This window comes from Andrographis paniculata, unplaced genomic scaffold, assembly GCF_009805555.1.
Source record: "Andrographis paniculata isolate CXL003 unplaced genomic scaffold, ASM980555v1 Contig38END, whole genome shotgun sequence".
Lineage (NCBI taxonomy): Eukaryota > Viridiplantae > Streptophyta > Magnoliopsida > Lamiales > Acanthaceae > Andrographis > Andrographis paniculata.
The window spans coordinates 1,466,779-1,589,445 of NW_026137571.1; the positions used below are offsets into that span (position 1 = coordinate 1,466,779).

Consider the following 122,667-nt stretch of genomic DNA (forward strand, 5'->3'; position numbering starts at 1 on the left):
TTTATCATTTTTTTCGTTCCAAAATAATAATTTTATTTTCATAAATAACCATATCACCATAAAACTATCCCTACTTTTTTATTTTTATTACACAATTGCCACTACTTTTTACAATAATACACTCACAATGACAAAAATCTTTTATCCATACTTTTTACCAACTACGAATATAATTATCAAATTTAAAATTCAAATCTCACCAACACGCCAACAAACGGTGCAAACGATAATAGATAATTAATAATTAACTGGAGTTGAAAAAGCATAGAAAAGATGAAAAATAGTTACTGTTGAATATATTATTTTTAAATATGAAGAAAATGAATTACATCTAAGGGTTTGGTTTTATTTTTTATTTTTTTTATTAATTTCAAATCAAAATCATCGCACCATTTTCAATATACTCTGTCCCTCCGTTCCAATATAATAATCTTGTTTACCACAAAATAATAGTCTTATTTTTATAAATAATCATATCACTATAAAATTATTTTTATTTTTTAATTTTTATTACACAATTGCTACTACTTTTTACACTAATACACTCACAGAGACAAAAAAGTCTTTTATCCATATTTTTTTACCAACTATATTAATATTTCTTAAATTCTGTGTTCAATCCAACTAAGACTATAGTTCTGAAATGAATGAGTATATCATATCAAAATAATATTCTTTCAAAATAAAATTTAGTGAAATACGGAGTAAAATTTAGTAAATAGTAAATTTACGTGTTTCTTACATAATTATGAATTTTACCCTAATTTTTACTTCTACTTGCTTAAATATAATTTCATATTTAATATATTGTGTAGACTAGTGTTATATACTGTCGTAATATATTAATATTATGTTAAACTACCTTATATTATCAATTTAAATATATGCTGTAAAATTATATTCTATGTGTTATTAATATTGTGTTAACTAATTAACCTACAACACACATTTTAAAATATTATATTATTTTTTTAAAATCATTTTTTAGACTTTCAATATTATTTCATAATGTTAATTAGTAAATAATTTAATCCAAAGAAATTGACATATTTTTCAAAGTATATTTAGAATACAACCTATCTATTTTTGTTTTTTGTTTTTAAAATAATAGCTCCAAATCAAAATTAAAATTATTCAATTGACATAATATTAATAATAAAAAATTATTTTCATTCTGTCTGTACAATTACATCAAAATATTATTTAAATCAAAATTAAATAAAAAATAATACAACACTTTCATAATATATATATTTAAATATATTTCTTAATTGAACGTAATATATTAAGATAACTATTCGTAAGTTACCCGTACGGAAGCTATACGTATCCGAAGTCGCGAAAACGTGTCTGCATTAGTTAGGCTTTGACAGTGGACTTTTATTATATCTAGACTTTGAATTACTTACCTAATTAAATTAAATTAAATATTTGTTTTTTATTATTAAAAAAATTAGAACTCTAAAAGTTGAGAAGAAAATATAAAATAAATAAATTATAAGAGCACCAAATTACAGATAAATATAACCTAATAACATATTACTTAAATTAAATAAACGATTACATAGAAATTACTAATTTGAAAAAATACTATAAATTAATGAGTCCCCACATTTCAAAGCTTATCCGTTACTGACGACGCTATAAATATCTCATCATTTCACCCTTTCCAAAACCCTTTCCCCAATTTTCACACTTTCAATCGAAATTCCTCCGATGGCTGCCAGGAAGAACCACCACCGCTACCTCACCGGCGGCGAAGGCGCCGCCCCAACCACGGCGGCGCTCCACGACGGCGCGGAGTTCGACGAGTCCGAGATCTGGAGCACAAACGACGCCGTTTCAGGAAAACCGGATCCGAACAAGTCGAAGCACCTGAACCGCGCCAATTTCTCACCCAACCGTCCGGTCTGGAAGCCGGCTAGGAAAACCGCCGACCGCTCTCCGCCGGTCGGACCGAAGTCGTTGCCGGTTAACATCCCGGACTGGTCGAAAATCCTCGGCGATGAGTACCGGAGCAACGGCGCCGGCGATTTCTTCACTGACGACGAGGAGGACGAAGAGGAGGATGGAAATTACCGTTTGCCCCCTCACGAGTATTTGGCGCGGACCAGAACGGCGTCGTTTTCGGTGCACGAAGGGATCGGGCGGACACTAAAAGGTAGGGATCTGAGCCGTGTAAGAAATGCAATCTGGAAGCAAATCGGATTAATTGATGAAGATTGACTGAAAAATCTCACTACATACATATATGCAAATGCAATTTTCATTCGATTCTTTTGATTTTAGTACATCTGATTCTTTCCTTGTCTGAATTGTGCTCCATCAGGTGTTCTTCTTCTTTAATCCTCTGTCCTTTTTGGTAGCTTTGGATCGTGAGATCGAAACTATGATCAGATTGTGTTTGATTTTGGAAACAATGCAATTTTGTTGATTTGCTGCAATAATTTTCCGTTGATAAATCTGCTGTAATTTGAGTTGTGTTCTTGTGTTCTTCAATTGGCTGTGTGAGTGTAATAAGAGAGATTTTGGTAGGTAAGAAAATGATGTGTTTGTTTTGTCTGTCTGGATTTTGATGCCCATTTTTAGCATTATTTATTTCGCAATTAAATTATTTCATTTGTCTACGTTTTCAATTATGTGTAAGTATATTTACTATTGCATTTTTAATTAAAAATATATATATATATATTATATTAGGTAAATACGATGAAGGCGTGTAAAGACTTAAGATTCCTTTTAGACAAGATACTTTTGGGTGTGTTTGTTCGGGGGATTGAATTTCCAATTCACTATTCATCTCTTTTTTTTTTTCTCAAAAATATCAATCAAAACACTTATTTTTTATTTTTTATATTATATTAAAAATCAATTTATATTCAAAATATCACATTAACACCTATTTATATTATATCATACAACTATTTAAATACAAAATTTTTACTATTTAAATTTCAATTCAAAATCCAAACTCCCAAACAAACACACCCCGTGGAAATTTTAGATTATTGAAAAATTTTAAATAATAAAAATTTAGTATTTGATACGAAGTTATATAAAATTAAATACAGTATTTAATATTTCATTCGTCCCAAAAGTATAGTCTTATTGCGTTTGACATGATATTTAAAAAATATTTATATTATATTGGTGGTCGGTAAAAAGTATTGATAAATAATTTTTTTATCTTTGTAAATATATTAGTGTAAAAAGTAGTGGTAATTGCGTAATAATAATGAAAAAATAGGGATAGTTTTATGGTGATATGATTATTTATAGAAATGAGACTATTATTTTAGGACGGATAAAAATGATAAACAAGATTATTTTATTGGGACGGATAGTTTCTAAGGCCTTAACTAATAAATGATGTCTATTGAAAATGTTTTGTTACTGTGTTCAATACATCAACATAAGAAAACAGTATATATAATTATATATGCATATCTTAATATTTTTCCCGATTAATAAGAATAATATCATTTTTTATTTTTATATATCCCAAAATAAGGATATAATTTTCTACTTTAATAATTGTAATATCTATCGAACATAATTAATATTCTTACAATTTTTAATATATTACACAAATATTATTACTTTTATATCACACAATCTAATAAGGTTATTTTTTGTCTTTTTCACTATAAATTATTATAATACCAATATTAAAAAATCTATGCGTAAAAAGTAAATAAAAAAAAATATATAAGTATAATACATATATAATTCACACATTGTTTTTATATAATACAATATATGTTGGGCGATTGGATTTTAATCATACTATTCATTCCTTTTTTTTCTCCAAAAATATCAAATTAAACACTTATTTTTATTTTTTGTATTATACTAAAAATCAATTTCATATTCAAAACATCACATCAATATCTATTTATGTCATATCATACAATGATTCAAATTTAAAAATTTTACTATTTAAATCACAACTCAAAATCCAAACTCCAAACAAACACACCCCAAGTGTGTTAATTTACTGCGCTCATATTAAAAATGATATCTTATTCTTTTTACTTAAAATGATTAAATAGTTTACTAATATCATAATATTTATATCATCCCGTAATCCAATTTAGATTTTTTTTTTTTTCAACTGTCATAAAAAAATTTAAAAGTTTATCATTTTTAGTAAAAAATATTATCTTTTATTATAAAAAGAAAAAATTACTACTGCTACATGTTGTACTAAAATTTGTGACCAACTAAACGATATTTTATTCGTTTTATATAAAATGTTTATTTTTTTATTTTTGTATATTTTATATAATTTATTTTTTAAAAAATAATTGTATATTTTAATTATATTTTAAATTTTATAATTTATAAGTTTTTAATATTAATTAAATTATTTAATTATCTAAATTTCATAATAATAATTATTTTTTTTAATATATTTTTAAATTATTTACTCATTATATATATATATATATATACACGTATATTTTTCTTAAAATTCACGTGTTAATTTGAACACTTTTATTGAAACTAAGAAAGTATAGTAATTTTCGACGAGGGAAGGGGTATTTACTAAATAATGAAAACGTATTTATTATTTCCAATTGTTTCAAATGACACAAATACTTATATTTATTGTTATTGGCTAGTGTGCTCTTAGTAAAACTCGTAACCCGCTCTGAATTCAGCCGGGTTTAAAATTTTAAATCCATAATCCGTCCCGAAATATATTATTTAAATCCAAACCCGCTCCATTAAAAACGGGTCCGGGATAGGTCCGGGGCTAACCCGCTCCATTTGACATCCCTATATTGGGATTTGTCTAGATTTGTTGAGTTTGTTAGGTTTTGATTTTAAAATCAAATTTTGCTACTCCCTCCGTCTCGGTGCAATGTTGCCGTTTACTTTTTGTACGTAGATTTTTGAATATTAGTATTATAAGGAGTTGTAAAAAAAAGACGAAAATACCCCTATTAGTATTGTGTAATATAAAAGTAATGACATTTGTGTAATATAGTGTAAATTAGAAAGGTTTTTTATTGTGTTAGGTAGATAGTATAATTATTAAATTATAAAATGGTAACCTTGTTTGAAACTGACAAAAATGAAAAATGACAATCTTTCAATGGACGGAGGGAATATTTCATTTAATTTGATTTCAAAGAAAATATAATTTCATTTTCTTTTATAAAATCAATTATTATTTAAATTATAATTAAAATAAAATATATGGGTAAACTGTTTTTTTAGTCCCGTAACTGGACCCCCTTATCATTTTAGTCCCGTAAGTGGAGCCTGTCGCAAACTAGTTCCATAAGTGAAAAATTTTCGCTGTTTTAGTCCTCCGGCGCTGGAGACAATCGCGTGGCTCGCTGGAGGTGACGTGTCCGCCAGGTGTCCCGCCAGGTCAGCGACACCTGACGGACACGTGGATTTATTTATTTTTTTTCAATTTTTTTTTATTTTTTTAAATTAAATCAAATTAAAAAAATAAAAAATATATAAATAAATTAAAATTAAATTTTAAAAAAAATTTAAAAAATAAAAAATAAAATAAAATAATCAACGTGTCAGCCAGGTCAGCGCCAGGTGTCGCTGACCTGGTGGACACGTCACCTCCGGCGAGTCACGCGGGCGTTTTCGATGCCGGAGGACTAAAACAACAAAAAATTTTCACTTATGGGACTAGTTTGCGACATGCTCCACTTACGGGACTAAAATGATAAATGAGTCCAATTACGGGACTAAGAAAACAGTTTACCCTATATATATATACTAGAACACGCTCTTGCGCGGTATACCGCGCGACTATTCTATAATGTAATGTAGTGAAACATTATTTATTTGAAATATAAACTGTAAAACAAAAATACAATCGAATTATTTGCGCTCAAGTCGGTTGGTCTGGTCGGTTGGTCAGGTGGGTTGGTTAGCTGTCGGATAGGCAGGTCGGAAGGTCCTCGGTCGGTTGGTCTGGTCGGTTGGTCCTCGGTCGGTTGGTTAGCGGTGGGATAGACAGGTCGGAAGGTCCTCGATCGGTTGGTCTGGTCGGATGGTTAGTGGTCGGACAGACAGGTCTGATGTTCAGCAGGTCGGACAGACAGGTTTGATGGTCTGCGGTCGGATAAAATAGGTCAGCTAGTCTGCGGTCGGATAGGCAAGTCAGCTGGTCCGCAGGCGGATAGATTGAGATAAGAAGGGTGACCCTGCATCTCTTTATGAGTTTTGAAATGTTAAAAATAGCAAAGATATTTCAACTTTGATAATTGTTACGCACAAATAATAATAATAATAATAAAAATAAGGATAGCAGGATCTTAAAGGAAGTTAGATACAAAGTCTGGTGGAAATGGAGAAAAATTTGCGCTCAGGTCGGTTGGTCGGATGGTCAGGTGGGTTGGTTAGCGGTCGGATAGGCAAGTTGGAAAGTCCTCGGTCGGTTGGTCTAGTCGGTTGGTTAGCGGTGGGATAGGCAGGTCGGAAGGTCCTCGGTCGGTTGGTCCTCGGTCGGATGGTTAGCGGTCGGATAGACAGGTCTGATGATCTGCGGTCGGATAAAGTAGGTCGGCTGGTCTGCGGTCGGATAAAGTAGGTCGGCTAGTCCGCAGACGGATAGATTGAGATAAGAAGGGTGACCCTGCATCTCTTTATGAGTTTTGAAATGTCAAAAATAGCAAGGATATTTTAACTCTGATAATTGTTACGCACAAAAAATAATAATAAAAATAAAAATAAGGATAGCAGGATCTTAAAGGAAGTTAGACATGAAGTCGGGTGAAAAAGGAGAAAAATTTGTGCTTAAGTCGGTTGGTCAGGTGGGTTGGTCGGATGGTCAGGTGGGTTGGTTAGCGGTCGGATAGGCAGGTCGGAAGGTCCTCGGTCGGATGATCAGGTCGGTTGGTTAGCGGTGGGATAGGCAGGTCGGAAGGTCCTTGGTCGGTTGGTCCTCGGTCGGATGGTTAGCGGTCGGACAAACAGGTCTCATGGTCTGCGGTCGGATAAAGTAGGTCGGCTGGTCTGCGATCGGATAGGCAAGTCAGCTGGTCCGCAGGCAGATAGACTGAGATAAGAAGGGTGACCCTGCATCTCTTTGAGTTTTGAAATGTCAAAAATAGCAAGGATATTTCAACTTTGATAATTGTTACGCACAAAAAATAATAATAATAATAAAAATAAGGATAGCAGGATCTTAAAGGAAGTTAGACACAAAGTCGGGTGGTGGAAAAGGAGAAAAATTTGCGCTCAGGTCGGTTGGTCAGGTCGGTTGGTCGGATGGTCAGGTAGGTTGGTTAGCGGTCGGATAGGCAGGTTGGAAGGTCCTCGGTCGGTTGGTCTGGTCGGTTGGTCCTCGGTCGGATGATCAGGTCGGTTGGTTAGCGGTCGGATAGGCAAGTCGGAAGGTCCTCGGTCGGTTGATCTGGTAGGTTGGTCCTCGGTCGGATGGTTAGCGTTCGGACAGACAGGTCTGATGGGTCAGAAGGTCGGACAGACATTTCTGATGGTCTGCGGTCTGATAAAGTAGGTCGGTTGGTCTGCGGTCGCATAGGCAAGTCAGCTGGTCCGCAGGCGGATAGACAGGTCGCTTGGTGGGTGCGGCCAAGGAGTCTTTTGGTCTACCGATTGGTCTCTGGATTGGTCGGTTGGGCTATTTGAGTTCTGGAACTGGTGGAGGCGTTTGGCGAGGCGGTTGATGTAACCGACCAGACGACGTTCCAAAACGTTTCGTCTTGGGCGGTTGACGGCGGTTGCTGACGACGGTTCTAAAACGTCTTTTCAAGCCAGTACAAAGGTAGGCTAAGGGCTAAATTGTCATTTTTGAAAAATGAGGGGCAAGATAGACTTTTCAAATGGCAGATCCGTACAAACTCGTATTTATAAGATATAATATAGACGAAACACAAACAAAACAAACCTAGGATCTTTTTTCTTTCTTTTATTTTATTTATTTTTATATTAAGTCTTGAAAGTTTAAAGTTTTTTATAAAATGATAAAAATTTAATTATTTAATATAATATTTTCTTTCAAATGATACTGTGATTGAAGAGTGCAAAATAATTTTTTATCACACATAAAAATAACCTTAATTATTTTATTCAAATATATGTATATATGTACTCCGTATATCTTAAAAATGTAGAAAACAATAATAAAATAATAATAATAAAAAAAAAAATGGCACAAACAAACACATATTGAGACTACAGGCTGGCATTGGCATGCCCAATCAAAAGCCATCCCTTTCTAATGCAATTTTTTGTTTGGATGACAATTTTTCAGCACAATTTTATTATTTTTTATATATACTGATTGACGTATGATCGCCACATGTATGGCCAACAGCCAAACAAAGAGTGCGTTTATATTTTTTAAAATTATTTCAATTAATTATGAAAAATATTTATTTATTTTTATTTAAACTTTCATTTTAGAAAATACTTTTTAAAATTATAAAAATTCAATATAGCATTGATATTTTGTGAAAAATATATATTTAATGTAATATTTTTAAAAATTAATATTAATAAATAATATCAAATATAAAAAAATATCTATATAATAAAATCTTTATTTTCATTTCACGTTTTCTAAAATTGCGAAAAATATAAAGAACATGGGGTGTATTTGGTTTTGGTCTAACTTTTTATATAAATTTTAATTTAAATATATTTTTATTATAATATTATTTTTTAATAAAAATTATAAAAATTAAATAGTATTAATTTTAATTTAAAATAAAAAATCAAACAAAGCATCTGTCACCTTCATTAGCTTTGAATACAAAGGAAGTGAGTACATATTTTGACGAGGGAGGCAGTAATATAATAGAATAATGTAATATCTATTTTACTCTGGATATTAAAGTAAAAAAATAAAAAAAATAGAGATATTTTAGTATTTAGTAAGAATTATTTTTATTAAAAAATATATTTAAAGTTTTGATTTGGATAATAAAATAAAAAATTTACTTTTGAACGAGTAAGTATTTATTATTTATATATATTATTTATTGTGAGCGAAGAATATAGCAAGTAGTAATTTTGAAAAAAATAAAGTTTGTTCATCAAATTTTATTTTTTTCGATACGATTTTCAATAAATACAAGTATATTTTATCATTTTACAAAAATTAACATTCAACATAAAATATTATTTTTTATATCATCGATTCAATTATCTATACCTCACGTATAAAAAATTAAAAATTAAAACACTAAATAAATAAACCCAAAGTTTTATTTTTTATTTTTATTTTAATTTTTTTAACAAAGTTGAGTGAATCATATCCTTATCTACAAATAAACTAAAGTCGTGCTTCACATAATTTCTGTGGGCCATGACAATTATTAGCCTCTTTATACCACGCTTTAGCTATTGCCTTCGCAATGTTTTAGGTTTTGTGATATACATCTGCTTTTTACACAAAATTTAATCATCCCATAAAAAAATATATAATTTTTTATTTTCGTTTATTTTAAAATAAAATTATCATTTTTTTTTTTGGTAATTATGCTTCATGCTTAAAATTATAAATATTCTTACAAGTTACAATATATTAAATAAATATTATTACGTTTATGTTTATATTACACAATACTAGTACGGATATTTTGGTCATTTTCTATTGATTTGAATTATATTTAATATACTCCTTCCGTCCCATAACAAAGTATCTATTTTTCCATTTTAGTCCGTCCCATAACAACGTATCTATTTTTTTCTACCTAGCATTATAAATACTCTTACAACTTACAATATATTACACAAATGTCATTACCTTTACATCACACATATTAATAAGGTTATTTTAGTCATCTCTACTTTATTCCTACTATATCCCAATATAATATTAATATTTTTAAAACTACGTGCAAAAAGCAAATAAATATTTAATTCCGAGACGGAGGAAATAATACTAATATTCAAAATAGTATGTTCAAAAAATAAGCGACATTCTTGTTCTGAAACACAAAAAGTATTTTAATAATAGTTAAAATAGTTTTGTATGTAAAGACTATTATATTTCTATGATTAATAAAAATATTGTGAGGATACCGATACAAAGAAGTTTAAATGTAAAAATATTTGTAATAAGTAATGGAATTCATATTTACTAAAAATAAAAATGAATGTTTTTGTTTGGATATATAATTACTGAATGGACGAAAAAAGTATTTTTAAAATTATATTAAATATTATTTTTTTTTTCTAAAATATTAAATCAAATATCAAAAGTTATTATTATTATTATTTTTTTTTTTTTCTTAAAACTCCAAAATTTTGAAAACTAAAGAGCCGAATCAATTTTGGAACCCCTTGATATTTATATTTATTTTTATTTTTTATTTCGATTATTTATTACTTTTTACAAATTTTGAGTGTACCACGTCATGCATGAATTCATGAAATTTGTCTAACGTACAGAAAGACATCTTCTTTACGCTACAGACCATTGGGACACACAAAAAAAATAAAATAAAATAAAATAAAATAAAATTTAAAATTAAAATAAATAAATAAAAAGTAGGTTCGTGCGTTTTTTGACACTTGCTACTAGTTTTACTACTTAAAACAATTTAAAATCTACGAAACATATCGCTACATAATAAAATATTTATTTCATTTTTTTAAATAATTGTATTATTTATTGAATATTAAAAATATTTTTTTAATTTATAATATATTCCCTCCATCTCAGATACCGTGTTTGCTATACTATAGATACGGTATTTTAGGAGGGATATAATTAGTAGATAATTAAGAATGTATTAGTAAAAATAACTATCCTATAATATAAATAATTATAAATCAAGATTAAGATAACTAATTAGTTCAATTAAAATAAAATAAAATTAAATTAAAAAATTTAAAATGAGATTAAAGTGTGTAATCATTTTTCAAAAAAGAAAAGTAACGGACAGAAACGGTAACGTGAACATGGTATCTGGGACGGAGACGGAGGGAGTATTACATAAATGACATGATCTTTATATCATACAATATTAATAAGGTTAATTTAGTTTTTTTACTTTTATTTCTGCTACATCCTAATATAATACTAATATTTCTAAAACTCTGTGCAAAAAGTAAATGAATAAATATATATGGGACGGATAGAATACAATATATGATATTTTATAATACAATATATATTGTATTAATTAATATATATATATATATATTTTACTTTTATGATATATACTAATCTGGTCAAATGAGCTATCAACATGTGATCCACAGTGATCCATGTCCTATGGAGTAATCCATGTCCTATGGAGTAATATAATGCACTTTATTTGTCCCTCAAATTTACATTATTCTTTATTTTTATTTTGTTTGTTAAATTTAACTAATTATTAATTTTAACAAAGTAAAAATTTTTTTTACGTGACAATTATTAAAATATGAAATAGATATTTTGTTATACGACATACCGAAAAATGGATAAATTGTTAAGGGAATGAGAAAATATATTATTTCTTTAACATCATTAATTACTAATTAAAATTTTTAAAAATATCTTCAAATATCTTTTTATTTTGATATTTTTTAATAAAATATTAATTTTTTTAATCCCACTGTAAGATAAAAAAATTAAAAAAAAAACTTCTTTTACAAAACGAAATGAATACATTTTATATATAAAAAAATATTTTAATAATATATATATTGGTCATCTTGTTCAAAATTCCGGTTGGGATGTCCATTCTCTCCCATTTCAGACATCGTATTTAATATGAATATCGTTTTTTAATAAATAAAATTATATATTTCCTCCGTCCCACGTACCATGTCTATGATGTCGTTTATGTCCGTCTCATATTCTATATCACTTTCCTTTTTTGGAAAATAATTACACACTTTAATCTCATTTTAAAATTTTTAATTTATTTATTTTTTAATTTTAATTAAACTAATTAGTTCTCTTAATATTAATTTATAATTATTTATATTATATGATAATTATTTTCACTAATACATTGTTAATTATCTACAAATTACACCCCTTCTAAAATACGATGTCTACAGTGTAGCAGACACGGTATGTTGGACGGAGGGAGTATAATATAACAATATAATATATGTATTAAATCTCAATTAATATAAATTAATTTATAAAATATAGAAGATTATATATATATATATATATATACTTAATAACTGAGCTCATTTTGTAAAAAATTGAAAATTTTTAGTTGAGATAAAAAAAAGTTGAAACAAAATGCTAACTTCTGAGTCTAATTGGTAGCCAAACAAAGCCTTAGCTAAATATCACATCTTAATTTATTGTTTCCGTCCCATCTACCGTATCTATATTGTCGTTTATGTCCGTCTCATATCTTATATCCTTTAAAAAATTGTACAAAATAAATAATATTTATTTCAATTTAAAATATAAAACAAAAAACCTTATATCCTTTAAAGGTGTATTTGATTGAAAATTTGGATTTTGAATAGTAAAAAATTTTAGATTTAAATAATTATACGGTGTAGTAATATCAAATCGCACCATTCTAAATTCACGTATTTATAATATATGTGACACTATATTTGATAAGGAGGGATTAACTAATATATATTCTCTCCGTCCGTCTCTAAGAGTCACATTTACCTTTTACGTCATTGTACTTAACATTAAAAATATTTTTATATTTGTATAAATTTTTTGTACAAATGTCTTTCTATTAATATTATAAGATATTAATTGAAGTATTTTTGCAATTTTTCTTATGGGTAAATAATATAATACCCCTTATGTTTTAGTAAAAATGCACAAATGTCATGGGTTCAAACCCCAACGTCTCAGGTCACCTGCCACACATGGTTCGCCTAGTGTGACTTTCCCGTTGGGCCTGGTTTGCAGGGTATTAGGTTCGACTGAAGTTTACCCAGTGCGCACTATCGGGTAACGGCTGCGGGTTCCCACGTCATCCAAAAAAAATAAAAATGCACAAATGTATTATTTATTGTGTGAAACATCCTTCTGTTAATGTAAGGTTTGCACGAAACACCTTCATTGTCCAAAATTGATGTTTTGTTCTAAATAAATACCTAAATTATGCAAGTTTTATACAAATAAAAAACTTAAAATATCTTAAATGTTTTTTTTGAATAAAACAAATAAATAGATAATTTATTAATCCTTCATTTTATAGTTTTTTTTTGGATAAATTTTTACATGATTACAAAAACTATAAAAATCATGATTGACCAATTATTTATTTATTTATTTTTTAAAAAATATATTTAAAATATTTTACGTTTTTTATTTATATAAAATTGACATAATCTAGGTCTTTGTTTAAAACCAAATATTAGTTTTGAACAAGAGAGTGTTTCGTGTAAATTTTACATCAACACAAGAGGTTTTCACGCAATAAAAAAAATACATAGTATTTTGTGCATTTTTATTAAAACACATGGGGGTATTATATAATTTACTATTTTTTTAATTTGCACTACATTTTGATATAATTATTAATCTTTAAAGATCAATATACAAAAATTAAATGAGACTTTTAGAACTGGATGGATCTAGTATTTTTTAAATAATGACATTTGACAATTATATTTTATCTAAAAAATTTCGCAATGATAGAGAATAATAACACCAGATAAATAATATACTCCATAAATTATGTTCTTTTTAAATATTCTTTTGTTATTTAAATTTATGTTCATTTTATTTTTTATTGTCATTAAAAACTATTTCTTTTTTTAATATAAAATAACATTTTTTTTATTACTTTTTCACTATAAAATATTTTTTTATTTAATCTTTTCTAATTTTTTTTTAAAAAAATCTATGCCCAATCAAATAAATTTCGGTGACGGAAACAGTAATACTATATTTAAATAAATTATTTTTATATAAAAAATATATAGATGCATAAAATACCAAAGTAAAATCAAAAGAAGACAAAAAAGACTTATTGAAGAGACAAACAAATGTTGAGAAAATGTCCAAAAATATCAAATAGCTTATGCAATGAAACAAATGTAATAGTTTTGTCGTGTTTGGACACACCGAAACATCCATTTCTTTATACGGACAACACCCTCATAAGTTGTTTGGTTTTAGTTTAATTTCCGTGTAAATACTAAATAGAACTTCCTCCGTCTCAAATAAAGTGCAACATTTGTTTTTTGTACGGGTTTTTAAGTGGACAGTATTAAGTAAGCTAATTTAGAAATTAGGTGATGTAATAGAGAGAGAAATATATATTTTATTTTTTATTTGGATTATGTAAGAGGATAAAGTGTGGAGCAGAGGTTAATTATTTCTTATTTTGGAAATATTGTAGGGTATTTGGGACATACCAAAAAAAGAAATGTTGCAGGGTGTTTGGGACCGAGGGAATAGTATTTCAATATTTTTGTTTTTCTTTTTTTTTTTTAAAAAAAGTATTTTAAATTATACAAATTGAATAATATTTCTTCCGTTGAATTAGAATTACTTTATCTGTTTTATCTTAATTGATGTATTTTTTTATTTTTATCTATTTTATAACAATTAATATTTTTCTATTTAAAGTAAAATTTAACTAAATTAAAACATAATTAAGAAATATACAATTCTTACTGTTTATACTAAAAAATACTCTATTTGTTTCGAAATAATAGTGACTTTTGTGTTCGACCCGTAATTAAAAAATAATATTAGTATTATATTAAAGTGAGTATAAATAGACAGTAGCGGACTAAAATATCCTTATAAACATGTTTGTGTAATACTCCCTCCATCCACTTAGAAGGTTGACATTTACTTTTGGCGCGGTATTTAAGAAATAATAGTATTTTAATTGTAGTGAGTAGTTAAAAGTAGTGTAATGACATTTTTGCCCTTACTTTTTTTGTGTAAAAGTAATGATGTGATGTAAAGTAAGAGTATTTGTGGAAAAAAAGTAGAGTATTTAATGAAATGCTAACTTTGTAATTGAACGTCCCAAAATAGAAATATATAAACATTGTAAGTGGACGAAGGGAGTAATAATAATAAAATAAGAGTACTTTTATGATGAGATATATTGTTATATATATATGTAAAATTATTATTTTAAGATGGATAAAAATATAAAAAAATAAGACTATTATTTGGAACTAAAAGAATGTTAATTTTTTTAATAAAATATTATTTAGACTAAAATTTAAATTAGATGAATTTAAATATTTGAGGATATTGCTTGATTTTTATTGTTTTTAAGTAAATATTTATTTAATGTAATATTTTGTGAAAAAATATTATAATCTACTTAAAAAATATTAATATTTTTTAATTGAGAATAATGGAAGTAAAATAAAAAAAACAAACTTATTTTTATGTATTTTAATAGCGTTCAATGTTTTTTAAAAAATATAATAGAAAATATATTATTTTTAAATGAAAATTTATTCGTAATTAACGTTTTTTTTCCCCAAGTGTTATTTTTAATGAATATTATAGAAACAAATAAAAGAAATGTGTATTTTACAATTTTTTTTTTGATCATATGAAAGAAATCATAAAACAATAATTGAATATTTGATATTTTTAATTAAAAAATGATGGGTGAATATGATAGTTATAGATGAAAATTGCGATATCATTATCGTAAAGCGAAAAAAGGAAAAATATAATAATTTTACTATTTTATCCTTATGTTATATGAATAAAAAAAAAGTATTTAATAAAATTTGATTAATTTATTTATAAAATGTGATACAAAATTGATTTGTTCAATATAATAAAAATAAAAATTACATGATTACGTATTGGAGGAACCAAATACTTTATATATTACATATTTTTTAAATTTACCAATAAAGATAAACAATAATTTTACGTATTAATTATATTTTACCTATATTCCAGTATGCATATTAATATATTCATATTAGATGAGACGGATGAGGTAAAATATTAGTATTATAGATATAATTATATACTAATTTGTAATTTATTAAAAAATTATTATAATTAAACTTGTTTAAAAAAATAATTAAAACTATTTCAAAATATATAATATAATTTAAACATATATTAATATTTATTTGATATAATTAAAAATAAAATAAATAAATATTAAAATTTTGAAAGATGTTACAAAATTTCTAATAAAATATATAAATGGTATAATAGGTAATTATTATTACTCCCTCCGTCCCATTGAAAGGTTACTATTTTCTATTTCTGTTCGTCCCAAAACAAGATTATCATTTCTTAATTTAGTAATTGTACTACCTACTTAACATAATAAATACGCTTTCAACTTATAATATATTACTCAAATGTCATTACTTTTATATTACACTATACTAATAGGGGTATTTTTGTCTTTTTTACTACAATCCAATATAATACTAATATTGAAAAATTTATGTGCAAAAAGCAAACGCCACTCTTCCACGGGGAGTATTATTATTTTTAAAATTTTACTTCAAATAAACACCTTTATTTTTTATTTATTTTTAATAACTAATTTACATTGTCCAACGGGCTAGACTGGTAAAGGGCTCAATCAGCCCAAACCAATTTGGTTTGTTGTAATAGATATAAGATTCTGTTTCCATTCTCTTTGTAATTTTTATTTATAATAAATTGATTTTTATTTTCTTCCAATATTGTGTACTATTATATATATATATTTATTTATTTTATTTCATATGTGGTATAAATAAAATTTATTTAAATTATTACATCTGTTATTTGTAGTTTGAAATTAGGCCCAATTTATTAAGTCCAAAACTAATCTATACTTAACCCTAAGTCCAACTCATTTAGTTATATACTTATTCGGCTTATAACAATTGATATGATTTTTATTTATATTTAAATTATTTTTTATAAAATTAATTTATACTAATTATAAAAAATATATTTTTATTTTATTATGTTATACAGAATGTTATTATGTATAACATAATATCTATATTGTATATATATATTAAAGAGACGTAGCGTTTGAAATATTGCAATAGATATTTTAAAATTATTTTAATTATATTATTTTTTATTTTAAAATATACCAACACCACTATTTATATAAAAAAAATAAAAATAATAATATCATAAATATTATATTACGTTATTAAACTTTATTTTTTTAAAAAGAGTGCATTAGTTGAGTTAGGTTAGTTTCTTTTGAAAGACCATATGCTAGTTTGCTTGCTGTCCGACAAAGTCAGAGCTGTTGCGATCCGCAGTCGGTAGTCCGGGAGCCACTACGTGAGTCATCATGGTCAGAGACTCAGAAAATTAGGGATCTCAACGGGGCGGGTTCGGGACGGGTTCTGCCGGCCCCGAGACCCGCCCTGCTAGAAAATATTAAGCCTCGAGACTCGCTCCGCTTCCACCTGGCCCCAGCACTTGTCCCACTCCAAACCCTTCGGGTTCGGAGTCAATCCGGAAAGCTCGTTTTTTTAAAAAAAATATATAATAATAAGTATATTTTTAACAATCGAATACTAAAACAAATAGTATTAAAAACACAAAAAAAAAATCTAAAAGTCAATTCTAACATCCTTCGACATCAAAGTTTTCATCTTCATCTAGTACCTAATTAAAAAATATATATGCATATTATTATATTGGCGCTGGCGGAAGGTGGTAGTTGGAAGAAGACAAGTAGATGAGGATGGAAGACGGCAACAACGCGGTTGAAGAAGCGGAAAAAGAAATTATGAATTTAGGGCTGAGGCAGACAACTAATTGAGTTTTATGTTTAAAATTATTTAAATAAATAAATAATATATTTTTATTATATAAATATACATATATATTAGTTATAATAATTTTAAAAAATATCCGGGTCTAGGTTGGGACGAGTTTTTAGTAAAACCCGTAACTTGCCCCTAACTCGATCGGGTTTAAAATTTCAAATCCACAATTCGCCCGAAACATATATTTAGATCCGAACCCGCCCCATTAAGAACGGATCCGGGGCTAACCCGCCCCATTTGACATCCCTAAATGAAATATGATTTTGGTTTGAGTTAAAAAGAAAATTTCTTTAAATAATATATTGGTATGATATTTTATAAAATAAAATAATATATTTTTATTATAATCATACCAAGTGAATAATAATAATAATTCTGATATAAAACCAAAATTACCCAAACTTTCATATTTTAGCATTTTTTTTTTCTTTTATGTAACTTATTTTTTATATCTTATATACATATGTATTTTTTCAATAAATAAATAATCAAATAGGGTGGGTTTGTTTGGGGATTTGGATTTTGGATTTTGGATTTTGGATTGAGATTTGAGTAGTAAAAAAATTAAATTTGAATAGTTATTTAATGTGATATAAATATGTATTGATGTGATGTTTTGAATATAAAATTAATTTTTAGTATTATATAAAAAATAAATATTTGATTTGATATTTTTGAAAAAAATAATATATAAATAGTATAAATCCACACAAATCCTTCAAGCAAACACATCCTATAAGTGGTGGGGGCAAGGGCAGCTGCCCTAGCTTAGTTTCGTCTGTGCCTTCTCTGCCCCTTGCTCTCTGGTGAAACATTCAAATTTGTAAAGTATTGAGTTTGGCCGAGAGTTTACCCGATGCGCATTTTCAGGTAGCGGCAGCGGGTTCCTACATTAAAAAAAAAAAAAAAAAAAAAAAAAAGACTTGCTTTCTATCCAAAATGGTTTCAACTCTTTCTAAAATAATCACACTCTAATAACCATTCTTAACAAATTCACCAAATTGGATTTAAGTATAGCTTAAGGGTTTGGGTGAAGTGAGGTTTAGGTTAGGGAAGGAATATATGTATATATAGTATAATAGATATATCAAGTGACAATTTGCCCCTACGTTTTTTGTTTAATAATAAAAATACTTTTTTTGTAATTTTTTTTATTAGGTGAGGAGTACAATTATTTAAAAATGAGTACTTTTATTTCAGATGAATTAAAATAAAAAAATAAATACATTAATTTCCGAGTATATATATTTTCAAATTTATTAATAACAATTCTTAATTTAGAAAATTATTTTAAATAATAGTAACAACATTAAAAAGCCTGCGACATCAGTAGACCCAAATACATCTAAGAACTGTCACTTGCCGCAAAACTATAGCATCATCAACACAATTACAAACAAAATTTTCCACAACAGAAAACGACAAATAAATTCACAATAAATAGCAACAAAAGTGACGCAACAACACCACCACCAACAAGTCAATAACAATAGTAATTTTTATTTATACACCATTTATTATAACAACAACAAATCCCCCACCACACACACACAGTCACAATTTTCCTACACCACAATACAAAAAAAAAAAAAAAAACCATAAATAAAATTAAAAATTTTACCAAAAAAAAAAAAAAAAACCCCAAATCCCCCAAATAACGAACTAACAGATTGGCAGCGGCGCTCCGTCCCATCCCCTGAGGCACTCCATCAACGGATCCACAATTCCGCCGCCGCTCAAGGCGGCGAACACCTTCTCGCACTCCTCCCCCGGCGACGCCGCCTTCTCCCCCGTCAGAAACTCCGCCGCCAGCTCCTCCCTTATGAACCTATACAGAGGATATGACCTGCATTCCTTGATCTTATTTCCGATGGCCGGAGCTCCGGCTTCCACCGCCGCCCGAGCATTCTCAATTTCCTTCGGAAGAATCGCCTTCAGCTCGTCCTCAAACGTTTCGATCTTCTGGAAGATCGACGTGCCGTGGTTCTTCTCGCCGTCGCCGTTCTTCAGGGCGTGGTCGACGAGGACCTGCCGGAGCTTCTGCATGAGCGGGTACGCGGCGCTGCATGGGTCGTCGGCGTAGGCGAATACGTATTCCCGGTCGACCACCGAGAGGAGGTCCTTCTCGCAGAACCGCGACGGGTGGAGCTCACCGTTGGCGCCGGTGGTCAGCGTCCGCTTCGCGACGACGCCGACGGCGTTCTTCACGGCTTGCCGGAGGTTCTCCTCAATGTGCCGGAGATCAATCGCCTGGCAGAGTGCGACAAGGAACGTTGCGGACATGAGCTTCAGAATGTCCAACGCCTCGACGGTCTTCCGCGACGAGATTAGGCCTAGCGAGTTCACGTCTTGGTTGTGTTGCTCAGCACTTTGAACGTGGTTGGTGACGGGATTCGCCAAGAATTGGAGCTCCGAGCAGTAGGCGGCCATGGCGATCTCGGCACCCTTGAAGCCGTAGTCAAGGCTCGGGTTGCGGCCGCCGGAGAGGTTCGACGGCAGGCCGTTGTTGTAGAAGTCGTTCACGAGTTCGGAAAATTGGGCGAACATAAGCTTCCCGATGGAGGCGATGGCCAATCGAGCATTGTCCATCGACACGCCGATCGGCGTCCCTTGGAAGTTGCCGCCGTGCAAGGCTTTGTTCCGGGAGACGTCGATCAACGGGTTGTCGTTGACGGAGTTGATCTCCCGCTCGATCATTTTCGTCGCCGTCCGGATGACTTCGATCTGAGGACCTAGCCATTGCGGCGAAGTCCGCAGGGCATATCGGTCCTGTTTCGGCTTCTGCAAAGGGTCAGTCTCGTGCAATTTCTGTGCCGCCTTGACATAGGCGCTGCCGTCGAGTATGTGCTCCATGATCGCGGCGGCCTCGATCTGGCCCGGGTGGTGCTTGAGCTTATGCGTCAAGTGATCGGTGAACTCGGGCTTCCCGTTCATGACCTCGGCAAAGATCGCCGACATAACTTCCGAGAGGACGGCGAGAATGTTGGCATCGTAGAGCGCGATGGACGCCAATCCGGAGCCGACAGCGGTGCCGTTGACAAGGGCGAGGCCTTCCTTTGGCTGGAGCTCGAAGAATCCACTGGTTACGCCGGCGAGTTTGAAGGCTTCCTCGGCGTCGAGGAGGCTGCCGTCGGGACCAACCGCCCTGGAATTGGGACGGCCGGTCAATAGGCCGGCGATGTACGACAACGGCACGAGGTCGCCGGAGGCGGTGATGGTGCCGCGGAGGGGCAAGCATGGGGTGACGTTGTGGTTGAGGAAGCTGGTAATGGCTTCGAGGATCTCGAACCGGATGCCGGAGTACCCCTGGAGGAGGGTGTTGATCCGTACGAGCATCGCCGCCCTGGTGGCGGAGTGCGGCAGCGTGTGGCACGGATCTGTTCCGTGCCCAAAGATTCCGGCGTTCAAAAACCTGAGAAATTCAATTTCAATAATTAATTTCCAATAAAAAAAATTATGAATATTTAATTAATGTTTCGAAGAAAATTGCTATTAGAGGAAAAGTGCCGAAAATTTTCCAAATTTCACTTTTTGCCTATGCAAACAAGTCATGTATCATTGAAAATAATATAATATTAATAAATAAAAATCTCACACAACAAAAAAGTAACAGCATCTTGTTAGGTGGTGATTGTAAGGATATACCGCTACACCTACTTTTGGACAATGGCCAATTGAAAATTTAATAGGCTACAGAAAAATTTTAAAAATAATAATAAAAAAAAAAGTTAAGAGTGCCAAAAAAAATTAAATGTATATTTTATACGCGAGTATTAATTTATATATTTAATTTATGTAGAACTCACGTTGCACAAGAAATTGCACCTAATAAGGCCAAGGAAACAGAGTGAATGATAAAATAGATCACAGTATAGAACTATAAATTGAAATTGACTCTAAATATATTTGGAATTATGACGAATATATTTACAATTATCCAAAAAAATTGATCAGATTTGGCAACACACATCAGATTTCCATTTTCAACATGCAAACGTTTAGTTCAATAAATAGGAGCAAGCAGTGTATAGATTAGATCTAAAAAAAAACAATTAAATTCGTAATTAGATCGCCAATGACTTTTAACAGAAGTAATTAACGAAGTAAGTAGAGTTGAAAATTGAATTTACCTAATGAGCTCCTTCTGCAGAGCGCCGCCTTGTTTGGTCCGGCGGTGTGAGGTGGCGCCGAAGCCGGTAGTGACGCCATAGCTGTCGGTTCCTTTATTCATGCTCTCCATCACCCAATCGCTGCTCGCCTTGACGCCGGCGCGCGCCGACTCCGCGAGTTCAACGGCGACGGCGTTATCTCTAGCAGCGATCGCGGCGACCTGAGATATAGTGAGCGTTTCTCCGCCGAGCTTCACCGCCGGCTTACGAAACTCCTCCACCATACGCTTCACCTGCTCGAGATGACTCCCCTTGAGCGACTCCGCCGCCTGTCCCCAATTCAACGGATCCTTGCTCTGCACGCAGAAACCGTTCGAGTGGAAACCGTTCTCCTTAACCGCCGCCATTATCAACCAAAATTCTTCACACAAATTCTATTCACAGAAAATCAAAACCGCGCGCACGCCGATTGCGTTTTCTCCTCCTGGATTCAGCGAACGCCGCCTGTGTGTGCGAAGGCGTGGTCGATTGGAGATTAAGGAGAGGAGATTTATTGAAATATAGTAGGTGCGGTGTGTGGAGTTAAATAGAGGAGACTGGTAGGGAAGCAGGAAAACGTGTCGTGATACATAAGAGGATTTTGGTAGGTGAGATTGGCGATGGAGAGGAGTTGGAGTTGGGGAAGACAAGTCAAGATGGAGGAGTTGGTTGAGGATTCATCTCAGCCGTTCATTTTTTTCTGATCAACGCCTCAGATTTGGCGAGACCTAAAGCCTATGGTGGTTGGTGGAGCTCTGTATATATCACACCACACTACTCTCTCAAAATATATGTATAAGAAAAATATATATATATATATATATGTATAAGAATTTTTAATTTTATTTTTTATTTTTGTTTTTGTTTTTGGTCTCCATTTACCAAATTTGGGCTCTATTATTAAATATAGGCTACTTTTTTTTTTATTATATATATTTGTAAAGGGTAAATTAGGGTTTACAGTATATATGTTTTTTTTTTGCCCAAACTAATTAATATTTATAATATAATTTATTTTCTATATTGGTTAAAATAGTCTATATTTTTGTGGCTTTTAATATTTTGAGCTTATTATTATTATTATTATTATTATTTTTTTAACCTAAAACAGATTTTTGGATGAATATTTTAATAGAAGATAGATTGTGATGGGACATTGTAAATAAATAAATATATATATAAATATTTTAAAAATATATTTCATTATAAATATGTAATGTCACTAAAAGATTTGATAGTCCATAACTTTTTTAGATACAATTCTCATAATATATTTTTTCTTTTTTTTTTTCTAAAAAATTCAATATTCAAAATAGAATATTATTTTTTATAATATTAGCATATTCATATATTCGACATTAAAAAAATTTTAAATTAAAACTCCAACTCCCCGCAAGTATAATTTTCATTATCTAGAATTTGCATAATAATAAATATAAAAATATTTTGATACTATAATTTATTTATATTTTAGAAAAAATAATCTATAATTATGTGGTTTTTAGTGTTTTGAGTTTATTATTGTGTTTTTTTTGTCTTTACCTAAATTAGATTTTTGATAAATTAATGGAAGATATATTTGTGATGGGACATTAAAATAAAAAATAAATATATATTTTTAATATATAATATATATATATCATTGTAACTTATATAATGTGAATAAAATAGAATACCCCCACATAGTTAATTTTCATTATCTAGAAATTACATAATAATAAATATAAAATATTCTTTCATAATACATTTCATTATAAATTATATAATGTGACAAAAATAAAAAATAGATTGCTCTCGAGAAGTATAATTTTCAACATTATTTAGAATTTAGATAAATATTTGAAACTATGTGTCGCTATTGAAAAATAACAATTACAAAAACAATAATGGATTTGTTTGGTTTGGTTTGAGTATTTTCATGGATTTGTTTGGTACTGGTTTGTTTATTTTATTTCAATATATTTTAATACAATATTTTATAAAAATAAATACAATAATATATATATTTTTTTGTTAAAGTGAACAAGCTAAATAATATTGATTTTAATTTAAAATTAAACAATACACACCCAATACAAAGAGTTTTTGCATCAAATTTTCACAATAAAAGCAATTATAAAAACACGTGACACGAAAATGAAATAAATAAATAAAATAAATAAAAAAAAATCTAAAAGTGACGTAATAATCATTTTTATTTTATTTTATTTTTTTTATCGCGATTCGATGGATTGAATATATGACTATGGGATGTTTGATCCGATCATGCCCAATAGTAATATATATTTATATAATTACATACTATATTGATTAGCTGTAATTATCGTATGGTAATACTCCCTCCGTCCCACATACCATGTCCACGTTGTCGTTTCTGTCAATTCCACATACCATGTCACTTTCCTTTTTTGAAAAATGATTATACACTTTAATTTCATTTTAAACTTTTTAATTTTATTTTTTTAAAATTTTAATTAAACTAATTAGTTATCTTAATCTTAATTTATAATTATTTATATTATAGGGTAATTATTTTTACTAATACATTCTTAATTATCTATTAATTACACCCCTCCTAAAATAAATTGTCTACAGTGTAGTAGATATGGTATGTAGGACGGATGCAATAATAAATACAATTACATACTATATTCTCACCACAAAATTTTATGATAAAATGAAACAAATTACTATAATACATATTAATCATCAATTCAATAAATGTCATAATTAATATCCGCATATATTAAATATTAATACAGCACAAATACATCACACTGTAGACACGGTATTTTAAGAGGGGTGTAATTAGTAGATAATTAGGAATATATTAGTGAAAATAACTATCCTATATATAAATAATTATAAATTAAAATTAAGATAACTAATTAGTTTAATTAAAATTTAAAAAAAAAATTAAAAAATTTAAAATGAGATTAAAGTGTGTAATCATTTCTCAAAAAAGGAAAATGATATGGTATGTGGGACGGACAGAAACGGCAACGTGGACATGATATATGAGACGGAGAGAGTATTAACTAATAACAACTAGAGTAGTCCATTTTTGCCCCAAATTGATTTATTTTTTTAATGTAAAAATATATTCTTTTATATAACTATATTAAAAATTGTACTTTAATTTTTAAAAAATAAATCATCTTATTTTATTTTTATTTTTATTTTTCATATCTTAAAATAACAATATATTATATATATATATATGTGTACATATGAGTTATAAATGAACTCACACCCATAGAAATTAATAAATCAGGTACGATGTACACAACGATAAAAACATTATCGACAATAATGAATGGCTATAAGTAGGGGGAAATAATTCCGAGTGTGTTACACACTTAAATTATTTAATTTAAAATTTATATAATTAGCGGGAAAAAAAAAAAAAAGGGTTTGTAGAAATAAAAATAATTAGGTATGAAAAGGGAAAGTTCAGTGAGAGTGAGGTGTGGTCATGAGAACCATGGAAATGGAAACGGAAGTTTCGTTACAAATTTATGGGTATTTACATTTCAGTACAGTGAAACTTCAACAATTATTAATAGATACAGTCCTACAGAAGTAGTGCTGCAATAAAAATAAATAATAATAATAATAATAATAATAATAATAATAATAATAATAATAATAAATAATAATAATAATAAATAAATGTGGGAGTGGACTGGTTTGGTTAGAGAGAGATTAGATATATCTAACAAAAAGTGGTAGCTACAACTATAACATTAACAATTAACAATTAATAATACATACAGATCAGACCAAAGAAGGTTAGATGTGCTCCCGTCAGGCATAAAGAGCGTGACGCCAAACTAAAGCTTCTGTTTGGTTGGATTTTCTTAAAAAAATTAAAAAAAAAAAAATCACTATTCACCAATTTATTCAAAAATATATATATATATCAAATCAAATTCATGGGTTTATTCTTTACTATTTCAAATCAAATTAATACTTTCTCCCTCCCGTAATAATTGTTTTATTTTTTTATTTCGTTTATTCTAAAATAATGGTCTTGTTTTTTTATTTATTAATCGTGGTTCTCATCCATTTTATAATAAAATTATTCATATTTTTTAAAATTATTCTTAATTATTATTCTAACATACTTTTTAATATTTTTTTTTTAAAAAAGGTACTATTAACTTTTTATGTGTAGATTTTTTTATATTAATTATTACTATATTAATAAGTAATAAAAAAATACTTCTATTAATTTCTATATTAATATAAATATATTTTTAATATTGAATATAATAACGCAAGAAATAAAGTGTACCTTTCTAACGAGTATTTAATGTAATATTTTTATAAGAAAAAAGTAAGTATATATTACTTTTTGCTATGCGATTCAATCTATAATAGGTGCATTTTAGGAATTTTAGCATTATTCATATATATATATATTTTTTAAAATATTAAATTAAATATTTATTTTTATTTATAATATTATACCCTCTCCGTCCTACTTAATTTATCACACTCTTTTAATCTATATATATTCTACATAATTTGTCATTTTTTCTAAAATATAATTATATATTTTAAAATTCATAATTTATATATTTTTCATTTTAATTAAACTATTTAGTCATTTAATCTTAATCTATAATTATTTTTATTAATATATTTTTTTATTACTTACTCATTATATAATATTTAAAATTTTGTGCCCAAATTAAATGAGAGAAAATAAGTGGTACTAAGAAAGTATATAAGAACTTTACAATAATATAAATAAGTAAAAATATCTATTAATAATTATATATAATTATTAAAAAATAATTTTATAAGAGAGAGAGAACGCACATGCGATAACTTCAACACCACACGATTGGGAGAGAAGGGTGTGTTTGGTTGGTTTTTTGGAATTTTAGGCACTGAAATTTTGAATTTTAATAATTACTTGATATATTATAAATAAATTTTGACATAATATTTTAAATATAAAAAATAAATTTTAGTATAATATGATGTAAAAATAATAAATATTTAATTTAATTTTTTTTAAAGAAAATATTAATGAATACAGAAATAAATTTCGAATTAAAAACATAGAAAATAACTAGTAGGGTATAAGGGATGGCGTTGACTCTTCGGTCAATTCTTTGGTCAAAGCTGCAACTATTTTGGGAATTTCTGAGAGATTATTGTTGATTTGCATGCATGGTTGTGCTTTGAAGAATTGAAGAAGTTTTTATTGTCTCAATTTACGAGTAATTTCTTAGAGTTTGATCAACTTAACCATTTTTATTAGTCTTTCCATTAATGTCATTTATTTTTATTTTTTTACTGGTATCACAATATATAAATTTAATTAAGAGACTCGATTTATTAAAAAATAATAATACAATAGTAATATTTTTGTATATTTATATTTCAAAATATAAAATAATTATTTTAATTGGATTAAATTATAATTATTTGAGTATCGGTAATATCTTAAAATTTAAATAATTCACTTTAAATTTTAAAATAATGATGCGACATCAATGTTTAATTAAGAGGCAATATAATTTCTTTTAGTTGTAACATTTATACTTGATCCGTCCAGCTACAAAGTATACATATTTTTATTTTGAGACGTTCAATTGCGAAGTAACCATTTCATTAAATACCCCTTTTTTTTTTCCACAAATACCCTTACTTTACAACACATAATTACTTTTATACCAAAAGGTAAGGATAAAAATGTCATTACTCTACTTTTACCTATCTACTATAATTAAAATACTATTATTTTTTAAACTCCAAGCCAAAAATAAATGTATACTTATTGTGTAGACGAAGGGAGTAAAAATTTAGTGGAATAAAATCACTGGAAAAAGTATGTATGGCGTTCTATAAAATATATACTATACTCTATACAAATATATACAAGTATATGTTATACGATAAAATCAGCACGGTCATATTGGATATTAATAATAGTTATATAGTGTGTTTTTATACTCCATTCGTCTCAAAATTATAGTCTTGGTTGTGTTTGATACGAGATTTAAGGAATATTGATATTATATTGGTAGTGGATAAAAAGTACGAGTAAAAGACTTTTTTGCCATTGTTAATGTATTAGTGTAAAAAATAGTGGTAATTGTGTAATAATAATGAAAAAGTAAATATAGTTTTATAGTGATATGATTATTTATGAAAATGAGACTATTGTTTTGGGACGGACAAAAATAGTAAATAGGACTATTGCATTGAGACGGGAGAGTACATAAATTATAACTTTATGTTTCAATTTTATATTACAGTATTAATGTAAATAAATAAATATGAATTTAAAAAAAAAAAAGATAAAATGAATGCTTTGTATCGAATGTCTTTTTTTTGTTTTGTTTTGTTTGAAATATAAAACAAACAAAGTCTTACAATTTTGTCAAAACAACATGCGATAAAAATCACGTGTTATATAATTCATAGGTGGAGCCTTGCCCTGCCTCGCCTTGTGCATGTGCATTATTTATTTTATATCCCTCGATTTTCTGGAATTTGCAGTATTACCATTTACAAGTTTGTAAGTAATATATATATATATATATATACGTATATATTTTAATAAATCGTCGAAAATATTTAAACAATAGTTAAATATAGCAGATATATATATATTTTTAAAAATTATATAATATCTAATTCAGTTAATATTCAATATTAAAAATTAATATATATAGTACTAATAAATATCGAAAAATATATTTATATTTCATAAATATGCTTTTTAAATCATAATTCTAATTCTTTTTTTTTTTTTTTTGAAAACTTCAAAATATTTTTTGGATTAGACCATCAAATAATTTGGGCTTAATAATTCGGCCCAATTTCATTTATTTTGGTACTTTCCGCATTTGTTTAAAGAGTACTGAAAATCCCTAACTCATACGCTCGCCGGCACCGGCGATCAGTTTCTTTCCTCCTCGTCGGTTTCCTCACTTCCGAAGAAAAAACCTGTAAGTTCAATCCTTATTTTTTTCCTTAAATTGGTTGAAGTGGAACCAACTGTAAGATTTTTAAGGCATTTGCATCAATTTTGTGGTCTCTGCTGTTTTGTTCGTTGAATGTGACGAATCTGCCGATTTTTTTTATTTTTATTTTTATTTTTATTTCCTTTTTGCCGTTTCAGATAATTCTTGGTGTAAATCGCTTCGTTCGAATTTAAAGTGATTCACGCTACTAATTGTTGTTGATTAATTTGGTTGTCGGCATCGAGTCGTCATTTGCGGTGCGGTATTGAATCTGCAGCAGAATTGAGACGTCTCCAGTTCCGCCATGGGAACGGAGAACAAAGATGCATCCAAAGCGTTCGAATGGAAGAGCATCGGAGATTCAGGCAGCAGTGAGTCCGCAGCTGTGAAGAAACGGTTGCCGAAGAAGGTCCGGCAAATTCCAGATTACTATTTCCTCCCTCGGATGTCTCGACTCTCTGCAACCTTGTTCTACGGATCGTTCATAGCTGCTGGAATCGGCGCAGGAATGCTCACAGAAATCTGGATAAACAAAAAAGTTGCAGGTATTTATAACACATTGATTTCTTCCTCACTTGAGTAAATTGGATTCAATCATCAATAATGTTTGATGTTTTTTTTTTGATGGTATGTACAGAGGATGGAGGTGTCATCTGGGAGTTCGACAAATGAAAAAGTTCGATCTCCATCAGAGCACACGGCCACGAATTCTTTTCTATCGGGTGAGTTTGATCTAGCTACTTCTGTTATTGGTTGATTCAGTAGTGTTCTTGATTCCAATAGCGTTTTTAGATGAGATTATGCTATATTTGATTTAGAAATCTTGTCTAAATAATCGAGTTGAATCATGCATCGGGTTTTCACATTCAACACAGCAAAGTAAAGTTATAGGGAAATGTAGGCCACGGTTACGGTCTACTGATTGAGAGATTAATCAACATTGTGGTTCTAGTTTTAGATGAGATTCTTAGATGCTATGTTTATTTGGAAATCTTGTCTAAATAATCGAGTTGAGTCATGCTTCGGGTTTTTACATTCAACTCAGCTAGAAGTAAAGTAATAGGGAAATGCAGGCGACAGTGATTGAGATTAATCAACATTGTACTAATAGTTTTAGACACGATTCTTAAGTGCTATGTTTGATTTGGAAATCTTGTCTAATTAATCGAGTTGAATCAATCTTCGAACATCCCCATTCAACTCAACTCAGCTAGTAGTACTGCTGATTTAGATTAATCAGGACTGTGCTGATAGTAAATATACGAATTAACACATATTAAGATTGATTTTAGAACATGTTGTATTGATTCAAGTTATGTAGCGGCAGCCCATATTTCATATGGTGTCAATTAACCCTCCATCAACACCCTAATCATTCTCGGGTAATATAGGTGAAATACTCTTATTTTTAGTTTAAATATACGAATTATTTGTCACAAAATTTTGAATTTCAAATTAACCTAAATTACTGCATTGTAAGTTCTACTTATACGAGTCTTTACATATATATATATATATAGGTTGTTTACATTAGACCTAAAAGAGGTTGTGTCGGTATTGGGCTTCCGGTTTGTTGTCTTTTTTGCATAATCGGGTGACAAATCTTTATTTTCTAAATATATGCTTACACAAGTGTCATTTTGACCCGTTATAGTGTACACATTTCTTGATATATTCCCCCAATTCCCCCCAATCGGTTGGCTCTCGAGGATTTGGTGAAGGGATATGCGAAGTTTTTCACCCGAATATTTCATTTATAGTAGATAATAATTCATAGTCGACTTGTCTACTAAAACTTAGTATCCTATCCTTAGGGTACCACTTATGCTCGCGAAGCTCACGACGATAATGAGACAATCTATATATATATATATACTTAATGCTAGTATATACATATCCTAAAATTTGACACTTTGAAATTGTTATGGGGTTAGGCCCCTTTAGAGCTGTTAACGAGCCGAGCTAAATCGAATTTTAAGTGTTTGTGTTCGTTCGTTAATGTTCGCGAACAGCGTTTGTGTTCATTTGTTAAGCTTTCGAGCTCGGTTTGTTAAGAATTTTTATTGTTCGAGCTCGTGTTCGTGTTCTACTCGTTTAGGCTCGATTAAGCTCATTCAAGCTCGTTTGTCTACTTTTTTTTAATTTATAAATAAATTTAAAAGAAAATTTAAAACTATTTTATTTATTTATTTTAAATTGATATTTTTATTTGTTTATAAATTATAATATTATATGTATATATAATATTTATAATATATGTATTATTTTAACGAACGTTCGCGAATTGTTCGCGAACAAAGCTCAGACTCATTCGTTAAATAAACGAGCCTGTTTATACTGTTCGGCTCGACTTATTAACGTTCGCAAACGAGCATTAACCAAGCCGAATCAAGCCGGCTCGGCTCGTTTAACATTGTGATATACAATAATAGAATACAAAATAATTTTTGCTCTAAAAATAATTATCAAATATTATTGTTAGATGCCAAAAAAAAATATATTGGACATGTCTGCACTCCAAGATGGAGTGGAAGATAAGGGGATCATACTTGTAAGATTTTTCTACTGGATTTTTCTTTTTTCTTTATTTTTTCCTTCTACTTTCTTATTATTATTATTATTATTTTTTGTTGTTGTCTTTTTATTATGATTTTGATTGTTCATTCGAAAGAACCCTCTTCCAATTCAACTTCTTTATTTAATTTCTTTACTTCAGTTCCAACTTATTTAATTTACGTATTTTCTTTTCATAGTTTTGGTTCATTTCCCTTAAATAATTAAGCTCAAAACTCAAATATTTAATTTTGTTTTCAGACAAGCTCAATTCTTGGAGTTTAAGACAAGCCCAAACGTTGAGAGCCCGAGATCCAGGTAATGTTTTTTCTCCGGTAAGTTGGACCGTATCCAATTGTGATCGTATAAATTGCGATCATAATCATTCTTTAATCACAATTGTAATTTACAGTAACAATATCACTACTTTAACCGCGATTGTAATTTACATAAACAATATCTTTGCCTTTCATGGCAAAGGTTTTTTTATTTCTGCCGGGTGGTGTGCCTATACAAGAAGGACCGCCTCATTCATTCGATCGCAACATTCTCTTTTCTTTTGTAGCTTTTCGGCAATTTTTCTGGTTCAATTTCTCTCTCGTTTTTGTTCGTCAGAATTCCAACGATCTGAAATGTTACTCTCATTAAAAATAAACTGTTTTATCTTTAGATTATAAAGCCAGCTACCGAAAGAACTACCGAGACATATATAATTTTCAGTAAGAAGATTCATCGTCGACTCGATTTCATGGCACTCTTATTTTCACAATACTCGTCTAAACTAACATTAAATATACAAATGAAAACGATTAATGTGTTGAATAGTTCATGATGAGCATACGAAATATTTAGCACACGGTATGAATCAATATAACATGTGATATATAAATTATTACAATATGTATCGAGATTTATATTATACAAGTTTGTTGTATTAATATATCCATTTGTAATGAGATCAATTGTATTATGTACTCCCCCCATCCCAAACACCCTGAATATTTCGTTTTTGGTATGTCCCAAACATCATACAACATTTCCAAAATAGGAAATAATTAATTATTCTTAATCTTTCCCCTCCCTTATCCTCTCACAGCATCCAAATAAAAAAAATAAAATATATATTTCTCTCTCCATCACATCACCTAATTTCTAAATTATCCTACTTAAAACTACCAACCTAAAAACCCGTGTCAAAAAGTAAATGTTGCATCTTATTTGGGACGGAGGGAGTAATATATTTATTATTATAATATGCTGTCAATTTATATATTATATTTATAGCATATTAATATAGAATTTATACATCACATGCATTCCAATCGGCGCTATAACAACATTCATGACAAATGGGTTCGTTCACCTAAACTTTTTCTTTTTTTATGATGTCCATTACTTGTAGATATTATCAAAAGTATAATGTATATATATATGTCAACACATTATATAATATATTTTATTTTATACGTTCATAAAAAGTCAATAATTAAAAATAAAAAAATATTTTTTATATTAATTATATAACTACTTATACTTAATATATATATATATATATAAACATATTCCCCTAAAAAAACGAAGTAAACAAACCCATATTTGAACATTAAAGTTCTATTTTTTTAATTGTACCACATATATTAAAAAGCATATATATATATATATATATATAGACTAATAGTATATAATTAAATATATATATATATATTTTGTATAACTATCGGCTAATTGCAAAACACGTCTATCAAACATATTTTACACATATAAATAGACATATATATTATTTTATTATTAATTATTTTAGCATATTTATTTTAAATATATAACATGAAATGATATATAATTAGTACGAAAGTTTATTAACATTTTTATAGATTGTGTTTTTATATATATAGTATTAATTATATCTTCATGGATACAATAAAAAGAATTTTTCACATGGTAAATTTAGTATTAATTGTTGATTAGTCTTAAGAATATTTGTATCATTCTACAAAATATTTGCCAATATAATTAATTATTTTTTTAATATTATTTCAACAATTTATACAAACCGTACATCGTACAGGTTTACACGTTATTAATTTATATTTATTATATATAAATATGTGTTTTATTTATATTATATTTCTTTTCTTTTTCTCAATTCAATAATTCTATTTTACTTAGTTTTATCTGTCTAAAAATAATAGTTTTATTACGATAAATAATCATATCATTAAAAAAAAAATATATTAAATATTATATTTTTTTTACTTTTTTTTTTTTTAATAAAAATAAATTTAATTAAAATTTTAAAAAAATTAAGCCGAAGAAAAAACATAGGAATGGAGTGAACGTGGGAAGGTAATGTGCCACATATTTGAAAGGCCAAATCGACCCTTTCGCGATGGTGCCTTCATTTATTTAGCCCATTAACTTGTAATTAATGCCCACTATCTCAAACCTACCACACCATGCCAATTATTTTTATGAAGTCATATAAATAGGGATTATATGATATTTAAATATAAAATTAAATTTTTCGTATCATATAAAAAATAAATATTCTTTTTGTCACGTAACTATGTATTTATTTTTATTTTTATGTTGAATTTTATATATTAATATTATATTATACATAGTACAAATTAGAAAAAAATAAATTTTTTATTAGTATTATATAGAGGTGGGCACCGTTAAGGTATTTGCAAATAGGTAGTTATTTGATATTCGAACCGAATCGAACAAATATCCGGAATCGCGAACTGTATCCAAATCGAATTTTCGATTAACAAAAAATATTTGCAATTTTGGTAATAATTCGAACCGAATCGAAATTTAAAAATAGTTAAAATTTTAATTAAATCAACATATTTGCAGATATTTCAAATATCTGAACTGAAACTAAACCAAATATAATTATTAAGATAAATTTCAAATATAATAATATAAAATATAAATATATTCGGTTCGGTTAGCCGAATCGAAAAATATATCAGAAACTAAAACCGAACCGATCAAATATCAAATATGCAGTATTTTCATTTGAATCGAATTTTTCGATTAACCGAGAATCGGTTCACCGGATTGGTTTGGTTTTTTTGCCTACCCCTAGAGTTATATAATAAAAATATAATATAACAATCGTATAAAATATTATACAAATATAAAAATATTTGAATATTTTGTTAAAGGACGTAGAAATATTTTTGAAAAATTATTTTAATGAATATTAAAAATTTTAAGTAAAAACCTCAAAAGAACAGTGTGTTTAATTAGTATTTTTAAATATAGTACAATTTTAAAAAAATACTATGTCAATTCAATTTTAATTGACACTTTTGGTTTATGATATGATATTTAATACTTTTTTCGTCCAAAAAAAATATTCATTTATTTTTTTACGTAATTTTAAAAATACTAATATTATATTGGGATATAGTAGGAATAAAGTAGAAATGACTAAAATAACGTTATTAGTATGTGTGATATAAAGGCAATGACATTTGTGTAATATATTGTAAGTTGTAAGGGTATTTGTAGTGTTAGGTAGATAGTACAATTACTTTAAAAAAGGAAATAAATACTTTGTTATGAGACAGACTAAAATGAAAAAATGGATACTTTGTTATGAGACGGAGAGAGTATAATAAAGTTTAATGGATTAATAATAAAAAATTATAATATTAGTTTATTTAACTTTTTATGTGAGTAGTGCTGTTAAAATTTTTAAAATAAAAATTAATACTCCCTCCGTCCTAAAATTATAGTATGAGTTGTGTTTGACACGTGATTTAATGAATATTGATATTATATTGGTAGTGGATAAAAAGTACAATGTAAAAACTATTTTTGCCCTTGTGAGTGTATTAGTGTAAAAAGCAGTGGCAATTGTGTAATAAATGAAAAAGTAATAATAATTTTATAGTGATATAATTATTTATGGAAATGAGACTATTGTTTTGGAAAAATAATAAACAAGACTATTGTATTAAGACGGAGGGAGTACTGTATAATTAAAAAATTTTAAAATGTGTGTTCAACGAATGCATATATATCACACACATAAAAAAAAAAAAAACAGTTTTTCTGTTTATTTCGAGTTTAGTGTAAATATTTTTGCTATATAAATTTTATGATATTTTGTAGAACATTATAACTAAATTATAGTTTAAATTAAAATTTCAAATTAAAAGATAAAACTAAATTTTAAATAAACAAATGCTATTTAGTTACATATTTCTACAATTATCAATTAAATATTTATTTATACATTTATTATTTTTATAAAATACTATTAAATAAATAAAATTATTTTATCTAAAAATAACAAAAACCAGACACACTACTGGTGTTTTCTTTTAACATTTTATATTTACGTATTTTCTCAAAAATATAAATATATCACATATACTCATTATTTTTATATTTTTTACATAATTTATTTTACGTAGAAAAAAACATTCATTCAAATTATCTTACAAAACAAACAGATTGACCTCAAAACAAATACTCTCTCCGTCGTTCAAATTTATTTTCACTTTCCTTTTTTTATTGTCATCCAAATTTATTACCGCTTCATTTTTTAGTAAAAAAATATCACTTTTTTTTAAAAAAAAAAAAATAGAAATTTTTATTCTTACATATTTTTCTAAAATTCGTGCCCGATCAAATGAGCACACAATTGGACGTCGGAGGAATACTAAATAACCAGAAAAAAGAACAAGTGACATATATCTATTCCATTTCATTTGAAAACGTATTGCCTTTTTGTATTTAGTCTAATTTACTGTGTTTGTATGTCAAACTTTTCAAAATTTATATTATTTATCAATTTTTTTTAAAAAAAATATTAAATTAAATATCTACTTTATTTATTATTATACTAAAAATTAATTTTATATTCAAAATATACATATGTTTGATTTGCATTTCAAATATAAATTAATATTATTCAATTTTTATAATTTTCAATAAAAATATCCAAGTTCTTGTCATAAATTATTATATTAAAATATTATTTTAATCAAAAATAAAAATTTAGAAATAAAATAGTATATATACCATTTTTTTACGTAATAAATGTGATAAAAATCTATAAAATATTACACAAAATTTTGCAAAATTTATTAGCATTAGTTTGCCGAGTTGTGTTTTATAGGAGTTTTTACAATTTTTTATTATTGATTTTTTTTTTAAAAAAGAAAATATATATCAAATTAAATACTATTTATCTTTTATTTTTCATATTAAATTAAAAATAATTTAAATTCAAAATATCTATTTATATCATATCAATTTTTTTTTAAACCTTTTAAGTTTTGTATATATTATTTTATTAAAAAGATCAAATTCGATTCTAAAGAATAAATATGATTTGACAGATATGATTTGAAACTGTATAATCTTAATTATCTTTCTATTCATATCTAATAAATCATATCCTTAATTTTCTATATATACACAAAGGAAAGGGAGGTTTATTAAAAATATTATTAAACACATAAGGTTCTTTAATGTCGACTTCTTCTTCAACTATCATGGATATAGAAACACCTCTTGCGACTACCATAGATAAAGAGAAATTCAGAATTCTAAAAAGTTATGATGGCAAAGAATTCAATGTCTCCAAATCCATCGTTATGCAATCATCGCTCCTTGCAAATTTACTCGATTTAGAAAAAGATGACATAATTTCACTCCCCAAAGAAGAAGGCAAAATCGACGTAATCCCACTCCCTAAAGTCGACGGAATAACCCTTGAAAGGGTAATTGACTTTCTGAACATGTACTTAGAAGAATCATTTCAGCAATTCACTGATGAAGAAAAGAAAAAACAATGCGATGATTTCTTTGTCAAATGTAATATCTATGATTTCCTTGCTCTTGCCGAGGCCGCAAATTACTTGGGAGTTCAAGTGGTTTTAGACGAGGCTTGTCAGAGATCAGCCGACTTAATGAAAAACAAAAGTGTGCCATGGGTGAGAAAAGTTTTTAGGATAAATAATGATTTGGCGCCCTCTGAAGAACAAGATATAAAGAATAAACATATTTGGACGTACGAGGGACTGGATCCAGATGATTGAAGAAGAAATAGAACCATGATTGCTTTTAATTAATATTAGTTAGAATGGATTATTACTTTAAGAGTTTTCTAAAAGTTTTGTTTGTTTATTTTTTGTTTTCCAAATTTTGTTTTTATGAACTTTTAATTAAATTTTTTTTTGATATTTATTTAAATATCTGTTGAAAAAAAATATTTTATATTTTGATTTCTATATTTTTGTTTGCATACGAATCTTCCCACAAGCAGCTCTGCGTCGGACATAATAATAATAATAATAATAATGATATTCTACAGTCCAAAAATATTATTGTAGAAATTAAGGAAAAATAAAATAAAATAAGAATACAAAAATTTGTTCAACGAATTCGATGAAGATAATCTTCTATTGGGGCCGCGGATCTCCCTCCGTTTTAAATTGTGTTTGTTCGGAGGTTTGAATTTTGAGTTGGGATTTGAATATTAAAAATTTTGAATTTAAATAGTTGTATGATGTAATATAAATAGGTGTTGATGTGATGTGATGTTTTGAATATAAAATTGATTTTTAGTATAATATAAAAAATGAAAAATAGGTGTTTGATTTGATGTTTTTGGAGGGAAAAAATGGGATGAATAGTAGATTGAAAATCCAATCCCCAAACAAACACACTATGGTAACTAGCTTGTAACATGTGCATACACGGGTTATAGGCTAGTAATATGATAAAAACAAAAAGGTAAATTATATAGTAGTTTTAATAAAAATGCATAAAATATATATATTTAAATTTTTATTTAGAATTAAAAATCAGTTTTGGACAACGAAAGTATTTTATGTAAATTTTATATTAACAAATAGAGATTTTACGCCATAAATAAAACACATAGTTGTTTATAATTTACCAAAAACAAAAAACTGAAGCCATATAAAGAAAAATAAAAATAAAATAAAAATTGCACCTTGGGGTCAGTCCAATTAACTTTGAGAAGCAGGCCGGGTGGGCCAAAAATATAGAAAGACGATTAGACCGGTCTATTTTCTATTATTATAGCAGGCCCGGTCCAGTCCGGTCAAACTCTCTCCGGGTCAAGCTAGTATACCAACATTATAAGCAGACTGAATCGAACTTAAACTAGCACGTCCAAATAGAAGCTACTTCAAGGTCTTGTTTAAAATAAGAGAATTGAAAGTTTTTGTTCTCACCTCATATAAAAAATTAAAAAATAAAAATAAAAATTGAAAGTTTTGAAATTTTAGAAATATTAAAAAATTATATATTAATATAAAATTTTGTGTATAAAATAGATATTACATCTAAAATATATATATATATTTACAAATAGTATAGACATAAATTTTAATTTTGTAATAAGTTCAATAATAATAGTATATTATGTGTAGACTATTACGGCATATTAATTCATAAGCTAAATTTATATTATACTATTAATATAAATTATGTATTGTCTATTATCATATCATGTATTCTCTCCGTCCCAAAAGTAAATATTCATTTGCTTTTTGCACGTAGTTTTATAAATATTATTATATTGAAATTTAGTAAAAATAAAATGAAAATAAGTAAAATAACCTTATTAGTATGTGATATAAAAATAATAATATTTATATAATATATTGTAAGTTGTAAGAGCATTTGTAATGTTAGGTAGATAGTATAGTTACTTAAAAAAAAAAAATGAACACTTTGTTATGGGACAGACTAAAATGGAAAAATTGATACTTTGTTATAGGACATAGGGAGTATTGTTTATCATAATATGATGTATTGTCAGCACTTTATTCAATTACAAAAATTCAACATAGTAATTGTAGCCCTTGTATATATAATACATGTTAAAAAAAAAAAAAAACTTGTACCGAAATTTATTTGGTGGAAAGAGGTAAGGATGGAGGCGGAGCGGGAGGCGGAGGCCCGTAATATTGAGGAAGTCCGGAACGTTCTTTCCGACCACGATTCCTACCGACTAGGTAACAAGCAATGGCCGTAATCAGGAAGAAAAGGATCACCGGTAAGGATATTACAATCACATACCCCATCGTACGTATATCAAATTATCAGTCGATGTATATGTTTCCGAATGTTTTTAAGTGATCCCGATAATTTTTATTTATTGTTCGCCAATCTTTTTAATTTCCTGCAAAATAATAGAAATATTTAAAAAATAATTGTGACTAAACATATAAAGTGTGTTTCCCTAACAAAATTTTTTAAATACTATGATTATTTGAACCATATATTTTTCATACAAAATATTTCATTAAATATTATTTTAATATTAAATCCAAATCATTTTTTTTTTTACACAAGTTTTTGATTAACGGTCTTAAAAAATATTATATTTATTTTAAAAATTCAAATATCTGAGGTCAATCCAAACTGAAAAGAAACAAACTTGTATTTTAGTAAAAAAAAATTTTTCCTCACAAGAACTTATATTGAATATTTACATTTTTATTTAAAATATCATATATATATATATATAAATATGTGTGTGTAACATCGAATTTCATTTAAAACATACTATGTGAAAGCATATACTTCACTATGTATTTTTTTTGTTCAGTTCAAATCCACCATTCACTTCACTTTCTATTTTGAATTGTCAAAATTATTTTTATGTTTTTAAGTAAAAAAAATAAATTACCTTTTTTATATTTTTTATTATAAAAAATAAAATAGTAATAATTATTATCTAATTTTATTAAAATCATACCCAAATATTTTAGCACTATAATATATATATATATGAAATATAGGAAAAAAATATATTTTAATCTATCTATTTCAAATATACCACTACTTATTACATATAAAGTTTTTTTTTATTAAACACAAAATTTAGGCCCAAAAATATACATAATGGGCTTGGCCCATATATAAGTGTCCATTCCAATACTTATCAGGTAAAATTAAAAAAATAATAATAATAATTAAAAAAAAAAAAAAGAATTGCCAATAAGCTGATAGAATCTTCTAAACCAACGCATGTTAATCCAACCAGCAAAAAACGAGTGCCGATTAAGCGTATATCGAACGCTTTTTTCCGTGACTAAAGTTTCTTCAGGATGATCTATAAATTTGCAGACAAAAACTGTTGGAATTTTCTAGGTTCCAAATACAAACGTCACGATAAAGGAAATAGCCGTGTGAAATTTCTGTATTCAACAAAGACCTGTCGATTTCTGGAGCTGAAGAATTTGAAATCAACGCTAGTAATCTCATCCGAATCATCGAAGAAAAGTAACATAAATAAAATCCAAAAAAGCTGCGATTTAAAAAAAAAAAAAAAAAGACGAATCGATATTACTTAATTTGAGAAGAAATTAAATAGAAAATCACAGAAACAATTCTGCTCCTGAATCGTGTTAATTTGGAAACAATACGATTGATTGAGCTGCGTACCTAAAAAAGAAGACGAATCGATATTACTTACTTGATTGATTTAGGTTCGCTGGAAGCAGGACGAGAGAGGCGAGGACAAGTTTGGCACTGAAACTCGTCGTCGACGGGAGGAAAGTATGTATCTGAGCTTGAGCTTGAGCTTGAGCTTGAGCTTGAGGTACGTGTGAATGATCCTCACGCAATGAATGAGGATTAAGTAACCGAGTAACCGACACGCGCGCTGCCCGCTAAATTGCGCCACACGATATGGCGTCACTAATCCAGTAGTTATCAACATTTCTACATATTAGGCTATTAGCTGTTCTACACTAATACATACATATCATTATTATTTTTGTACTAAAGTATGAAATTTTTTTTTTTTTATATAAATTAGACCATATTTTAAATATAAAATTAATTTTTATTAAAATATAAAATATAAAAAATATTAATGTGATTTATTTTTATTGAGTTAAACCTCAAACAGCCAAGGTTCGCAACAATATAAATCAACCACACATAAGTACGAATATAATATATATTGTCACTAAATAACAATAGTTCACCCATTGTACACTCGAAGAATATAATTATAAATACATGATAAAAATCTATATAATATATTACCTATGTCCGGTTCTAAACGTATTATTTATCTTATGAGCGTTGATATTTAAATAATAATTATTATATAAAGCGTAGTATAAATTAAAAAAAATAATTACAAAAATATTTTCATTAATGATTTATAATAGTAATAGAAAGACATTTGTATAAAAAATTATACAGACGACAAATATAACCCGTAGAAGCGGTCAAAAAAAAATATATTGTATTAATTAAAATCATATCATGATAGTCTATATATTATGTATTAATTAGTTATAATAGGCATTTTAACTATTTTTGGAATAGAAATGCAAAATTACAAATGAATCATATTTAAAAATAAAAAATAGAAAAATAATTAAGATAGAAAAAATAATAATAATAAAACTGAAACAAAGAACCCATCAACCAATTTTAAAATAATTTAATACTATTATTAAGTAGTTACATGTTCAATTTTAATAAGTAATTGTATATATAATAATATATTTATTATTTAAATAAAAATTAAAAGATAATTTAATATTAATGTATAATTATTTTTTTTAAAATTAATATTTAGGGAGTATAAAAAAAAAAATATTAAAATCCAAAAGTTATGATCTTTTATCCATCATTTCGAGCAATATTTTGCAAAAGCTTCGTCTTAAAACTTTTGCAAATTCACTGCTCTTAGACTCTCCTAAGTATACAACAGCACAAACTCAAAACACAAGTAGAGAGCATTTCACAACACAAACCTTTGCATCTTCAAAAATCAACAATAACTCTTATCTTCACCAGCTGACACAAAAAACTGACAGCTACCGCGTCGACGACGGCGGCGGCGGCGGCTCAGTCGAGCCTCGGCACAATCCATCGGCATCTTCCGGAGACACACCAGCCGGGTTACTCGACAAACGACACTTGTATTGTTTCAGAACGAAAGCCAATTTCTCTTTCCCTTTAAGAAAAGCCACGTCGTCGCCATCTTCTGCATTCGATCGATCCTTGCGACGAGACAGAGCAATTTCGACATCTTCGATCATGGCCACCACCGTTGCTGCTGAGAAGCTGCTGTTCACATTTTCCAAACTTGAATTTTGCTCGTATCCCGACGGAAGCTGAAGGCAGAAGCACGGTGGCAATGTTGCGCGAGGCTTCGAGAAAGCAAGATCGATAATCCCCTAATAAGACACGAAAGAAAATTTTCAAAATGAGCATAGCATGTGTGTGTTAGCAAGAAATTCGGTTTGGTCGTAAATAATTTTTTCACAAAATATCAAATTAAATATCTAATTTTTCTAAAGTAATTGAACCATTTATCATTTTAGTCTTGTAACATAAAATTTTTTGCAGTTTTAGTCCTCGGGCATTGAAGACGCCTGCGTGGCACCCGCATAGCTCGCCAGAGGCCACATGTTTACCAGGTCAGTGACACTTGCCATACACGTGAATTTTTTTATAAAATTTATATATTTTGTATTTCTGTCTAATTTTTTTTTTTTTTAAAAAAGACTAAATAAATTAAAAAAAATTATAAATAATAAATAAAAAAATTCATGTGTCCACCAAGCGTTGCTGACCTACGGACACGTGGTCTCCCGCGAGCCACGCAGGCATCTCCTGCGTCGGAGCATTAAAACATCAAAAAATTTTCATTTACCGGACTACTTTGCTACAGACTCAGTCAAAGAACTAAAATGAATTTTAAAACTTCTATAGGTGCGTTTGTTTGGGGATTGAATTTTAAATAAACTATTCAATTCCATTTTTTCTCAAAAATATATATATATATCAAATTAAATAATTATTTTTCATTTTTTATATTATACAACTACTCAAATTCAAAATTTTTACTATTCAAATTCCAACTCAAAATTCAAACCCCCAAACAAACACACCCTATGAAAACAGAGAATATTTTCACGCGGAGTCTATTTAAACACCAAACTCATAAACTACGTAACGTTCAAAAATTGCAATTTTGCTTATTTGTGAAGAAGACGACATAATATAACTACCTGAAGCCGATTGAGTAAGTAGGAGTATCTCCCCCAAAGCTCCGGCCTGCTTTCAACGAGGGCGAGTTCCAGGATTCGGAGAATGCACCAAACTCCGAAGCTTGTAATAATGTCGACACGCCAAACACATCCGTCTCCACAGTTTGGGACAGAGACGAACTTGGGATGTTCTCTGTCATCAATTTGCATAGCAGAACCAAATTTATGTTGTGAAGTCAGAGTTTCGATTTTGTGGAAGAATCTCTCCCGTGCAGCAACTCGACTGATGAGGTCCTCGTCAGCCCCATCTTTCGATCTGAACAACCAATCAGAGCCCTCAATTTTCACGAGTTTCATCGTACACTTTCTGAACAACTTCAGAAGATTAGCTTCCGTATTCATACTCAAGGCAAATTCTTGATATTTAGGAAGTTCTCCGGCGACGCCGAATTGTTCATGAGGCTGAGTAGGCCATAGTGAAGTGGCGCTTGAATGGGAGCTGAATTTCGCCGAATAAGAATTTCGACGAACTTTTGAAGGAGAATAACCGGAACACATTTTCTTGACTGCTGGAAGGCCATAGGAACGATCCCAAGAACTTCCGAAAGAGGTCAAGAGTCCGGAGACATTTGGTAAGCTGCGAAATTTCTTCACATTGATCTCGATATTTCTGTAATAGGTGGACTTAGGAAAGCCAGGATCACGAAAGTATCTATCTGATTTCAAAATATTATGAAAAACGGGAGGCGAGCATAGTCTATTTCTTGGCTTTTTCCCCGATGATTGATTATATGCATCTGTCGAGTTCAAATCAATTTGACTTTTGGGATAGCCGGAAGCCTTTTTTCTGGCTACTCGGATCAGATACGAAGCAATGTCGCAACCAGGTATGGTAGCCGGCTGCTGATCACGGTAATAAGATGACGACGAAAGACACATGCTGTGATAGCGCCTCTCACTAGCAGAGTCGATAGCACTGCAGCTCAAATTCTCGACATACAGATCTAGAAAGTGCACGTAGTTAGGTTTCATCGATGGCCCCAATGAACAAGGTGTTGCAGAGTGGTGCTGACCAATTTGCTGCAATGAACCATTGTAGATGGCCGAAGGGATATATCGACTCGATTCTTTACGAATACTTTTGACATCGATCCCAAGTAATGCATCCAGTTTCTTAACCTTAGCTTCATGTGTTGGTTGACCATGGAAATCGAAGAGGTGTCCCCAGAATTCATCGAGGACTGCAGTTAACTGGTGTCGTGCAGCACAGCTTAATCCAGAAAATCTAGACACACTGCCTGCACCACTTCCTACATCATCACCTTTTCTGCTAGAACATTTTAATGATTTCGGATCTTCAGATCTCAGAGACCGGCCACTATCGGATATGTCCTTAATCATTACTTCAAGCTTTGAAAAATCAGCTTTTTCATCAACCTTTCTGGATTCAGGTAAAAACTCCGGAATGGCTGCTGCAAGTGACGAACAAGATAAGATCTCGGATTTCTTGGATGATGATGATCCAGCCACCAATTTATACTGATTTTGAGTGGTTCCAGTAGGGTCTTCAGTTACAGAAATCGAATCAATCCCTGCATATCTATTCCCCCTTTTGAATGCCCGAGAATCTAACCTCCACCGTGCAGATTTCAATGGAGTTGTAGCAAGCCAAAGCATCAAACGCTGGGAGGTAAAAGCAGCCATAAGAAGAATAAGGTACAAAACAGGCACATCACTACCGATGTTCCACTTTAAACTTGTAACCCAGTCGCTGCTTCCAAATACCAATTCTATAACGAAAAAGATATTTAGTCCCAACATCCCGACAAAGATCACTATAGCCAAGAATTGCACCGGATGTGAAATTTTGTAGGCACCCATAATTGGTCTGGAAGAAGCAACTTGGAAAAGAGGGATGATCGAAGAAGGGAGTAAAAGAGCTACCAAGACCTGTGTAAATATCAGGAATTGGAATATACCTTCACCTCCCGAATTCCAAACACAAAATAGAGCTGGAATGATTGCAATTATTCTGATTGTAGCTCGGTGAAGCCAACCAGGAATCTCCAACCCAAAGAAGTCTTGGATGATCTCTTCTCTTTCAAGACTCCATGTCACTGCCACGAGCTGGTTGGAAAAAAATACAATGAGTATTAACGGAACCGAAGCAACTGAGCTCCTGAATCCCTGCATCACCATGGGGAAGTTCTTATTGTTACTGGCATTTTGATAAATCAAAATTGATCTCATCCAACACCAACCTGATCAAACAATGACAGTGCATCTTGTACGGTGAGTGAAGTGAGTCCGCTACTATAGAACACATTAGCTGCAGAGTTCATGAGCATACAGTTCACTAGGAAAATGCCGCTAAAAATGCAACAAGTGGCAAAAAAAAGATCGCGGCATACTACCCCTTTAGCAGTCCTAGCTTGCCCCTGATCTTGCTGCAAAGGAATTGAAGGACAATAATCAGATGTCGCAACTCACAAACTATGAAAACAAAAGTTTTACAAACATTATCAAAACAGAAAGTGGATGAAAATTGGCATTCGAAACATGGGGAAATATGTTTGAACAAAGTTAATCAGGTCAAGCCAGGTAAGTTGATAAAAATCATCAAAACAACTCAAAAGATCAATAAAGTAAAATTATAGATATTAAATTGTCGAATTAGCTGATGAATTTTCAGAACCAGAAGATAGAAACCATAACAGAAAGTGACTGACTATGTGGTAGTAAGAGAGTAGAGACCTGTACAATTGAAGAATGCAAGTAAAAGTTATGGGGTGTAATATTTGCTCCAACTATACTCATTAATGCATAGACATTTTCCCCCGTAAGCTTATTAAGCATCCGACTGACAGAAAGTGAGCTTTCTGGTTGAGTTATTAGAGCTCCAGAAACATAAGTTCCAAATATAAAGCATGCCAGGCATACGGAGACGGTCTTCGCTTTAGTATTTTCCTAGGAGCAAGAAATAGCACCATATAAGCAATACACCCTCTGATCTGCAAATAATATTTGTGAAAAATGTAAAAACAATTCGTGGCAATCAGCGGTTATACACTTACAAGGAGGATATTGAAAAATGGAAACAGAACAGCTTCAAAGCCAGTCAAAAAGACACAATTAAATAAGTCGATTCCAAAGGCAGCATGCAGCCCATAAGCAGTACCCAGAACCTACCAAAACAACCATATCAAGAATCAGTTGAGGAGCGAGCACATACCGCCAATCCATTAACATCTCTTAAATCAAACAATTACCATTGTGAGATCTACAATAATCATTGATATCTCTGCATGTATTCCTAAAAGCAAGCATGTCGCGTCATCATATTCCTGCCTGCAGATCTATATAACCATCAAGTAAAACTCAGTGCCTATGTAACTAGAAGAACATCAAACGAAAGGAACAGTTAATGGTTCAAAATGGAACTAGAAACAGGCGAACATACATAATGCATATCATAAAGAAAGGACCAGTTAAAAACAATAACCACCTGTGAAAGATTACGGCCAGTGGCTACGGGTATGAGGGCAGAGAGGTACTGGCATAACATAGCAGAAAAATTTACAAAAAGTACAAGCAAAGCCAAGTCAAACCCAAACCGAGCACCCCCCTCCACAGCTGCGGCCCATTTCCCAGGGTCTACATAGCTCATGGCGATCCAAAGTACAGGTCCAACAGCAGAGAGCACCCGCTCCATGGTGCTTGGATGACGACTAGTTATCAAAATCTCAGATTCTATTTTATTCATAGCATTCGAAGTAAAAGTGCAGCATAGTTGTAGTAGATACTTTCAAGAAGCTGCACAATACTGTGGCACAATCAAGATCAACTGTTCAATATCTTCTGCCTCTCTATGATCAGGCTAGAGTACTTAGGAAGCCTCTGGTTATTGGAAAGAAACCAAACAATAAAACTCACACATCGTACAGGAAACCCGTATATAATTTATCTCATGTATCATTCTTCCCACTTCCAGTGTTGTTAGGTAGCATGATGCTAGTAGATAATGGTGGTACGTTGAGATTATTAATGCTCCGACTAGTATGTTCTTAACGACAAAGCTTAATTACCCAGATTCAATGAGTTTTATACTATCAGATCTTCATGCTTGTAGATAACGGCAGACCTCGAGAATTTTTATCCTCCAATTAGGATCTTCTTAACGACAAAGCTTAATTTCCAGATCTAAGGAAGTCAAATTATACAATAGGATCTTCATCGCTGCCGGGAAAATGATCAAGATTTATTACTGAATCGAACTCCTGCGCCACTACACACCAAGATTAACTTAATGCATTATTTTCATGTATATACACATCCTGAGAGGATACAAAGAGATGAAACACTTCTTTGCGGTGCTGCACTTTATCAACCTGAAGCAATAAAGAAGGATACATAAGCAAACATGAAATCTAGTAAGCTTCGGATGTATACAAATTTTGAGTGCCGTAAACATGTTTTACTATGACAAAAAATTAAAAATAGCAATATATCTAGACTCTTGAATGTTTGATCATCATTGGTGGAATTAATGAATTCATATCAAACAAATCTACGAAAGTTCCTGTTTGCATCTAAGTCGGCAGCTGGAACTCAACTATATACCGAAAATAACTTCCTATATATATATATATATGTTTAAGAAATAGCCTATCCAAATCCACCAACACATATTACCAAGTTATCCAACAAATTGAAATCATCTTCCACAAGAAATCAACAAAACCCAAAGGAGTTTATAATTGAAGATCAGACCAAGCTAAAATTCAGCATAAACTACACTTTTAACTGAAGCAAAAGAGAAAAATGGGTAGAGAATTTAAAGCAATTATTCGTCAATTTAAAGTCATACAGCATAATAAATAACAGACAAAACGAACACCAACAACTTAATAATGGCAATTTGCATCAGAAGATGAAATTCAACTAATGTCAAACACCACCACACTTCAGACCAAATAGATCTTCCCGTCGCAATCATTCCTAAAAATAAAATCACCAACCAATCCCGAAATCCAAAAAAACCCTAACCAATCACGAAGATCTCAGTTCAACAAAAAAATCCCTCAAAAAACACACAAAACATGCAATTCACCACGCCCTGAGCTGGATCTGAATCCGATTAGCAACGAATAAGCAGAAATTAAGGTGTAAACAGTGACACAGCAAGCAAAAATAGCATATATTGTTAGGAACTTTCAATAAGTGGCAGCAGTCTCCACCATTTCCGCTTACCGCTGAGATCAAGGGACCTTGAAGACAGCGACCTCCCGTTGGAATAATAATACATACTTAAAAGGGAAAACTGTAGATATGAATAAAGAAGTGAGGTGGGAGAGCTACGGAAGTAAGAATTGATGAGTTGCATGTATATCAAAGTCACAATCACAATCACTGGACAGTTGGTGTATCTATCTGTTCGAAAATGGATGATCCAACTTCAAGATCAAAAGACATCTCCAGGAAGGGGAAATTGGAGGAATCTGTATTGTTGGTTGAAAACAGTAAAATTAGTTTCCAATGCACAGTTAGTATTGTTTTATATAATATGAATATAGTTTAATTATATTCTAATCTAATATAATATAATAAATAAAAATAATAATTATTGATTTCATTTATTTTTTTTAAGTAAATATTTAACAAATAGTAAAAAATTTATAGACTTCCCCTTCAATTACTTATCGAATTTTGACTAAGCTAGTGCACCCTCAGTTCCAATAAATATAATAGTAAAAATAATTAAAAAGTAGAAACAGTTCGATTTTGTGTTTGGATAAATCATTATAAAAACAGCTTTTCGTAAAAAAATTGTTTAGGCGTTATATAGTTGAAAGTGCTTTTTAAACTGTGAAAATTACTTATAAAAGACATGTGGTTAATATAATACTAATATTTTTCTATAACACTTTTATTATTTAATTTAAATTTTATAAATTATATTTAAAGATTTTAAATTAAAGTATAAAAAATTTAATTTTAAATTTTGATTATTTATATTTTAAAATTTAAATTTAAGGATAATATATAAATTAAATATAAAATTACAGTATAATATTATATAATTTGTATTTTATAATTTATTTTAAAATTTTATAAATTATATTTAGTAATTTAAGTATAATTATAAAATTTATATACTCCTATTTACATTCGGTATTTAAATTTTAAATTTTAATCCAAATATAATACATAAATTAATTATATTTTTTAATTTGTTTAAAATATAACATATAAGTTATTTATTTTTATATTATATTATATTATATTATTGTATTTATTATTATTATTATTAAAGATAAAAAGTAATTTTAAAGCTTCTGCTTATTTCAAAAGCTACCCCAATGTGCTTTTGAAAAAAAATATTTTTCAGCTTTAAAAGGGATAGAAGCCAATGCAAATAGTTGCAAACTGCTTTTTTTAAAAGTAGAAGCAAAAGCTCCTGCCAGAAGCCAATTCAAACGGTGTGTAAGTACGGTAATTTGAGATAATTTAAACAGTAAGTGACGTGATTGGAGAGAGAAATGATTATTTAATTTTTATTATTTGAGTGATGTGATGAAATAAAGTGAAGTATATATTAATATATGTATATAAATATTATTAATTATTTCTAAATTTGGAAATGTTGCGGTCAGTTTGTGACAATAAAAAAGAAAATGTTGCAGGGTGTTTGCACAGATGGAGTATTATTTAGTAAAAATAATTAAATAGTTTAATTAAAATTATAAAATTATAAAATTTAAAATGCAATTAAAGTACATAATTATATTTCCAAAAAAATAACAATTTATGTGAAACGGACAAAAATAAAAAATAAAAAAAAATTATGTAGAACAGAGAGAGCATAAGCTTTACTATGTTGAATTATAAAATTTAATACAATTTAATAATATATATATATATAATATAAAAACAATTAATATGTTATAATTAAAAAATTCAATACAATTTGTTACATTTTCTCCTATTCCCTCTGTTGCCCCAATCAAATGCTATCATTTCAACTAATAAAACATTGTCATGTGAGAAAGAATATTAATAAAACTTATATATATATTTTAACTATAATTCTATTATTTATCAGTTTTTTTTTTAAAAAAAATATTTTAAATTAAATTTAACTCAATATTTTTTATATCCTAATTTTTATTATATTGTATTATCATAAAAGATATATTAATAATATTTTTTTAAAAAATATAATATTTAAATATTGTTTAAACACAATTTTATGATAAAATATTATATAAACAATTTAATTTTTTTATTTAACATTTAATTCAAATTTTATAATATGCTAATGTAGTATATTATTTTATGAAAAAATAATTAAATGTTATGATTTTTATATTTCTATTTTATTATTTATTAAATTTTTTATTCTAAAATATAAATGAAAATTATATTAAAATTTAATTCAATTTATATTATTTTTTTATTATTACTTTATAATTTTTGTAAAATTATTATTTGAATATAAATTATAAAGTAATAATAAAATTATAGTTAAAAAATATACAAGTTGTATTAACATTCTCTCTTATATGACAATATTTTATTTGTTGAAATAGGAGAAGTCGATTTTAGCACGTAATATTCTTATCTACAATACAAGTATTAATATAAATAAAAAGCACATTATTTTATTTCACACATTATGTGTTGCATGCCTGTGTTATATACTATTTTTGTCTCGGATAAATTTTCCATATGTAAATACGGGAATTTATATAAAGTATAATTAGTAACTAATTAAGAAATGTGTTAGTAAAATAATTATAAATTAAAATTAAGATAATTAAATAATATAATCAATAATAAAAATTATAAATTATGAAATTTAAAATGTGATTAGAATGTATAATTATATTTTAAAAAATGACAAATTATGTGGAGACAAAAATGAAAAATGTGGACAATTTATGTGGGGCGGAGAGAGTAACTTATTTGCATGTGTGTTGATTGGAGAATTAAGGCTCCGTTTGGACTTTTGACAGCTGTTTTTGGCTTCTATTTCTAAAATAAGCACTTTGTACCTGTTTGCATTGACTTTTGTTCAAAAACAGAAGCAACTTTTAAGGCCGAAAGGTGTTTTAAAAAGCACAGTAAAGACCTATTTGGATTAACTTAAAAAAATAAGCATAAGTCAAAAGTAGAAGTAGAAACCAAAAGCAAAGCAGTTCGATTTTATGTTTGGATGAATAATTAAAAAACATATTTTTATAAAAAAAAAATTAAATATAATAAAATTAAAAGTGCTTTTAAACTCCTAAAGTTACCAATAGGACATAGTAATATAAATAGTATATTATTTATTAAAATTTTCTAATTTATTTATTGTATTTTATTAATTATATTTTTTAAAATTTTAATTATCTAAACTACTTGAAAATATATTTATTAAATTTCATGTATAAACTATATTTGTATTTTTCTTTTTTTTAAATGAAAATTAAAAATATAACTAAATTTAAATAATATTATTCTACAAGTTATTTTAAAACTTTATAAATTATATTTAAAAATATTATATTATCTACTATATAACTAAAATTTATATTTTTAAATTTTGATATTTTTACTTATAAATTTTAAATTTAATTAAAATAAAATATATAAATTAATAATTAAAATAAAATTATATTTAAATTTTATATAAATGAATTTTGTATTTTATTCTTTAATTTATTATTATTATTATTATTATTATTATTATTGTTAAAATTATAATTTAGATAATAAAACTGTTTTTTCAGTAGCACCCTCTCAAGTGTTTCTCAAAAAAGCATTTTTCGAGCCTAAAAGTTGCTTCTATTTTTCAAAAAATGCTAATACAAATAGGATAAAATATTTTTTTTAGAAGTAGAAGTCAAAAATACTTTACATAACCAATCCAAACGGAGCCTAATAGTGGCTTTTAAAATAAGTAGAAACATTTTTCAACTAAAGTTACTGTTTTATCTTTAATAATAATAATAATAAACTACAATACTATAATCTAATATATTATAAAAATAATTATTTATATATTATATTTTTAAAAAAATAAAAAACTATTATTATATTAATTTATATATCATACTTAATTAAAATTTAAAATTATTATAATACTAAAATTATTAAATACTATAAGTTATAAAATTTTAAAATAAATTAGAAAATACAAATAATTTAATACTCATTGTAATTTTATTTTTAATTTATATCTTTTAAAATTAAAATTTAAAATATAAATAATTAAATTTTAAAAATATATTTTCTATACTTTTATTTAAAATATTTAAATATAATTAAAAAATCATATATATAATTTTTATAGAAAAATACAATTATATTAGCCGTATGTCATTTGAGTAATTTTAACCGTTTAAAAATATTTTTAACTTTATTATATCCAAACAAATTTTTTTATAAAAAACTGATTTTATAATGATTCATCCAAAACACATGATCGAACTGCTTCTGTGTTTTTAGTTCTAACTTCTATTTCTGTTTTGCTTTTGACTTCTCATTATTTTTTAAACTAATCAAACAGGCCCTAAGTGCTTCCATCAATTTTTTTTTTTCATATATCTTTGTCTCACATATCATATTAAGGTTTTTATTATAATTATTTTTTATACTGTAAATATTTTTAATAATATATTTTAAATTATTTCTTGTTAACTTAAATTCTATTATCGATAATAAGCATAATATTATATTTGGGGACGGAGGAAGTATTACATTAGTTTCACGCAAAACATACTATTACAACTAAAATTATGAATTGACAGTTGACAACGTATTTTTTTATTTATTTAACGTCGTAGCATATTTGTTTTCATATCATTCCGATAGATAGGGTTTTTTGAATTTTCTAAATATTTTTTAAAAATAACAAAAAAATATAATTTAAATTGATATTTGTAAAATAAAATATTTTTTGACTTGCTATATATATTTAAATATTGAGAAATAGGTTCAAAACTTACAAAATATGTATCTAAACATAGTATTGATATACTCCCTCCGTCCCACCGGAGTTGAATCCTTTGATTAGGAACACAGTATTTAAGGCGATGATGTTTAATTAGTTAATAATAATTAGTTATGATATTATGATATTATTTTTTTAATAATTAATAATATTTATATTTTTAAAGTAAATTTAATATATATAATTAAAAAAATTAAAAATATATGTTTAAATATTTAAAAGTTATATAGCAATTAAAAAATACATGCAATATGGATATCATTTTGTAGAGAATAAAATTTTCTATAATACAAGTAAATAAAAAAAAGATTTTTGTTTATTTATAATTAACATAAATCAATTTTATAAAAGATGTGTAGTTTTAAATATAGATAAAAATATTTATTTTTTTTAGGAAAGAGGTAGAAATAAAGGGGTTTTAAGTAGGTCTTACGTCATTTATCATGTTGTATGTTATGTAGTTAATTAAGTTGATTTATATTTGTTAGATATGTTTTGATTTAATAATTTTTATCAAAAATAGAAAGGTGTCAATTGTAATAGGACAGACAAAAATGAAAATAGTATCAAGTGTGGTGGAACGGAGGGAGTATGTATTTGGAATTTATAAGTTCACATTGAATTATTAATCAAATAAAAATTGTAGGGTTTGTGTAATTATATTTCAATAGTGAAAGTTTTGAATAACAATGATGCTTTGTAATATAAATAAATATTCCATTCGTCCAAAAGTATATTCTTATTGTGTTGGGTACGAGATTTAAGGAATACTGATATTATATTAGTAGTAGATAAAAAGTAAGAATAAATGACATATTTGCCCTTGTGACTATATTAATGTAAAAAGTAGTGGCAATTGTGTAGTAATAATGAAAAAATAGGAATAGTTTTACGGTGATATAGTTATTTATGGAAATGAGACTATTGCTTTTGGACGGACAAAAGTGATAAATAAGATTATTATATTGAAACAGATAGAGTATTACTTTCAATAAACTTACATAGATAACTTGAAAGTTATGATATTATTTAACAAAAAGAAAAACAAATAAATAAATAAAAATACATCAATAATTATTTCTTTTCATAATATATCATGTTAAATATTTATTTATTTATTTTTTAGAATTCTTCTAAATTTTCAAATTATGAATTTTTTTTTTTTAATGTTAGTAATATAAAAAATATTAATATTTTGTATTGAATTATTATGTTTGTATATATTGTGGTAATATATATATTGTATTTTTATACTATATATAGAAATTATGTCCTCCAAAAATAAATTGGATTAACAAAATACATACAATATGAATATTATCTTGTACTCTAAAATAAATTTCGATACACCATAAATAAATAAATAAATAAATATTTATTATAATTGATATAAAATAATTTTATAAAAAAAATAGAGAGTAGAGTCCGAAATACATTCGAAATTAATTTTAGAATAAATTATATTATAACACTTCATTGTATATATATATATGTATATTTTTTATTTTTATAATGTGAAATTTATAGTAGTTACATTTTGAGTATATTTTGTAAACTCAAGCTGAACCTAATAGGTTAATTAATATTCCATCTGTCCCACGTACCATGTCTATGTTGTCGTTTATGTCCGTCCCATATTCTATGTCATTTTTCTTTTCTGGAAAATTATTACACACTTTAATTTCATTTTAAATTTTTTAATTTATTTTTTTAAATTTTAATTAAACTAATTAGTTATCTAAATATTAATTTATAATTATTTATATTATAATATAATTATTTTTACTAATATATTATTAAATAACTACTAATTATACCCTTCTTAAAATACGTGTCTACAGACCCTGTATATGGGACGGGGGGAATAATTTGTAAACTCAACTATAAGTGTTATATAGTTACACGATTTACGGTGGTTTGTTTGGTTAAATTTAAAATTAATTTAAAATAAGATTAATTTGAATTTTTATTTAAATAATTTTAATATTATATTTTGTGATCATAATAATATATTTTTATTGGCGTTTAAATTGAAATTCAAATTTCATGTAAACGGGGACTTGTCTGTGATTTTATATGAGTCGGGGGATTTCTGCACAAAAATCATTTTTAGAAAAAAGGAAAAATAAATCAAAATGGAAGATATCTATAAAAATCTACAAAACCCCATTCCCGACTGAGCAAAACCTTATCCCTTTTCACTCCCAGTTCCAGCTCCATCTCCAGCTCCAATGGCCGCTTCCGCTTCAATCCACTTCTCAATCCCACAGTCGCTCTCCCTCCACGGCTCCCCCTCCTCCGGCGCGGCGTCTCTCTCTGCTATCCGTACTCCGTTTTCCCCCAAACCTCTGCCGAAACTCGAGATTTCTCTGCGTTCCGTCGGTAGTTACTACGAACGCCTCAATTCTAGGTTTATTCGGAACGTCGCGTTCTCTTCTGGAGTAGAAGAAGAGGTTGAGGAATCTGGTGACGACGAAGGCCTCGATTTTTCCGGCCAGGGACCGGTGGATTTCTCGCCGGAGTTAAAGCTTTTTGTGGGGAATTTACCGTTTAGCGTCGATAGTGCTGCGCTCGCCGACCTGTTTGGAGAGGCTGGAACCGTTGAGATGGTTGAGGTGAGCCAAAATTTTCCATTATTTCGATTTTCTAATAATTTCAATCTGCTGCGAATTGCGATGTGATTTTTGGCACACATTTAGTCGTTTTTTGGTACTTATTTTTACTGCAAGGATTTCAATTGTGCATATATTTTGCAGTTTATTACTTGAATTACTGAGTATTGAACATTCCAGGTTATATATGACAAGTTCACTGGGAGAAGTAGAGGCTTTGGTTTTGTGACCATGTCAACAGTGGAAGAAGTTGAAGCTGCTGCTAAAAAATTCAACGAATATGTAAATTTCCATCTCCATCACTCCCTGAATAGCTCATTAGTTTTGAACCTTATAAAGTGTTCTTCCTGGTTTAGTTTATAGCATCACTAGGGCTGTCAAACAAAGTAACTGTTGCAAGCTCGGTTCGTCTCGTTTGAAGCTCGTCACTAGCTAAACGAGTCGAATTAAAACATTATGTTTATTAAGGAGTTTGAGCTTGTTTGCCTACATTTGATACTATTCATTAAAAAATGAAACTAAGATTTTTATATGTATATGTTTTTTACATAAATTTATTAATAAGTAATAATAATTATTATTACTCCCTCCGTCCCTCCTTCCCATAAAGAAGGGTTATATTTTTTATTTTTGTCCATCCTAAAACAAAAATACTGTTTTTTTAACATAGCAACAATACTATTACTTAACATAATAATTATTCTTACAACTTTCAATATATTATATAAATGTCGTCGTTTTTTTATTACACAATACTAATATGGATATTTTTGTCTTTTTCACTATAATCTAATATAATACTAATATTAAAAAATCTACGTGCAAATGTTACTCTTTTATTAGGACGAAGGTAGTATTATTAATTGAGTTTAAATTTAAGTCAAATATAAAAGGAAAAAAAACACAAAGTATTTCTTAACGAGCCGAGTTGAACTAAACACTAACACAAAAATTGTTTAGAAGAGCCAAATTTAAATAAAAATTTTAACTTGTATTTCTTAACGAACTAGTACTGAGTTAGTTCGGCTCATTAACAGCTCTAGGCATCGTATCTATGGTATGATTATGTCATTTGGAATTTATGGTTGATGATGTTTTTACAGGAACTTGAGGGCAGACCTTTGAGAGTGAATTCCGGCCCGCCGCCTTCCAAGAGGGATAGGGAAAGATCTCCATTCCGAGGTGGAGGAGGAGGAGGAGGAGGAGGAGGTGCTAGGGGGAGGGAAAGAACAAGTTTCGATGACGCCAACAAACTTTATGTGGGTAATTTGGCATGGGGTGTCGACAATCTTGCTCTCGAGACATTGTTTAGTGAGCAAGGGAAGGTTAAGGAAGCCCGGGTGGTTTATGACAAGGAGAGTGGTAGATCGAGGGGGTTCGGTTTCGTAACCTACAGCTCACCTGAAGAGGTCACAAATGCTATCGAAGTTTTGGATGGCATGGTAAGTATCCACATCCGCCTATAAAAATATGATTCCGACGATATTAGTTTTAGACCTTTATTGTTCATTGCATGCCTAGTTTCGATTATATTTTGTTAATCATCGAATTGTTCTTGATTTTCTTAACTACGATGAAATCAACCCTTTTCACATTTAAGAACTACATGAAGCTTTCTTGTGTTTTCCAAAATATTGCACTTGTGCAATTTTTTTGGGATTCTGTCCAATATTTTTTAAAATACGAGGGAATCTTATACACTTTCTTGACCTTTATAAGCAATTTTGGCTAAATTTATGTATCTTGCTTAATAACCCAATCACTATGCCTGGCTTATCCATATGACATTGAAATTTCTCGGACAGGACCTTAATGGCAGATCGATTCGAGTTAGCCCTGCTGAAGCCCGTCCCATGCGTCAATTCTGAACGCAAACTTGTCCAACATCCTCCTAATGAGTTCTTCCAGGTACACTTCTTCTAACTTTCTCATTTCCATATAAATTTGGCGTAGAAAGCTCTAAACTTGTTTCCGACTCTTGTATCAGAAATATCAAGAGTGGCAACAATTTTCCTGGCGACTGATAGCCAGATACAAACGGTTAGAAGAACGGTATCAACACTAGCACACACTCGAACCATCATCGCCACACTTGATGATTTAAAACCTATGCATCTATATGTTTATCGATCTTTTTCACATTTATGCGAAACCTGTGATCCAAATAGGAAATGAAAATTGTTTGTTGATTGTTTGATGATGAATCTGCCAATGCTATGGATCATATAGTGTGCTAATACTGTGGTTTGTGTCTACTTGAGTTTCCAGAATTCCATTTTTTGTCATTTACCAGAATTTGAATCCCAGATTATGTACTTTGTGTTTGTGTCACATTTATTTTATGTGCTTTAGAAAAGTTAGAGGTTCTTCTGGCGTGTTTGTCTAGTGTTTATAATTTTAGGTGTCTGTGGTGTGGTGTGAGGTACGGAGAATTGTTAAAATATTATTAGGAATGATGTTGTGTATTTGTTGTTTTGTATATGTATATTATATATTATACTCTCTCCGGATTTTTATTTTTTATTATTATTATCTGTTAAATTTATGTCTAATCCAATTTATAGTAGATAACTTTTTTTTTTTTTTACTTATTTCTATTAAATTTTGTTCATTTTTCAATATATATATATTATAATATCTTCATTTTACTTATCCCATTTTATACTATTTATTTTTTAGTTTTTTTGGTTCAAACAACTATTACTTATCCCGGAAACTAAGTATTCATTTACTTTTTGTACGTAGTTTTAAAAATATTAGTATTATATCGGGATATAGTAGGAATAAAGTAGAAATGACTAAAATAACCTTATTAGTATGTGTGATATAAATATAATGATATTTGTGTAGTATATTGTAAGTTGTAAGGGTATTTGTAATGTTTGGTAGATAGTATAGTTACTAAAAAAAAAGGAAAAGGATACTTTGTTATGGGACGGACTAAATGGGAAAAATGAATACTTTGTTATGGGACGGAGGGTGTAATTTTTTTTACAATGGAATATACTCCCTTCGTCCTGGTGCAAGGTTGTCATTTACGTAGATTTTTTAATATTAGGATTATAATGAGTTATAGTAAAAAAGACGAAAATACCCCTATTAGTATTGTGTAATATAAAAGTAATGATATTTGTGTAATATATTTGAAGTTGGAAGGGTATTTATTATGTTAGGTAGGTAGTATAATTACTAAATTAAGGAATGGTAATCTTGTTTTGAGACGGACAAAATGAAAAATGACAACCTTTTCATGGACGGAGGGAGTATAGTATTTTTTTAGTTATATTTTTAGAGTTAGTGACTATAGATATGGAGAATTGTAAAAGTACGATAGGTTATGTTTTTTTAGTCAATTTTTCCCAAATTTTACTATTTGGACTCTGCGTTTTCCGAAAGAAAAAAATACATTTTTTTCTCTCACAAAATATCCCATCAAATATTATTTTCATACCAAATTCAACCCAATTTTTTTTTCCAAACTCATGAAAAGAAACACACCAAGAAAGATGTTTGGTGTGTGTATATTGATGCATACGTACATTATATACTATATATTGTATTTTCATTGAACAATATTTTTAGGGATTCGTATTGATAAGCACTAAATAATAATGTTATTGCTGTATGTATACCTTTCCCTGTCTTTTTCCTGGAATTTTGTTGCTACTGTGTATATATATATATATATATATATAGACCAATATAATTCCAATAATAGTTACTTCAATCATATGATATGCTACTTGCAGTAGGTATGGGGACAGCCTCCAAATCTGTAAGGTATGTTGGGTTCTCAATTTAGATTGGTGTGTTTCTTTGAACATGTTATTGGAATATTACAATAATCTTGTATGCTTTGATACTATTTAAAATTTTTAAGAATTTTGAATAAAATACTTTCTCCGTCTCAAAAAAATATATTTTATTTTGAATAAAATACTTCCTCCGTCTCAAAAAAAAAATATTTTATTGGGAGTGGACACGAGAAAATAAAAGAATAATAGTATTTAATTGGAAGTTGGCGTAAAATAGAAGGTAAAAAACTAAAATACTTTTACTTTTTGAATGATTTTAAAAAATATATTAGAGTAATAATTAGTGATAGTTTGGAAATGTAAGAATAATTTTGTTATAAAGTGGAGACCATAATTACTAAATAAGAAAACAAGACAATTGTTTTGCTTTAGGACAGATGAAAATGGAAAAACAAGACAACTCTATTGGGACGGAGGGAGTATATTTTTATTCTTATAAAATATTATATATATATATATATTTTATTTTCAAATTTTCAAAACATTCAAAAGTTTATATTTTTTATACTATTCCCTATATTTTATGTAAAGAAAAAATATTTTTGCTTCAAATAATTTTACTAAACAAATACACAATATTTTATAAAAATGAATAATATGTTTTTATAAAAAAAAATTATAGATCCTACAATTGAAAAAGAAAAAAAGGATTAAGTTTAAATTTAATAAAATTGTGTAAAAAGTAAAATTGAATCTTGTGTTCTTTTGTATAATTTTTTAAATTTTTTACTATTTATCAAATTTTTTTTCTCTAAAAACATTAAATTAAATATTTTTTTATATTATATTATAAATTAATTTTACATTCAAAATATCACAACTTATTAATATTATATTATATAATTATCATAATTAAAAAAAAAATTACTATTTAAATCTCATATCGAAGATTTAAACCTTCCAAACAGACTCAACTTGACTCATTGACAACTCAATTCATTCGCAGAGATTGATGAACCAACCTCAAGAAAATATTATTTTTATAAATAAGCCGAGCAAACTAACCGTCTTAATTAAACTCGTCAGTGATATTGTATTTTGTATCGTTTTATATATTAATATAATATATATAAATTTATATTTAAGTAATAAAATATAATAAAAAAATTATTTTATGTTTAACTGATATATTCAATTTTTGAATCAATTCAACTAACCAATTTAGCTCGAATCTTAAACCAGCCAGAGTTGAGTTTGTATTGATAATATGTTTGGCTCAAGCTCGAGTAACAAATTTTCTCCGTTCATCTCGTTTAACAACTCTAATTATGTTCAAACAAAAGTTAGTTCATCGAACGAGCTTTTAGGAAATCAAACATAACCAAACTAATACATCGTGGAATTGCAACATAAGTTAGTTTATCGGACGAGCTTTTACAGAATCCAAACAATTGGCTAAAAATTCAAATACAGCAGATTTAGAAGCGACCTCGAAGCCGCGGATCCATCGCCAAACCTCACATCGACGAAAGAGAAAGGATCGACTAAACCAATTCAAGAAATCCAAAACAAGAAGCTTTCGAGAGTGTTCTCGGAGGACTTCGAGAGCTTGAGGAAGAAGATATTAGATCCCCGAGGCCTTATCGTTAGCCGATGGAACAAATGCTTTCTACTTGCATGCCTTGCCTCCCTCTTCATCGATCCCCTCTTCTTTTTCTTGCCGAGCATCGAGGATGAGGGATGCATGCAAGCAAGCGAATCCCTCAAGATCGCGCTCACTATAATCCGTTCCGTCATAGACGCGCTTTATATGACCAATATCTTCGTCCAATTTAGAACCGCTTATGTCGCCCCGTCTTCGCGCATAGTCGGGAGAGGCGAGCTGGTTATCGACCCCCAAAAGATCGCTTCGAGATATCTCCAAAAGGGCTTTTGGATCGACTTGTTGTCGGCATTGCCCCTTCCCCAGGTAATTTACTTAAAATTTCCTTCAACAACATCGTATAATAACAAACAACACATAAATCTGGTTTGTTCATTTAATATTTTTAGTTGGAACGATTCTTTATAAATATTATTAAAAACTAAAATATATATTTTATCTATTCATAAATAATTAATAATTCAAAACAAACTATATATATTTTTATATTACCAATACAATTTCTCACATATAACATAAAAATCATATTCATCTAAAAATATAAAGTGAACAACCCGATATAACAACTTTACACATGTAAAATATATCTATACAACACATCATATATATATATATATAGAGAATTGTCAGTACATAGTTTTAATTAACAACGCTACATATATTGTGTTAATTGAAACGATCTTTTTAAAAAGCACACAGTAATCTTTCTCTAAATTCAATATTTTTTAACTGTCAGATGAATAGTATCAAATTTTTCAAACAGCTTTGGGATTTGGTTTTCAATAATTTTCAATATATATTTTGTTCATCTTATAAAAATTAAAATTTAACATAAAATATTATTTTTTATATTATTTACACAATTCTGTAATTTTATATTAAAAAATATTATTGTATCTCGAACAAAAACACCAAGGATGTGTTTGTTTGTGAGTTTTAATTTTTTAGTTTGAAATTTTAAAATAGCAAAAAGTTGAATCTGAATAGTTGTTGTTTGATATAATATAAATAGAGGTTAATGTGATATTTTAAATATAATAGATTTGTATTATAATATAAAAAAGAAAAAATAATTATTTTATGTAATATTTTTTAAGAAAAAAAATATATAGTAAAAATCCAACAAAAAAAAAAAAATACAACCTAATAAAACAAACCCGTGGTCTTTGCAGGTGTTGATATGGGCGGCGATACCGAGCATGAGAGGCACGAACGTGATAAGCGCGAAGCACGGCCTCCGGATCACCATCATATTCCAGTTTGTTCTTCGGCTGTGTCTCATTTTCCCGCTCTCGTCTAAGATAATCCGAACCGTCGGGGTTGTGATCGAAGCTGCCTGGGCCGGCGCCGTGTTCAATCTAATGCTGTTCATGCTTGCAAGTCATGTAAGTGATGCAATCTTCGATTCTAAATGTACTTCAACATAGTTGGATTTCGATTAGTATATAACTTCAGGGGGATCGATAATGGCAGGTGATTGGATCGTGCTGGTATCTTCTGTCGGTGGAAAGGCAAGAGAAGTGCTGGAGAGATTTGTGCGACAGTCAGCCTGATTGCTATTACTTCTACTTCGATTGCGACTCGAAAAGCCATCCTGGAAGATCGGTGTGGTTCTTGTCGAGCAATGTTTCGGTATTGTGTGGCGGGAAAAACAGTTTCTATGATTTTGGAATATATGAAGATGTGTTGAGCAATGGCGTGGCTAAGGCTGGGTTCATTAGCAAGTACTTTTACTGCCTCTGGTGGGGACTCAGAAATCTCAGGTAATGTTTATATATATATATGTGGTAGAACAAAGGTTTGATGATAATCAGTGTGGTGATTTGATTTGATTTTTGTGTGTTTGTGAAGTTCGATTGGGCAGAATTTGACAACGACGACGTACATTGGGGAAATTAATTTTGCGATAATTATAGCGATTCTAGGATTGGTGCTCTTCGCGTTGTTGATCGGGAATATGCAGGTGACTGTGAGTGAGGTTTTTGATTTAATGGAGTGTTGGTGTGAAATTTGAAATTGAGTTTGGGGAGATTTGAGTTGCAGACGTACCTTCAAGCTTCGACGGCGCGGTTGGAGGAATGGAGAGTTCGGAGAACGGATATGGAGAAATGGATGCGCCACCGGCAGCTTCCGAGGGAGATGAGGGAGAGAGTGCGGCGATACGACTTGTACCGTTGGGTCACCGCCAGAGGAGTCGACGAGGAAGCTATTCTCAGAGAACTTCCGTTGGATCTCCGTCGTGACATCAAGCACCATCTCTGCCTCGATCTCGTTCGCAGAGTAAGTTTTGGTTTGATTTCGATTGATTTTCGTCATATTCCGATCTGATTTCGATGATTATCTTCATGATCCGATCTGATTTCGATGATTATCCTCATGATCCGGTCTGATTTCGATGATTTTCCGCAAAATCCGATCTGATTTCGACAATTTTCCTCAAAATCAGATCCGAATTCGATCCGATTTCAATCATTTTCCCCAAATTCCAATCCGATTTCGATCATTTCCCCCAAATTCTCTGCAATTACTTACAGAGATTCATAATCATTCATGGCGGTGGTTGTGGAATTAGGTTCCGTTGTTCGACGAAATGGACGGAAGCACTCTGGACGCGATCTGCGAGCGGCTGAAGCCGGTGCTCTGCACGGCGGCGACGTGCGTCGTCCGAGAAGGAGATCCGGTGACCGAGATGCTGTTCATCCTCCGAGGCCGTCTCGATTCCTCCACCACCAACGGCGGTCAGATCGGATTCTTCAACTCCTGCGTTCTCAGCTCCGGCGACTTCTGCGGCGACGAGCTTCTAAGCTGGGCTTTATATCCCCGCCCCAGCGGCCTCCTCCCTTCCTCCACCAGAACGGTAATCGCCATTACAGAGGTTGAGGCTTTTGCCCTAATTTCCGCCGACGTTAAATTTGTGGCGTCTCAGTTTCGGAAGCTGCACAGCAAGCAATTGAAGCATAAATTTAGGTTTCACTCGCATCAATGGCGGACGTGGGCGGCGTGTTTCATTCAGGCGGCGTGGTTCCGGTACAAGAGGAGGAAGACGGCGGCGGCGTCGGCGCTCGAGGATGAGGAGGCGGAGCCGCCGGAGTTGGCGAAGGGGCGGTGTTCGACGTCTTTGCCGCCGATGGCGTCGGGACTGGCTATTTATGACGCGCAGTTGGCGTTCAGCACAGGAAGGGCCGGGAGCTTGAGGACCAGGTCGCAGAAGGAGAAGGAGCTGATAAATTTGTTACAGAAGCCTCTGGAGCCTGATTTTTCATTGGACGATTAATTAATTAATTGCATGTTAATGTAAATAAATAATGAGAAATGGTAATTAATTGAATATGGGCCCAGGCCCATTTTATTTGGGCCAAAGCCCAAAATACATGACAAACTTGGATCCATTGCTTCCAAAATTTAGGAATTTAAACTAGGCTGAACTCGGACATAATTTGGTATGTCATACACTAATCTATGACAAGACTTAGGTCAGACTCAAATAAGCAACTCATTCTCACCAAAACATTGTGGAACTCAAACTTTTTGAAACTTAGATAAAATTGTAAAAAATTAGAGTACTACCTCCATTCTGGAAGAAGAACAATATTTGTTTTTTATACATAAATTTTTTAATATTAATACTATCGGTTTATAGTAAAAAGCGATAAAAATATCCCTATTAGATTGTGTGATATAAAAGTAATGATATTTGTATAATATACTAGAAGATATAATTGTTTTGGGACTGACAAAAAAAAAATAGTATCCTTCTTGTGAGACTGAGGAAGTATTTTGAATTATCACTTTCATTATTTATTTCGTTTGACAAAATATATATCATATACATTTGTAAAAGTCATTATTTCTATCTTCCAGTCGCGCATCATGTTCATACGAGGGTTGTTCTACACACGGTCGAAAGATATAAATGATAAATAAACGACAAAAGTGATAATTCAGTTTTTTTTTTTTTTTTAATTTTCTTTAAAAATTAAAATACTTTTTTGTTGACTCAAACAAAAGATTTTTTAACAAGGTTTGACCTAAGTAGTTAGATTTTACTAGGACTTCAGACTCTTTAAAATTGACCACTCTTTTGGATTCAAAGGATGTAGAACATTTAAAGGTGGTAAAAATATATCTAATATGTTAAATGTTAAATTTTGTGTTCGTTTAAAGCATTTTGGCAAAATTTTACTATTCATTCAAAATTTTCTTCCCAAAAATAAAATATCAAATCAAATATTTATTTTTTATTTTTTTATATTATACTAAAAATTAATTTTACATTCAAAATATTATATCACCACCTATTTATTTCACATTATACAACTATTATAATTCAAAACTTTTACTATTTAAATTCCAACTCAAAATTCAAACCTCCGAACAAACAAATATGGATCCATCCAAGTTCCTAATGTATTTTGGTTTATAAATGAAAAAAAGTTTGATATAAATTTGGCAAATAAAGAGTATGTATGTATGTATATATATTCCCTCAGTCTACAAACTAACATTCTACTTACCTATTTTAAATGTCTAGCAATTATTGTCTCTTTCTATTTTTATACACAAAATTTACTCTTTTACCTTTACTTTATTTATTCTTTCATTTTCTATACACAAGATTAAAGATAAATTTGTCATTTTATAACAAAAATCCTAATTGTCTAAAAATACGTGTAAATATCAAATAAAATATTAGAAAATTGTCGGAGAAAGTATATGATAAAGTATTTTTATATGATAAATTACTACTCAAATTTGGTCTTGTCGTACAGTTTGTCTAGTATGATTTTTTTTTTTTTTTTTTAATATAATTTTATAGGTTATTATTTTTGAGATTATTCCGAACACATGAAGAAGAGTAATCGTGTGTTTTGGTGTTGCTAAATATTTATTTATTTATTTATTAAATAAAAAGAGAGATGGACGATGAAATTGATGTTTTATAGAAAAAAAAATAATAATAAAAAAAATAAAAAGAAAAAGAATATTAGTGGGAGAAATAATGAGTGAAAGAGATAACTTCGATGTTAGAATAGTACTTCTTTCTTACATTATACACATTTTTATTTTTGAAAATATTTTTCTAACAATACAGTAAATATTTTTTTTAATAACTATATACCCTAACTGTTATTTTACAAATACATATGTGTTGCCATCACATTCTTACTTTTATATAAAAAAAATAAATATAATTATTTTTACACTATTTTTAATTATCTATTGTAATTAAAATACTACTCTCTCCGTCCCACATCTCAGGTCCACTTTTTCATTTTCGTTCGTCCCACTTATTTTGTCGCTTTCCTTTTTGGAAAAGAATTATACACTTTAATTTTATTTTAAAAAATTTAATTTGTAATTTCTTTTTAATTTTAATTATACTAATAAGTTATCTTACTCTGAATCTATAATTATTTTTATTATATGATAATTATTTTCACTAATATATTTTTAATTATTTACTAATTATACTCCTCATAAATTCCCGTGTCTACAGTAAAACGGACAAAATATCCGGGACGGAGGGAGTATTATTTTTTAAACTATATACTTCCTCCGTCTCATAACTATGTATCCATTTATTTTTTCCACGGAGTTTTAAAAAATATTAGTATTATATTGGGATATAGCAGGAATAAAGTAAAAATGACTAAAATGGTTTTATTAGTATTGTGTGATATAAAAGTAATGATATTTGTGTAATATATTGAAAGTTGTAAAGGTGTTTGTAATATTATGTAGATAATACATTTATTAAAAAAAGAAATAAATACTTTGTTATGAGACAGACCAAAACAAAAAAATAGATACTTTATTATGAGACGGAGGGAGTACTAAAAGTGAATATATACTTTCAAATTGGACGAAAAAAAAAAATATTAATTAAGAAGCTCATTACTCAACTTTTTTTTAAAAAAATATATATATATATATATACACATATATATGGGTCATGCATGCCTTGTAGCCATCAATTAGGGTTTAGAAAACAAAACAAAACAAAACCATATATATACATACATACAAACTTCTACTTTTTTTCAATCAAGTAAATTAAAAAAACCATTGAATATTATATAGTGTATTTGTATCTACTATATCATAATAAATTAAAAATATTAGATTAAGTATTTGTATCCACACATAATTAGAAATAAATAAATAAATAAATTGCACAATAATTTGATGGATCCAAAGCTTTTTTAGGGAGACATGTTGTCAAAATTGAGAATATCAAGAAAATGAAAAAAAGCACGATAAATTATATAATATCTGATTGTGTTTATAAAAATGCAAATAATATCATGCGTTTTATTTATTACGTGAAATATTTTGTGTTAATATAAAATTTGCACAAAATATTTTATTTGTCCAAAACTAATATTTGATTATAAATAAAGACCAAAATTATGCAAGTTTTATACAAATAAAAAACTAAAATATTTTAAATAATTTGTTTGAATAAAATAAATAAATAAATAATTGATTAATCATTTATTTTTATAATTTTTATAAAAATTTGATAACAATTTATTTTCAAAAAGTATAAAATGAATTATTTATTCATTCATTTTATTCAAAAAAAATTATTTAAGATTTGCGTTTTTTATTTGTATTGAACTTGCTATAATTTAGGTCTTTATTTAAAATCAAATATCAGTTTTGAATAAGGAGGATATTTCATGTAAATTTTACATTAACACAAGAGAGTTTCATGTAATAAATAAAACACTTTGTGTTTTGTATATTTTTATTATAATACAAGAAATATTATATAATTTAACTGTAACAAAATATAGAATTTATTGATCTAATTTGATCATAATTATCTATATTTGGAAGTAGTATTTTTCATTAATATTTTTTCTCTTATAGTTTATAGAGAAAATACATAAATATATGTTCCTGTTGCGACAAATGAAAATAGATAGAAAATTGGAAATAGAAAGAAGAAGAAAATCAAAATAGAGGAAGCTAAAAAATGAAAATGTAATACTCTACTAAATAGTATAATTAAAATAAAAAAATTATAATTATAAATTTTTAAAATATGATGAAAGTATATACTTATATTTTTAAAAAAATGATAAATTATGTGGGACAAACCGAAATAAAAAAAAATGGACAAATTATATCAAAGAGAGAATATAAAATATCAGCAAATAATAATAATAATAATAATAATAATAATAATAATAATAATAATAATAATAATTACACTATATATTACAATTAACTTGAATATACTAATAATTTAAATTTCACATTTAACACATATTCTATGCTCCTGGCCAGCCAAAAAGTATATAGTTGTTATATAATATTAAAAATATCATTGTATTTGTATAATTTATTTCACAATTATCATCGTATTTGTATTATAAGAGATTAATAAATATATTTTTGTCATTTTCTCTCAATTTGTATTATATTTTGATATAATAATTAATATTCAAATATCAATTAAAAAAAACAACTGTATACTGTATACTTTCTGACTAGACGATAATAGTGTTAAAGCACTTTCATTCTAATTAAAAAAAATATAGACAAATATATATTTTGTTTAGACGAGAGTTTTGAAATGTTTATTTCAAAAATACTATTAATAAATAATACCATATATTTATTTTTTAAATATATGCATAAATAAAACCATATAATTATAAAAATATAAGAGTTTGCTGTCTGAATTTTGTAGTAAAATTTTGAATTTAAATAATGGTTTATTATAGTATAAATATGTATTAATATAACAGTATTTAAATGTAAAGTCAATTTTTTAATATAATATAAAAAAAATTAAAATAATAATTTAATTAATACTTTTTTTAAAAAATCTAAAAATAAAATAATTTGTTTCCTAAGCATGCATACAGCAGACACACTTGTCCAGTGCAGTACAGATATAATTATAACTTATGTTATTATAATTCAATATTCAATATTCAATTATATATAAATTATAACTTATGTTATTATTTATTTATTTAATTAACGCATGATCTAAATAAATTTAAATTGACCCATAACGAAGATGGCCATTTACTATATAATTTTGCTGTAATTATAATAATAATATTACGATATTTCTAAAGCCCATCTTCCACTGTCCATTTCATTTCAGGCTTTTTTTTTTCTGGTTATGGTGGAAAATAAATTTTATTTTATTTTATTTTATTTTTTCCCTGGTTGCAGAGAGTATGTTTGTTTGTTTGTTTGTTGTGACATTTGCAATCCCAATGTGAATATGGTAATTTATTTTAATATTAATATTGGGGAATTAAAACAAGTACTCGATTATACACCAGCTGATCGATCGTCCATTCTGAACCGTTGGATCGATGCACGAAGAATGAACGGTGAAGATATATCCGGCATTCACCTTCTAGATAATCACTATTCTAAAATCAATGTTGTCTCATTTGTTTGCTGAGATATCAGGCTTGGTTTATCTTGAATTATAAATATATATATATATATATATCTAATAATTTTTGCAATTTTTTTTAGAAATATATATACAGTTTTTGCAATTTTTTTTAGAAATATATATACATTGACGAAACTAGCATCTAAATTTCGAGGGGACAAAATGTTATAATTTATTTAATATTTAGTTAATAAATTTAAATAAATAATAATGACAGAATTATATATGAATTTAGGTATTTTTTTTATAAGGGGGAAAATTGCATATAAATACATAAAAATTAATATTTTTAATACTAAAAAAAATTAGACTTGGGCCCAAAGTCTAGTGTAGTTCCGTCCCTGTATGTATATATATATGTATTTCATAAAATGTTATATTTAATTAGTAGGAAAAGTTGTACATTTTTAGCATGCAAGATCAGTTGTGTTGAAGATTTTATTTTATTTTTTTAAATCGGATCACATGACTGTGAGTTTACCCATTCACACCTTATGAGCGTATGTAGAATTTTTTGTTAAATATAACAGTTACATAAGAAAAATATGTATAAGTTTAGTGAACAAAGATAATAATATCTGATCATTATTTTTTTTTAAAAAAATTTAATTAACGATTTAGTATGATTTATTTGGTTTTGATTTGAGTTTTAATTTAAATAATTTTTTGATGTTATATTCTATAAAAAAATAATTATATATTTTTATTAAAATCCGTAACTGTCGAACAATAATAATTTTGATTTGAAATGCAAACCAAACATACTCACGATATAACAATATTTTAAAACTACAATAAATATTATTAAATAATTCTTTAATATTTTAAATTTCATTGAACATGTTTTTTATATTTAATCTCATATTGTAAAAGGGTGATATTAGTGTGTATCCAAACTCAATTAATGGTGTGTTCTTTTGTAGGATTTTGACAAAATCCTACTATTCATCCAAAAAATTTTCCTTCAAAAATATCAAATCAAACACTTATTTTTTATTTTTTTATATTATACTAAAAATTAATTTTATATTCAAAATATCACATCAACACCTATTTATATCAAATCATACAACTATTCAAATTCAAAGTTTTTACTATTCAAATCCCAATCCAAAATCCAAACCCCCAAACAAACACATCCTACTTGTGCGGAATTATGTTTTGTTTTATTTATTTTAGGCTTTTAGCTTTTAGTTTGAACTGATTGTCATAACGGATTAGTTCACAATTCATTATGGGTGTGTTTGTTTGGGATTAGATTTTAAATATACTATTCATCCTTTTTTTTTTTTTCTCAAAAAACATCAAATAAAACATCTGTTTTTTATTTTTTATATTATACTAAAAATCGATTTTACATTCAAACATCACATCAACGCCTATTTATATCACATTATACAACTATTCAAATTCAAAATTTTTACTATTCAAATCTCAATTCAAAATCCATCACCAGACAAACACACCCTATATGTAAACAAATAGATTGTTTGTGGATCAATTCATGACAAGATCATAAAATTTAGTTGGCCCATTAAGCGGATTAACTCACTATTTTTGATAATATTAAAAATATTAAAATTATAAATATTTTCATAATGAGGTGGTTTTGTTTTAATTTTTTAGTGTGTTTGCATATGATCTTTTATAAAATGAAATAGTTCTCAACTATCATAAAAAAGTATATTTAGTTTTTTAAGTAAAGAATTTTACTATTTTTTACTCTTTTAATTACTGTTTATTTTTTTAAGACAAAAAATATACAACACATTAAAATAGGTGCTTAAATTAAAACTAGATCATTTTATAATGTAAAAACATTAAAACTAAACTTCACAAACATTTAAAAATGACATTCCTATCTCTTATGCAATTAAATACCACGATGCATTTTCTTTTTCAATATAATGCCATTCAATATATATATATATATATATTAATAATAATTTAACAAAAAAAAAGAAAAAACGCTATGAACAAATATAAGTGAAGAGTGGAGTGTCATGAACACTAAAGGCGGCACACGTGCGACCAACACCAGTTGTTTTCACACGTGCGAGCTTCCTCTATAAAATGAACAAAGGCCCTTCTTCTCTTCCACCCCCACCATTGCAATGCTGCTATTGGTGAAGTCAAAGAAAGACCACACCCACACTGGTTAACACAAATACATGTAAAACGCACACACTAATATATACATATATACAGACACTCTACTCTGTATATTTATATATCATAATATAGCACAAAATAAGAAGCTAGCTACACAGAACGGAGGTGTGTAGTTGTAGAAAGACAACTCTTTTTATTCCCAAACTGTCAGCAAAACAAGACAAACAGAGAAGACACAGTACAAGACAGACGGGTCTGAAATGGAAATGGAAATGGAAATGGAGAATGGAGAAGAAGGGAAGCAGCCATCAAGATTCAAGAGGGTGTGTGTGTTCTGTGGGAGCAGCCATGGCAAGAAGACAAGCTACCAAGAGACTGCCATTCAGCTCGGAAAAGTCCTGGTAATTAACTAATAACCAACACATTAATCAATCATATCATCATAATCTATTTCCCCATTTTCCCAAACAAACAGATCAAGAATTGTAACAATGGAGGTTTTTTTTTTTTTTTTCTTTTGTTAATTAAGGTTTCTAGGAACATTGATTTGGTGTATGGAGGAGGCAGCATTGGATTGATGGGCTTGGTTTCGCAAGCTGTTCATGATGGTGGCCGCCATGTTATTGGGTAACAACTAGAATTTTATTTTTATTTTTATTTTATTTTTTTGAATAAAGTTTTATTAGTCTTTCTTTTTGATTCTTACACTAAAACTTATACACTGTCTGTCATGTTGTTGTCTCCCTCTCAGGGTGATTCCCAAGACACTCATGCCTAGAGAGGTATAAATACATACATACATATAAATATGTTTTATTTGCACTGTACAAAAAGCCCCATGCCTTTTTTATTTTTCTCATTATATATATTATGAATTAATAAGACAAAGCCCCACTATTGGTGTTTAGTACTTTTCTTTTCTTTTTTTTTCTTTCTTTCTTGTTTCTTCTTTAATCTGTTTAGGTAAAAGTAAAGCAAGAAAGAAGGATATGTCTAATGTCTTCCCTTTCCTTTACATTTTCTTTGTTTTTTTTTTTTTTTGTTCTTGTTCACTGGCTGCTTACTTATCACTTTCTTTCTTATTGATCCCATAACTTGGAAAGTCAATTTCTTGTCTGTTTCTTGGTTGGTCCTTTCCCAACCTTATCCATAGACAGAAGCACTTGAGTGGGTGTCTGGCTAAGTGTTTTTTTATTACACATAGTACAGTTTTATTATATTTGTATCTGTATTCCTACAAACTGCAGCATTGTAATTAAGCCCTCAAACTAGGGTGTGTGGTGATTTTGTCCTATTTCTAGGTTGATCAACAAAGGTTTTCTCTTTTCCCAATTTGGGGATTGTGTTTATATGGCAGTTAACTGGTGAAACAGTGGGAGAAGTGAAAGCTGTGGCAGATATGCACCAAAGGAAAGCAGAAATGGCAAAGCATTCGGATGCTTTCATTGCCCTGCCAGGTTTGTCAAAGATGGAGGCTTTTGTTTGTGCCTTTGATTTGTTTTCTTGTCATGGAATGGAATGGGGAAAGTTTTTAGATGTGTGTCTTTTTTATTTTTGTTTTTATGGCCCCTGTCAGAATTCCACTCACTACTTTTCATGTTTCCTAAGTGCTGTTAGTATAATCCCCCTTTCATCATTTTTTTTCCTCTCATCTTTTAAATTCTTGGAAATCTTGAGAGGCTTTTATCTTGTGCATGTAGTTTAAGGATATCCTTAATTATGAAGCTATATGTTAAAATGGCTTTTTCAGTTTAGATTCACTTTCATTTTGTTGTGGCTGTGGAGGAGGCTACCTACACCTTTCTTCTTTCTGCTCTTTTCTTTTCTTTTCTTTTTTGAATAAAATAAAAAAAAAAAAAACTTTTTGTTGGATTCTGAAGTTTATTAAAGCCCAAAGTCTGGTTAAGGATATAATTGGCATAGGCCAATTGTGGGGTCTAAGATGCTACTCTATAAATATAAACATATTCTCACTTTCTATCATGTACTGAGTAGTGTGTGAATGTTCATCACAATTTCATGTAACCAAAATTTGTATCTTGATTGCTTTTTCGCTTCTATTATTGCACTATTTGTCATAATGCTTTTGTATGTGCTTTTTCACAAATTCCAACAGCCATCCATCTTGTTGCACTGAAAATTAGGGACCCTTTTGGGTATTCTTGATGAGACCTTTTGTAGCTATCAATTAATATGTATACTTGATTTGTAAATGATGCAAAAGGCACTCACCATTTCTGAAGTTTCACAAAAAGATAGGGTTAATGGTATTGTGGAAGATGTCTGGTACTGTTTACAACATTTTGTGATCATTCATGTAGGTGGTTATGGAACATTGGAGGAGTTACTTGAAGTTATAACTTGGGCTCAGCTCGGGATCCACAATAAGCCGGTAAAGTTAAATTCTTGACACGCACGAGCTTTCAAACGTTAAGAAAGCCGCGGACAAGAATTTGAAAAAAAGGAGGAGAGAAAATGAAAGATGTGTTATTGATGTATTGCAGGTAGGTTTGCTTAATGTGGATGGATACTACAACTCATTATTGTCGTTCATCGACAAAGCTGTAGAGGAAGGTTTCATTAGTCCAAATGCGCGAAACATTATAGTTTCTGCGCCTACGCCGGAAGAGCTTGTCAAGAAATTGGAGGAGTATGTGCCTAGCCATGAGGGTGTTGCTACAAAGCTGAGCTGGCAGATGGAGCAGTTTGGACATGCTCAAAAGCAATACAAATGATCTATGTCCAGATGAAAATCTTGTAATGGGACGATCAGATTTATGATAGTAATGAATGAATGAACTAACTAGGACTGTTATACAACTAGTGAGGGGAATCTGGTGTAATTATCGGTGCTGACTGCGCAACGCGCATCAAACTACCTTCATATTTTTGGCTAGCCTGTGTTTCTACTAAAGTGCATTATGTGATTTTTCCTGCTAATGGAATCCTACTAGTAATTATCCCTCTACACTATAGTGACAATTGTGTTTGTGTGTGCGTTTGTGTAACTGAGGATAGAATCATCAAGCAGAGACAATGAAGGTAGTTGGGACCATGTGTTCAAGTAGGGACCAGTGTGTGGTATTTACAGGCATGTTCAACTAATCTTTTTTTATTTCTGGTTCTTGTCTTCTGTTAGTGTTCAGACAACCTTAGGCAACAGACAGCATTGATCCAACCAAAGACAAGTGACAACTAGGGAAGGACCAAGTGTCAACTTAAAGGTGGTCATGGACAAAAGGGACAATGTTATCTCCTCTAGAAACTAAAAGGGTTAATGTTGCTGTTAAAAGTAAATGGGATGGGAATGGTGTGGTGGTGGTGGTGGGGTGGTGGGATGAGGTGGTGCTTGATCAAAGTTTTCTGACAGGGCAAGGGATAAATGAAAAAGACAAGACCAAAATGGGAGTGGAAGGAAACAAGCAATGGGGTAAAACAGGGGAGGGATGGGGAAAAGGAGAATGGTCCATGTGCACCTTGGATAATCTAAAAGGCAAGGATGATGAATAGTTATGGTCCTAGAGGGCATTTTCAGTTTCATTTCACTATCTTAATATGTGGGTTTTTTGTGGGTGGGATGTATTCACTTCAACTGTGGAATAACAGAAGCCAATTCCTAGTTGAGTTGTCTATTCTAGAAATTAAAAATGTGAGTGACTCTTAGGAATCTCATCACAGAAGAAAATGAACTACAAGAAATGCAGATACAATTCAATTCAATTAAATCCAAGTCAGCTTCTAGAGACAAAGACAGTGTGATGTCATAATACATGCAAAGACATTATTCAAATATGCCTACAGATTGTCCACTGCATGCAACTATCTCTATACTATGAATTTAAACTCAGCAATAACCTTAAAACACTTTGAAAATTGCAAGAAGCTATAGCTACCATGGTCTGAAAATTTTTGGAAGGAAATAAATATCTACGTACGCATGTTACCTTCGTACAGATAAGGTAGGCCTATTGATCTGCAGCTCATTTCTATCCTCAAGGCTCTGTCTCCGATCAGAGCATTCCAAATATTTTTCGATCTGCATGTGATTCAAAATTGAAAGAACAAAAAAGACTACATTCAATAAAAAAAAACAAATGGAAGTATACTTGTATACATACCTTTCAAACAGTAGCACGAATTACCTAACGATGGACATTTGAAGGCTACAGCTTTATGTTTTGACACTGCGATGCTTCACTGGCTTGGACTTGGTGTTGTTTGATCTCCGCCTGAAGAACAAGTTCCAGAAATTCCTTGTTTTAACCAGCTTATGAAACTCCTCTCTCATGCTTTCGCACTCCTTCTCTAAATCGGATACCCGTTCCCTCATATCTTCTAAACCCGGCATTTTGCCATCCCTTTGGCGGGAGTTATCATTCTTGTAGTGTGCAAAAACTGAATTTGGATTTTCAGAGTTCTCCAGGTTGTCGAAGAACCAACCAGAGATCGACGTTCGCAATCGCAGCTGCTCAAAGAACAAGACTTGCACTATCACTCTTAGGGGTAACCTCTCATTTTTGGCAGCATGAGTGCATGCCTCCATTGAAAGCTTTTGGCAATTCATGAGACGACAGATCTGCTCCCGCTCAGTGTCTGTAAGCCAAGAATGTGCCTATGCAAATAATTCGGTTAATTAACTTATCAAAGAGGTTCTTTTGTTTAGTAACGAACACAAGAATGATAACACTGAAACATATTATAAATCTTTTCTTTGATCATATTTCCCGAAAATCAATGGAAGAAGATATAAATTTATTAGCATGTTATATGACTTATCTAATATTCCTACACAACAATGGAGCTTGTTTCGAGTTGACTACAGAGCTGAGTAATGAGATATTTTACCTTCAGGTATATATCAATTGCACGATATATTCCATCCGAAAGCGTCCTGGCATAATCAGGAATTGCAGCCGCAAGTGTTTGGAATTTGGAGAACTTCAAATTAACATCTGGTGCTACCTCAGCAAGATAAGCATCCACCAGATCAGCCACAGTTGCCAAGGATGTTAACGACCGCGTCCCTTCCATTAACTGACTTTCTTCAACAACAGTTGGAGAAGCAACAGTTGATGACTGCTCCATTGATGAAAAATGATCAAGAATTCTCTGAAAACAGTCGACATCATACAACGTCTCCCCGGAGTAGCCCATGTTTTGTATCAACAGATCTTCTAATGCAGCCTGGTCTAACTGCAATCCTACCCTTCTCTCCAAATTTTCCCTGCAGGCTGCACTAGCCTGCAAAACCATAGCTGTTCTCAACAAACTGAGAAGGAACCTTGTTAGAACCACTCCTTTCTGATTCGGAAGTAAGTCTACTATCTCTTCAAGAAGTGCTTTTTGATCAGCCTCAGAAGGGATCGAAATTGATGAAGCTGCATTCATAGTTTTGTAGCTGGATTGCTTACTCATCTGCGGTATGTATTTCTTCGCATAAAAGACCAAAGCTCCAGCAACACATTCAGCCCTCATTCCCCCTGCCTCAACAGCTCGAATCAGGCGTTTAAAAAGAGGCAAACTAAGGAAGGACACATCCTTATACCACCAGTCATCACTCACAGCCTGTGGCTTTGTTCCGCTATGTATCCCATTCCACAGCCCAGATCCTGAGCTGCCATCGTTCTCGTTGTTTCCAGATACAGACCAATTGACCAACATGGGATCAGAGCAAGTCTTCGTCGCCAGAGACTGTATGCATCTCGACACAATATGAAGCTCTTCCGCCTGCATCAGAACCTCTTCACATGTTTCAAGAGCTTTTATTGTGTCTGTCCAATTGCTGAAAACTTCAATAAAGAAAGCCTCTGTTTGTGCTACTAGATTTCCCTCTCCATACTCTTCTGTCATTTGCAGGTACTCGGCAGCACATCTAACACTCACTACATTCCTCGACGTAAGCTCTATCTTAACGCCGTAACAGAATCTGGCTACTATCTTAAAAGCTGCAGCTCCACCAGGAACCTCGTTGAGTTGTAGAACACAAGGAGATCCATCGGTAGAATTAGATTCTTTCAGAAGCTTCTCCAATAGCCCACTCCTTGACATCAAAGGAAACTGCAACAGATCACCATAACTAAATTCGCTGTCATATCCTAAAACAATAAATCTACAGCAAAAACAGGTGATCATAGAAGCATGCGTTGGCCACTCTATTGAATCACTTCACCTTGTGTAGATGAAAATTCAGCTCCCCAATCTCAATTGTGACGTCACTCTGGAGACCAGAAGAACTGCAATGCCTGCAAAAGATCATTCCATGCGTGTATCAAATCCTCCATTTATCAATCGAGAAAATTTCCACTACTAAAACCATATCCACCCTGAATTAGAAGAAGAAACAATAAATTCGCATCGCATTCCATTACATACCTCAGACTTCACATCACATTATCCAATAAAATTAAAACACACACACAGAATGAAATTCTACCATGATTGGCCGTCACGCTGAAATATTTCAGACTTGGAACCTAACGTCATGAGCGCCATGAATGATTCCTCCACCTCCTTCCCCAAACAACAAAAAAATAAACAAAATCAACAAATTCCGAAAAAGCTTAAATTAGCAGGAATTAGTAAACAGCAACGCTTCGTTTTAGCCTTGAATGCTTCGATGGAGGGAGAATGGCGCCCGCGTCTCCTGCAGCGACTGAAGCTAACAGAAAATATTCGGCGGTTATCCAACTGTCTTCTCTCCCCTTCACTCTCTCCCCCGTGGGTTCCGTACAACCTTATTGGGCCGGCCCAATACTGGGTCACTGAATTACGAAATTGTCCTTGTGATCGGACGACAGAGATTCGGCAATCGCATTCATGCAGTCTGTAGTTCGGCGCAGACAACACCCAAACGGGTTTAATTATTTCCATTCATCAACTGACACGTGTCCCATAAAGACCCGTGGGCTCGACCCGTGGCCCATTGGGCTATTTACAACCCGTCTTGTAGCTATGGACTTTTCTTTTTGTACATACATTTATTTTAGAAAAAACGTAAGTTGGGTGAATTTGATACATTGCATAAGCAATTGATATTCAATTTCTATTGATTTGGGCTTCACTTTTTTTTTTTTTTTTTTTTTTTTTTTTTTTTCATTATGTGATTTTTATTTTTTATTGTGGTTTCAAATTAAATTGGAATTAGATGTTCATTTGAATTTTTATTTAAATAGTATTTGAATGCGATGTTATGTTTAAAAAATAATTTATTCTTTCCGTCCCATTGAAATGTTGTCATTTTTTATTTTCGTCTGTCTCAAAATAAGATTATTATTTCTTAATTTAGTAATTGTACTACCTACTTATCATAATAAGTATCCTTCAAATATACATTATATTACACAAATATCATTACTTTTATATTAACACCATACTGATATGAGCATTTTTGTCTTTTTCACTACAATCTATTATAATAGTAATATTAAAAAAAATTACGTGCAAAAAGTAAATGACAAAAAGTGTATCATTAGTCGAAAATAAATACTCCTGATGTCCAACATAAAATGTTCAATTTTTTTTTTTATTTCGATATGTCCTATATAAGATATTGTATTTTCTGAAAATATTACTATACATTTAATCACATTTTAAAATTTATAATTTATATATTTTAATTATAATCAAAATACTTAATTATATTAATCTTAACCTATAATATTTTTATTATACAATAATTATTGTTACAAGTATACTTCTTAATTATTTAATAATTATAGTTTACTTAAATTCTCGTATTATAATAACTAGACTGTAACCAGGACTATGCACATATTATTCGTTTATTAAATTATGTACTAACTTAATAATTTTTAATAAATACTACTTATAATTTTTTATATACTATCTCCGTCCCACGTACCGTTACTGTGTCTGCTACACTGTAGACACGGTATTTTAGGAGGGATGTAATTAGTAGATAATTAAGAATGTATTAGTGAAAATAATTATCCTATAATATAAATAATTATAAATTAAGATTAAGATAACTAATTAGTTTAATTAATAAAAAAAATTAAAAAGTTTAAAATGAGATTAAAGTGTGTAATATTTTTCAAAAAATGAAAGTGACATGGTATGTGGGATAGAGTGAGTTATATTATTAAAATCAAATCAATTTAAAAAATAATATACATAATAAAACAAAAACAAAATAGATAATTAAAAAAATACATACATAATAAGAATAGAACCATTATAATAAAATAATAATTTTTATAAATTATCTTAATTTTCTGTATGAATTTTTCAAATTTTCCTTTAAATCTAAATATTCAAAATTTAAACCTAATCTACAAAATTTTAAAAAAAAAAAAATCTATTAAAATATTATACTAAAAACCAATTTAATTTGAAAAAAATGTATATAAAATAAGAATGAAAAAAATTGATTAGTAAAATAAAACAAAATAAATAATAAAAAAATATACATACATATATTCTTTCTTTGCTTTTTCATTTTTGCTATATTTCTTTTATTATTTTTTTCTATATTATCTTATGAATATTAAAATTGATTAATAGAAACTAAACTGAATACATAGCAATAAAAATAATAGAATCAAATATAATACTATAGTTAATTTATGTATAATCAAATTTAAAATTTTAAAAATTAAACTAAAAATATTATTGTAAAAATTTAAGTGTTTATCAAGAGAAAAGTGCAATTTCCTTGTAAAAATACGATGAACGATAACGAACTATATTTTCAAATACAATATAAAAAACAAAACAATAAATTTTAATATGAAAAATCTTTCGAGATAAAGAAAAAAAAAAATCACTAGTAAGACCTAAGAAAAAAATCTTTTACGATGAAATTGTATATAAGAATCCTTAAAAAATGTATGTAAAAATGCCACAATAATTACAAACTTAAGAAAAATTAAGAATAAGAAAACGAATCAAAAAAATTTGTCAATTATGTAAAATTCTAATTAAACTATAAACATTCACAAATCTCCCAGTTAGATTGAAAGAGCAACGAATTACGAACACTTTTTGAAAATTTCAACTTGATCAGACGATTAACAAAGAAAAATTTATTAATATAAATAAAAAAATACAATTTTTAAAAAGAAAATAAAAATAAAATCGAATGATTTATAAAATTAAAAGTTAAGTATAGATATAGATTTAAAAAAAAAACCTAAATTTATCAATATTCATGTTATTTACTATTTCTATAATATCGAATTTATTGGATTATTTGTTATTCTAATAAATTTTAATTAATTATCCAAATTTAATATTTAAAAAAAAAATTCAAAAATTTGAGAACACGACAATTAAACTCCCTTCATCTCACTCAAAAAAAGTACCTTTGGAATTTTGTAGTAAATTTAAAATAATAGTATTTTATTGGTCAGTATAAATATGTAAGATATTTTGACAATTTTGATTTTATGCATAAATTAATTGTATGTGTAATGGTATATTTGTAATTTAGATAAAATATTAAAAGTACTTTGATATTAGTAAATGATTATTTTTACCAAAATAAAAAATAAATTTTTTTGTCACAAATTCACTGCAATATTTTTGAATTTAAAAAGAATTAATTATATTCACATATATATATATATAAATATAAACTTTATTTTATCTCATGACATCACTCAAATAAAAATAAATAAATAAATATACACTTATTTCTCTAATCACAACACGTAATTTTCAAATTACCATACTTAATACTATTTACCTAAATTTTTGTACTGAAACTCAAATATTGTGGGATGTTTCAAACATATGGAATATATAATATGTACTCTTCTTCATCGCAATTCAATGTATTACTCCATCCGTCCTAATACAGTAGTCTTGTTTATTATTTTTGTCCGTCCCAAAGCAATAATTTTATTTCCATAAATAACCATATCACCATAAAACTACCTCTATTTTTTTAATTTTATTACACAATTGTCACTACTTTTTACACTAATACACTCACAAGGGCAAAAAAATCTTTTATCCATACTTTTTTTATCAAGTATCAATATAATAATATCAATATTTTTTAAATCTCGTACAACCCAATTAATACTATAGTTTTGGAACAGATAAAGTATTTTATTTTTTTATAATAAATTAAAAAATAATATTGACGATGATTTAAAAGTCACAATTCTAACATATCCTTCAAACAAATACACATAAATGCTTTTCACCTTGAAAAATATTTTTTAAAAAAAAAGAAAAATTAGTACAAACCATAAATATAAAAGGCAACCAAACATACCCTAAAACATGCGTATGGCCACGTCATGTGAGTTGCTTCTGTTAGTTGTCTTCACACAGACACAACATGAGTGCGTATTTTATTAACCGAGTATATTGAAATGTTCAAATTTTTTATTTAAATAATATTTTGATATAATATTTTATAATTATTTTTTAAAATATACGAAATTTAGATAGTAAAATATAAATAAAAACTTTAAAAAAAAATTAAAAGAAAAGAAAGAAACATACCTCGTTATTTGTTCTTTTGTATTTTTCATTATTTTTAATAATTTGATACGTATTTATCTTTTCTAATAAAAATATATTTCAATTGTAATTGAAATATATCTTCAAATACTTTTACATTTGTAATAAAAATGAATAATAATAATTATTATTATTATCTGTTATAGTAAAAAATATAAAAATTGATATAGTTATTATTAAAAAAATAAAATGAGAAATTCTATTATAACAGTAAAAACAAAATACCTATTTTGACGAGGGAGAAAGTAATATTTTTTATTAAAAATATTAAGAAATAATAAATATTAGGGCTTTGTTAAATTGAAGTTTTAATTTTTTTTCTAAAATAATAAAAAATTAAAATATTTTATATGATAATTTGTGAGTGAAAAATATATATATATATATTTGAAGTAATATTTTAAAAAAAAAAAACTACTTTTAATAAATTATACTCCATTCCTTCCGCCACAAATAATTTTTTTCTTTTTTTTTTTAACTTTATCAATTTTAAACATACTTAATAAATATAAATCAATTTAATTAAACTTTGAACATCTAGAACTCAAAACCCCTTTATTTCTATCTCTCTTCTCAATTAACATAATTTTTTATCTATATTTAAAACTCTTCATTTTCTATAAAAACTAATTTATAGTAACGATAAATAAATAAAAATATTTTTTATTTATTTGTATTATATAAAATTTTATTATCTATAAAATAATATTCATATTGCATATATTTTTTCGAAATATAATCTTAAAAATTTTGAAAATACCAATAATATTATTCATATAAAAAATAATAAACTAATATCATAACTTATTATTAATAACTTACTAATTTACACTACCTAAAAAATAGTGTCCCTAATAAAAAAGTTCATCCCTGGACGAAGGGAGTATATATCAATCAGAGCCTATTTTATTAATAGCATAGTATTCTTCAAAATACTTTTATGGTTCTGAATAAATAATAATTATATATATATTTTAATTAAAATAACACTACAACCTCAGATTCGTTCATCCAATATTTTTAGACCAAATGATTTTGTTGCGTGAAACAAAAAATTATGTGAAAAATATAAATATATTATTTTATGTTGAATATTTAACTTTTTGATTTTTTGTAATAAATTTTTATAATGAGTATTTTCTTTATTTTTTTTTATAAAATATTTTGTTTATTACCCCTCCGTCCCAGATATCATGCCGTTTCTGTCCGTCCCACATACTATGTCACTTTCCTTTTTTGAAAAATGATTACATACTTTAATCTCATTTTAATTTTTTTAATTTTATTTTATTTTTAATTTTAATTAAACTAATTAGTTATCTTAATTTTACTTTATAATTATTTATATTATAGAATAATTATTTTCACTAATACATTCTTAATTATGTACTAGTTACACCCCTTCCAAAATACCGTGTTTACGGTGTAGCAATTGAATACCACAAATACAAGTACTTGTGTATGCATGCATACATACATCATTCTATGTATCTATAGGTTTGTACACACATTGCAGGTGATCTATAAATGATGTGTGTGTATAAATATACATATAAATATATATATATATATATTTGTGGTTGAAGGGTCGTATTCATATGTGGTCATTTCTGGGCTAACGAGTCAGTGGTTGTTCGTATACTATGACAATATTTTTGGTCTATAAAAAAAATATTTCTACTATATTTACATGTATTCAAAAATTAATTTGGTACAATCTATGTCCGGTTTCAAGGATTTTATTTACTTTTTGCGCGTTGATATTTAAATATTAATTATTATATCAAAGTATAATACAAATTTTAAAAAATTACAAAAATACTTTCATTAGTGTCTTATAGTACTAATAAAAGAACATTTGTACAATAAATTATACAAATATAAATATATTTTTAATACTAAATATAATGACACAGAAGGTAAATGTGACTTTTAAAAGTGGACGAGAGGAAATATTATTTATCTATATCTTAAAATACACTATATCATACTCCCTTCCCTCTGTTCCGGTCATAGTATAAATTAAAATTCATATAATTAAATAATTTAATTGAAAATAAAAAATAAAAAATAATAAAATTTAAAAAATGATTAAAATATATCATTTATTTTGGTATCGAAATGAAAATACACTTTATTTGAGAGGTAGAAAGTAGGAAATTATAACTAAAAATAGCATTTATTAAATAAATTGGGTCCAAAAAAATATTGAAAGGACAGGCAGGAGAATGCTGGTTGGTCGTTGTGTTGGTTAGTTAGAGTGCCAAAATAAAAGCCTAAATTAAATTGACGATTATTATTTGAATATTATTTTTTATTATTATTATTTTTTAAGATGTTAAATAGGGTGAATATCGATTAATATTTTTAGATGAAATGATATTTTTAGATGAAATGATATTTGGGTATGGTATAGAGAATTATATAAAAAATATTATTTTATATTGTATATATGAATTTTTGAATTTTTATATTTTTTATAATATAATATTTTATTTTTTTTATTTTTAAATTTTTTTTATAAATATTTTGTATTTATTGTTATTATTTTTTTTGAATCGTAATTAAAAAATAATATTGAAAAACAGAATAAATATTATGAATATAAAATTTGTTTTTAATATTTTATTTGTCTAAGTTAAAAAAGTATTATTATCATTATATTTTTTTTGTTTTACTAAAAAATATTTAGTTATATTATAATAAAAAAATTATTATGGCAATATCAAAATATTTTTAATTTTTATATAAATTAAAAATGTTTTCGTATCAAACACAAATAAAACAAATAATTTGGTTTCAAACACAAATAGCTACTATTAACTCGGTTCTTAATAAAAATATAAATACTTACATTTTTTACAAAATATTATATCAAATTATTTAAATCAAATTAAAATTAAATTACAAATTTTAAATTAAAACCAAATAAGATCGAAAATAAATTAAAAAAAAAATAACAAGTTTTATAAAAATATTAATATTAAATATATTTTATTGAAATATAAACTTTAAAACATTTCATAACACATTTTATAAATATATTTAATAATACATATATTGATTATAATCTAAATTGTAACTAATTCTACTAATAAAATAATATAAGTTTGGTCGACACGTAAATTAAAAATTAATATTCTCTCCGTTCTACATATCATACCATGGTCATGTTGCCGTTTCTGTCCGTCTCACATTCCATGTCACTTTTATTTTTTGAAAAATAATTACACACTTTAATCTCATTTTAAACTTTTTAATTTATTTTTTAATAATAATTAAACTAATTAGTTATCTTAATCTTAATTTATAATTATTTATATTATAGGATAATTATTTTAACTAATACATTCTTAATTATCTACTTAATTACACTCATCCTAAAATATCGTGTCTACAGTATAACAGACACGGTACGTGCGACGATGGAGTAATATTTTTTAATATTAAAGTAGGTATATAAAAAGTAAAGGTAAGTACTATTATAAGAATTTTATTAAAAATTTGATTAAAAAAATAGTACCAAATTAGTTATAATTTGTTAAAGATTGTAATAAAATTATTAATAGATAAACTTATTTACTAAGTGAATTATGCATAAATGAGGGTATTATTTTGTGTGTGTATTTACTTTTAATCCCATATTCATAGTTGTACTATGGGGTTATAACAAATAATAATAATAATAATAATAATAATAATAATAATAATAAAATGGATTGAAAATATAGTTTTTTTTTTGTTTTTTTTTTCAAATGTAATTATATATATTATTGTCCATAAAATAAAATAAATGTTTAAAATAAGTTATTTTTTATACTCCATCCGTCTCACTTAATTTGTCAACTCTTTTCATATTCGTCTGTCTCACATAAATTATTTTTTTTAAAAAAAACATATAATTATACACTTTAATTATATTTTAAAATTCATACATTATAATTTTTTTTAATGAAGTATTTAATCATTTTAATCTTAATTTATAATTATTTTTATTATATCATAATTATTTTTACTATTAATTAGTTACTAATTGCATAATACCTAGAACTTCGTTCCCCAGCTAAAGTGGACAATTTAGCTATGACGGAGGAACTCCCTCCGGCCCGGTCAAGATGACCCATTTGCTTAAGGACAAGGTATTTTATGTAGTGTAGATTAGTAAGTTATTAATAATAAGTTATGATATTATTTTATTATTTTTATATGAGTAGTGTTGTTGGCATTTTAAATATTTTTAATATTACATATCAATAAAATATATACATTATGGATATCATTTCGTAGAGAATAAAATTTTATATAATACAAATAAATAAAAAAAATTAATTAATTTATTTATAATTAACTTAAAACTAATTTTATTAAAAATAAGATATTTTAAATATAGATAAAAATATTTATTTATTGAGAAAAGATAGAAATAAAGAGATTTTGAGTAGATCCTAGAGGTTAAAAATTTAATTAAATTGATTTATATTTGTTAAATATGTTTAAGATGAATAAATTTACTAAAAATAGAAAAATGTTATCTTTAATTGGGACGGACAAAAAAGGAAAAATGGTCATCTGTCGCGGGACGGAGGGAATATAATATATTTTGTTGAATGAAATTCATGTTTCAAATTAAGATATTAACGGTGTGTTTGTTTGAATGATTTTGAAGAATTTTTATTATTCATATAATTTTTTTTTTTAAGTATCAAATCAAATACTCCATCCGTCTCATAAGAATGGTACCATTTTTTATTTTTGTTCATTTTAAAAAATGATATCATTTCCTAATTTAGTAATTGTACTACCTATCTGACATAATTAATACCTTTAAAATTTTCAATATATTATACAAATGTCATTCTTTTTTTTTTATCACATAATCTAATAGAGACATTTTTGTCTTTTCCACTATAAACAGATATAATACTAATATTAAAAAATCTATATGCAAAAAATAAATGTTACTATTTAATTTTTATTTTTTATATTATACATAAAATTAATATTACATTTAAAATATCATATCAATACTTATTTATATCATATCATATAACTATTTTAATATATATATATATAACATAAAATAAACACCCCCTTGAAGCTAATATTTACTCTTGCGACAGGGGGGTTTGGATTTTGAGTTGAGATTTGAATGGTAAAAATTTTGAATTTGAATAGTTGTATGATGTGATATAAATAGATATTGATGTGATGTTTTGAATGTAAAATTGATTTTTAATATAATATAAAAAATAAAAAATAAGTGTTTGATTTGATATTTTTGAGGGAAAAAATGAAATCAATAATTTATTTAAAATTCAATCTTCCAAACAAACATGATTACTTTTATTTACCTTTATTTGACCGCTTATAATAAAATTTACTTTTACGATTACAATATGGACAAATATATGTTGTGTAAGTTGAAAATATGTGCTGATTATTATATTTTATAAATATGTTATATAAATGTCTGATGTGTTGAAATTAATTATAGAATATTCTATATAAACATTGTTATGTATTATTAGTTCATTTGCTATATTTATAATTTGTATTATTTTATTATAAATTATAATATATATTAATATATGTGTTATATGCACATGCACAATAAAAAAATTGAAATTTAATTACAAAAAATATCATAGCAAAATGTAAAGGATTCATAGAAAACAATTTTTTGCAACAAAATGAGTTTTGTCGTCTATACTGCATTGGTAAAGATTTTTGACGATATATTTGACTTTTGTAACGAAAGATAAGTTTTTAGGAATGAATGTTAAAAATATATATATATATATAGGTGCGAAAATATAATTTCGTAGTTAAATCTCTTTTGCTATAAAATTAAAATTATTCGTAACTAAACCTCTTTTGCAATAAAATTAAAATTTATAACAACAAAATCTGCATAATTTTTTTAGCAAAATAGTCTTAGTATGAAAATAATTTTGTAGTTAAAATTACTTTACTATGAAAATAGAGTTTTCTAGCAAAAAAAAAAAAAAAGAGACGATATTAACATTGTAATAGATAATTTACTTTTAGCAACAAAATTTATTTTTGTTATTGAATGACATGTTTTAACTATAAAAATATTTCGTAGTAACTGTGTTGTTCGCGTAATGCTAATATTTATAATGTAAGATAACAAACAATTCAAAAATATGCCAAGAATATTTTTCATACATTGTCCATATTATTACATTAAAAATTAATATATAGAGTACATCGGCACCTCCGTGAATTAAAGTGGGTCGATATTCGTTGAATTTGTTGGTAATAAATTGATCACGACATAATAGTAGGTATGAAAATTTAATAAATTAATTCAGTGTAAGATAGTTTTCGACACGAATACAATAGTAATATAATGCCGTTACAACATGACGATATGCACTGACATGCATGCTCAAGCATCGACGCGTCGCCACCAAAATTTATTTTTTTTCAATATTAAAAAAATAAATTATATATAAAAATATAAACATTGTAGGTAGGATTTAAAAAAATATAATTTGGAATAATCACAATTAATTTTTGAAAGATATTTTATATAATTTATTTTCATAATCATAATCACTTATAATATAATGTATTTTAAATATTTAATTATATATTAATTTCATTAGAAAAAAAAAAATTATTTATCATAAGTTTTTATAACGAAATTTAAAGAACATTTGCTAAAAATTGGTCATGTAACTATTGACTAGCCTCAATTAACTCACATGATTAAATTTTAAATTACTATTTTACCCGTAATGGATATATTTGGAGCTCCATGGACCACAACGCCATTATGGCGGGTTCCACACATTGTAGCCTAGCCGGGACCTAATTAATTAAAAAAAAATCATCGAAAAATATATTAAACAAAAATAAATAAATAAACAAATGAATATTTTTGTCATCCAAACTTAATTTTTTTTTTATTAAAAAATATTTTTGTTTTATTTAGTAAAAATATATAACTTTTGTTCATTTTTATTTTAATATATTAATATTTTATTTAAGAAAATAATATATTTTTATTTAAAATGAAAATATAAATAAGTCTCAACTTAATATATTATTTTACTTTGTTCGTATTTTATTGATCAATAAAAATATAAAATAATGTTGATATTTTTATTCTTACAAGTCTAAAAAGAAAAGATAAATTTGTAAAAATTATGAATATTTTAATATTTATACAATATTAATTTTACTATGATAAAAAAAACATTCAATAAACATATGAAATTGATAAAAAAAAAATATATTTCAATTATAATGAAAGATAGTGCTATCAAAAATATTATATATTTGATGTGAAATATAAATATATTATATTTTTATAATATTAATGAAAAAATATAGCCTAAGTATTTAGGACGAAAAAATACACTATATTACTACCCATGTTCAACTCTAAGAGTTCTATTTAATTTTTGCTGTGTTGATATTTAAATATTAATTATTATATCAAAATACAGTACAAATTAAAAAAAAATTGAAAAAATATTTTAATTAGTGTCTTATAGTATTCATAAAATGATTGTGTTGTTAATTTTAATGTAACATAACAACCAATTCAAAAATATGTCAATAATATTTTTCATATATTGTCCATAATATTACATTAAAAATTAATATACTGCGTACATCGACAGCTACGTGAATTAAAGTAGGTCGATATTCGTTGAATTTGTTAGTAATAAATTGGTCACGACATAATAATAGGTGTGAAAATTTAATAAATTTATTCAGTGTAAGATAGTTTTCGACACGAGTACATTAGTAATATAACGCCGTTACAATATGACGTTATGCACTGACATGCATGCTCATGTATCGACGCGTCACCACCATAATTTTATTTTTGATAATATTTCTTTCAATATTATAAAAATAAAAAAAATATATATATATATAATATAAACATTGTAGGTAGGATTTTAAAAATATAAATTTGGAATAATCACTATAATTTTTTTAAAAAATATTTTATATAAATTATTTTCGTAATAACAATCACTTATAATATAATATATTTTAAATATTTTATTATATATTACTTTCATTTGGAAAAAATAATTACTCCATATTGTATATATGTTAGAATTTTTTATAACAAAATTTAAAGAACATTTGCTAAAAATTGGTCATGCAACTATTGACTAGCCTCAATTAACTCACATGATTAAATTATTAAATTGCCATTTTACTCCTAATGGAAATATTTGGAGCTCCATGGACCACAACACCATTATGGCGGGTCCCACACATTGTAGTCCAGCCAGGGCCTAATTAATCAAAAAAAAAAATGTTTTTGGTATCCAAAAACATTTTTTTTTTTGTTACCAAAAAATAATTTTGTTTTATTTATAGTAAAAAATAATCACTTTTTGTTCATTTTTATTAAATTTTGTAATTCAACTAAATCGACATAATTTTTTATAGCAAAAAGAGTATATTAGAAGTGTCTGAAAATTAGTTTGTTAAATTGTGATTTGAAATGATGTGTGATTTGTGTTTTTGTTCCAATAATATTTTAATACTCTCTCCGTCTCCATTAAATATCAATTTGTTTTTTACATGTAATTTTAAAAATATTAGTATTATATTTGGATGTACTAGGAATAAAATAGAAATGATTAAAATAACCTAATTAATATGTGTGATATAAAGGTAACGACATTTGTGTAATATATTATAAGTTGTAAAGGTATTTGTAATGTTATATAGATAGTACAGTTACTAAAAAAAAAATAGATACTTTGTTATGGGACATACTAAAATAAAAAAATAGATACTTTGTTATGGAACAGAAAGAGTATATTATTTTGCAAAAAAATAATTATTTTTATTTGAAATAAAAAAAATAAATTCGTTCCAACTTAATATATTATTTTACTTTATTCATATTTTATTAATCAATAAAAATATAAAATAATTTTGATATTTTATTCATACAAGTCTTAAAAAAATGATAAATTTGTAAAAATTATGAATATTTCAATATTTATATAGTATTAAAAAAATCCAAAAAAAAAATAATATATTGTATTGGATTGTGTTGTACATAAATATATACTATTTTGGAATCTATTTTATGTGAAATATAAATTTATTATATTTTTATAATATTAATTAAAAAAATTTAGGATGGAAAAAAACACACTATATTATTATAGTATTTATTATTATTTGCTAATGATTCGTTAAATAATTATTCGAATGTTTTGAGGATGAATTATCGACGAAAGAAAATGTATTTAATTTCTATATATATATATATATAATATATATATATATATATTTTCAGTAAATAGAAAAGAGAGAAACAAAAACCTTCAGGTGACCGAAAAATAAGAGACTAAAGCGACTCTTTTCGACTCCACACAACAGAGAGAGAGAGAGAGAGAGAGAGAGAGAGAGAGAGAGAGAGAGAGAGAGAAGGGAGCGGTTGAGCAGAGAGAGAGAGAGCGAGAGAGAGCGAGAGACGTGGTTTAGTGCGAGATACAGGAGAAAACGAGAGCAAAAAAAGGTTTTGATTCCCTGTTTTTCGCCTTCTACAACTATTGCATTCTTACGATCAGGTCTTTTTTACGAAATTTTTGATCGGAATTTTGTTGATAAACTACATTCGGTGTTGGATTATTGCTTGTTTTTGCCGCGGATTTTTGTGAATTTGCGTGCTCGTGAAAACACGGGGTTTCGATTGGGGCTTGTTCGTTCAATTCTGCTGCCGAAATTGATTCTGTTCTTTCTCGCCTCTGTTTCTTACTTCTGTTTTCTTTGATGAATTGAAGAATTTTACGGTTCGAGAATTCTGTGTTTCAATAGTAATTTCAAATAATCAAAATGTTTTAACTGGATTTGACGCTTGGTATATTACGCTTTGAATCTTCATACGTTTCGTGGTTTTTGATCTTCGAATTCTGATGGAAAACTGTTCTTCTTGGTGAAGAAGTTTGTAGGAGGAGGAGATAATTTATGGATTGAGTTTTCGAAGAGTATGATTGAGTTCATGGAGTCGAGAGCCAGTTCTGAACAGACTGAGAAATCTGTAGACGCTCAGCTATGGAGAGCTTGCGCCGGCGCCTTGGTTCAAGTTCCGGCGCCGGATTCGAAGGTGTTCTACCTTCCTCAAGGCCATGCCGAGCATACAGGCCAGAATGTCGATTTCCGGAATGTTCCTAGGGTTCCGGCGATGATTCCTTGCAATGTGTTGGGATCGTGGTTGAAGGCGGACGAGGCGACGGACGAGGTATTCTTAAAGCTCCGATTAGCGCCGATTTCGGCGGAGTCGTTGAATTTCCACAACGGCGGTGCTGTGCGGATCGGAAATAATGAATCGGAGAATCAGGAGAAGCCGATGATGTTCATCAAGACGCTGACGCAGTCCGATGCGAACAACGGCGGAGGATTCTCGGTGCCGAGGTTCTGCGCCGAGACGATCTTCCCTGCATTGGACTACGCGGCGGATCCGCCGGTGCAGACGCTCGTCGCGCAGGATATTCACGGTCAGACGTGGAGCTTTAGACACATTTACCGGGGGACGCCGAGGCGGCATCTCTTGACGACGGGGTGGAGCAATTTCGTGAACCAGAAACGCCTCGTCGCTGGCGATGCGATCGTGTTTGTGCAAAAGGCGAACGATGTCGTTTCCATTGGGATCAAGCGGGTGAGGAAGTCGTCCACCAGCTCCGTTAACGAGGAAGCAGCGCTGTGGAATTCCGGCGATGGAAGCGGGCAATCGTTCGACGTATTTCCGGAGCTTATGGGGGAAGAGAATCGGAAGATGGCTGAGAAAATGTACGCCATGTCTCTGATCCATAAGGGGAAAGTGAAGGGCGAACATGTTCTTCAAGCTGCGGCTGCCGCCGTCGACGGCCACTCGTTCGACGTCGTTTACTATCCGCGATCGACCACTCCCGATTTCGTCGTGAAAGCGTCTCTCGTGACCGCATCGCTCCAAGTGAATTGGGCTGTCGGAATGCGGTACAAAATGGAATTGGAGTCGGAGGACTCTCCCGATTCCGTGAGAACAAGTTGGTTCGCAGGATGTGTCACTGCGGTTCAACCCGTCGACCACGTTCGTTGGCCTGATTCGCCGTGGAAGCGCCTCGAGGTACAACGATTTCCCGATCAATCGATCATTCAGTTTCTTGTTTTCGATTACGAAACATTCGATTGTTTATAATCGATGCTCGATTATGGCAGGTGAGATGGGAAGATCCCGAGCCTCTTCAAATTGTGAAGCGCGTCAACCCGTGGCAAGTCGAACCGATGAAGGCATTCCCGCCGATCCCGTCCTTCCACCTTGCCCCGTACTCGCCGCGGAAAAGGATGAGATATTCGCAAGAACTCGCCGCCGTCGACGCCCAAATCCCGATGTTTCCCGGGAGCTACCATGCTCCCGGTACGAGCAACACCTTCGTGTCTATTCCGAGCAATTCGATTCCTGCCGGCATGCAGGGAGCCAGGCATGCTCAATACGCGAAATCCTCGGTACAACCTTCCGGCGCCTCGACTCCCAAAGGCGGGAACGGAAATGTGTCTTGCTTGCTAACGATCGGGAATTCGAGTCAGGAAACGAAGAAGCCCGAGTTCATGCTTTTTGGTCAGGTGATCGTCCCCGCGGAGCAGATTTCGTCGTTGTCTGAATCTCCGAAAAATTCGGCCCCCGCCGGCGGGGGCGGCTGCAGCGTTTTTGTGAACATGTTGGACCAGCGCGTGACTCTCGATCTGCCGATGTTCGGTTCGTACGTCGAACTGTATCGAAAGTTAGCCGACATTTTCGGCGCCAGAAAGGCCAAGAGGTGGAATGAACTCCTCTACTGGGACGCCTCCGGCGCCGTCAGGCAACTCTGCAGCGAGCCGTATAGGTGCGATCGATCGGGTTTTTCGACGTATCTTTTTTATGGTTTTAACGTTTAATCGAATGTCGCTAATGTTGTCGTATGTTGTTGCTACATTGCAGCGAATTCGCAAAAAAGGCGAAACGTTTGACGATCAGTGATGTTTATCTGTGAACGCTGCCGTTGCCGTCGTCATCGTCGTCGCCGGAAAGTTGGCCGGAGTCTCTTATCCTTTTGAAATTCCGATCACTGAAGTCTGTGGATTGGATTTTAGTGATCTAATGTTTGTCCGTACAATTCCTTATCGGAAAAAGACTGTTTGATTAGTTTTGTTGTGTTTGATTTCGATGTTTTTAGTTAAAAGACGTTTTGAAGTGTGTCGTTATTGGCGGTCTGAATTTTCAATGTACATTAGGAAATAAATGGGAGTTTGGGGATGTCTTTGTAATTTGATTAACTAATTTTGATTAGTTGTGGGTGTGGATTGGAATAATGAGGAAATGAGGGGAGGAAGAAGGAGTTTTCTATGAGTTTGGAAGAAGTTGTCAAAATATGATCTGATGAAACAGAAAGGAGTTAAAGTTAGGGCGCAGAGGTCACGTGTTTAGAGTTTGGACCAAACACGCCTTTTGACTTCAAACCATGACGACACTTCTCTAATCACGTGCCAAGAACACGCACGCTCGGATCACGTGACTGCTAAAAATCGGCCTTTTTTTATACTGTGCATTTGTTTTACTTGATATTGGTAGAGTTTTTTTTATTTTTTTATTTTTTTTATTTTTATTTTATTTTATCTTATTTGAAATAACAAATTTAATTTATTTTGATTATTAGATAAATGTAGATAATTCGACGTGTTTCTTATTGTGTAGGTATTTAAAAGAGAATAATTTTAACTGAAATTGAACCAATTTTTAGGCTTTGCAATTACCTCAATATATTACGCCCGCTTGTAAATTATTTTTCTAAATTTTGTCTTTAAACTTAGCTAGCTAACAATTTATTTTAAAATTAATTTTTAAATGGACAATTAGTTAGAGCACTGAATGATATAGCAAAATTAGTGGCAAAAAAATAGTACATTTTGTGGAATTGTTTAATTTGGGTGGCTTTCTTCTTGATTTGTATTGTCTATATTGAATTTGAAAATTTTTCTTATTAGTGTAAAAAAAAAAAAAAAAAAAAAAAAAAAAAAAAAGTATTCCCTCAATCCGTCTGATCCCTTTTTTTTGTACGGACTTCTTTCCATTGTTGATAATTTTATTAATCTTAAATATATTTAACAAATATAAATTAATTTAATTAAATTTTTAATATTTTACACGTAGAACCGCTCAAAACCTCTTTATTTCTGTATCTCTCCTCAATTAACATAATTTTTTTTATCTATATTTAAAACTTCTTATTTTTTATAAAACTAATTTATGGTAATGATAAATAAATAAAAATTTATAATTTATTTTTTTATTTATTTGTATTATACAAAATTTTATTATCTACAAAATAATATCTATATTGCATATATTTTTTTGAGATATAATCTTAAAAATTTCTAAAATACCAATAATATTATTCATATAAAAAAAAATAAATTAATATCATAACTTATTATTAATAACTTACTAATTTACACTATCTAAAAAATTGTGTCCCTAATAAAAGGGTTAATTCCTCGTGGGACAGAGAGAGTATGTAATAGTATTGCTCTTCTAGTAGATCCTGAGCAGGGCCAATAAAACACTGCTACATAACAGTGCATTTTAATACTTCTTTCGTCCCGCAATGGATGAACTTTTTTATTAGGGATACAAATTTTTAGGTAATGTAAATTAGTAAATTATTAATAATAAAATATAATATTAGTTTATTATTTTTTATATGAATAATATTATTGGTATTTTAAAAAATTTTAAGATTATATTTCGAAAAAATATATGCAATATAAATATCATTTTGTAGATAATAAAATTTTGTATAATATATTTATCATTACCATAAATTAGTTTTATAAAAAATGAGGAATTTTAAATATAGATAAAAAATTATGTTAATTGAGGAGAGAGATAGAAATAAAGGAGTTTTGAGTTGGTCATATACTAAGATATTAAAAGTTTAATTAAATTGATTTATATTTGTTAAGTATGTTTAAGATTGATAAAGTTACCAAAAATAGAAAACGATCATCTTTTATGGGACATATTAAAAAAGAAAATGAGTTATCTGTTAGGGGTCTGAGGAAATACTAATTTATATATATATTTTTTCCTTAAAATTGTTTATTTACCGCCATTATTAAATGGTATTGTCATTAATTATTACTTGTAACTTAATAGTGTGTGGTACTTTTATTTTCTAACATTCTCTGCTAAACATATATTAACACACAAAAACATACATTTACATACTATTAAATATATATATTTTTTATTTTTAAAATATCAAATACTTTCAAAATATACAATTTTTGGATAATTTAAAAATAATACTTCATCCGTCCCAAAAGAGGTGGAGCGGTGGAGTGAACACGAGAATTAATAAATAATAATATTTAATTAAAAGTAGGATATAAATATCTAAAATATCCTTACTTTTTTAATAATTTTAAAAAGTGAGTTAAAGTAATAATTATGGATAGTTTTGAAAAAGTAAAAATAATTTTGATGTAAGTAGAGACCGCGATTACTATATAAGAAAACATGAAATTATTTTGGGATGAATGAAAATACAAAAACAATACAACTCTTTTGAGACAAAATAAATATAATTCAATCAATTCAATTTAGTGGAAATTTTTAAAAAATAAATTCCATTAAAAAGTTAATATATATTTTTTATATTTTTAATCATAATTTATATCAAAAATATTTTTAATATAAAAGCACTACTTTAGAATACATGTACACATAAAAATTAATTGCATAATACTTTTTATTGTATTCAAAACACTAAAACTTTTAAATTAAATAATATAGTGTTCAAACAATGTAAAAAACTAAAAAAAAGAAATAATAATAAAATGTTTCATTACAAAACATACAAATCAAATAATGCCAATTAAATATTTGAAATAAAATCAAGGATCTTATGTTACATACAAAAGACATGGATTGAGATCCATAATTTTCTCCTAAAAAGAATTGTGTACTTGGATTTCATTGAAAATCATTGCATGCTAGTATACTTTGACTTTTTTTTAAAAAAAAAATAGCATTTTTTTTTTATATAACAACAATAAACATTAAAATACTTTAATAACAAATAAATATAATATAACGTAAAAAAATTGTATAACATATAATTTAACTTACTTGATGTGACAATCTTTCATTTTGTTTAACTCTTGTCATTTCAATGACGTTTATGAATATTGACCATGGTTTCTCTCTTTTTCATAGTTTGTGGATCACATACAAGAACTTAAATTTCATTGGGAGACAAATCATTGCAAATATTTGCATTATTTGAATCCATACTTCCCAAGCAAGCTCGTAGTTTTCATTTTATGTTCTTCATACCCTCAAATATAACCAATCTTGCTTGTACATTGGTTTTGACTAATGAAAAGTAAGAATATATAACTTTTTCATTGTTGTATTGACAAAATGACAACTCAATAAGCAAACTACTATTATTATTTTGAGTTGCATTGTCACTTGGTGTAGAGAATATTGCACTTTTGGCATATTTGGTCAATCTCTTCAAAATATATTTTTCGGGTATTATAATTTGTCTAGTATTTGTAAATACCGACAAAATATATCTGTATAATATACATGTAGTTTCAAACTTATGAAAAGTGCACCAAACTTCACCTGTATTGCTTTAAAGTTGCACGATGTAGTTCTTCGAACTACCATTAAGAGACATGATCTTAAAAATCCTCAAGTTACCATCCAAATATTGAGGTGATTCTATACATCCAATAGATAATACTTCTCTCAATTCTGCATCAAACAACTTGAAACTTTTATATGTGTATACCATGGCAGCTTACTTAAGTATTGGGTTATGACGATTAAAAAATGGGGGTTGTTCAGGACGTGGTTCAATGTCATTTATCTTCTCTTTTGCTTGTCAACAACTTAAGACCTTTTCATAACTTTGAACACATGTAGCAGTTTTGAAGTACTATTTCCAATTTCAGCCTTCAAAGTTGTATTAGAACATTCACTGCGAGATGTACCCATAAGCCCAACACTAAACACCTCAGGGCTAAAAGCAAACGACTATCTTTGTCTTAAATTATACATCTTATTAAACCAATTCTTTTCATTAATTCCGTAATCAACCACCATATTTTTCCATGTTGCCTCAAATTCTTCTTCAAATTCACTAAAATTCATGCACTTTCTCCATAATATTTTAAACTTTAAGTCGGAGTTCAACATTTTAAAATATGATGGAGCATTTTGATTAATATGTCATTGACACACTCTATGATGAGCAAGGGGAAACTTGTTGTCGACTGCATTCATGATTGCTTGACTCTGATCCGTAAACACAACCCTCGGTTGTTTGTTCCCCATAGACTCAAGAAACAAACCAAAAAGCCATTCACATGATCTTTGACTCTCATCAGTTAAAAATGCAAACTCAAATATGACATTTTCATTGTGATTGTTGATTCCGATGAATGGAGCGTACATAAGTCTATACTTATTAGTTTTGTATGTTGTGTCGAATGAAATGACATCACCAAAGCAAGCATAATATATTAATCATGTGGAGCCTCTGAAAAATAAATTTACCTTCGTAATATCATTTTCATCCACCTTCATGTTCCAATTAAAAAGTAGTTATAAAGTGACTTTTTTTTCTAAAGTACTGTACCAATCCAATTGCATCACCTCCATAAATCTTTTGTTTATTTCTTCTTCTCTTTAACAACTTCATCAAATGCATCTCTTTGAATGAATTTCAAATTGGTCTCTCATTGTGGCATTGTTTTCATCAATTTATATGCTTTAGCAAGCTGTATATCGGCATTCAACAATGCATTGTATACTGTTCTATGTTCATAACTCAATCCATGGTGAGATTACACTAAATATGCTTCATCGAGGCTATACAATTTATGGTTGTGTTCACGGTAAAAAACTGTGATCTTTCAAATTTGATCCTTACCCCGATAAATTTTTAATTTGACACTACATACACATCGAAAGCTGTTCTTTTTGTAGTTTGATGCTTTTTCTATTGAAGATTTGTCGTCATTTTCACCTTCGCAAGAACAATTGTACCATTTTCCTATTAAAAATCTTGGCTTCTTTTTGCTATACACAGTCTTTCATTTTTTGACCCCAAAATTATTTGCACGAGCATATTCCAAGTATAACGTATACGCAATAGCTTTATCTGTTACACTTTGATCAGGAGAGAGTCTATTTTCCATCTCTACAATTGACATTAAATTTGTCTAATTCATTTCAACTCGTACTTCATTCTCGTCGTGCAATTCTGCTTCATCTGGTGGAATATTTAAATTTAAATCAATTTTTATTGGTGCCTATAGAAAAAATATTATTATTATTATTTATAATATTTTTATGATATTAAACTACATCATTTGACTTAAAAAAAGAGAAAAAATCACTACCAGGAAATTTTGCTAAAATTACGGTAAAAAAAATCACGATTTTAGTACGAATTAGTGATTTTTTTAGTGGAAAGTCATGGAAAAATATACGAAATCATTTGCGTGAAATTTCACTAGTGACTTCTTCTAAATTTGTGACATTTATGTGACAATAAGTTGTATAATAATACTATGCCACCTTCGTGACTTTATATAGCAACAGAAGTTGCAATAAAATTCCGTGACTTTTGTAAAATGGTGACATTTATGTGAGATAAATTACAAAATAATATTATTACACTTCTTTGACTTTATATCAACGGAAGTTGAAACACAAGTCAATACAACTCCCACACCATTATTTTTTGAATTACCGTGACCTTATTAAAGACTTGTCACGCTAACTTAGCTATATATTTTTAAGTGTTTATTTTTATTTTATTATTATATTATAACTATATAAATATTATTTTTTATAAATTAATCATTTAAAAATATATACATACTTATTTAATATAGCATTATAGATGTTATAACAAAAATGTGATCTTGTCTATTTAATATAAAAAATTATTAAATTTATTTAACATATATTTTTTTTGTTACTTTAAATAGTTACGCATAGTAATAAAAAAGTTGTGGTTGCTTTCGTTACTTATGCCATGATTTTAAAAAGTCACACAAATTTACCATGACAATATTTGTAATAAATTAAAATGTTGTAAATATTTTTGTTATTAATGCCGCAACTTAAATTAGTCACGAAAAAATTTCATGACAATACTTGTGACGAAATAGTCAAAAGATACGTAATAAAAATATTTTGGATATTTTTGTAGTCGCTACTTTAAATAGTGACGGAAAGTTAATTGTAACTTTTTCTACAAATACTACCCTCGAAATAGTCAAAGCAAGAGGTTGTGGCATAAATTTGTTACGAAATTGTTCTCCGTGACTTTTAATTGTCGCCAATTAAAATTTGCGATAAATTTCTGCATCTATTAACTTTTTATTTTCTAGTAGTGAATCTAATAAAAAAAATTATAAAAAATTAGTAAATTAATTTTAAAAATTGTGTAAAATTTACCTAAATATAATATATATATTTTTTCACATGTTTAAATTATCTTTATACATAAAACTAATAAATAAATTTTTTCTAATAATAACAATAAAAATATTATAATTGTATAAAATCATGTGTAGTTACTAAATTTTTATTTTTTTCACATCACTTGAAATAGAAAGGAAAAAAAATGTCCGATTGAATTAGATAAATTAATTGTTATTTTTTATGAAAAAAAATTAAATCAAATATAAAGTATTTAAAAATAACCTAAGTGTGCATATATTTCTTCTCATACATTTAAAATAAAAAAATATTATTGTCCCGTAAGGAATGACCAGGTGGTGTAGAAGTTGAACTTGTGACTATGAGATCTGTCATATATGGATCGCCTAGTGTGACTTTCTCGTCGAACCTGGTTTGCAGGATATTAGAATTCCACGTCATACAAAATATTATTAATTGTTTTACATAAGTTGAAACAATATATATATATATGTCTAATTAAAATAAATAAATAAACTGCTTTTTTTTTAATGAAAAATTAATTTTATATAAATAAAAATAGAAAATAGAAATTGTCTAATAATAAAAAAAATATTGCTATAATTATATAAAATCAGTTACTATTAATTTTTTTCACTAGTTGAGTTAAAAAGAAAAATATATCAAATTGAAATAAATAAGTAATATGATTTTTAATGAAAAATTATTATATCAAATAAAAAAGTGTAAAAATTACATAAATATTATATATATGTATATATATTCTCATAAGTTTAAAGTATTTTGATACAATAAAATATATTATAATAAAAAAAATAATTATCCTGTACACCTAAACATAAAATAAAATATATAATATTATAACTATATAAAATCAATAAATCGTGTATAATAATTTTTTTAAAAAAATATAAATTATATATATAAAATAAAAAGGAACAAAAGTAAAAAAAAATAAAAGAGAATAAAAAATTACAAAATTTTTAATATGAATTCATGTTTGCCTGGTATTTATCATGTGTATTACTTCATTCATTCAAATTTGTCCATGTTATTTGTCCATATCAAAATTTTATTAGTCTTATAGATCAAAATATATATATATATATTTTTTTTTAAAAAAATGGAAACTTTTACCTTTATAAAAAATAAATAAGTTGTATTGCTAACTATTGATTTTAAAAAATACGGTTAAATGCTTCTTTCCACTTCAAATTTATCTTATAAAAATCGAAAGGCACTTTCACGTGGCACTGCCTTGTTGGTCATGTGTCTACTAAACTTAGCGGACTGCGTAAAAATCGGCCTTTCTACTATACTTATGTTTTACTCGATATTATTAGAGTTTGTTTATTTATTTATTTTGTTTAAAATAACAAATTTAATTTATTTTAAATATCAGATAATCCAGCGTGTTTCTTGTTCTGTAGGTATTTGAACGAGAATAATTTTAATTGAAACTGAACGAATTTTTAGGTTTTGTAATAACCTCAATATGTATACGCACGCTTGGGTGCATATCGAACTGGTTTGAATTATAGTTCTAAAATTTGTCTTTTAACCTAACTAGCTAACAATCTATTTTAGGGTGTGTTTGCTTGGGGTTTGGATTTTGAATTGGGATTTGAATAGTAAAAATTTTGAATTTGAATAGTTGTATGATGTAATATAAATAGGTGTTGATGTGATGTTTTGAATGTAAGATTGAATTTTATTATAATATAAAAAATGAAAAATATGTGTTTGATTTGATTTTTTTGGGGGAAAAATTGGATGAATAGTATAAATCCAATCAAATCCCCCACACAAACACACCCCTGTGTTTTTCATTTGTGTTTGAGTGATAATGTTTTGACGTGCTAACGCAAATGAGACATCGTTAGCATATTTGTGGACCAAATTAGATGTTGAAAAATTGATTAATTATTTAATCGATGAAATTTAATTTTAAATTAAATTTATAATTTTCGGAACCCATTATTCGGTGAGTTAAAATGCATGTGAGTTGTATGGTAGTTATTGATAGTATGGTTAGTTATATAAATGCCGTAAGCCACAAGCGCACGTGCCACCTGTCCGGACCAGATAATTACATGCATATATGATAAATAATTATTTGAAATTCAAATAAATATATTTATGACCGAAATTAAATTTGGTGTTTATGACCAGAATTAAATTGGTGTTTATGACCGGAATTAAAGTTGGTGTTTATGACTGGCGGTTACCGGCCATTACACATCGACGGTTTCGACTCGGAATTAAACACTCCTAAGGTTGGAGTGCATATATAAGGCTCTTTCACCATTCCAACACCACACCAAGAGGAGTTCTTCCTCTCTAATCCTCTCCACCTCATTCAATTTCCGGCGAGTTTTCCGGGAAGCTCCGGAATCTATACTTGCCTAACTTCTCGACATAGCTTAAGTCTCTTTATTTTAGTTCGCCGGAGCTCCGAAATATTGGGGTGTCACCTAATTCGGAGACGAACGTCGTTTTAGCTTTGGGAACGTTACGCCACGAATCGGAGGCACTACCGGGGCATATTCGTTTTTTTAGGGAAAGAGGTTCCACCTCGACTCGACGTGATTATCGAATTTATTTCGATAAAGTTATTGTGATTATCAAATTTATTTTGATAAATTGATTACCGAATTTATTTCGATAAAATTACTGTGATTATCAAATTTATTTTGATAAATTAATTATCGAATTTATTTCGATAAAATTATTAAATTCGATAAAATTATTGTGATTATAAAAATTATTTTGATAAATTGATTATCGAATTTATTTCGATAAAATTGTTTTGATTTTCAAAATTATTTTGATAAATTGATTATCAAATTTATTTCGATAAAAAAAATTGTTGAATTTATTTCGATAAAAAATTGTTGAATTTATTTCGATAAAAATTGTTGTGAATATCAAAATTATTTTGATAAATTGATTTCGATATTTTGATTATCGAATTTATTTCGATAAATTATTATTGATTATTGAATTTATTTCAATAAGATTGTCGTGATTATCGAATTTATTTCGATTGATTATTGAATTAATTCTGATAAATTATTTTGATATCGAATTTTATATTTCGATAATTATTTGATATTCTCGTGGTATAAAAATTTTCCAACATTAGAAGCATTATATATGACAAATTCGTTTACTATACAACTTTATTTGAAGCAACAACTCTACACTTTTCGTACGAAGGAACATACTTCTATTATAAATCATCTTTACGGTTTCGAAAAGATTGTTATGTTCTTGAAAATGTCAACATTGATGATGAAAATCAGACATTGATTTGGTTAAGTTTTTATCTAATTTGTTTGAACACTTTTTTGATACAATATTATATGTTCGTGACACTAATTTTTTGGAGAATATAAAAATATAGTTTAATTAAAAAAAGATGAAGCAAAATGTATCTCAAAAATCTTACTGATGATCAAGTTGATGGTTTGGTTGGTCGAAGTGAAAAACATTTGAAGAATGACTCAAGAAGAATTAATGTCATTACTGCAAAGAAGAATATTACTGAAAAGTCTTTTGAGAAGAATATTACTAACTCCTCAAATACTAATGGTTTTGTTAGATTTGCCGATGAGAATCTGGATAATGTAAAAGATTTTGCAGTATAAAACGGATCACTTTGTGACAGTTGGGTACATAATTCATATTGATCATATGTGTCCTTATAGAGATTGGTTTTCTTTGTACTAGATCAGGTGAATGTGGAGTTGTATTGATGGAGAATGATGCATTCTATAAGGTGGTTGAAATAACATTGACTAATATTCGACATGTTCCGGAGTTGAAGAAAAATCTTATTTCCTTGGGTACTTTTGATTCAATTGGTTGTCGGTACGGATATGCTGATGAAGTTCTATGAATTTCTAAAGGTAGTACAAATAAATGAAAAATGACAAAAATACTAGTATTTTATAATACAAATATAATGACATTTGTATAAAAATTTATACTAAAGATATTTTTAATGTTAATACAATGACGCAAAAGGTAAATTAAACTTATTAAGTGGACGGAGGAAGTAACCTTTTTTTATAAAATACTCCATCCGTCCCAAACACCCAATAACATTTCCTTTTTGCTATATTCCAAATAACTTGCAATATTTTTAGGAAATAATTAATTATACTTAATTTATATCTCACACTTTATCCAATCACATCATCCTAATAAAATAATAAAATATACACTTCTATTTTCATCACTATCTCCTAATTTCTAAATTATTCTACTTAATACTCTCCACATAAATCGTGCCCAACTTAAATGTAGCACCTTGTTTGGGATGGGGGAATATTAAATCAAATGTTATTTAAAGAAAAATTTCAAATATACATAACAAATCCACAAATATATATATATATATATATATTTAAATCAAATTGGGCTACAAGTCCTTAAAAAGTGTATATAATTTGGCCCAACGACAATAACAATGATTTCTTAAAATTAAAACCAACAAGTCCTTAAAAAGTTTATATAATTTGGCCCAATAGATTGGCATCAATAAAAATAAAAATCGCGTTTCTTTTTATTCTATTAATTTCTAAAATCGTCAAAACCCAAACACGCTTTTCATTGCAAGAACTAAACAGTGGGCAAATAAAAGGGGAAACCCTCTGCAACAATGGCGTTGCCTCCACGTCAGTTTGTCTAAAAAAAACTTTACTCTCAGCAACAAAATTCTTTAAAATTCGAGTCGAATTTGTTCTCACGGCATTAGCTGAAAGCAGTCTCTGAACTGTGCTGAGTCATAGCATTGTTTGGATGAATTTATTTTAAGAGAAAAAAAAAAATTCCAAATGAGCGGTCCGGCGGTGCATCCGGTGGAGGTTCCGCCGCAGACCACCGAGGCGGCGCCGCCGACGGTAAGAATGAAGGATGTTCCTGGAATGGCCGGAACCGTCGGCGCACTCTGCCTCAGATTATGTCAAGTTGTTTTTGCAGTTGTTTCCCTTTGTGTTATGGCCACAACCTCAGATTTCCCTTCCGTCACAGCATTTAGGTAAATACATTATATTCTGCTGTTTGATTTTATCTAATGTTAGTTTAGAATTGGGGTTAGGGTTTCTTAATTTTGAAATATTTAGTAATATTCTGTTATAAATGTGCCTTTTCTTTTTGCATCTATATTCCAATTTCATAATTAACATTTGAAGCAGTGTTAGAAAGTTTGTTTGGTTTTGGTTTAAGTTTTATTTTTGTTATTTGATTTTTGTTTTGAATATTAATTTGATTTAATATTTTAGTGACAATTAAAGACTGAATAGGACTCCACCCCTCTTGGCAATAGATATAGATTTGTGTTTTTGAGCAGAGATTAAGAAATATAGATGGTGGTATTTTTGTGTGTAAAGATATTTTTGCCATTTTATTTTAATTTTTAATTTGATTCAATATTATTGATGTAAATATGTGTAAGTTTAAAAGTATTTATAATGGTAAAATTTACTAGTGTGTTTGTTTGGTGATTTGGATTTTGGTTTGAGATTTTGAATAATAAAAATTTTAAATTGAAATAATTGTATGATGTGATATATATAGGTGTTATTGATATTTGAAATGTAAAATTGATTTTTAGTGTAATTTTATAAAATGAATATTAGGGGTTTTATTTGATTTTTTTGTTGGAAAAAATTTGATGAACAATAAAAATTGGGTGAAGTTTATACAAGAGAACACACCAAAATTTGAAATATTATGGGTTTGTTGTTTTGATTTCAAAATGGGGTTTCGATTTTACATTTGTTTTAAATAGTATTTTGATGCAATTTTTTTTGTTAGAATGGATACTGTATTTTTATTGCGATATGTGCTAATGGTGATTTTAGTTTGAAATGCAAACCAAACACACCCATATTTGTATTTGAATGGATGAGAATGACAAAATATATATAGTGTTTTATTGAAAATTGTTTTGGCTGAACAGCAGTTCTTGAATACACAATCTCAACAGGGGAATTCAAATATATTCATTAAAAATAAATAAATAATCAGAAAGCAGTGTTGTATTTAAGGTTGTCGTTCGAAATTGAGTTTAGATAGGTTATTGATTTGAATTTTTTTGTTTAAATAGTATTTTGATGTGATGTTGTGAAAGATAAATTACTCTTATTGGAATTATGGAGGGTGAACAATGTTGATTTTAGTTTGAAATCACAAAAAAACAAAGCCTAAGTTGGCGGTGGTTTTTATTTTTATTATTAAAAGTTGACTGTTTTTCAAAGGAACATCTATATGATTTTTAAATGATTTTGGAAAATGCAATTTTCTCTGTGTATAATTTTTTACATAATTGTTTTTATTTTTTCTCTTGCCGATTTATGAGTTTAAAATATGCTAAGTTTCTCTTGAGCTACGTCACTTGCATAGCCATATTATGCAATTATGTGCCATTCACCGAGAAAGAAAAGTACATGAAGATTTTACGTAGTTTGTGACAATTTCTTCTGTATTGACAATTAGGTACCTTGTTGCTGCCGTCGGTTTACAAAGTTTATGGAGCATGTTGTTGGCTCTTGCAGATGTGTATGCACTTCTAGTAAAACGAAGGTTCCGAAATAGTGGTGCTGTCAGTTTGTTTGCTGTTGGTGATGGAGTAAGAACAATTTTCTTGTTTTATTTCTAAATTTATTTGTTTTTTCTATTTTCCGGATCATAGTACTTCTAATTTGTTTTCTGTTTTCTATATTCACAATTTTAGTAGTTCTATAACTTCATAGATGAATCGGATATGAATCACTATAATTATATGCTTTTTTTATTATTTCATAATTATTAGGAGAGCCGGAAGTTATTAATTATTATTATATTATTATTATGTGTTCTCTTTTTATTGAGAAAAATGAAAGATGGATGTCTTTTTTTGCAATGTTCTATACATTATGTTTGTTTATCATTTGTATGCAATGTTTTTTTAATTTATTGTTGGAAACTAATACTAAGTTATAGGATTTTAACATCCCAAATAATCTTGTCTGTTTGTTTCTCCATTTGTAATGTTTTATATATTTTAAATGGTTTGAATGCTGATTAGAGATTAATTAGTGCCGAGCCGATAACACAAAAAATATAAACTGGCATCATACAACATGTGTTTTGTAGATTGTTATGTGTTGACATACCTTTGTGCTAAGATTAATCATAATGCACTGTGTGGATTATTGTCATGTATTGTCAGTTTATATGTTGCAATTTTATTATATTAACATGTATTTTGTGTTGTCAATTTATATTTTATGTGCTATCAGTACCATAACCGACATTGTTCTTAAATGTTCTTGGCAACAATTACAAAATTGTGGTTACTGTTGCATGATTGATATATATATGTACATTTTTCGATATGAGGATTCATTTATTAATTCTTTTGTAAGTTCCGATTTGTAGATTTGCATTTGTTGCTCTTCCATTCCTTGACATAGCATCACCTGCAGGTTACTTCGACTTTAACATTTGCTGCTGCTTGTGCCTCTGCTGGTATTACCGTCCTCATTGGAAACGATCTCAATAAATGCAACATGAACCACTGCTCTAGATTCATGTCGTCTACGGCCATGGCTTTTCTGAGCTGGTTCGCCGTATTGCCGTCCTTTTTGCTGAATTTTTGGACTCTAGCTTCCCGGTAGCGCAAAATGCATTCGTCTGTGATCAATATATTATCAACTAGATTTCGTTTCTTGTACTTTCTGGGGTTCCTTTTATCTTTCTCCAAGTTGTCTAAATTCCACGCGCCGAATTCTGTTGTTAAGGCATTCTGTCACTTCATCGACAGATTATGGAAAACTATCTTCATTGGCGATGTTCGTCCAAGTAGGTAGCTTTTGTGGTTATGTATTGGAACATATCACATTTCTCAAAAGTAGAAATTTTGGTACTAAGTTTTGTTATGGACTGATCTAATTTCATATTAGTATGACATTGGTCGTTTTGGGTTAAATCTGTACAAATTTTACTTTTGGACAATCCCAAATGGCCTTTTTAGAATTAAATGCTCATCAATCATCTTACCACACCAACTTGACTACTATTTCCTAATGTGTAAGATCTTTACCGAGACTAACTCGACCACTCATGTTGATATAGTCAAATCAACATGGCATGGCGTATCAGCATATGTTATAAACATATATTATATATGTATTATATGTGTTAGAATATGTATAGTAAATACTATTTTATCTATATTATATATGTATTTTATATGCTGATTTTTCCGGATCAACATGGAATTTGTACCCCTAGACTACTATTTTACGGGCATTTGTGTAAGATCTTTACCTAAGACACATTCTTGTAAGAAAAGGGTATGAATGTACAAGTAAATGTTTTGATCCACATTTGTGATTTAGCAACAAAGAAACCAAAGAGAAACCTTGCAAGAGTATATGATCTTTAACAACCATCTACATATTCACCTTGCTGCATTTCAGTTTCTCCGATTCGAGTTCTTGCTTCAGAGACTCGACCCTTTCGAGCAAATCCATGTTCTCCTGTTACCGAATGCCGAGCATCTCACAATTTAGAGGAATCTCCCGAACTCCAAATTCGAAACAGCAAAAGAAGCGAACAAGAATTTGAAGTGAAGCGAAAAGTTTTACTAAAGGAACCGAAACCGAACCTTCTGCAGCATCTTGATCTTCTTGTTCAGATCCGTAGAAACCAACGCTGCCCCGCGAGGAAACTTCTCAATCTACATGAATGAAATCAAGAAATCGATGAAGACATTACAAGAAGTTTGAGAAACTCAAACAACACAATCCATCTAAACAAAAATAGCTGCCCCGGAAATTCCATATCAAACGACATAGATCAAAGCTCTTGCTGCCCCATGGCATATTCCAATGTTCATCGTAAAATGCAGAGCAATCAGCAGAATGCGAAGAAGATTGCCAAAGAAGCCGGACAATCGACTAGTTATTTCGATTGCTTGTTGGAAAATGCAGAGCAATCAGCAGAATGCGAAGAAGATTGCCAAAGAAGCCGGAGAATCGACAAATTTTTTGATTGCTCATCGGAAAATGCAGAGCAATCAGCATATTTTGGCAAGGAGGTATTCAATCACCATTGTTAAGAACACTCTAGTCTCTAAATCTACTGTCAGTATTCATTTCTTTTCAGCAAAAGCTATTGAACATCATATAACCTAAGTGATGAAGCTACTGTAAGTCCAAGGAAGTCAGCCATGGCAGAACTTGAACAAAGCTTAGAATTCAAAATGCAGAAGTTTGAATCGCATTTAATTACTTCAGAGAAGCTGCCATGGATTTTGATTTGTTAGTTGCTGAAGATTAGGGCACTTACTTCCTCAAGTTTCCTCAAGCACTCCGCTGACTTATCCGCCTCCGAATCGTATCTCCTTCTCCACTCCGCAGATTCGTCCATGGCTTCTCTGTTAGCCAGATCGAATTCTCTCCTGCAACCAGCAACAACAAATTGAGTTCCCGAAGAAATTTCAATGGAGTCGAGCTCACGGAGAGAGGAAAAATGGAGGAATTTGAGAAAATGTAAAGCGAACCGCAGTAGCTCGGCGTCGTTAGCAGAGAGGCGATAATCAATCGTCCATATCCGGAAGTGAAGAGCGATTCCCATGAGCATAACGATCCCTAGCGCTATCAGTACCTTCCGCCTCGTCGTTCTCCCCATCGGAATCCTCAATTCGCCGCTCAATTTTGCTCCGTAGTCGCAATTGACAGTCCCTAGGGTTTCTGCGCGATAATATATAGAAGTGCAGAGAGAAATGAGAAAATAAATCGAAAAGAAATTAGAATATATATTAATGATGTCAGTTTTGCAGCCAACAGTTGCCGAAATCTTCCGCCATAGATAGACAGCCTGATGACGACGATGACCTCAATCTCAAGCAATGGTAGCCTTTCCAAACCCTAATTAGCCGCCGCCGCCGCCGCCACGAGCCGCCGTGATCCTCCGACACTCGGCCCCACGGCGCCGCCGCGAAAATTCTCTCGTCTCCTTGGTGAATTCTCCGACGCCTCCATTACAGGTGAATTCCATGAATTCTCAGTAGTGATGATGTTATCTTGCTCTGAATTTAGATGCAAATATCAATGCCTTAATTTCTGCCAGAATTCAGTAACTCAGTTCATGATTCTGTGATGCTTCCCTTAATTATGATCAAGATCAATGGCATTCTGTCCTTAGCCATTTTGTAGACATTGTTGAAGCTGATCAAGAAAACAGAACAGCTGTATTTTTGGTTTGAAATGCAAACAAAACACACATTTTCCATGTTCATATTGCCTTGATGATTCAGAGTTGCTTTGTGATCCTCTGAATATGATTATCATTTGTTAGTATACTTAGGAGGATAGCTTGATTTTAACTTCCCCCTATTCTAAACTCGGGCGCCATTAATGACAGGTCGGATTAACTTACGGCGTGCAGGCTGAAACGTGTTTATTTTTCTACATGTTTTGTATTTTTTAAAAATATATATGCACCAGGTATCGACGTATTTTTTATCTTCAAAATGCAGCAGCGACAGCAGTTTGAAGTTGAGATTGGTTTGTCGAAGCTGAATTCGTTCATAACTCTATCATGATGCTTAAATGGTAGTGAAAAAATGTGGTTTCTTGGAGATGCTGAATGAGTATGTTCATCCAACTTGACTTCTTCGTTCATATGTATTTTAGGGGCCGTGTGTTCTGTTATTACATTCATGCTTTTTTTCGACTTGTATCGCTCAAAATATGCAGAATCTTTCTATTTTTTATAGAGGATTAGATCGAGTAACCGGGGGATTTGTAGTTGACCGATATTGCACACCATTACTTAGCTATTGCAATTATATTTCGATCTATGTATGTAGTTCCTTTTCTTGATTACTTCTTAAAATTCTCTGCACTTTCTAAGAACATTCTTTTACGGAATAAATTCTTATAGAACGTAATAGCCAGAAAACTATGCTAGGTAACTTCTAATTTGTGGGTTGTCGAATGTGACTTTTTACACATGAACCTAGTTATTTTCTAAATGGTTCGTGGTTTCCCAAGTAGTGTGATGATCGAAAACCAAAGTTTCAAAATTGATAACTTCAGGCTGCACCGTGGTAGAGGGAAATGTAGTTTTTGGATATTACATTTTCGATTCAAGAATTGATCAGTTTCTACTCCTTTGCTTTCTAACAAGAATTAAGCTGTAGGTACTTACAACTCAACCACTGTTCAATTCACTTCAACAAATCTGAAAAACAGGGGAACAGTGTCAACATCCCGATACCCTCCATTGGAATATGCACGATCATGGCCTGAAGTTTCTTGGCTATGGGGCAATGGACAGGATCAAAGAATCAAGTTCACCCGACAGCTTTGAATCTTCGAGTGGCTTCATCACCAGGTGAAATACTGTGTCAATTCGACAAATTTCTTCAATCCTGTTTAGTCATGGCTAAGGCTGAGATGTCATAGGCAGACGGCTAGCCGGCGATCAGGTGGGGATTTGGCGCACTGTACGACACTGAGGAAGATGTTCTCGTCGCAGGGGATACAGAGTCTTGTATTGGCATTGAAGTCATAGACATCCCGAGCTTGATCAAGCAGTGCCTGGAAGAGCGGGTGCTTCAGCAAGCTTACTTTGATCACGAACCTCTTCCGACACTCTCCAACATATACTACCAAGTGACCCTTTGGGACATCGCTCGGGACAATCTTCTCCTCGTGCTTAGATGACAACGGCCACAGCGACCATTTACAGCACACGGCGCAGGTAGCACAAGGTATGATGAATCTTCTCCATTTTTTCATACACGCTTTAAGTTTCCTTCCTCCTGCAGAATTCATCTATGCCCTCTTAGTTTACGTCTATATATCTGTATCTATCTGTATATGTGTATCTATATATGCGTGTGTGCTGCACAATTAAGAAGACAACGGTACGGAAGAAAAGAATTGTAGACTGATAGAGGATTGATGTAGATGATGAGGATGCTTTAAATTTCAGGGAAAGCTTTATATATATATATATATATAAGAGTGAAAGAAGGCAATCTTTAGGAGCATTAAATGATTGGCATCAATAGTTACATATCTAAGAGGACAAAATTACTTCTAATCTACTCGAATTTATGCGCCATTCTCTCTCATGATTTAGAAATAATATAAACACTCTCTCTTGTATTTTAAAAAATTTTGCATAAAATTCATTGTTTAGAAAATTCTGTGCAATTTTTTGAAAACTAATGCTTTCTAAAACAAGAGGGAGTCTCGTACAATTTCTAAATTACGAAAGAAAATTGTGCACATTTTCCAAAATGATTTATAATAAGCAATTCTGACTATGTAAGAATTAAAAGATAGAAAGGATGATAGTGATTTGAAATAATGTGCACTTATTTTAGCCCAGGTTGCTCTGCTGTACCTTTCTCATCTTCATTTGGTATTTCAACTCCATACGACACTGTACGAACACACTGCACATTTTAGATTAATATCTCTCCTACACAAAATCATCTTTCTCTCTCTCTCTCTCCAATCTTGTGAAGTTTTCAAAGTCTGGTGCCCCACACTAGTTTGTGGAGAAAAATAGATAAGATATGCATGAGGAATGGGGGAGATAGGCTTCTAGGACAAAGTGCATTATCCACTATAACTCTCACCATTTTTTTTAGTTACTATAATAGAAAGCTAACATATACTCCACCAAAATAATGCTTGTATGATACAGAGCTAGAAAAAATAATATTTTAATAGAAAAGTAAAAGTTATATGAGATTATTTCAGAAAATTCACTAAGGAATGAGTTTAATTAATATTGTATGTGTGATGTAATGATAGTGATAAAATTATTATTACGTCTTAAAATAAGGTTAATATTTAAGTGAGAGCGGTTAGGATGCTGATTAGGGATGTGCTGATAGTACATGACTTAATTAATGCATAATGTGCTATATATATTGTTACCATGTATTGTTGGTTCATATTTATATGTACGTTGTGTTAACATACATTTTATGTTGAGATCAATCGTAGCATCTATTGTGTAGACTATTAAACATATGTTGTATTTATATTATATTAGCAGGTAATCCACCCGTTCTAACTTAATATATTCTTTTTATCATTTCTGTCATTTCGATTCAAAAGTATTTTTTATTTATTATTATAGTAAAATAAATTCATCCTTTTAATTTTTTCAAAAATATTCATTTATTTTGTATTTGTAAGAACAAAAATATAAATTTGACGGACATACTTAAATAAAAAATAAGCCTTAACTTTGATGGACAGGTGAAGTATTTTCCTTTTTTTTCTATGTGGAGTTTGACCAAGACAGCAATCATGGGGCTGTGATGGTTCTAGATTTGGGGGTTAGTGTGGTAAAGGGATAAAATTAAATATGCACCATAGTTAGAGGATCTTATTCAACTATATAGTGATTCTATTGTGGGCTTTTAGTGCAGTTCACTTTTCTTAAACCTTTAGTCACTTTCTTGTCATTTTTAAGAATGTCTTTTTTAACATTGCAAGTTATCAAGTTGGTTGATCAGTACAGGGAAGTAAAGTACTGGCCGTACATACACCCTGCCTCTTAACATTCTAGTAGATTGACAAAGTCACACTACACAAACTGTATTTAATTTCCTGGAAAAGAATCTGTCTAAATGCCAGAATACAAACACTAGGCAAAGATTAGAAAACAGACAACCTCAAGTTAGAATCTAAAATTATGCATTCAGACATTATGCCACTTTGTTTTATTACCTAAACCAATCTGTAGATTCTTCATTCTTGCATCTGATGTGATCTGATCATTTGTTCTTTTTCATCTGGGCTTTGTCCATAGCTCCAAATCAAGAACCATATTGGGAGGAATGGTAACAAAATTCTCCAATATTGTATGGTTGAAATTGCATGGAGGTAGGTTGGTTCTCCCCCATTCCCATTAAATTCCAGATCTGCATAAGTTGCCGGAAAGAACAGTTTTTTAATTTATTTTTTAAAATTTTGTTTGTCTGTTTATTTGATGTGATGTATCGTCCATCTGTGCAGAAACATAACTGGCAAAGCCAGCCAATGGATTCATGGTTCATCCCCCTCAGACGATGTTCATATATCTTCACCCTGTGGGAACCAATTAATCCCACCAAGTAACAAGGTACACTGTTACCAATACCCACATATATCTATTCTCTAGATTTAAATTTTTGGTGGGTAAGTTAGTAATCTCTTTAAAATAATACTTTTCTCCATACTTGAGCTAGTTGAAAATTTGACTGATTTTTGGATAGATGGTAAGATAATATATTTAAAGAACTCTCTGTGTGTAAATGTAGGAGCTAATTAGTATTATGAAATATATAGACTTGCACAAATTTTTTAGACGATTAGGGCAATTATGATTTTTAAGAAGTTGTTTGTTTATTCTTAAAATTTAGGATTAGTTGGGAGCTTGTACTTTTAGATTTGGAGCCATTGTTGTGGTTTTGAAAAAGAAATGTCTTGTTTATATAGCTATCACCATCATACATTGAGTATTTTTAGTAAAAGCATAATTGAATAATATTTAAATTAAAAAGATACTATGACGTTATTTGAGTTTGATCTTTGGTTTAAGTAGTGTTTTGATAGGATGTTTGTGAGAAAATTTATTTATTTAATATTGAAAACCGTATGGACTAAATAGTAAAAAATTGATTTAAAATGAAGTATTGATTTGAATTTATTTTGTTCGTGATATTTTGTGAGAAGAAATAATATATTTTTATTAAAAATTATAGCTAGTGTTGATTTTGATTTGAAATATCAATAGAATAAACCCTTATTTAGATGATTTAAGTAATATGATTAGTGAATATTTCAAAGATACATGTACAAAGCCTTTTTTTGATGTAATCAAAATTAGGTTCAATTAATTGCAACAAATCTCTTTATATTAGTAAGGCTATGTTTACATGATTATTTTTTTTAAAATAAAATTTAGGCACTATTCATCAACATTGATTTTTTAAAAATAATCTTACATCAAATATCTTATTTTTTCTCTTTAAGCATGGCATCTAATATCCAATTTTTATTATTTTAAAAATTTTTAAAACTCCAAAACGTCCATATAAATGGAGCCTAAATATTTATTCATATATTGTAATTAATATATCCATGAAATAGAAGTTTTGCTTAGATATTTTTTAAAAAGTAAGTACAAGATCCTTAATGCATTAGAAGAAATATGAAGCAAGAAACACTAAATATGTGTTTGTTTGACTAACAATGATTTAATTTTTACTATTCACAAATCATTTTTCCCAAACTTATCAAATTAAATATCTATTCTTTATTTAATATATTAACTAAAAAAATTAATTTTACATTAAAAATATTACAACAATTCTTATATATATTACATAAAAAAAAATTTTCAAATTCAAAATTTTACTATTCAAATCAAAGCCCGAAACAAACACACCATAATCATATTGAGTGATCTAACAAGGATACTTTTAAGAATAGATCAAATCCAAGAACCAAATATGGGATGTCTTAATTAAGGAAACCCTAAGGGAAGGTTCTTGTTTATTTCCATATTAAATTTTATTGATAGACATTGGTTGGGAGGGTGAAAGGCACATGAATGATGGACCCATTGGGGAAACATATATGTTTGTTGTGTGACACATTTATATTTATACACTTATTTCAATTTCTGCCCATTGCCCCTTATTATAGCTACATGCTTTTCTACTACAATACATACATATATACCTCAATCATTTGTGTTAATTTCTTTATGACCTACAACATAGATGTTCTAATTTCATGGCTCTTATTTGGTATGATAATATAATGATGTGTAATAATGGTATTATAGTAAATCGATCTTGATTAAAGATTAATAGTTAAATATTAATTTTATTTTTTTATTTTTACAAAAATTGGTAATAGTGTAAATTTAACATATAAATAAAAAAAGAAAAGTAAAAACAAGTTTGATGGACGGAAGCAGTATATTGAATATAGTGTAAAACATATTGAAAAACACAAGAAACAAATGTGTTCTTTAGGCTTTTTTTTTTGGGGGGGGGGGGGGTATGTTAGTATTTTTATTTTTGATGTTATCATTATGAAATAGTTGTGAGTATAAATATAAAGTATTTTATATAAAAAAAATGAACGTTAACAGGTGATTTTCATGATTTTACGGTTATAAGTCAATTTCCATACCATGAGATCATCTTTTAGGAGACCAAATATGTTAGCATTTTGATTTTTGATGTTATTGTAGAATAGTTGTGAATATAAATATAAAATATTTTATATAAAAAGTGAATGTTAAAAAGGTGATTTTCATAATTTTACAGTCACGAGTCAATTTCCACACTATCAGATCATTTTTTTACGAGACAAGATACTGAATATCTTATTAGGCTTATTAGGGGTAGATGTGTGTTAGAAATTTTGGAGAAAAAATAATGAAATTGTCTTGTTAATCATTAATACAAAATAGAATCGATAGACTCAATAGGATCAAATTTAGATATAAATATATTAAATCTAAAATTGAATATCTAAAATATATCGAGGTGATGCATGCGTTGATCAATGTGTGTGGGAATGTGAGTAAAATATCTATACATTATTGAAATGGGAGCATTGTATATTTTATATTTATTTATTTATTTATATATATACAATTCCCAAAGACAATGATTTGATTTGATATAATGATTGGTCTACTGGGGATTATTAAATTAATTATCACGTGCATTTCTGAGTGTTGTAAGCTGGCAGCAGGGCACCTGACCTGACCCTGACCCCGACCTACATATTAATTTAATTTAATTTAATTTAATCTAATTTTAATCTGGATAATATGTTTATATTGTTGCAAATTAGGGAGCAGCTTTTCTAATTAATTTAGCATCATAATATTAATTGCAATAATTAGTTATATGTGTTTTTGAACTATGGTTTAGTTTTAGTTCATAGTTATTCATTCTTGCCACAACCTTAGTTTATTTTATTGGTATTTAATTGTAATATTATTGTGATTAGATATGTTTTTTTTGGAGTTAGGTGAACACGAATACAGCGGGTAAAAATAGGTACGGTCTAAAAATTCGGTTCGGATTCAGCAAAAAAAAATCGTGCTTGAGTTTTAAAAAATAGAGCCGAATTTTTTCGAGCCGTATTTGGGCCCATTAAGATCCAACTATGATTGACCCGATCTAATTTATTAAAATTAATATTTAATACTCCCTCCGTCCACTCATAAAGTATACAATTATTTTTGACGCGGTGTTTAAGAAATAATAGTATTTTAATTATAGTGGGTAGTTAAAAGTGGTATAATGACATTTTTGCCCTTGTTTTTTAGTGTAAAAGTAATGATGTGATGTAAAGTAAGTGTATTTGTAAAAAAATAAGTTATTTAATAAAATGTTTACTTTGTAATTGGACGTCCCAAAATAGAAATATGTATACTTTCTAACTGAATAGAGGGAGTATAAAATATATTATATATTAACTAATGAAATAATAAGCAAAATTAAAACTAAGTTATTTGCATTTGGGACGATGTGAGTTTAATTCCCCACGGATTGTAAGGAGTAGGTTTTGATTTGATTTGACAGTATTGAGATAAAATAATACTCCCCTTCGTCTCAAAAAGAAGTATTCATTTACTTTTTGTACATAGTTTTAGAAATATTAGTATTATATTGAAATATAGTGGAAATAAAATAGAAATGACTAAAATAACTTTGTTAGTATGTGTGATACAAAGGTAATGACATTTGTGTAATATATCGTAAGTTGTAAGGGTATTTGTAATGTTAGGTAGATAGTACAGTTACTAAAAAAGAAAATGGATACTTTGTTATGAGACGGACTAAAATGAAAAAATGGATACTTTGTTATGGGACGGAGGGAGTATATTGTTGTTGTAGCGAGTCAAGTTGAACAAAAGTTTAAATGTTCATTTTAGTTCTTTAAGTTTTTGAGCTTATTCATAGTGTTCGAGCTAAACTCGTTAAAATTTTTATTATTTGAGTTTGTGTTTGTATTAGGTTCGATTAAATTCGTTTGTCTTATCTTTTTAATTCATATATAAATTAATGTGGAAATTTGAAATTATTTTATTTATTTATTTTAAATTGATATTTTATTTATTTATAAATTATAATTTTATATGTATATATAATATAATAAATATACTTCCTCTGTCCCATTGAAAGGTTGTTATTTTTTATTTTCGTCTGTTCCAAAACAAGTTTACCATTTCATAATTTAGTAATTGTACTACATACCTAACATAATAAATACCCTTTCAACTTACACTATATTACACAAATGTCATTACTTTTATATTACATAATACTAATAGGGGTATTTTTTTCTTTTTCACTACAACTCATTATAATACTAATATTAAAAAAATTATGTGCAAAAAGTAAATGATAACCTTGCACCGGGACGGAGGGAGTATTATTTTAATGAATATTTGAGAACAAAGTTTGAATTCGTTTATTAACACAACGAACCTGTTTATGTTGTTCAGCTCGACTCGTTAACGTTTGCAAACGAGCTTTAACCGAGTCTAGCGGAACCGAACCGAGTTCACGAATAACTCTACATGTATAGATTTAAGTTTGAAATAAAAAACAAACAAATTCATATATTTGATGTAGTGTAAATAAATAGCGAATTTGTTGTTTTGTACAAAAATAAAATTTTGTTTTAATATTTTAGATAACAATAAAAATATTTAATTGATATTTTAAAAAGAGATAAGCATAGCTTGAGTATGTCGGGTTGGCCCGCCTCGCCCCACTTATAAGGAGAAGTTTTACTTTTTAGGCCCGTTAAAATACGGATCTAAATGAGCCAACTTACTAAGTTGCGGGTTGAAAGTGGGTTAATCTGCAATAGGACGAATTAACCCATGAACTAAATAACTATAATTATAATTATATTATATATTTAATGTTTCAAATGAATCTATCTGTTTTGTTATTTTAATCTGTCCAAAACATTTAATCTATTTATTTTATGTTTAGTAATTATACTTACTATATAAATTTAAAATTTTTTTACCATTTATATATTATTACAAAAAGAATAAACATCATTATTTAATACTAATATTTATATTTTTAATAAGAAAATATATATATATATATATACATATGAGATTGATAAAATATTATATTTTGTAATTTTAAAATATTTTATATAAATTAAATAAAATAGTATACATTGTTTGTGATGTTACCCTTTTTTATAGTTGTTTTGGTGATGTTGTTTATTTTTATTTTTATTTTTTTCTGTTTATTTTTTTTTTATTGTCTTCTATTTTTTTCTAAAAAACATTGATTAAAGATTTATAAAAATAATACTTATTTATTGTTTAAATATTTTTTATTAACTATTTTTTTAAAAAATAATAAGTAATGATATTTAAAATTTTAAATCAATTTTATATATTATTTAAACTCTAAAACAAAATATATTTTTTAAATAAATATTTATCACTGTTAAAAAATATCGAAAATATCTCAACAATTAAAATTTTATTTTATTTTTTCAATTTTGTACGGAGAATTATTAGTAGATCAACAAACATACTTTCAGTTACTTGATCGGGTTGTCCGTTCCACGTAACTTGTCTTTTTTTTTTTTTTGAAAAATTGATTATACACTTTGATCTTATTTTAAATTTTAAAATTTTTATAATTTTAATTAAACTATATAATTATCTTAATCTTAATCTATAATTATATTTAATATATAATAATTATTTTTACTAATATATTTTTTAATTATTTACTAATTATATTTTACATAATTCTCGTATATTATGGACGATACTTTTCAATGTCCGAAGCCGAACGCGGTGTCCCAAGAACAAATCATTCCAAGCTCCCGGGACTTCCAATTCCCAAACAATCCACACCATCCATTTCACATGTCAACCGCGTAAATATACAAAATAAAACCTAGAAAAATAATATACTCCATCCGTCTCGCTGCAAGGTTGTCATTGATTTTTTGTATGTTGATATTTGAATATTAATTATTATATCAAGACGTAGTACAAATCGAAAAGAAAATATAAGAATATGTTTATTAGTCACTTATAATATCAATACAATAATATTTTTAGAGTAAATTATTCAAATATAAATATATTTTTAATTGTACTACAATGAAGTAAAAATCAAAGGACAATCTTGGAACGGGACGGAGGGAGTAGTTTATTTTGAAGTCTATCAATCAAATATTAAATAATGAATCCAAATATGCTTATATTAAATGGTAAGTTATTTTACAAACAATTAATCAATGTTAAAACATTACCCAACCATTCACATACATCTATTAATATTTAGAAATCTAAATCAGAATCATGAATTAATTAGATGATTTATTTATTTATTTATTTACATCTATTAATATTTAGAAATCTAAATCAAAATAATGAATTAATTAAATGATTTATTTATTTATTTATTAATATATACCATATATATTAATAACAATCACTACCAGAAAATTAGACTATAATTGCTGTAAAAATAGTCACGATTTTAATAAAAATTTGCGACAAATTTCCGCAATTATCAACCTTTTTTCTAGCAGTGAACGGTAATACTCTAATTAATAGATACCATAAATAATCATAACAATATAGACTATAATTATTAGATACCATAAATTACATACTTCTTTAGTTAATTTATATAAAAGTGTATACCTAAATAAATAAAATTTAAAAATATTGTTTCATCACAACCATAAATTTATCAAATTGCTTCGGAAATTAAACTGATTTCGAGACATTTTTGTTTTTTTTAATCTTTTAACTTCAGAATTTGCATAGAATAAAACTTATTACCATTTATATAGATTTGAATTATTCAAAATTATTTTAAATAGTTTTGAATCTTCCAAAGCCATATCCGAATTAATGATAAAGAAGAATGTGCGAACATATTAGTATTAGAAGTTTCAAGATTATTTGGCTCTGACATGATTCGTAAATAGTCTTCGAATTTTCGAAACCATATATAATGTGGCTATTTTTTTTTAGTATTTTGTAATTCTCTTAATTAAAATATTTTTATATTTGATATTTTTTAAATATTAATATACTTCATCCGTCTCTTAACAATTTTATCTATTTTTTCATTTTAATCCGTCCCATAATAAAGTATCAATTTTTTTTGTTTAATAATGATATTATATGCATAATATTACACATACCCTTCTAATTTACAATATATTGCATAAATATAATTATCTTTATATCATACAATACCAATAAAATTAATTTAGTCTTTTAAATTTTATTTTTATTACATCCCAATATAATATTAATATCTTTAAAACTCTCTCAAAAAACAAATGAATCGATAAATATAGGACTGAGGGAGTATTATTTTTGAAAAAAAATATAACAAATAAAAACATAATACTAGTACACAAAAATTAAACCATCATGTGTAAATTTTATAAGGTAGCAATTTTATGTGTAAGAATCAATAGATGATTATATACCTATAATGTCCATTTTTATTTTCGTCCGTTACATTTATTTTGTCACTTTATTTTTTGACATATATATATAATTATACATTTTAATCATATTTTAAAATTCATAATTTATATTTTTTTAATTTGAATTAAATAATTTAGTCATATTAATCTTAATATATAATTATTTTTAC

At 28.5% G+C, this 122,667-nt stretch overlaps 13 protein-coding genes and 2 long non-coding RNA genes across 24 annotated transcripts; 9 read left to right on the forward strand and 6 right to left on the reverse strand.

Annotated features, from left to right (window-relative positions):
* The first annotated feature begins 1,651 nt into the window (after positions 1 to 1,651).
* On the forward strand, positions 1,652 to 2,566 carry LOC127251136 (uncharacterized). The gene is made up of 2 exons (XM_051274735.1): positions 1,652 to 2,161; positions 2,330 to 2,566. The coding sequence occupies exons 1-2, from the start codon at positions 1,717 to 1,719 to the stop codon at positions 2,344 to 2,346; spliced, it is 462 nt and encodes a 153-aa protein (XP_051130692.1). The 5' UTR covers positions 1,652 to 1,716; the 3' UTR covers positions 2,347 to 2,566.
* Positions 2,567 to 18,974: 16,408 nt separating this feature from the next.
* On the reverse strand, positions 18,975 to 22,370 carry LOC127250896 (phenylalanine ammonia-lyase). The gene is made up of 2 exons (XM_051274368.1): positions 21,804 to 22,370; positions 18,975 to 21,085 (listed from the first exon to the last, which is right to left on the reverse strand). Exons 1-2 carry the CDS (start codon positions 22,187 to 22,189, stop codon positions 19,336 to 19,338), a joined length of 2,136 nt encoding a protein of 711 aa, XP_051130325.1. The 5' UTR covers positions 22,190 to 22,370; the 3' UTR covers positions 18,975 to 19,335.
* Positions 22,371 to 28,803: 6,433 nt separating this feature from the next.
* Positions 28,804 to 32,204, forward strand: LOC127250885 (uncharacterized). Its single transcript, XM_051274348.1, has 3 exons — positions 28,804 to 29,352; positions 29,445 to 29,529; positions 31,622 to 32,204. The coding sequence occupies exons 1-2, from the start codon at positions 29,112 to 29,114 to the stop codon at positions 29,477 to 29,479; spliced, it is 276 nt and encodes a 91-aa protein (XP_051130305.1). The 5' UTR covers positions 28,804 to 29,111; the 3' UTR covers positions 29,480 to 29,529; positions 31,622 to 32,204.
* A 4,474-nt stretch (positions 32,205 to 36,678) lies between these two features.
* LOC127250826 (SKP1-like protein 12) lies at positions 36,679 to 37,425 on the forward strand. Its single transcript, XM_051274252.1, has one exon. It carries the CDS (start codon positions 36,856 to 36,858, stop codon positions 37,423 to 37,425), a length of 570 nt encoding a protein of 189 aa, XP_051130209.1. The 5' UTR covers positions 36,679 to 36,855.
* A 1,682-nt stretch (positions 37,426 to 39,107) lies between these two features.
* On the reverse strand, positions 39,108 to 41,140 carry LOC127250886 (uncharacterized). Its single transcript, XR_007838797.1, has 2 exons — positions 40,842 to 41,140; positions 39,108 to 39,542 (listed from the first exon to the last, which is right to left on the reverse strand). It is a non-coding gene; the product is annotated as an uncharacterized LOC127250886 (long non-coding RNA).
* An 804-nt stretch (positions 41,141 to 41,944) lies between these two features.
* Positions 41,945 to 48,888, reverse strand: LOC127250918 (ethylene-insensitive protein 2-like). 4 transcript variants are annotated; one of them, XM_051274394.1, is made up of 9 exons: positions 48,634 to 48,888; positions 47,730 to 47,771; positions 46,889 to 47,569; positions 46,653 to 46,739; positions 46,458 to 46,568; positions 46,138 to 46,350; positions 45,645 to 45,830; positions 43,405 to 45,570; positions 41,946 to 42,567 (listed from the first exon to the last, which is right to left on the reverse strand). In XM_051274394.1, the coding sequence occupies exons 3-9, from the start codon at positions 47,144 to 47,146 to the stop codon at positions 42,205 to 42,207; spliced, it is 3,384 nt and encodes a 1,127-aa protein (XP_051130351.1). In that variant the 5' UTR covers positions 47,147 to 47,569; positions 47,730 to 47,771; positions 48,634 to 48,888; the 3' UTR covers positions 41,946 to 42,204. The 4 variants fall into 4 exon arrangements, with proteins under 4 accessions (XP_051130352.1, XP_051130351.1, XP_051130350.1 ...); XM_051274396.1 differs by adding an exon at positions 42,967 to 43,006 and having other exon boundaries at positions 42,200 to 42,567; positions 46,889 to 47,771; XM_051274395.1 differs by having other exon boundaries at positions 41,945 to 42,567; positions 43,405 to 45,510; positions 46,889 to 47,771.
* A 6,656-nt stretch (positions 48,889 to 55,544) lies between these two features.
* LOC127251053 (29 kDa ribonucleoprotein A, chloroplastic) lies at positions 55,545 to 58,229 on the forward strand. The gene is made up of 5 exons (XM_051274609.1): positions 55,545 to 55,995; positions 56,173 to 56,274; positions 57,096 to 57,434; positions 57,798 to 57,900; positions 57,980 to 58,229. Exons 1-4 carry the CDS (start codon positions 55,612 to 55,614, stop codon positions 57,858 to 57,860), a joined length of 888 nt encoding a protein of 295 aa, XP_051130566.1. The 5' UTR covers positions 55,545 to 55,611; the 3' UTR covers positions 57,861 to 57,900; positions 57,980 to 58,229.
* Positions 58,230 to 59,746: 1,517 nt separating this feature from the next.
* LOC127250827 (protein CNGC15b-like) lies at positions 59,747 to 64,789 on the forward strand. The gene is made up of 7 exons (XM_051274253.1): positions 59,747 to 59,772; positions 61,224 to 61,716; positions 62,583 to 62,795; positions 62,884 to 63,173; positions 63,262 to 63,373; positions 63,454 to 63,690; positions 63,983 to 64,789. Exons 1-7 carry the CDS (start codon positions 59,747 to 59,749, stop codon positions 64,682 to 64,684), a joined length of 2,073 nt encoding a protein of 690 aa, XP_051130210.1. The 3' UTR covers positions 64,685 to 64,789.
* Positions 64,790 to 71,948: 7,159 nt separating this feature from the next.
* LOC127251132 (cytokinin riboside 5'-monophosphate phosphoribohydrolase LOG3-like) lies at positions 71,949 to 74,924 on the forward strand. Its single transcript, XM_051274730.1, has 6 exons — positions 71,949 to 72,357; positions 72,486 to 72,583; positions 72,708 to 72,738; positions 73,314 to 73,413; positions 74,278 to 74,348; positions 74,461 to 74,924. The coding sequence occupies exons 1-6, from the start codon at positions 72,217 to 72,219 to the stop codon at positions 74,689 to 74,691; spliced, it is 672 nt and encodes a 223-aa protein (XP_051130687.1). The 5' UTR covers positions 71,949 to 72,216; the 3' UTR covers positions 74,692 to 74,924.
* A 738-nt stretch (positions 74,925 to 75,662) lies between these two features.
* On the reverse strand, positions 75,663 to 78,618 carry LOC127250809 (BTB/POZ domain-containing protein At5g03250-like). Of its 2 annotated transcripts, none has more exons than XR_007838790.1 (5): positions 78,390 to 78,618; positions 78,126 to 78,198; positions 76,802 to 78,013; positions 76,075 to 76,568; positions 75,663 to 75,992 (listed from the first exon to the last, which is right to left on the reverse strand). XR_007838790.1 is itself a non-coding variant. In XM_051274235.1 (5 exons), the coding sequence occupies exons 1-4, from the start codon at positions 78,446 to 78,448 to the stop codon at positions 76,128 to 76,130; spliced, it is 1,785 nt and encodes a 594-aa protein (XP_051130192.1). In that variant the 5' UTR covers positions 78,449 to 78,618; the 3' UTR covers positions 75,663 to 75,992; positions 76,099 to 76,127. The 2 variants fall into 2 exon arrangements, 1 of the variants encoding a protein (XP_051130192.1); XM_051274235.1 differs by having other exon boundaries at positions 76,099 to 76,568.
* Positions 78,619 to 91,880: 13,262 nt separating this feature from the next.
* Positions 91,881 to 94,767, forward strand: LOC127251002 (auxin response factor 16-like). 5 transcript variants are annotated; one of them, XM_051274518.1, is made up of 4 exons: positions 91,881 to 91,982; positions 92,406 to 93,569; positions 93,662 to 94,326; positions 94,422 to 94,767. In XM_051274518.1, exons 2-4 carry the CDS (start codon positions 92,454 to 92,456, stop codon positions 94,471 to 94,473), a joined length of 1,833 nt encoding a protein of 610 aa, XP_051130475.1. In that variant the 5' UTR covers positions 91,881 to 91,982; positions 92,406 to 92,453; the 3' UTR covers positions 94,474 to 94,767. The 5 variants fall into 5 exon arrangements, with proteins under 5 accessions (XP_051130475.1, XP_051130476.1, XP_051130474.1 ...); XM_051274519.1 differs by having other exon boundaries at positions 91,889 to 92,034; XM_051274517.1 differs by having other exon boundaries at positions 91,889 to 91,982; positions 92,409 to 93,569.
* Positions 94,768 to 105,611: 10,844 nt separating this feature from the next.
* Positions 105,612 to 108,940, forward strand: LOC127251010 (CASP-like protein 5A2). Its single transcript, XM_051274535.1, has 3 exons — positions 105,612 to 105,993; positions 107,454 to 107,586; positions 108,425 to 108,940. The coding sequence occupies exons 1-3, from the start codon at positions 105,791 to 105,793 to the stop codon at positions 108,614 to 108,616; spliced, it is 528 nt and encodes a 175-aa protein (XP_051130492.1). The 5' UTR covers positions 105,612 to 105,790; the 3' UTR covers positions 108,617 to 108,940.
* A 323-nt stretch (positions 108,941 to 109,263) lies between these two features.
* LOC127251011 (uncharacterized) lies at positions 109,264 to 110,919 on the reverse strand. Its single transcript, XM_051274536.1, has 5 exons — positions 110,790 to 110,919; positions 110,506 to 110,695; positions 110,292 to 110,403; positions 109,609 to 109,680; positions 109,264 to 109,480 (listed from the first exon to the last, which is right to left on the reverse strand). Exons 2-5 carry the CDS (start codon positions 110,631 to 110,633, stop codon positions 109,394 to 109,396), a joined length of 399 nt encoding a protein of 132 aa, XP_051130493.1. The 5' UTR covers positions 110,634 to 110,695; positions 110,790 to 110,919; the 3' UTR covers positions 109,264 to 109,393.
* LOC127251013 (uncharacterized) lies at positions 110,864 to 115,743 on the forward strand. 2 transcript variants are annotated; one of them, XR_007838826.1, is made up of 6 exons: positions 110,864 to 110,991; positions 111,484 to 111,597; positions 112,150 to 112,343; positions 112,415 to 112,722; positions 114,789 to 114,862; positions 114,995 to 115,743. It is a non-coding gene; the product is annotated as an uncharacterized LOC127251013 (long non-coding RNA). The 2 variants fall into 2 exon arrangements; XR_007838825.1 differs by lacking the exons at positions 110,864 to 110,991; positions 111,484 to 111,597 and having other exon boundaries at positions 112,203 to 112,343; positions 112,419 to 112,722; positions 114,995 to 115,739.
* Positions 112,337 to 114,837, reverse strand: LOC127251012 (protein SMALL AUXIN UP-REGULATED RNA 12-like). Its single transcript, XM_051274537.1, has 2 exons — positions 114,707 to 114,837; positions 112,337 to 112,773 (listed from the first exon to the last, which is right to left on the reverse strand). Exons 1-2 carry the CDS (start codon positions 114,729 to 114,731, stop codon positions 112,409 to 112,411), a joined length of 390 nt encoding a protein of 129 aa, XP_051130494.1. The 5' UTR covers positions 114,732 to 114,837; the 3' UTR covers positions 112,337 to 112,408.
* Positions 115,744 to 122,667: the final 6,924 nt, after the last annotated feature.

Coding starts and splice junctions, on each gene's coding strand:
- LOC127251136 (XM_051274735.1), top strand. CDS start 1,717: ATGGCTGCCAGGAAGAACCACCACCGCTACCTCACCGGCGGCGAAGGC.
- LOC127250896 (XM_051274368.1), bottom strand. CDS start 22,189: ATGGCGGCGGTTAAGGAGAACGGTTTCCACTCGAACGGTTTCTGCGTG. Junction 21,086..21,803: donor CTGCAGAAGGAGCTCATTAG/GTAAATTCAATT, acceptor TGAATTTCTCAG/GTTTTTGAACGCCGGAATCT.
- LOC127250885 (XM_051274348.1), top strand. CDS start 29,112: ATGGGAACGGAGAACAAAGATGCATCCAAAGCGTTCGAATGGAAGAGC. Junction 29,353..29,444: donor GATAAACAAAAAAGTTGCAG/GTATTTATAACA, acceptor TGGTATGTACAG/AGGATGGAGGTGTCATCTGG.
- LOC127250826 (XM_051274252.1), top strand. CDS start 36,856: ATGTCGACTTCTTCTTCAACTATCATGGATATAGAAACACCTCTTGCG.
- LOC127250918 (XM_051274394.1), bottom strand. CDS start 47,146: ATGAATAAAATAGAATCTGAGATTTTGATAACTAGTCGTCATCCAAGC. Junction 46,351..46,457: donor CATTTTTCAATATCCTCCTT/GTAAGTGTATAA, acceptor TCTTGCTCCTAG/GAAAATACTAAAGCGAAGAC. Junction 45,571..45,644: donor CACTGTCATTGTTTGATCAG/GTTGGTGTTGGA, acceptor ATGGTGATGCAG/GGATTCAGGAGCTCAGTTGC.
- LOC127251053 (XM_051274609.1), top strand. CDS start 55,612: ATGGCCGCTTCCGCTTCAATCCACTTCTCAATCCCACAGTCGCTCTCC. Junction 55,996..56,172: donor GAACCGTTGAGATGGTTGAG/GTGAGCCAAAAT, acceptor TGAACATTCCAG/GTTATATATGACAAGTTCAC. Junction 56,275..57,095: donor CTAAAAAATTCAACGAATAT/GTAAATTTCCAT, acceptor ATGTTTTTACAG/GAACTTGAGGGCAGACCTTT.
- LOC127250827 (XM_051274253.1), top strand. CDS start 59,747: ATGGGGACAGCCTCCAAATCTGTAAG. Junction 62,796..62,883: donor TGTTCATGCTTGCAAGTCAT/GTAAGTGATGCA, acceptor CGATAATGGCAG/GTGATTGGATCGTGCTGGTA. Junction 63,174..63,261: donor TGGGGACTCAGAAATCTCAG/GTAATGTTTATA, acceptor GTGTTTGTGAAG/TTCGATTGGGCAGAATTTGA.
- LOC127251132 (XM_051274730.1), top strand. CDS start 72,217: ATGGAAATGGAAATGGAAATGGAGAATGGAGAAGAAGGGAAGCAGCCA. Junction 72,358..72,485: donor TTCAGCTCGGAAAAGTCCTG/GTAATTAACTAA, acceptor TTGTTAATTAAG/GTTTCTAGGAACATTGATTT. Junction 74,349..74,460: donor TCGGGATCCACAATAAGCCG/GTAAAGTTAAAT, acceptor GATGTATTGCAG/GTAGGTTTGCTTAATGTGGA.
- LOC127250809 (XM_051274235.1), bottom strand. CDS start 78,448: ATGGCGCTCATGACGTTAGGTTCCAAGTCTGAAATATTTCAGCGTGAC. Junction 78,199..78,389: donor CAGCGTGACGGCCAATCATG/GTAGAATTTCAT, acceptor GATCTTTTGCAG/GCATTGCAGTTCTTCTGGTC. Junction 78,014..78,125: donor TGAATTTTCATCTACACAAG/GTGAAGTGATTC, acceptor GATCTGTTGCAG/TTTCCTTTGATGTCAAGGAG.
- LOC127251002 (XM_051274518.1), top strand. CDS start 92,454: ATGATTGAGTTCATGGAGTCGAGAGCCAGTTCTGAACAGACTGAGAAA. Junction 93,570..93,661: donor CGCCGTGGAAGCGCCTCGAG/GTACAACGATTT, acceptor CGATTATGGCAG/GTGAGATGGGAAGATCCCGA. Junction 94,327..94,421: donor CTCTGCAGCGAGCCGTATAG/GTGCGATCGATC, acceptor GCTACATTGCAG/CGAATTCGCAAAAAAGGCGA.
- LOC127251010 (XM_051274535.1), top strand. CDS start 105,791: ATGAGCGGTCCGGCGGTGCATCCGGTGGAGGTTCCGCCGCAGACCACC. Junction 105,994..107,453: donor CCTTCCGTCACAGCATTTAG/GTAAATACATTA, acceptor ATTGACAATTAG/GTACCTTGTTGCTGCCGTCG. Junction 107,587..108,424: donor TGTTTGCTGTTGGTGATGGA/GTAAGAACAATT, acceptor CATCACCTGCAG/GTTACTTCGACTTTAACATT.
- LOC127251011 (XM_051274536.1), bottom strand. CDS start 110,633: ATGGGGAGAACGACGAGGCGGAAGGTACTGATAGCGCTAGGGATCGTT. Junction 110,404..110,505: donor AACGACGCCGAGCTACTGCG/GTTCGCTTTACA, acceptor TGCTGGTTGCAG/GAGAGAATTCGATCTGGCTA. Junction 109,481..109,608: donor AGATCAAGATGCTGCAGAAG/GTTCGGTTTCGG, acceptor ATTCGGTAACAG/GAGAACATGGATTTGCTCGA.
- LOC127251012 (XM_051274537.1), bottom strand. CDS start 114,731: ATGAAGAATCTACAGATTGGTTTAG. Junction 112,774..114,706: donor GAATCTACAGATTGGTTTAG/GTAATAAAACAA, acceptor TGAATTCTGCAG/GAGGAAGGAAACTTAAAGCG.